General features: G+C 44.1%; 1 protein-coding gene across 1 annotated transcript; it reads left to right on the top strand.

The window, feature by feature from the left end:
* Positions 1–27,655: 27,655 nt before the first annotated feature.
* LOC122554718 (cyanocobalamin reductase / alkylcobalamin dealkylase) lies at positions 27,656–81,813 on the top strand. Its single transcript, XM_087995548.1, is given in 5 exon segments — positions 27,656–27,692; positions 29,688–29,753; positions 80,791–80,948; positions 81,172–81,328; positions 81,479–81,813. Coding segments are annotated over 5 exon segments (753 nt in total).
* The last annotated feature ends 62,366 nt before the right edge of the window (positions 81,814–144,179 follow it).

Below are 144,179 nucleotides of genomic sequence, written 5' to 3' on the forward strand. Positions count from 1 at the left end.
CATGTCGTTGTGTGTGGGAAATCATGTCTTTGTGTGTGGGAAATCATGTCTTTGTGCGTGGGAAATCATGGATTTGTGTGTGGGAAATCATGTCTTTGTGTGTGGAAAATCTTGGCTTTGTGTGTGGGATATCATGGCTTTATGTGTGGGAAATCATGCCTTTGTGCATGGGCAATCATGGCTTTGTGTGTGGGAAATCATGTCGTTGTGTGTGGGAAATCATGGCTTTGTGTGTGGGAAATCATGGATTTGTGTGTGGGAAATCATGGCTTTGTGTGTGGGAAATCATGGCTTTGTGTGTGGGAAATCATGGCTTTGTGCATGGGAAATCATGGCTTTGTGTGTGGGATATCATGGCTTTGTGTGTGGGAAATCATGCCTTTGTGCGTGGGAAATCATGGCTTTGTGTGTGGGAAATCATGGCTTTGTGTGTGGGTAATCACGGGTTTATGTCTGGGAAATCATGGCTTTATGCGTGGGTAATCATGGCTTTGTGTGTGGGAAATCATGCCTTTGTGCATGGGCAATCATGGCTTTGTGTGTGGGAAATCATGGCTTTGTGTGTGGGAAATCATGGATTTGTGTGTGGGAAATCATGCCTTTGTGCATGGGCTATCATGGCTTTGTGTGTGGGAAATCATGTCTTTGTGCATGGGCAATCATGGCTTTGTGTGTGGGAAATCATGTCTTTGTGTGTGGGAAATCATGGATTTGTGTGTGGGAAATCATGGCTTTATGTCTGGGTAATCATGGCTTTATGCGTGGGTAATCATGGCTTTGTGTGTGGGAAATCATGCCTTTGTGCATGGGCAATCATGGCTTTGTGTGTGGGAAATCATGTCGTTGTGTGTGGGAAATCATGTCGTTGTGCCTGGGAAATCATGGCTTTGTGTGTGGGAAATCATGGGTTTGTGTGTGGGAAATCATGTCTTTGTGTGTGGGATATCATGGCTTTGTGTGTGGGAAATCATGTCTTTGTGCACGGGAAATCATGGCTTTGTGTGTGGGAAATCATGGATTTGTGTGTGGGAAATCATGCCTTTGTGCATGGGCAATCATGGCTTTGTGTGTGGGAAATCATGGCTTTGTGTATGGGATGTCATGGCTTTGTGTGTGGGAAATCATGGCTTTGTGTATGGGAAATCATGTCATTGTGCGTGGGAAATCATGTCTTTGTGTGTGGGAAATCATGGCTTTGTGCACGGGAAATCATGGCATTGTGTATGGGAAATCATGGCTTTGTGTATGGGAAATCATGGCGTTGTGTGTGGGATATCATGGCTTTGTGCATGGGAAATCATGGCTTTGTGTGTGGGAAATCATGGCTTCGTGCATGGGAAACCATATCTTTGTGCATGGGAAATCATGGCTTTGTGTGTGGGAAATCATGGCTTTGTGTGTGGGAAACCATGGCTTTGTGCATGGGAAATCATGGCTTTGTGTGTGGGAAATCATGGTTTTGTGTGTGGGAAATCATGTCTTTGTGCATGGGAAATCATGTCTTTGTGTGTGGGAAATCATGGCTTTGTGTGTGGGAAATCATGTCTTTGTGCATGGGAAATCATGGCTTTGTGTGTGGGAAATCATGGCTTCGTGCATGGGAAACCATATCCTTGTGCGTGGGAAATCATGGATTTGTGTGTGGGAAATCATGGCGTCGTGCATGGGAAACCATATCCTTGTGTGTGGGAAATCATGTCTTTGTGCAAGGGAAATCATGTCTTTGTGCGTGGGAAATCATGGCTTTGTGCATGGGAAATCATGGATTTGTGTGTGAGAAATCATGTCTTTGTGCATGGGAAATCATGGCTTTGTGTGTGGGAAATCATGGTTTTGTGTGTGGGAAATCATGTCTTTGTGCCTGGGAAATCATGGCTTTGTGCATGGGAAATCATGGCTTTGTGTGTGGGAAATCATGGGTTTGTGCGTGGGAATTCATGGCTTCGTGCATGGGAAATCATGGCTTTGTGTGTGGGAAATCATGGCTTTATGTGTGGGTAATCATGGCTTTGTGTGTGGGATATCATGGCTTTGTGTGTGGGAAATCATGGCTTTGTGTGTGGGAAATCATGTCTTTGTGTGTGGGAAATCATGTCTTTGTGCATGGGAAATCATGGCTTTGTGTGTGGGAAATCATGGCTTCGTGTGTGGGAAATCATGGGTTTGTGCGTGGGAATTCATGTCGTTGTGTGTGGGAAATCATGTCTTTGTGTGTGGGAAATCATGTCTTTGTGCGTGGGAAATCATGGATTTGTGTGTGGGAAATCATGTCTTTGTGTGTGGAAAATCATGGCTTTGTGTGTGGGATATCATGGCTTTGTGCATGGGAAATCATGGCTTTGTGTGTGGGAAATCATGGCTTTGTGTGTGGGAAATCATGTCTTTGTGCGTGGGAAATCATGGCTTTGTGCATGGGAAATCATGGTTTATGTGTGGGAAATCATGTCTTTGTGTGTGGGAAATCATGGCTTTGTGTGTGGGAAATCATGTCTTTGTGCATGGGAAATCATGGCTTTGTGTGTGGGAAATCATGGCTTCGTGCATGGGAAACCATATCCTTGTGCATGGGAAATCATGTCTTTGTGCAAGGGAAATCATGTCTTTGTGCATGGGAAATCATGGCTTTGTGCATGGGAAATCATGGATTTGTGTGTGAGAAATCATGTCTTTGTGCATGGGAAATCATGGCTTTGTGTGTGGGAAATCATGTCTTTGTGCCTGGGATATCATGGCTTTGTGAATGGGAATTCATGGCTTTGTGTGTGGGAAATCATGGGTTTGTGCGTGGGAATTCATGGCTTCGTGCATGGGAAATCATGGCTTTGTGTGTGGGAAATCATGGCTTTATGTGTGGGTAATCATGGCTTTGTGCATGGGAAATCATGGCTTTGTGTGTGGGAAATCATGGCTTTGTGTGTGGGAAATCATGTCTTTGTGTGTGGGAAATCATGTCTTTGTGCATGGGAAATCATGGCTTTGTGTGTGGGAAATCATGGCTTCGTGTGTGGGAAATCATGGGTTTGTGCGTGGGAATTCATGTCGTTGTGTGTGGGAAATCATGTCTTTGTGTGTGGGAAATCATGTCTTTGTGCGTGGGAAATCATGGCTTTGTGCGTGGGAAATCATGGATTTGTGTGTGGGAAATCATGTCTTTGTGTGTGGGAAATCATGGCTTTGTGTGTGGGATATCATGGCTTTATGTGTGGGAAATCATGCCTTTGTGCATGGGCAATCATGGCTTTGTGTGTGGGAAATCATGTCGTTGTGTGTGGGAAATCATGGCTTTGTGTGTGGGAAATCATGGATTTGTGTGTGGGAAATCATGGCTTTGTGTGTGGGAAATCATGGCTTTGTGTGTGGGAAATCATGGCTTTGTGCATGGGAAATCATGGCTTTGTGTGTGGGATATCATGGCTTTGTGTGTGGGAAATCATGCCTTTGTGCATGGGAAATCATGGCTTTGTGTGTGGGAAATCATGGCTTCGTGTGTGGGAAATCATGGCTTTATGTCTGGGAAATCATGGCTTTATGCGTGGGTAATCATGGCTTTGTGTGTGGGAAATCATGCCTTTGTGCATGGGCAATCATGGCTTTGTGTGTGGGAAATCATGTCGTTGTGTGTGGGAAATCATGGATTTGTGTGTGGGAAATCATGCCTTTGTGCATGGGCAATCATGGCTTTGTGTGTGGGAAATCATGGCTTTGTGCATGGGCAATCATGGCTTTGTGTGTGGGAAATCATGTCTTTGTGTGTGGGAAATCATGGATTTGTGTGTGGGAAATCATGGCTTTATGTCTGGGAAATCATGGCTTTATGCGTGGGTAATCATGGCTTTATGCGTGGGTAATCATGGTTTGTGTGTGGGAAATCATGTCTTTGTTCGTGGGAAATCATGGCTTTGTGCATGGGAAATCATGGTTTGTGTGTGGGAAATCATGGCTTTGTGTGTGGGAAATCATGGCTTTGTGTGTGGGAAATCATGTCTTTGTGCATGGGAAATCATGGCTTTGTGTGTGGGAAATCATGGCTTTGTGTGTGGGAAATCATGGTTTGTGTGTGGGAAATCATGTCTTTGTGCGTGGGAAATCATGGCTTTGTGCATGGGAAATCATGGTTTGTGTGTGGGAAATCATGTCTTTGTGTGTGGGAAATCATGGCTTTGTGTGTGGGAAATCATGTCTTTGTGCATGGGAAATCATGGCTTTGTGTGTGGGAAATCATGGCTTCGTGCATGGGAAACCATATCCTTGTGCGTGGGAAATCATGGATTTGTGTGTGGGAAATCATGGCGTCGTGCATGGGAAACCATATCCTTGTGTGTGGGAAATCATGTCTTTGTGCAAGGGAAATCATGTCTTTGTGCGTGGGAAATCATGGCTTTGTGCATGGGAAATCATGGATTTGTGTGTGAGAAATCATGTCTTTGTGCATGGGAAATCATGGCTTTGTGTGTGGGAAATCATGGTTTTGTGTGTGGGAAATCATGTCTTTGTGCCTGGGAAATCATGGCTTTGTGCATGGGAAATCATGGCTTTGTGTGTGGGAAATCATGGCTTTATGTGTGGGAAATCATGGCTTCGTGTGTGGGAAATCATGGGTTTGTGCGTGGGAATTCATGTCGTTGTGTGTGGGAAATCATGTCTTTGTGTGTGGGAAATCATGTCTTTGTGCGTGGGAAATCATGGCTTCGTGTGTGGGAAATCATGGGTTTGTGCGTGGGAATTCATGTCGTTGTGTGTGGGAAATCATGTCTTTGTGTGTGGGAAATCATGGCTTTGTGTGTGGGATATCATGGCTTTGTGTGTGGGAAATCATGGCTTTGTGTGTGGGAAATCATGTCTTTGTGTGTGGGAAATCATGTCTTTGTGCATGGGAAATCATGGCTTTGTGTGTGGGAAATCATGGCTTCGTGTGTGGGAAATCATGGGTTTGTGCGTGGGAATTCATGTCGTTGTGTGTGGGAAATCATGTCTTTGTGTGTGGGAAATCATGTCTTTGTGCGTGGGAAATCATGGATTTGTGTGTGGGAAATCATGTCTTTGTGTGTGGAAAATCATGGCTTTGTGTGTGGGATATCATGGCTTTATGTGTGGGAAATCATGCCTTTGTGCATGGGCAATCATGGCTTTGTGTGTGGGAAATCATGTCGTTGTGTGTGGGAAATCATGGCTTTGTGTGTGGGAAATCATGGATTTGTGTGTGGGAAATCATGGCTTTGTGTGTGGGAAATCATGGCTTTGTGTGTGGGAAATCATGGCTTTGTGCATGGGAAATCATGGCTTTGTGTGTGGGATATCATGGCTTTGTGTGTGGGAAATCATGCCTTTGTGCGTGGGAAATCATGGCTTTGTGTGTGGGAAATCATGGCTTTGTGTGTGGGTAATCACGGGTTTATGTCTGGGAAATCATGGCTTTATGCGTGGGTAATCATGGCTTTGTGTGTGGGAAATCATGCCTTTGTGCATGGGCAATCATGGCTTTGTGTGTGGGAAATCATGGCTTTGTGTGTGGGAAATCATGGATTTGTGTGTGGGAAATCATGCCTTTGTGCATGGGCTATCATGGCTTTGTGTGTGGGAAATCATGTCTTTGTGCATGGGCAATCATGGCTTTGTGTGTGGGAAATCATGTCTTTGTGTGTGGGAAATCATGGATTTGTGTGTGGGAAATCATGGCTTTATGTCTGGGTAATCATGGCTTTATGCGTGGGTAATCATGGCTTTGTGTGTGGGAAATCATGCCTTTGTGCATGGGCAATCATGGCTTTGTGTGTGGGAAATCATGTCGTTGTGTGTGGGAAATCATGTCGTTGTGCCTGGGAAATCATGGCTTTGTGTGTGGGAAATCATGGGTTTGTGTGTGGGAAATCATGTCTTTGTGTGTGGGATATCATGGCTTTGTGTGTGGGAAATCATGTCTTTGTGCACGGGAAATCATGGCTTTGTGTGTGGGAAATCATGGATTTGTGTGTGGGAAATCATGCCTTTGTGCATGGGCAATCATGGCTTTGTGTGTGGGAAATCATGGCTTTGTGTATGGGATGTCATGGCTTTGTGTGTGGGAAATCATGGCTTTGTGTATGGGAAATCATGTCATTGTGCGTGGGAAATCATGTCTTTGTGTGTGGGAAATCATGGCTTTGTGCACGGGAAATCATGGCATTGTGTATGGGAAATCATGGCTTTGTGTATGGGAAATCATGGCGTTGTGTGTGGGATATCATGGCTTTGTGCATGGGAAATCATGGCTTTGTGTGTGGGAAATCATGGCTTCGTGCATGGGAAACCATATCTTTGTGCATGGGAAATCATGGCTTTGTGTGTGGGAAATCATGGCTTTGTGTGTGGGAAACCATGGCTTTGTGCATGGGAAATCATGGCTTTGTGTGTGGGAAATCATGGTTTTGTGTGTGGGAAATCATGTCTTTGTGTGTGGGAAATCATGGCTTTGTGTGTGGGAAATCATGTCTTTGTGCATGGGAAATCATGGCTTTGTGTGTGGGAAATCATGGCTTCGTGCATGGGAAACCATATCCTTGTGCGTGGGAAATCATGGATTTGTGTGTGGGAAATCATGGCGTCGTGCATGGGAAACCATATCCTTGTGTGTGGGAAATCATGTCTTTGTGCAAGGGAAATCATGTCTTTGTGCGTGGGAAATCATGGCTTTGTGCATGGGAAATCATGGATTTGTGTGTGAGAAATCATGTCTTTGTGCATGGGAAATCATGGCTTTGTGTGTGGGAAATCATGGTTTTGTGTGTGGGAAATCATGTCTTTGTGCCTGGGAAATCATGGCTTTGTGCATGGGAAATCATGGCTTTGTGTGTGGGAAATCATGGGTTTGTGCGTGGGAATTCATGGCTTCGTGCATGGGAAATCATGGCTTTGTGTGTGGGAAATCATGGCTTTATGTGTGGGTAATCATGGCTTTGTGTGTGGGATATCATGGCTTTGTGTGTGGGAAATCATGGCTTTGTGTGTGGGAAATCATGTCTTTGTGTGTGGGAAATCATGTCTTTGTGCATGGGAAATCATGGCTTTGTGTGTGGGAAATCATGGCTTCGTGTGTGGGAAATCATGGGTTTGTGCGTGGGAATTCATGTCGTTGTGTGTGGGAAATCATGTCTTTGTGTGTGGGAAATCATGTCTTTGTGCGTGGGAAATCATGGATTTGTGTGTGGGAAATCATGTCTTTGTGTGTGGAAAATCATGGCTTTGTGTGTGGGATATCATGGCTTTATGTGTGGGAAATCATGCCTTTGTGCATGGGCAATCATGGCTTTGTGTGTGGGAAATCATGTCGTTGTGTGTGGGAAATCATGGCTTTGTGTGTGGGAAATCATGGATTTGTGTGTGGGAAATCATGGCTTTGTGTGTGGGAAATCATGGCTTTGTGTGTGGGAAATCATGGCTTTGTGCATGGGAAATCATGGCTTTGTGTGTGGGATATCATGGCTTTGTGTGTGGGAAATCATGCCTTTGTGCGTGGGAAATCATGGCTTTGTGTGTGGGAAATCATGGCTTTGTGTGTGGGTAATCACGGGTTTATGTCTGGGAAATCATGGCTTTATGCGTGGGTAATCATGGCTTTGTGTGTGGGAAATCATGCCTTTGTGCATGGGCAATCATGGCTTTGTGTGTGGGAAATCATGGCTTTGTGTGTGGGAAATCATGGATTTGTGTGTGGGAAATCATGCCTTTGTGCATGGGCTATCATGGCTTTGTGTGTGGGAAATCATGTCTTTGTGCATGGGCAATCATGGCTTTGTGTGTGGGAAATCATGTCTTTGTGTGTGGGAAATCATGGATTTGTGTGTGGGAAATCATGGCTTTATGTCTGGGTAATCATGGCTTTATGCGTGGGTAATCATGGCTTTGTGTGTGGGAAATCATGCCTTTGTGCATGGGCAATCATGGCTTTGTGTGTGGGAAATCATGTCGTTGTGTGTGGGAAATCATGTCGTTGTGCCTGGGAAATCATGGCTTTGTGTGTGGGAAATCATGGGTTTGTGTGTGGGAAATCATGTCTTTGTGTGTGGGATATCATGGCTTTGTGTGTGGGAAATCATGTCTTTGTGCACGGGAAATCATGGCTTTGTGTGTGGGAAATCATGGCTTTGTGTGTGGGAAATCATGGCTTTGTGTATGGGATGTAATGGCTTTGTGTGTGGGAAATCATGGCTTTGTGTATGGGATGTCATGGCTTTGTGTGTGGGAAATCATGGCTTTGTGTATGGGAAATCATGTCATTGTGCGTGGGAAATCATGTCTTTGTGTGTGGGAAATCATGGCTTTGTGCACGGGAAATCATGGCATTGTGTATGGGAAATCATGGCTTTGTGTATGGGAAATCATGGCGTTGTGTGTGGGATATCATGGCTTTGTGCATGGGAAATCATGGCTTTGTGTGTGGGAAATCATGGCTTCGTGCATGGGAAACCATATCTTTGTGCATGGGAAATCATGGCTTTGTGTGTGGGAAATCATGGGTTTGTGCGTGGGAATTCATGGCTTCGTGCATGGGAAATCATGGCTTCGTGTGTGGGAAATCATGGCTTTATGTGTGGGTAATCATGGCTTTGTGTGTGGGATATCATGGCTTTGTGTGTGGGAAATCATGGCTTTGTGTGTGGGAAATCATGTCTTTGTGTGTGGGAAATCATGTCTTTGTGCATGGGAAATCATGGCTTTGTGTGTGGGAAATCATGGCTTCGTGTGTGGGAAATCATGGGTTTGTGCGTGGGAATTCATGTCGTTGTGTGTGGGAAATCATGTCTTTGTGTGTGGGAAATCATGTCTTTGTGCGTGGGAAATCATGGATTTGTGTGTGGGAAATCATGTCTTTGTGTGTGGAAAATCATGGCTTTGTGTGTGGGATATCATGGCTTTATGTGTGGGAAATCATGCCTTTGTGCATGGGCAATCATGGCTTTGTGTGTGGGAAATCATGTCGTTGTGTGTGGGAAATCATGGCTTTGTGTGTGGGAAATCATGGATTTGTGTGTGGGAAATCATGGCTTTGTGTGTGGGAAATCATGGCTTTGTGTGTGGGAAATCATGGCTTTGTGCATGGGAAATCATGGCTTTGTGTGTGGGATATCATGGCTTTGTGTGTGGGAAATCATGCCTTTGTGCGTGGGAAATCATGGCTTTGTGTGTGGGAAATCATGGCTTTGTGTGTGGGTAATCACGGGTTTATGTCTGGGAAATCATGGCTTTATGCGTGGGTAATCATGGCTTTGTGTGTGGGAAATCATGCCTTTGTGCATGGGCAATCATGGCTTTGTGTGTGGGAAATCATGGCTTTGTGTGTGGGAAATCATGGATTTGTGTGTGGGAAATCATGCCTTTGTGCATGGGCTATCATGGCTTTGTGTGTGGGAAATCATGTCTTTGTGCATGGGCAATCATGGCTTTGTGTGTGGGAAATCATGTCTTTGTGTGTGGGAAATCATGGATTTGTGTGTGGGAAATCATGGCTTTATGTCTGGGTAATCATGGCTTTATGCGTGGGTAATCATGGCTTTGTGTGTGGGAAATCATGCCTTTGTGCATGGGCAATCATGGCTTTGTGTGTGGGAAATCATGTCGTTGTGTGTGGGAAATCATGTCGTTGTGCCTGGGAAATCATGGCTTTGTGTGTGGGAAATCATGGGTTTGTGTGTGGGAAATCATGTCTTTGTGTGTGGGATATCATGGCTTTGTGTGTGGGAAATCATGTCTTTGTGCACGGGAAATCATGGCTTTGTGTGTGGGAAATCATGGCTTTGTGTGTGGGAAATCATGGCTTTGTGTATGGGATGTAATGGCTTTGTGTGTGGGAAATCATGGCTTTGTGTATGGGATGTCATGGCTTTGTGTGTGGGAAATCATGGCTTTGTGTATGGGAAATCATGTCATTGTGCGTGGGAAATCATGTCTTTGTGTGTGGGAAATCATGGCTTTGTGCACGGGAAATCATGGCATTGTGTATGGGAAATCATGGCTTTGTGTATGGGAAATCATGGCGTTGTGTGTGGGATATCATGGCTTTGTGCATGGGAAATCATGGCTTTGTGTGTGGGAAATCATGGCTTCGTGCATGGGAAACCATATCTTTGTGCATGGGAAATCATGGCTTTGTGTGTGGGAAATCATGGCTTTGTGTGTGGGAAACCATGGCTTTGTGCATGGGAAATCATGGCTTTGTGTGTGGGAAATCATGGTTTTGTGCGTGGGAAATCATGTCTCACAAACTTGATTGAGTTTTTTGAAGAAGTAACAAAGTAGATTGATGAGAGCAGAGCAGTAGATGTGATCTATATGGACTTCAGTAAGGCGTTCGACAAGGTTCCCCATGGGAGACTGATTAGCAAAGTTAGATCTCATCGATTACAGGGAGAACTAGCCATTTGGATACAGAACTGGCTCAAACGTAGAAGATAGAGGGTCGTGGTGGAGGGTTGTTTTTCCGACTGGTGGCCTGTGACCAGTGGAGTGCCACAAGGATCGGTGCTGGGCCCTCTACTTTTTGTCATTTACATAAATGATTTGGATGTGAGCATAAGAGGTACAGTTAGTAAGTTTGCAGATGACACCAAAATTGGAAGTGTAGTGGACAGCGAAGAGGGTTACCTCAGATTACAACAGGATCTGGACCAGATGGGCCATTGGGCTGAGAAGTGGCAGATGGAGTTTAATTCAGATAAATGTGAGTGCTGCATTTTGGGAAAGCAAATCTTAGCAGGACTTATACACGTAATGTGTTGCTGGAAAAGCGCAGCAGGTCAGGCAGCATCCAGGGAACAGGAAAATCGACATTTCGGGCATAAGCCCTTCTTCAGGAATTCAGAAATCTATTTTACGGAATTTTCCTTTTTGATGAAGCCGATGTTCTTATATTGGATCAATTAATTAGCAACAAATACTGTAACTTTTATATTATTAAGTTTTCTAATAATGTTTAAACAAATTAGTTTTTGCCTAAAGTCGAGTAGTTGGACCCTTCAAATAGGATGTGGAACACAGTACGTTACATTTGTCTTTAAACTAAGGAAAAGTGTCTAAGTTACTTGCTTTAAATATCTTGAGGGAGTTTGGTCTGTTCCATAGCACAAGGATTGGCAAATCAATAATGTGGGTCTCTATTTGCAGAGGAGTCTATTTCCAGATAATGTCACTTGGAGATTTTTTTTTTCTTGCAGGTGTTTCTGTCTGGTCACAAGCCCAGGAGCTAATAGAGCTGATGTTTTGTTGAACTGGTTAGTGATTGGCTTTGGTTTAACTTAAGTCCTTAGAAGTATATTTACATCATATTCCAAAATGGGATGCCATTGATCTGACCAGTACTATACCATGGTTCCAAAGAGGTCAAATTATAGCACCTAAGGACAATGGGGCGCCAGTACTGTAATGATAACGTCACTGAATGAGTAATCAGATACCACAGATTAATGTTCTGGAGACATCAGTTCATTGGTGAAATTTGAATTCAATCAATATTAGGAATAATACCTGGCCTAATGATTACAACACAACTCCTGTTAATTGTTATAAAAACCCATCTAATTCACTAATGTCCCCTGGGGAAGGAAAGCTTCCAGCTTTACCTGCTTGTCTATTTTTTACCTGGCCTGGCCTATATGTGACTCCAAATTCTCAGCAAAAATGGTTAACTCTTAACTGTCTCTGAAATGACCGAGCCTATCATTTAGTTCAAGGGAAATCAGGGATTGGAAACAAACATTGGCAACAATGCTCACATCATTTGAAAGAATATTTAAAAATCACCATGTTCAACAATAAGCCTCTTTGAAACTTCCACAAAGTCCCTTTTCATTATCTTTATCCCACAGATTTGGAGACACTTAAAAAGAGATTTCATAGACCTGGAAAGCAATGATCACTGAAAAAAATGTTGATTACTTTAATCTTGAGACCTATTTTCAAAATGAGTGGAATGTTTTCTCTCTAAAGACTTTATGTGAATTGATTTGGCCGCAATCACTCCAGATGAATACTGACCCGAGCTTCTGCTGATGGTGCTGCTATTTCTTCTGTTCTTCTAGCTGTGGAGGCCAGATTAAAGGTTAAATAGTGGAGTGTTCAGGGCTATAATGAGCTGGCATGATGGAAGAGGTCAGACCTTGGGCCGATCATTACAGTCCTGGCTCATACATCGGCAAATGAGCTGAATTCCAGAGGCGAGGTGAGAGTGACAGCTCTTGACGTCGAAGCTCCATTTGACCAAGTGTGGCATCAAGGAGCCTGAGCAAGACTGGAATCAATGGATATCAGGGGGCAAACACTCTGGTTGGAGTCATACCTGGAATATAGGAAGATAATGGGATTGTTGGAGGTCAGTTATTTCAGCTCCAGTCCATCTCTGCAGGAGTACATCAGGGTAGTGTCCGAGGCCCAACCATTTTCAGCTGCTTCATCAATGACTTTCCCTCCATCATAAGTTTAGAAGTTGATATTTGATGATGATTGCATAATGTTCAGCTCCATGTGCGAATACACAGATACTGAAACCCAAACAGAGATTACTGAAAAACTCAGCAGGTCTGACAGCATTAGTGGAGAGAAAGCAGATTTGATGTTTGCTTTTTGAGAACTGATCACTGGCCAGACCTGCTGAGTTTTTCCAACAATTTCTGCTGGTTTTTCCGATTGCAGTTCTTTTGAAGAATATTGCCACATCTATTCCAGGTATGCCTACTCAGATACTGAAGCAGTCCATGTTCAAGTGCAACCAGATCTGGACAACAATATCCAGGCTTGGGCTGACAAGTAGCAAGTAACATTCACACCACATAAAAACCAAGCAATGACCATCACTGATTCGAAACAATCTCACCATAGCCCCTTTGCACTCAACGGTGTTGCCATCAGTGTCCCCACTTATGAACATCCTGGGGGTTATTATTTACCAGAAGCTGAACTGGGCTCGCCACATAAACAAAGTGGCTAAAAGGGCAAGTCAGAGGCAAGGAATTCTACAGTGAGCAACTCATCTTAACTCTCAAAGCCTGTCCACCATCTATGAGGCACAAGTCAGGTTGTGATGGAATACTCCCCACTTACCTGAGGGGGAAGTTCCAATAATACTCAAGAAGTTTGACACCATCCAGGACATAGCAATCTGGCACCACATCCACAAACATCCATGCCCTTTACAACTGATGCTTAGTAGCAGCAGTGTGGACTATCCTCAAGATGTACTGCAGGAATTCACCAAAGATCCTTAGACTGCACCTTCCAAACCTACGACTGCTTCCATCTAAAAGGACAAAGGCTGCAGATACATGGGAAGAATCTCAGTCTAAGAGGTTGACAGCTTAAATCAGAAATTTGAAGAGATTTCTTCTGAGGGGAGTGAATCTTGAATTCTTAACTGCAGAAGACCATCGAGGTTGGGTCATTAAATATATAGAAGGCTGAGACAGACAGATCTTTAATCAGAAAGTGAGTCAAGGATTTTGGGAAAAGGCAGGAAAGTGGAGCTGAGAATGATCAGATCAGGCATGATCCTCATTGAATGGTGGAGCAGACTCGATGGGCTGAATGGCCCACTTCTGCTCCCCTTTATGGTCTTCTAATTCCATTTCCATTGAGAGAAAATGTTGATATGCATTAGCTTGTTATTGATTTAGGAGGATCAAGAATTGATATTTGAGTTTTGGAAAACCAATAATTTGAAAAAGGTTTTGTTTCAGTTTTCAGAGGAACTGGCTGATGTTGAAGTGAGAAAGGTTTCTGCTGGAGAAAGGAATTCACTCACAACTGTTAGAAAAAAAGGTGACTTCAGTGTAAGAATTTCATTTGAAATTTTCATACCTGAATTCTTTATTTTGAAACCAAAAGGTGTTATTTGAAGTTAAGAAAGATGTCAAGGTTCGGCATTGAGAGAAGCAGTTAAGTCAAACCTTTAAAAATTGATGCAACTGTAAATCCGAAACAAAAACAGAAATTGCTGGAAAAGCTCAGCAGGTCTGGCAGCATCTGTGGAAGAAATCAGAGTTAACATTTCAGGTCTAGTGACTCTTCCTCAGAACAAGTCAAACCTATAGATGTGATGGAGAAAGAACATCTTTGTCTCTTTCTGGTATTTGAGTACTGTAAAGTATGGAATAGATATGATTGTATTTTGCTGTGTGATTGGAAATCTTTTAAATTATGTAAATATTTTGGTTTGTTCTATTTTATCTTCATTTCTTTTGTGCAATAAACTTCTGCTTTATTATTAAAACCAAATCTGCAGCATTAAATGTTTACATTTCATGAAAAACTACTTCATTAAATAAAAAACAAAAGATCTACCAAACCAGATTTCAGACTGGGATTGACTTGTCTGGTCTTAACATCTCCACAGCATATCACAAAACATTATTTCACAGTAACTGAACCAGGCCAGTCACTCAATGAATGAACTATATGCATTCGTGGTTTGATGAGCTGGAAACTATTCGGTGAAGAAATAAGAGTGGAGTCTGATTAGGTGATAGATGCAACTAAATATCCCTGGGGATGTGAGTATTATTCTGCCTTTTCATGCAGATGTTTCTTCCCTGACCACATTTACTAACAAGCTCTCCACAACCTGTACTCATGCACATGATCCATGAGGTTTAGCCAGGCTCACTCAAACTGTTCCATTATCCAATTTGTAGCTACTAAGTAGTTATTCCCTGTGGCATTTACAAGACCCTATTTACTCCAGGCATGGAAACCTGGAGCCTCATTTAACAAACATCTGTATTTGCAGTCAGCTAGAATCCCACAACAGGGTAAAGGTTTCTGTTTGTATGTTGTGGAAGAATCAGAAGAGCTGAGTCCCAGAGGATTGACAGGCAGCAAATTAGTTTCATAGACTCATCTCACACTCCTGGTTACCATCAATTTAGATTTAACAAGTATCTGCTGTATATCCTGTGTGAGGAGCTAAATAGAGTTTATCATGAATGTACCAATGAGACTAACTTGATAGATTGCTGCAAAAGGATATTTTTAAAATCCCAATCTTTTCTTTGAATTTGAATTTGAAATTCATGATTTGAATTTTTCAGCATATTTGTAAACAGCAACATGAGTAGAAATCTGCAGGATTTAAATTGCTGTCATATCGCCGGTTTTGATCAGGGACCTCCCAAAAAAGGAGCCATTAGGAGGTAGTGACCATAACATGATAAGTTTTAATCTGCAGTTTAAGGGGGAGAAGGGAGAATCGGAAGTGTCAGTATTGCAGTCGAACAAAGAGAACTATGGAGCTATGAGGGAGGAGCTGGCCAATGTTCAATGGTTCAATACCCTCGCAGGGATGGCAGTGGAACAACAATGGCAGGTATTTCTGGATATAATGCAGAAGATGCAGGATCAGTTCATTCCAAAAAGGAAGAAAGATCCTAAGGGGAGGCAGGGGTGGCTGTGGCTGACGAGGGAAGTTAAAGACTGTATAAAAATGAAAGAGAAGAAGCATAACATTGCAAAGTGAGCGGGAAACTGAAGGACTGGGAAACGTTTAAAGTGCAACAAAGGATTACTAAAATGGCAATACACGGAGAAAAAAAATGAGATATGAAGGCAAACTGGCCAAAAATATAAAGGAGGATAGTAAAAGTTTTTTTAGGTATGTGAAAAAGAAAACAATTGGTTGTAGATTCACCAACTTTAAGTGCATTTAAGTCGTCATTGGTCAAGCATATGGACGTACATGGAATAGTGTAGGTTAGATGGGCTTCAGATTGGTATGACAGGTCGGCGCAACATCGAGGGCCGAAGGGCCTGTACTGCGCTGTAATGTTCTATGTTCTATGTTCTATGGTCCCTTAAAGACAGAAACGGGTGAATTTATTATGGGAAACAAGGAAATGGCAGAAGAGTTGAATAGATACTTTGAATCTCTCTTCACTGGGGAAGACACAAGCAATCTCTCAGATGTAATAGTGGCTGAAGGACCAAGGGTAATGGATGAACTGAAGGGAATTTATATTTGGCGGGAAATGGTGTTGGAGAGACTGGATAGGCGCTGTCTCTAGAAATCGTGGATGCATTGGTAATCATTTTCCAATGTTCTATAGATTCAGGATCAGTTCCTGCAGATTGGAGGGTGGCTAATGTTGTCCCACTTTTCAAGAAAGGAGGGAAAGCGAAAACAAGGAATTATAGACCGGTTAGCCTGATGTCATTGGTGGGAAAGATGCTGGAGTCAATTATAAAAGATGAAATTGCGACTTGTTTGGATAGCAGTAACAGGATAGGTCAGAGTCAGCATGGATCTACGAAGGGGAAATCGCGCTTGACTAATTTTCTGGAATTTTTTGAGGATGTAACTATGAAGATGGACAAGGGGGAGCCAGTGGATGTAGTGTACCTGGACTTTCAGAAAGCTTTTGATAAAGTCCCACATAGGAGATTAACCAGCAAAAGTAGGGCACATGGTATTAGGGGCAAAATACTGACTTGGATTGAAAATTGGCTGGCTGACAGGAAACAAAGAGCAGTGATAAACAGGCCCCTTTTGGAATGGCAGGCGGTGACCAGTGGGGTACCACAAGGTTCAGTGCTGGGACCGCAGTTGATTACAATATATATTAATGATATAGATGAAGGCATTAAAAGTAATATTAACAAATTTGCTGATGATACTAAGCTGGGTGGCAGGGTGAAATGTGAGGAGGATGTTATGAGAATACAGAGTAACTTGGACAGGCTAGGTGAGTGGACAGATGCATGGCAGATGCAGGACAATGTGGATAAATGTATGGTTATCCAGTTTGGTGGCAAGAACAGGAAGACAGATTACTATCTAAATGGAGTCAAGTTAGGTAAAGGGGCAGTACAACGAGATCTAGGTGTTCTTGTACATCAGTCAATAAAAGCAAGCATGCAGGTACAGCAGGTAGTGAAGAAGGCTAATAGCATGCTGGCCTTCATAACAAGAGGGATTGAGTATAGAAGCAAAGAGGTCCTTCTGCAGCTGTACAGGTCCTTGGTGAGACTGCACCTGGAATATTGTGTGCAGTTCTGGTCTCCAAATTTGAGGAAGGACATTCTCGCTATTGAGGGAGTGCAGTGTAGGTTCATGAGGTCAATTCCCGGAATGGTGGGACTATCTTATGTTGAAAGATTGGAGCGACTGGGCTTGTCTACACTTGAGATTAGAAGACTGAAAGGGGATCTGATTGAAATGTATAAGATTATTAAAGGATTGGACACTCTCGAGGCAGGAAGCAAGTTTCCACTGATGGGTGAGTCCTGAACCAGAGGACACAGTTTAAAAATAAGGGGTAGGCCATTTAGAACAGAGTTGAGGAGAAACTTCTTCACCCAGAGAGTGGTGGGTGTGTGGAATGCTCTGCCCCAGAAGGCTGGGGAGGCCAAATCTCTGGATACTTTTAAGAAAGAGTTCGATAGAGCTCTTAAGGATGATGAAATCAAGGGTTATGGAGATAAGAGCTGAAAATGTGTTGCTGGAAAAGCGCAACAGGTCAGGCAGCATCCAAGGAACAGGAGAATCGACGTTTCGGGCATAAGCCCTTCTTCAGGAAGAAGGGCTTATGCCCGAAACATCGATTCTCCTGTTCCTTGGATGCTGCCTGACCTGCTGTGCTTTTCCAGCAACACATTTTCAGCTCTTATCTCCAGCATCTGCAGTCCTCACTTTCTCCTCGGTTATGGAGATAAGGCAGGAACAGGATACTGATTGTGGATGATAACCAAGATCATAATGAATGGTTGTGCTGGCTCGAAGGGCTGAACCTGCACCTATTGTCTATTGTGTATTACATTTGAATCAAATCTTTAAACTCTCGCATTTAGAAAAACATATTTCAAATAATTTCATCTTTGTATTTTCATAATCTTCACCTGGGTCATTTTGAATATATGATCAGGAGATTTCAATCTTTAAATCCTTCAATCCTTAAACAAAGTTAGAGTGTTTTGGAAGTCATCTGAGATGTTAGCAAACCAGCCAATCACTGCAGAGCAACTTTCAACAAAATGCAGGACTCTGCCTGCAAGGGCCAGTGGAGTGTGAGAATGTACAAACTTCTCACTCCAGCTGTTTTCTTTGCAAAATTTTAAACTTCAGAGTATAGCCTTAAACGTATCCCTCCTGTTGGAGAACAGAACCATCGAGAAACAACAGCATTTCATGTCCTGAAAGGAGAGAACTGAAAGACCAAACAAAAATGCCAACAACAACAACAATAACGAGATCTTGCCTTGTATAGTATCTGCTGTAGAGTAAAGTATCCCAAGTGCATCCCAGGAATGTTATCAAGCAGAACTTCTCACTTATCCACAATGGAAGATATTGGATCAAGGGATCCAAAGCTCGGTCAAAGAGCCTGAGCAGCTAAAGGCACCTCCACCAGTGAGGAAGCAATGAAGATCTGGGATCTGTGGCTGGAGAATATGAGAAGAGTGACACCATGGAAGAATAAGAAAACAATTGAGAGAGTTTTAAAGTTGAGATTCTGCCAATGTCTGAGCTCGAGTCAGTCAGAAAGCCACGACAATGAGGAATGGAGCAGGACCTGCTGTGAGTTAGGGTACAGGCTGCAGAATCAGGGTGAGCTCCACATTTCAGAGGGTGAAATATTAAGAAACTGGCAACAAATGAGTTAGGAAATGTCATTGGAAAAGTAACTTATAAAGTGGAACAAGAAACACAAAATCGGAGGATCAAATTTCAAGTTGACATCTTCGAAAAGTGTGAATGAGACAGAGGATCAACCTTTAAAGCCAATAAGTATATTTAATTCATTTTTAAAAAATACACAGTGATCTAGTTTCCCTTTATAATTGGATGGAACAGATTCTCTCCACGTACACAGACCCTAGAAATCCATAGTTTATTAACATTAACCATTGTTTAGTGGAACTGAGCTTAAATGTTACTGGGAAGGATAAGGTATTGCTTAAATGTTTCATCATGCACTCATCAGAATAAAGGCAAGATTCTCAAACTTCAAATAAGCATGATTTATGGTACATGAGAATAGCTGCTGATTTGTTGACAAGTTGGCTTTGATTGACTGACACGTTGTCAAACAGAAGACAGAGCCTAACTACAGGCCCCATGTTCCAGAAAAATCAAATAAAGATCAGAGCCTGAACATGTCACTTTTATTTGCAACTTGGGATTGTTCAGTAAGTCCTGCCCAATCACACTCAACAACAGATATTATATTTGGTGTTTTGAGCCATTGCTTGGTGAAGTATTCCCTGTGCTTCTCTGGAATGACTGAAAGAGCATGATGTTTCATTTTGAATTGTCAAGCAGCTTTGTGAGCTAATGCTTTAACATTGCTTTACCATTTATCAGGGTAGTACAGTGGCTCAGCAGTTAGCACTGCTGCCTCACAACACCAGGCAACCAGGTTCGTTACCACCCTTGGGCGACGGCCTGTTTGCACATTAGAACATAGAACAAAGAACATTACAGCACAATACTGGCTCTCGATGGTGAGCCAACCTGTGAACCAGTCAGAAGCCCATCTAACCTACACCATTCCATTATGATCCATACGTTTATTCATTGACCATTTAAGTGCCCTGAAAGTTGACGAGTCTACTACTGTTGTAGGCAGTGTGTTCCACACCCCTACTACTCTGTGAGTAAAGAAACTACCTCTGACACCTGTCCTATATCTATCACACCTCAATTTAAAGCTATGCCCCCTCGTGCTAGCCATCACCATCTGAGGAAAAAAGCTCTCACTGTCCACCCTATCTAATCCTCTGATTATCTTATATGTTTCAATTAAGTCACCTCTCAACCTTCTTCTCTCTAATGAAAACAGCCTCAAGTCCTTCACCCTTTCTTCATAAGACCTTCCCTCCATACCAGGCAACATCCTGGTAAATCTCCTCTGGACCCTTTCCAATGCTTCCACATCCTTCCTATAATGTGGGGACCAGAACTGCATGCAATGCTTCAAGTGCGGCCACACCAGAGTTTGTACAGCTGCAGCATGACCTCATGGCCGCGAAACTCAATCCCTGTACATAAAAGCTAACACACCATATGCCTTCTTAACAATCTTATCAACCTGGGTGGCAACTTTCAGGGATCTATGCACATGAACACCGAGATCTCTCTGCTCATCTACACTGCCAAGAATCTTACCATTAGCCCCATACTCTGTATTCCTGTTGCTCCTTCCAAAGTGAATCACCTCACACTTTTCCACATTAAACTCCATTTGCCACCTGTCAGCCCAGCTCTCCAGCTTATCTATGTCTCTCTGTAACCTGCAACATCCTTCCACACTGTCCACAACTCCACTGACTTTAGTGTCATCCTCAAATTACTAACCCATCCTTCTACACCATCATCCAGGTCACTTATAAAAATGACAAACATCAGTGGACCCAAAACACATCTTTGCAGTACACCACTAGTAACTAAACTCCCGGATGAACATTTCCCATCAACCACTAACCTCTGTCTTCTTTCAGCTTGCCAATTTCTGTTCCAAACACTAAATCACCCTCAATCCCATGTCTCTGTATTCTCTGCAGTAACCTACCATGAGGAGCCTTATAAAATGTTTCGGTAAAATCCGTATACACCATATCCACCATTTTACCCTCACCCACCTGTTTGGTCACCTTCTCAAAGAACTCAATAAGGTTTGCGAGGCATGATCTATCCTTCACAAAACGGTGTTGACTCTCCTTAATCAAATTATTAATTTCTAGATGATTATAAATCCTATTTCTTATAATTCTTTCCAAGACTTTACCCACAACTGAAGTAAGGCTCACTGGTCTGTAATTCCCAGGGTTGTCTCTACTCCCCTTCTTGAACAAGGGAACAACATTTGCTATCCTCCAGTCTTCTGGCACTACTCCTGTAGACAATGATGACATAAAGATCAAAGCCAAACGTTCTGCAATCTCCTCCCTGGCTTCCCAGAGAATACTTGGATAAATCCCATCCAGCCCAGGGGACTTGTCTATTTTCACATTTTCCAAAATTGTTATCACCTCCTCCTTATGAACCTTAATCCTATCTAGTCTAATAACCTGTAACTCAGTATTCTCTTCAACAACATTTTCATTTTCCAGTGTGAATACTGATGAAAAAGTTTCATTTAGCGTCTTTTCTATCTCCTCGGACCTCCACATATAACTCCCCACTCCTGAGCCTGACTGGCCCTAATCTTACTCTAGTCATTCCTTTATTCCTGACATACCTATACAAAACTTTAGGGTTTTCCTTCATTCTATCTGCCAAAGATTTCTCATGTCCCCTCCTAACTCTCTCTGTAGGTCCTTTCTGGCTAACTTGTAACTCTCAAGTACCCTAACTGAGCCTTCATGTCTCATCGTTACATAAGCCTCCTTCTTCCTCTTGACAAAAGATTCTTTGGTAAACTAAGGTTCCCTCGCTCGACCACTTCCTCCCTGCCTGTCAGGTACATACTTATCAAGGACAAACAATAGCTGTTCCTTGAATAAGCTCCACATTTCAATTGTGTCCAACTCCTGTAGTTTCCTTCCCCATCCTATGCATCCTGACGAACCTATCCCAACAGTCACTGCATCAGAGTCAGATCAGTTTTACTTCATGCGAATCCAAGGAAAGCGATGGGACCAGACGGAATACCAGGCCGCGCACTCAGAGCATGCTCAGATTAACTGGCAGAGGTCTTCTCGGACATCTTCAACCTCTCCCTGCAGCAGGCCACTCTCCTTGCCTGTTCCAAGAGGGCCCACATCAACCCTGTGCCTAGGAAGGCTCATGCAGCGTGTCTCAATGACTACCATGCAGTGGGCCTAACTTTGGTGGTCATGAAGTGCTTTGAAAGGCTGATCATGGCATTCTTGTAAGGATGCCTACCTTGAAGAAGTTTTCCTCCTCTCTCTACAAGAATCTTAGTGAGTCTTTCTCTCACTGCAACCCCCAGGCCATCTCCTCTGCCCTGAAGCTCTTCAACCATGTCCTGAAACAGACTCGACCTTCCCCCAACCTCCTTCCTGACCTATCAACTCCACCCCACCCCCACTCACCTATTGTACTCTATGTTACTTTCTCCCCACACCCACCCCCCCTCTCATTTATCTCTCCACTCTGCAGGCACCCTGACTCTATTCCTGATGAAGGGCTTTTGCCCGAAACGTCAATTTTCCTGCACTTCGGATGCTGCCTGACCTGCTGTGCTTTTCCAGCACCACTCTAATCTAGACTCTGGTTTCCAGCATCTGCAGTCCTTGTTTTTACCACCCTGATCATGACATTAATCAACTCCAGCCTCCCCACTACCCTTGACCCACTTCAATTTGCCTATCGGACCAACAGATCCATGTCAGATGCCATATCACTTGCCCTTCACTCCTCCCTAGTACATCTTGACACCAAGAATCCTACTCATTGACGACATTTCAGCCTTCAACATTATTATCCCCTCGAGACTGATTACTAAACTTAATGATCTTGGACTAAGCCCCACTCTCTGCAACTGGATCCTCAGTTTCCTGACCCACAGGCCACAATCAGTGAAGATTGGGGACAATATTTTATCCTCACTAACACTCAACACTGGAGCCCCCCAGGGGTGCGTACTCAGCCCCTTACTGTACTCACAGTATACCCATGACTGCGGCGCCAAATACCAGACTAATGCCAATTACAAGTTCGCTGATGACACCACCATATTTGGTCAAATCTCAGATGTTGACGAAACAGACTACAGACGGGAGGTGAAAGACCTGGAAAAATGGTACACTGAGAACAATCTAGCTCTCAATGCCGGCAAAACCAAGGAACTCATTATTGACTTTCAGCGGGATGTTACTCATGCCCCCCCAACACATAAACAGCACAGAGGTGGAGCGAGTGGAGAGTGTTAAGCTCCTGGGAGTGGTCATCCACAACAAGCTTTCTTGGACTCTTCATGAGGCCGTACTGGTTACAAAGGCCCAACAATGTCTCTTCTTCCTCAGGCAGCTGAGGAAATGTGGCATGACGGCGAATACCCTCGCCAACTTTTATAGGTGCACCATCGAGAGCATTCTGTCTGGATGTATCACTACCTGGTATGGCAACTGTACCATTCAAGATCGGAGACGGTTACAGAGAGTGGTGAACTCGGCCCGGACAATCACAAAGGCCAACCTCCCATCGATAGAATTCATCTACCAGGCCCGCTGTCAAGGAAAAGCCGCCAGCATTCTCAAAGATCCATCCCACCCTGGCAATGTTTTTCTACAACTTCTACCTTGGGGAGAAGGTATAGAATCCTGAACACAGACACCAGCTGGTTTTGAAACAGTTACTACCCTACTGTTGTTAGAATATTGAATGGACTCATAAATTCTTAACATTCGCCTGTACCTGTGTTTTTGTTTTTGCCGCTGTTTAACTATTATTTGCTTATCTATGCTACTGAATTCTGTGATCTGTCTGTATTGCTCGCAAGACAAAGCTTTTCACTGTGCCTTGGTACACGTGACAATAAATTGAATTGAATTGAATTCAATTCAATTCAATTCAATTCAATTCCTAAGTCTTGCCTAATCACATTCTACTTGCCTTTCCCCCAGCTATAACTCTTGTCCTGCGGTATGTACCTATCCCTTTCCATTATTAAAGTAAATGTAACCAAATTGTGGTCACTATCACCAAAGTGCTCACCTCCCTCCAAATCTAACACCTGGCCGGGTTCATTACCCAATACCAAATCCAATGTGGTTTCGCCCCTTGTTTGCCTATGTATATACTTTGTCAGGAAACGGGGGGACTGGAGAGTGGCGAATGTTGTGCCCCTGTTCAAAACAGGGAATAGGGATAACCCCGGGAATTACAGGCCAGTTAGTCTTACTTCGGTGGTAGGCAAAGTAATGGAAAGGGTACTGAGGGATAGGATTTACGAGTATCTGGAAAGCCACTGCTTGATTAGGGACAGCCAGCACGGATTTGTGAGGGGTAAGTCTTGCCTTACAAGTCTTATTGAATTCTTTGAGGAGGTGACCAAGCATGTGGATGAGGGTAGAGCAGTGGATGTAGTGTACATGGATTTTAGTAAGGCATTTGATAAGGTTCCCCATGGTAGGCTTATGTGGAAAGTCAGGAGGCATGGGACAGTGGGAAATTTGGCCAGTTGGATAGAGAACTGGCTAACCGGTCGAAGCCAGAGAGTAGTGGTAGATGGTAAATATTCAGCCTGGAGCCCAGTTACAAGTGGAGTTCCTCAGGGATCAGTTCTGGTTCCTCTGCTGTTTGTAATTTTTATTAATGACTTGGAAGAGGGAGTTGAAGGGTGGGTCAGTAAATTTGCAGATGATATGAAGATTGGTGGAGTTGTGGATAGTGAGGAGGGCTGTTGTCGGCTGCAAAGGGACTTAGATATGATGCAGAGCTGGGCTGAGAAGTGGCAGATGGAGTTCAACCCTGTCAAGTGTGAGGTTGTCCATTTTGGAAAGACAAATCAGAATGCGGAATACAGGGTTAACGGTAGGGTTCTTAGTAAGGTGGAGGAACAGAGGGATCTTGGGGTCTATGTTCATAGATCTTTGAAAGTTGCCACTCAGGTGGATAGAGCTTGTCAGAAGGCCTATGGTGTATTAGCGTTCATTAGCAGAGGGATTGAATTCAAGAGTCGTGAAGTGATGTTGCAGCTGTACAGGACTTTGGTTAGGCCACATTTGGAGTACTGTGTGCAGTTCTGGTCGCCTCACTTTAGGAAAGATGTGGAAGCTTTGGAGAGGGTGCAGAGGAGATTTACCAGGATGTTACCTGGAATGGAGAATAGGTCATACGAGGATAGGTTGAGAGTGCTAGGCCTTTTCTCTTTGGAACGGCGAAGGATGAGGGGTGACTTGATAGAGGTTTATAAGATGATTGGGGAATAGATAGACTAGACAGTCAGAGACTTTTTCCCCGGGTACAACAGAGTGTTACAAGGGGACATAAATTTAAGGTGAAGGGTGGAAGGTATAGGGGGGATGTCAGGGGTCGGTTCTTTACCCAGAGAGTGGTGGGGGCATGGAATACGCTGCCTGTGGGAGTGGCAGAGTCAGAATCTTTGGTGACCTTTAAGCGGCAATTGGATAGGTACATGAATAGGTGCTTAAGCTAGGCAATGTTCGGCACAACATCGTGGGCCGAAGGGCCTGTTCTATGCTGTATTGTTCTATGTTCTATGTTCTATGAAACCATCCTGCACACATTGAACGAAAACTGACCCATCTGAAATGTTCAAACTATAGTTTTTCGGTCAATATTTGAAAAGTTAAAGACCCCATAACACATGTCCTGTTACTCTTGCTCCTATTGAGAATCATCCTTGCAATCCTTTCCTCCACATCTCTGGAACTATTTGGAGGCCTCTGGAAAACTCCCAACGGATGACCTCTCCTTCCCTGTTTTTAACCTTAGACCATACTACATTAAACATCCTTTCTCTTACCGTAATACTGTCCTTGATTAACAATGCCACACCTCCCCCTCCTTTACCATCTTCTCTGTTCTTACTGAAACACCTGAGTGTTGGAACCTGCAACAGCCATTCCTGTCTCTGCTCTATCCTGTTCTCCGAAATGGCCACAACATCGAAGGCCCAGGTACCAACCCATGCGACATGTTCACCCACCTTATTCTGGATGCTCTTGGCATTGAAGTAAACACACTTGAAACCACCTTCCTGCTTGCCGGTACACTCTTGCAACCTTGAAACCATATTTCTGACCTCACTACCTTTAACCTCCTGGACACTGGAGCTACAATTCAGGTTCCCATCCCCCTGCTGAATTTGTTTAAACCCTCCTGAACAGCATTAGCAGATTTCCCCCCAGGATATTGGTACCCCTCTGGCTCAGGTGAAAACCATTCTGTTTGTAAAGGTCCCGCCTTCCCCCGAATGAGCTCCAATTGTCCAGGAATCCCTATTCCTCACTTCGCTAGCACGTGGCACTGACAAAAAACCAGAGATAACAACTCTGTTTGTTCCAACTCTAAGCTTCCACCCTCGCTCCCTGAGTTTCTGCCTTAAATCCCCATCCCTTTTCCTACCGATGTCATTAGTGCCTATGTGAACCATGACTTGGGGCTGCTCCCCCTCTCCTGCAAGGATCCCGAAAACATGATCCGAGACGTCATGAACCGTGGCACCTGGGAGGCAACGCAGCAACCGTGAGTCTCTCTCGTCCCCATAGAACCTCCTATCTGTCCCCCTAACTATGGAGTCCCCAATGACTAATGTTCTGCTCCTCTTCCCTGTTCCCTTCCTCGCAGCATGGACAGACTCTGTGCCAGAGACCTGTGCCCCATTGCTTACCCCTGGTATGTCGTCCCCCTCAACAATATCCAAAATGATGTACTTGTTATTGATTTTGATTTGGTTAGAGGAGGAGGATGAGTAGGGGACACTAGCTAAGGAGTGTTTCAGGTAATGAAACTGCCCAAATATATGAGTTCACTTTCCCAGCAGTCCCGAGTCCGCTCCTGCTCAGTGTGCGTTCTGCCTATTCATGAGGTAAGTTTTTAAAGCAGTGATTTACCTTCCCAACAGCCCTCAGTCATCACCCCCATTGTTCCAGAGCTTCACTGAAGGCTCACTGATGATGTTACCGAATGTAGTGATGAAACATCTGCAAACAAACATTCCAGCTCAGCGAGCTAACTTACAACCTGAACTCCAACCTGAACTACAAATCTTCTCAAAACTTGCTCCATAGTGTCCAGAGATGTGCAGGCTAAGTAGATTAGCCATGGGAAATGTAGGGTTACAGGGATAGAGTAGTGGGGGTGGGTCCAGGCAAAACAGTCTTTAGAGAGCCTGTGTGAACTCAATGGGCCAAATGGCCTGTGTCCACACTATAGAAATTCTGGCATTGGTTTCTCTATTACAATCAAAATCAACTTTCCACCCAGTCAGCAGAAGAACAAATGTTCATGAGAAATTCCGAAGTCGAGAGCCTAATTTGAGCTGTGTTAGAGCGCGTTCTAGGGGCAAAGACAGAGACCAAAATCAGGCTACAGTGGCAATACAGGAAAGTGAAAACAGACACAGCAGTCTGTCAGAGTCCGAGAAGTTGAGGATGTAAAGAGTGTGGATATACTCTGCTTGTGGAATGTGACAGGCCAACAGCAACTATTCGAATTCCTTAACAATACCTTTGGTGTGTAGAGATTACAGTACAAGGCAGAGAAATGTGTTTAAAGTCAGATGCTGGAGGTGTTCTATTGGTCCTTTCAGAGTTTCTCCATGGTTGAGGCCAGAGATCATTAGACAATGTTGCGCTAAACCTTGGGGTGAACATTGAACAAAAACTTAAAGTGGCCAGATGCAGACAACAGCTTGATATAGAGGTGAGGAGATAATTCACAATTACTACGATGCTTTATTAAGAAGGACTGTTTGTATAACTTTATACTTTCCTTCATTAACAAACACAGAAGACACTTCATTTCTTGAAAGGTGTGGGTGTGGTATCCAATTGTCCTGGAACAGAAGCTGAAAATGGTCCAAGGAGAGGACATCAGAGATAGTAGTTATCAACCAGCAGAAAACACTCCAGGTAATGGTTTCCCTTTCATTTACAGGGAAGAAAGATAACACACAAGTCATTAATTCACTCAAATCTCCATAGTTGGATTTTCCATATTTGGATTTTGCATATTTGGATTTTGCATATTTGGATAAACAGCAGTAGCACGATGGGCGGGAACTTGAACCAGGGGCCTATCGAGACCGGTGAGTCACTGATTTGAGTTTTTACACCTGACATCAGAGAGCAGAGGTTTCTGGGAAAGGAGGGACTTTTTTTATTTCTCTCCAGCTATATAAGTGAGTGTTTTCTAAACCCGAGACCCTACCCTTGTGGAGCCTCCCACCCAACCACCTCCTCTAACCTTAAACACCAGGGACACATCAGGGAAGTGCCTCTTCTTTTTACTTTCTGATAAGGGGACTAGCAGGGATGGCAGTGCAGGGAGAGCAATGTTCCTCCTGCAGGATGTTTGACTTGAGGGACATCATTAATGTCCATCCAAGTACATTGACAGGAAGTGCACCCAACTCGCGCTCCTCCAAGACCGCACTAAGGAACTGGAGCGGGAGCTGGATGAACTTCGGATCATTCGGGAGTTACGGGAAGTAATTACTTCTCGGCAGGAAGAAAGCTGGGTGACAGTTTGAAGGGGGAAAAAACAGTCAATGCAGGGATCCACTGTTGTCGTCCCCTGAAAAACAAGTATATGGGTTTAAACTAGCTCAGCAGGGGGATGGGAACCTGAGGTGTAGTTCCAGTGCACACGAGGATGAGAAAAGGGAGGGCATGGACAGAATTTCACGGTTATAGGAACGTGCTGGTAGACAGCAAGCTGGTTTGAAGAGTGTCTACTTCAACGCCAGGAGTATCTGGAATAAGGTAGGTGAGCTTGCAGCATGGATAGGTACCTGGGACTTCGATGTTGTGGCCATTTTGGAGACATGGATAGAGAAGGGTCAGGAATGGATGTTGCAGGTTCCAGGGTTTAGATCTTTCATTAAGAGCAGGGAAGGCAGTAAAAGAGTGGGAGGTGTAGCTTTGTTAGTCAAGGACAGTATAACGGTGACTGAAAGAATTTTTGACGAGGACTCATCTACTGAGGTGGCATGGGTTGAGGTTAGAAACAGGGGAGGAGAGGTCACACTGCTGGAAGTTTTTTATAGGCCTCCGCAGAGTTCCAGGGAGGTGGAAGAGAGGATTGGCAAAATTATTCCGGGTAGGAGCGAAAGGAACAGGGTAGTCATTATGGAGGACTTTAACTTCCCCAACATTAACTGGAAGTGCTATAACTCTAGTACGTCGGATGGTTCAGTTTTTGTCCGTGTGTACAGGAGGGTTTCCTGACACAGTATGTCAAACGGCCGACAAGAGGGGAGACCACACTGGATCTGGTGCTTGGTAATGAGCCAGGCCAGGTGTTTGATTTAGTGGTAGGTGAGCACTTTGGAGAGAGTGACCATAATTTGGTTACGTTCAGTTTCGCGATGGAAAGGGATAGTTACATGCCACAGGGCAAGAGTTATAGGTGGGGGAATAGAATGGGGCAGCAAAATGCAGAGGATGGGGACAATCAAAATGTGGATCTGGTTTAAGGAACAGACATTGTGTGTCCCTGTCAGGCAGGAAGGAAGTGATAAGGGAAGGGAACCGTGGTTTACTGAAGAAATTGCATCTCTTGTTAAGCGGAAGAAGGAAACTAATGTGACGTTGAGGCGAGATGATTCACATGAGGTGATGGAGAGTTACAGAGTAGCTAGGAAGGATTTAAAGAGAGAGTTAAAAAGAGCAAAGAGAGGACATGAGCAATCTTTAGCAAATAGAATAAAGGAGAAAGCTAAAGCTTTCTGTCAGTACGTGAGGAATAAAAGGATGATTAGGGCAGGAATAAGGCCAGTCAAAGACAGAAGTGGGAAGTTGTGTGTGGACCTTGTGGAGATCGGAGAGGTGCTAAATGAACATTTCTCATTGGTTTTCATTCAGAATAGGAGAATATTGTAGAGGAGAAGAATGAGATATGGGATATTAGACTAGAAAGGATCGACGTTAGTAAAGAAGAAGTATTATCAATTCTAGAAGGAGTGAAAGTAGATAAGTCCCCTGGGCCGGGTGGGATTTATTTGAGGATTCTCTGCGAAGCTAGAGAGGAGTTAGCAGAGCCTTGGCCTTGATACTTAAGTCATCATTGTGTATTGTTTTAGTACCTGAGGATTGGAAGATTGCAAATGTTATGCACTTGTTCAAGAACGACAGCAGAGATGACCCAGGTAATTATAAACCAGTGAGCCTTACTTCTGTTGTAGGAAACGTTTTGGAAGGAATTGTAGGAGAGAGGATTTATAATCATCTAGCAAGCTAGTTATCATGGTTTTGTCAAGGGCAGGTCATGTCTCACAAACCTGTATGGAGAGAGCAGAGGGATACAGATGCTTAGGAATTGGGCTATAGGTTTAGACAATGGATTTGGATCGGCTCAGGCTTGGAGGGCCGAAGGGCCTGTTCCTGGGCTGTAAATTTTCTTTGTTCTTTGTTCTAAGCCTCATTGTGTTTTTTGAGAAGGTGACCAAGCATGTGGATGAGGGTCAGGTGGTTGACATGGTATACATGGACTTCAGTAAAGCCTTTGATAAGGTTCCACATGGTAGGCTGTTGGAGAAAATGCAGAGGCATGGGACTGAGGGTGAGCTAGCAGTTTGTATTAGAAACTGGCTTTCTGAAAGAAGGCAGCGAGTGGTGGTTGATGGAAAATATTCAGCCTGGAGTCAGTTTACTATTGGTGTGTTACAAGGATCCTTTTTGGGACCACTGCTGTTTGTCATTTTCATAAATGCAGGCACAGGTGGATGGATTCATACATTTGCAGATGACACTAAAGTCACTGGAATAATGGACAGTTTGGAAGAATGTTACAGGTTGCAGGGGGACTTGGATAAACTGCAGAATTGGGTTGAGAGGTGGCCAATGGAGTTCAATGCAATTAAATGTGAGGCGATGCACTTTGGGAAGAATAACAGGAAGGCAGAGTAAGATTGGAAAGATTCTTGGTAGTGTGGATGTGCAGAGGGATCTTGGAGTCCATGTACATAGATCCCTGGAAGTTGCCACCCAGGTGGATAATGCTGTTAAGACAATAGACAATAGGTGCAGGAGTAGGCCATTCTGCCCTTCGAGCCTGCACCACCATTCAATATGATCATGGCTGATCATCCTTAATCAGTAGGTTAAAATCTTCAACGAGAAAGTGAGGACTGCAGATGCTAGAGATCAGAGCTGAAAATGTGTTGCTGGAAAAGCGCAGCAGGTCAGGCAGCATCCAAGGAGCAAGAGAATCTCCTGCTCCTTGGATGCTGCCTGACCTGCTGCGCTTTTCCAGCAATACATTTTCAGCTCATCCTTAATCAGTATCCTCTTTCTGCCTTATCTCCATAACCCTTGATTTCACTATCCTTGAGAGAGCTCTATCCAAGTCTTTCTTAAATGAATTCCAAGACTGGGCCTCCACTGCCCTCTGGGGCAGAGCATTCCACACAGCCACCACTCTCTGGGTGAAGAAGTTTCTCCTCATCTCTGTCCTAAATGGTCTATCCTGTATTTTTAAGCTGTGTCCTCTGGTTCGGCACTCACCCATCAGCGGGAACATGTTTCCTGCCTCCAGAGTGCCCAATCCTTTAATAATTTTATATGTCTCAATCAGATCCCCTCTCAGTCTTCTAAACTCAAGGGTATACAAGCCCAGTCGCTCCAGTCTTTCAGCATAAGGTAGTCCCGCCATTCCAGGAATTGACCTCGTGAACCTACGCTGCACTCCCTCAATAGCCAGAATGTCTTTCCTCAAATTTGGAGACCAGAACTGCACACAGTACTCCAGGTGTGGTCTCACTAGAGCCCTGTACAGCTGCAGAAGAACCTCTTTGCTTCTATACTCAATCCATCTTGTTATGAAGACCACTTTGTACTGCCCCTTTACCTAAATTGATTCCATTTAGGTAGTAATCTCCCTTCCTGTTCTTGCCACAAGAAGACATACAGTGTGTTAGGTTTCATTGGTTGAGGGATTGAGTTCCATAGCCGTGATGTCATTCTACAACTATACAAACACTAGTGCGGCCACGCTTAAAATATTGTGTACAGTTCTGATCGTCATATTTCGTGAAGGATGTGGAAGCATTGGAAAAGGTACAGAGGAAATTTACCAGGATGTTGCCTGGTTTGGAGGGAAGGTCTTATGAGGAAAGGCTGAGAGACTTGGGTCTGTTCACATTGGAAAGAGGAAGGCTTAGCGGGGATTTGACACAGGCGTACAAGATGATCAAAGGATTATGTAGGGTAGGGTGAAAGCCTTTTTCCTAGGATGATGACATCAGCTTGTACAAAGGGGCATAACTACAAATCGGCGGGTGATAGATTAAGGCAGATGTCAGAGGTAGGTTCTTTATGCAGAGAGTGGTAAGGGCGTGGAATGCCCTACCTACTAATGTAGTCAACTCAGCCACATTAGCATGATTTAAACTATCCTTGGATAGCACATGGATGATGATGGGATCGTGTAGGGGGATGAGCTTAGAATAGTTCACAGGTCGGCTCAACATTGAGGGCCGAAGGGCCTGTTCTGCGCTGTAATGTTCTATGTTCCTGTATTTTTGTTGGTCAAATGCAACAGGAAATGGCAGGAGCCTTCAGAACAATGATATAGAGAGAGATCTTGGCGTGCAGTCCATAGCTCCCTGAGAGTGACAGCACAAGGAGGTAAGGTGGTGAGGAAGGTGTACAGCATGCTTGCCTTCACAGGAGACACACTAACAGCATTCCACAAATATTTAAGGAGCATAAGGACAGGAAGTAAATTCAATAACTATCACTGGAGGAAAATGTTAGGGAATTAAGTGGACTAAAGACCAAGAGCTGGAATTAGTGGGATACATTCTGGGATGTTAAAAGAAGTAGCGACAGAAACAATGAATGCACTGGTCGTAATCTTCCAGGAGTCCTCAAATACTGGAAAAGTCCCAGACGATAGAGGAAATGGTGAAAGTAACACCTCAATGTGAAAAAAAACTCTCTTCAAAAGACAATCCCTCCAATCCCAGCATCAACTTAGTAAACCTTTACTGCACAGCCTTAGTGAACCCTTACTGCACTGCCTTAGTAAACCTTTACTGTACTAAGTAAACCTTTACTATACTGCCTTAGTAAACCTATACTGTTCTGCCTTACTAAACCTTTACTACACTGCATTAGTAAATCTTTACTGCACTGCCTTAGTAAATCTTTACTGTTCTGCCTTAGTAAATCTTTACTATACTGCCTTAGCAAACCTTTAATACACTGCTTTAATAAACCTTTACTGTCCTGCCTTAGTAAACCTTTACTGTACTGTCTAAGTAAATCTTTACTATATTGCCTTAGTAAGTCTTTACTGTACAGCCTTAGCAAACGTTTAGTACACTGTCTTAGTAACCTGTACTGTACTGCCTAAATAAACTTTTACTGCACTGCCTTAGTAAATCTCTACTACACTGCCTTAGTAAACCTTTACTGCCATGCCTTAGTAAATCTTTACTCTACTGTCTTAGTAAATCTTTACTGTTCCACCTTAGTAAACCTTTACTGTCCTGCCTTAGTAAATCTTTACTACCCTGCCTTAGTAAATCTTTACTGCACTGCCTTAGTAAATCTTTACTGCGCTGCCTTAGTAAATCTTTACTATCCTGCCTCAGTAAATCTTTACTGTACTGCTTGAGTAAACCTTTACTGTGCTGCCTTAGTAAACCTTTACTGTCCTGCCTTAGAAAACCTTTGCTATACTACTTGAGTAAACCTTTCCTGCACTGCCTTAATAAATATTTACTGTACTGCCTTAGTAAACCCTTACTGTCCTGCAATAGTAAACCTTTCCTGCACTGCCTTAATAAATATTTACTATACTGCCTTAGTAAACCTTTACTGTACTGCCTTAGTAAATTCTTTACTGTCCTGCCTTAGTAAATTCTTTACTGTCCTGCCTTAGTAAATCTTTACTGCACTGCCTTAGCAAACCTTTACCCTACTGTCTTAGTAAACCTTTATTACACTGTCTTAGTAGTCTATCCTCTACTGCCTAAATAAACTTTTACTGCACTGCCTTAGTAAATCTTTACTGCGCTGCCTTAGTAAACCCTTACTGTACTGCCTTCGTAAATCTTTACTATGCTGCCTTAGTAAACCTTTACTGTACTGCCTTTGTAAATCTTTACTGCATTGCCTTAGTAAACCTTTACTACACTGTCTTAGTAACCTGTACTATAGTGCCTAAATAAACCTTTACGAGACTGCCTTAGTAAACTTTTACTACACTGTCTTAGTAAATCTTTACTGCACTGCTTTAGTAACCTGTACTATCCTGCCTCCAATGCCTATATATCATTCCTTTGATTCTGATTTCTTGTGATTTATCCACAAGGAATCCCAGATCCTTCTGTACTTGAGTGCACGTGTGACAATAAAACCTAATTCTTGTTCTATTCTGATGTGAGCAGCACTGGCCCAGATGTTTCCTATATGTGAGCCAGACATTGTATTCTTTAAATTACCCATTAAAAATCTCAAGGAAGTTGAGAATTTTTGGTTCATTGATACATTCAATAAAAATGGATTGCTGAAGTTTAACATGGGTAATCCACATCCCGGGTCACTGGTTTCCACCTTTCTGCCAGAGTCTGAATAAATTGATGTGTTACGTGATTAAGCTGAAGCAGCTCATGGTGATTGAATTCCTGTTGGTGACATGATAAGGAACTTACGGAAAACTCCATGGGTACAATTATCCACAGTCCACCTGTTACTCATGAAAAGACAAAGCTTTTCAGAAATAGAATGGGGTTGGATTGTAGATTATTAGCAGATTGACCAGATAAAGACAATGACATTTTCAATTCAATAGAAACATTTCCAATGTGCTGTACATCAAAAATTTCTGATTGGATGAAATTTGAGACCAAGAAACAAAGTGCAAACTTTTATTGGGTCGAGTTTCAAGGTTTCTAGCATTCCAAAGCCGAATGAGAAAAGAACAGCTGGATTCCAGCTTCAGAAGAGAAAAGGAATATTGGTCAATTGTCCCAAAACTCACCATTGAGCCAATGACAGGTATTTGATGTCACAAGGCATTCCACAGACCTGGTATTAGATAATGACTGCTAACAATTCATTCTGAGTCAAAGGCTGTCACACTGAAACTGGAGATAAAACTTCAGAAACATTGCTGCACAGAATGAGATCTATTGGCCCAGTACGTCTGCACCTGCTGAATAAACTAGCAGCCCATTGAAATCCCACACACCAATACCTGGAACACAGCCTGACAGGTTCCAGGGTGAAAGACACAGATACAGGCTCCTTTTAAATGAGTTGAGGGTTCTGCCTCAGCCACAAACCGGGAAGTGAATTCTAAACAGCCCCACCCTCTGGGAGAAAATGTTTTTCCTCATTGTCCTCTAACCCTTATATCAATCAACTCAAATCTATGCTCTTCCACCCGCTGCCTGCCCTGATAATGAACTTCTCTGTTGGGGGAGGTAAGTCTCTATCCAAGTCCCTCACAATTATGTAGACAGGCCGACTGCCGTATCCACAGTTTCAGATACCCATGAGTTATCATGGCCCAAACATACTACAGGGAACATTCCAGAACCAGGGCCCGGGGGCTGCAGGGAAGGTAAGTTTCCCATTGAAATGAATGTGTTTGCGACTATCTGCACTGTCAGGCTGCTGCAGAAGGCCTCGGAATGTATTCCCTCCTGGTACGGGGGGGGGGGGGGGGGGGGGGCTACTGTATTTTGATGCATTGACCCCTCAGCCTGCTCTGGTCTAAGGAAAAGTACTTTCACCAGTCCTTAGTTGCAGCTTTCAAGTCCTGGCAACATTCTTCCAAATCTCCTCTGTACTCTCTCCAGAGTAATTATATCCTTTTGTAATGGTCAAACAACTGTGCACAAATCTCCAGCTGTGGCTTATCTGGTGTCTTTTCCAGTTCCAGCATTTCATCCCTGCTGTCCAGTCAATATCTCGTGCACTGAAAAAAACTATCCCACATGCTTATCCACCTGTTCCCTCGACCATCTCCATGAACCTGAGCTAATCGTTTTCACTTTCTCTACCTCTCTTATTCCTCCCTGTTTCTTGCAGTTTCTCGGTTTGTACGCTCTCTCCAAATCTAAACCTTCAGTTTTCTCCAGGTTGAATTTCATATGCCACTTTTCCAATCACTCAAACTCAATATCCTCCAACATCCAATAACCACTCTTTTCATGACCAACTTACACAACCATTTTTTGCATCACCTCCATATCTTAGGAGAAAATGATCATGCCTCAAGCTAGCTGAAGTGAAGCTGAACAGACAGAAGGCAATTCCCTGTGAGCAGACTATGGTGTTTCCCATTGTAGAGTCCCTTGTGGCAGTGTAGTTGTCATCTCACACCCCAGGGGATCAATGTTGTCTGTGTAGATTTGCTGGAAATTATGTAATGAAAATGAACTCATCCTCCTTCCTCTTGTTTAATGCCCATCTTTTTCAACAAAATGAGAATAGTTAATAACCAGACAACTTTAGAAATACAACGCTTGAAGGCTCATCTTCTATTATTGAAAACAGCTGGAATTGATTTTCTGGTGACTTTCAATAGTGTTGACAAAATGCTCTGCTACAATAGACTTTAGATATTAAGATTGCTAATTCTATTCTTTTTATCATAACATTTTGGTGCAAACAATTTCACAAATTGTTTTGTCAATCCAAGCACACTCCTTGGAAATTGAATCTTGTCACCCAATATCCACATAAAGCATGATGATAATTGCATCAGAGGAACCCCAATCCTCAGGGTGTTCAACAGTTTGCAGCTTTATCAACATATTTCTATTAAAGACCAAAACAGACCAAAGGCTGCAAAGTTAAAATGAGTATTCCAGGAGCTGCAGAATTCAATCGAAACTGACACTTCACACACTACTGAGGGTAGCCTGTATGTTCAATGTACCATCTTTTATAAGAACCATGAACCTGAAGCGCTTTCTTCTCTAGGCCTTCCAGATTAGATTAGATTACTTACAGTGTGGAAACAGGCCCATCAGCCCAACACATCCACACCAACCCTCCAAAGAGGGGCAACCCACCCAGACCCATTCCCCTATATTTACCCCTTCACCTAACACTACAGGCAATTTAGCATGGCCAATTCACCTAACCTGCACATTTTTGGACTGTGGGAGGAAACCGGAGCACCCAGAGGAAACCCACGCAGACACAGGGAGAATGTGCAAACTCCACACAGTCACCTGAGGCGGGAATTGAACCCAGGTCTCTGGTGCTGTGAGGCAACAGTGCTAACCACTGTGCCACCGTGCCTCCCCAAATGTGAATGTGAAAAATCCTTACATATCTTACAGAACAGAAGCTCTGGCCAAAACCTATCCCTCAAGATGTACTTTAAGGAGTGACTGAGGTGTAGTGCTAATATCACCTGACCAACAATCTAGAGACACAGGCTGATGCCTTGAGCACATATGTTCAAATCCCTCCCTGCCCCCATGACAACTGGTAGAATTTAAATTATCTCAATGAAATCCAGAAATAACAGGGAACCCCTGTGATGGTGATGATATCATTGATTGTTGGAAACATTTAACTCCCATCTGGTTCACTAATTGGCTTGAAGGACGGAAATCTGCATAACTTCCTAGTTCTTGTATTCTATGCCTTGGCTAACCAAGACAAGTATCCGATATATCTTTCCAACCACATTCTCAACCTGCCCTGCTGCCTTTAGGGGTCTGTGGATATAAACATCAAGGATCCTCTGATCTTCAGTATTTTCCCAAGCCTTACCATTGATGGAATCCTAGCGTGTCGTCCCTTGCTTTGTCAGCCCTCCCCAGTTGTATTGTGTCATATTTCTTGAGTTTGAATTCCATTTGGCACTGCTCTGCCCATTGACCAGGCTATTGATAGCCTCTTGTAGTTTAAAATAGGAAGGAATATCCAGAAATCAATTCAGAATATGTCAATTGAGCAGGAAACTTTGATATGGAGAGAGGGTGACCCTTCACTGACATTATTTATGAGAGTAAAAGGGTTGAATCTGTATTTCTAATATTTGCAATAAGATAGTTTTATATAATTCTTCATTTGGTTTGTAATGAATTGAAAAGCATTTAACTCTTTGACCTTGCTCTACAGCTGGCACTATTGCCTTGACTGAAGTTGGTTATTGTCAGGCTAAGATAGCTTTATATAATTCTTCATTTGGTTTGTAATGAATTGAAAAGCATTTAACTCTTTGACCTTGCTCTACAGTTGGCACTATTGCCTTGACTGAAGTTGGTTATTGTCAGGCTGTCCACCACTACCCTGTGGTGGAGTCACATGTGGAACTTCATTAATCAGAGAGCAGCAACAAGCAATTCAACTGGTGGGTAAATAACAAAGGCTGCAGCCATGTTATTCCGGCTGGTGTTGACAGAACTGGAGGCTTTTGTCCATGTCAGACTCTGTTGGTGTCAGTCCTGAAGACCGGTCACTGGACTTGACATGTTAACTGAAACTTGAAATGTTTACTGTGTCCAGTTTTAGGCCCCACATCTCAGGAAGGACATACTGGCACTGGAGCGTGTCCAGTGGAGATTCACATAGAGGATCCCTGGAATGGTAGGCCGAACATATGATGATCGGCTGAGGATCCTGGGATTGTAGTCGTTAGCGTTTAGAAGGTTGAGGGAAGATCTAATAGAAACCTACAAGATAATGCATGGCTTAGAAAGGGGGAACGCTGGGAATTTGTTTCCGTCAGGCGGGGATACTAGGACCCATGGGCACAGCCTTAAAATTAGAGAGGGTAAATTTAAAATGGAAATGAGGAGATATTTCTTCAGCCAGAGAATGGTGGGCCTGTGGAATTCATTGCCATGGAGTGCAGTGGAGGGCGGGACGTTAAAGGTCTTCAAGGCAGAGATTGATAAATTCTTGATCTCGCAAGGAATTAAGGGACACGGGGAGAATGCGGGTAAGTGGAATTGAAATGCCCATCAGCCATGATTGAATGGCGGAGTGGACTTGATGGGCCGAATGGCCTTACTCCACTCCTCTATCTTATAGTTAACTCTGCTTTCTCTCCACAGATTCTTCCAGACCTACTGAGTTTCTCCAGTAATTTCTTTTAACGGATTTCAAATTTCCAGTTTCTGCTGTTCTTTGATGAAGGGATGGAGGCAATGGCCTAGTGGTATTATCATTTGATTATTAATCCTGAAACTCAGAAAATGTTGTGGGTTCAAATCCCACTATGGCAGAAGTTGGAATTTGAATTCAATGTGGCTGAGTTAAGTGTCTAATGATGACCATGAATCCATCGTTGACTGTTGGAAAATCCGACCTGGTTCACTAATGTCCTTTAAGGAAGGAAATCTGCCATGCTTACCTGGTCTGAACGACATGTGACTCCAGACCCACAGCAATGTGGTTGACACTTAATTGTCCTCTGGGCGATTAGGGCTGGGCAATAAATGTTGGCCTAGCCAGAGATGTCCTCAACCTGTGAATGATTAAAAAAAGTACTACCTTGTGTGCGTTTAGGAGGATAAAGGACTGCACCACCCTCCCACTCTCCCTAACTCTGAATCCCCTGAGGAAAGATCTGAAACAGATGCCTTCAAACTCCAGACCAATGGAAAGCTTGGCTATACGACCGCCTCCAGAATATTTTAAATTACCATCATAATGGCTGTTCAACTCGTCAAAGAGCAAATGATCTCTCCCATTAAATGCCACACATGGACTATCATTTACAGCATAGAGACACATGATCTATGGGTTTACTGCACAGGCGCACATGGTCCGGGGTTTACAGGTGATGACAGTATTTTTGCGAACTCTAAGCTGAGTTTGCAAGGCACTGTTGATCTGTTGATTTTTACAGATAGGAGCCTTGGCCTATCTTTAAACATTGTAAAACAAATTTACAGATGTTCCCAGACCTAGTGAATGAAATATTCCAGCTCCCAGATAAGTTGAAGGAGAGCTTCTGGTAAATGTTGAACATATCCGAGACCTCAGCATTGACCTCTCTCAAAGAGCCACCCACAGCAGATGCCCAACAGCAGAGCAGTTGTTCCAGCTTAGCTTTCTCTATGGTATGCCCAATTGTTATGTGACATACAGAGTAGAGAAAAAGGGATTTATTCATAAATGCTATGCAAACCTTTGTCTGGAATAAGATGAAAGGACTTGTTTTAATTCTCCATTCTATGAGACTCTTTTTTGCATCATTGCAGTAAAGCAAGTTTCCGTGGGCAGATTCACACAAATGCTGTGATCTTTAAAAGCTTAATTGAAATTTCACAACAGAACTCCAGTATGTCATAATCTTTATTCATCTCAAGACAGATTACAATTATGTGTAAACCATTATTGCATTGTTATTATTTCTTGGATTTCTTTCATTCTATTTAATTAAAAATTACTTACAAAAATTGGATTACTAGCTTTAGCCTGATCAATGTGTAATTTTCAGCAATGATTTTATAAGTTCCTTCAGTGAAAGATCAGTTTGTAAAGTGATTACTTGTTGATATTGTGACAGTTTAATAACATTGTACCATGTTCTTACCCCAAGGCTGGAGCAGCGCAGTGTCATCCTACCCCATGAGTCACAGCATGAAATGAAAATGCATTTTGCAGTTCTAGAGGTGACCAATTAAATACCTTATTTAATCAACTTCTGACAAAAAGAGAGGTTCTGTTTATTTATGAATAAGAATTGTTTTTATCATCAAAATAGAAGTTGCACAGTGGATGATTTGGATCTATAAATGGTTACTCTCTACAAAATAACCTGAAACAAACATGTGTGCACATACATAGTCAGATACACAAGGGGTGCGGTGTGGATCAGGATATTGGGGGAGAGACCTGGATATCAGAATGTGTTGCTGGGTGCAGACTGGAGTTACTTTTCAAGCGGAATGGGAGCTTGGAGGTATGGTGGGTCTGACATCTAGATGCAGACACTAACCCTGACCAAGTCAGTCCCTTGGCAGGAGAGACGAGGACCCGATGGCACAGCCTTAGTGTCAAGGGAAGGCCCTCTAGAACGGAGATAAGGAGAAACTTCTTTAGCAAAAGCATGATGATTCTGTGGAATTTATTGCCACTGAAGGCTATGGAGGCCTGGTCATTGAGTATATTTAAAACAGAGATAGATAAGTTCTTGATTGCCAAGGGGATCAGAGGTTACAGGGGAAAAGGAGTTTGAAAATGGTATCAGCTATGATCGAATGGCTGACTAGACTCGTTGGGCCGAATGGACTAATTTCTGCTCCTATAGAACATAGAAAATAGAACAATACAGCACAGAACAGGCCCTTCGGCCCTCAATGTTGTGCCAACCTGTGAACTATCCTCAGTTCCTTCCCTTACACTATCCATCATCATCCATGCGCTTATCCAAGGATTGTTTAAATCTCCCTCATGTGGCTGAGTTAACTACATTGGCAGGTAGGGCATCCCATGTCCTTACCACTCTGAGTAAAGAACATGCCTCTGACATCTGTCTTAAATCTATCACCCCTCAATTTGTAGTTATGCCCCCTCGTACAAATTGACTTCATCATCCAAGGAAAAAGACTTTCACTGTCTACCCTATCTAATCCTCTGATCATCTTGTATGTCTCTATAAAAACCCCTCTTAGCCTTCTTCTCTCCAATGAGAACAGACCCAAGTCTCTCAGCCTTTCCTCTAAGACCTTCCCTCCAGACCAGGCAACATCCTGGTAAATCTCCTCTGCACTTTTTCCAATGCTTCCACATCCTTCCCGAAATATGGCGACCAGAACTGTACACAATATTCCAAGTGCGGCTGCACCAGCATTTTGTATAGTTGCAGCATGATATTGCGGCTCCGGAACTCAATCCCTCTACCAATGGAACCTAACACACCGTATGCCTTCTTAACAGCACTATCCACCTGGGTGGCAACATTCAGAGATCTATGTACATGGACTCCAAGATCCCTCTGCACATCCACACTACCAAGAATCTTTCCATTGACCCATTACTCTACCTTCCTGTTATTTTTCCCAAAGTGCATCACCTCACATTTAGCTGCATTGAACTCCATTTGCCACCTCCCAGCCCAATTCTGCAATTTATCCAAGTTCCCCCTACAACCTGTAACATTCTTCCAAACTGTCCACTGCTCCACTGACTTTAGTATCATCTGCAAATTTACTAATACATCCACCTATGCCTGTGTCTAAGTCATTTATAAGAATGACAAACAGCAGTGGTCTCAAAACAGATCCTTGTGACACACCACTAATAACTGGACTCCAGGCTGAATATTTTCCATCAGCCACCACTCGCTGCCTTCTTTCAGAAAGCCTGTTTCTAATACAAACTGCTAAATCACCCTCGATCCCATGCCTCTGCATTTTCTCCGACAGCCTACCATGTGGAACCTTATCAAAGGCTTTACTGAAGTCCACGTATACCACATCAACTGCCCTACCCTCAGCTACATGCTTGGTCACCTTCTCAAAAAACTCAGTGAGGTTTGTGAGACATGACCTGCCCTTGACAAAACCATGTTGACTATCTGAAATAAAACTGTTGCTTGCTAGATGATTATAAATCTTATCCCTTATAATCCTTTCCAAAACCTTGCCTACACCAGAAGTAAGGCTCACTGGTCTATAATTACCTGGGTCATCTCTACTGCCCTTTTTGAACAAGGGCAAAACATTTGCAATCCTCCAGTCCTCATCAAAAGTTCTTTCAGCCACCGTTATACTATCCTATGTCTTATGGACTTATAGCTCCATTTGCCTTGTCCATAGTGACATACTCAAGGCTGATGTCCTCCACCACTGACTCCCACCCCCTTTACAGAGTTCATCACAATGGCTTCTCCAGTGGAAACTTGGGGTTCATCCTGCCTGTGACTATGAATCTCTGGGAATCAGAGTGTTGTCACTGAAATAAAAACACAAAATGCTGGGGAACCTCAACAGGTCTGACAGCATCTGTGGGAAGAAAGCACTTACATTTGAGTGGCTATTCATCAGCTTTTTCTCTTGTAGATACTGCTGGCCCTGCTGAGTTTCTCCAGCAATTTCTGGTTTTGTTTCAGATATGCAGTAGCCATGATCTTTGTTTCCTTTTAGTGCTGTCACTGATACTGGGGACGGGGTACTGTCCTTTGATTACTGTGTCACAGCTCCTGCTTTAACGCCAGGGGACAATTCTTCAGCACTCACTGGCTCTTACTGCAACAATACCCATTTGAAATATGAAGCTTTTTCTTGGCATGACTAAGATACTGGTGCTTAGAGAGGCGGCCTCTAGTGAAACAGAGAGTGAGGCTGTGCAGAAATCATTTCTGACCACATTACAATCATTGAATTGAAGAACATCGCTGAGCTTTCTGTCTTACCAACTTCAGTCCCGTTGGATAAGGATGCACTATCAATCATATCCCAACATCTGGCTGAATGATTGCCACACCCACTGTCACTACTTCAAAAACTCTTAACTTTGATATAAATTTTATTAGTTCTGCCAATCAATTCAAATCCTGCCACCTTTGCTGTTTGAGTTTTATCAGTTTATAGCATGGTTGCCAGATGAAGCAGAAAATTCAACTAAATCCACAACTTGCAATGTATCCAAGGATAACAGTAATAATTAGACCTGTCAGAGCAGAAAGAACTGTTTTCAAAGGCGATACAGCTCTTCACACAGCTTAGAAACTGTGCGCTTTTGTTTACTTAACTCTTGCAAGAATTTCCAAATACACACCGTTGTGTTTTGATAACAAATGATCTTAAATTGATGTGAAATGATGCAGAGTTTGATGTACTTCTCCAAAGTTTCTTTGACGAAAGCTCCCAAGCTCACAAACTCTGCCACCCACAAGGACAGGATCACATGGTGCAAGAAAAAACAAACCAGTGAATCCAATTCAATCAAAAGGTTACAAACCATCCTGACCTGGCAATATATCAAGGCAGGACCACAGTCAGGAACTCCTTACCTCCAGTGAGTTGAGAAGGGGGTCTCACCAATAGCTGTTCAAAGACAATTAGGAATGGCCAATAAATATGGGTCTTGCTATCAAAACTCGCATCATGAAAATCAATGAAATGAAAGGTAGAGCTTTAATTTTAATATAGATCACTGTTTCACTATTTTCTTTTCATCTGATTCTTTCAAATAATTATTCACAGGATGTGGGATCACTGGCTGGGCAAGCATTTATTACCCGTCCCTAGTTGCCCCTTGAGAAGGTGATGATGAGCTGCCTTCTTGAACCACTGCAGTCCGTTTGCTGTAGGTTGACGTACAATGCCCCTAGGGAGGGGATTCCAGGATGTTGACCCAGTGACAGTGAAGGAACGACAATATATTTCCAAGTCAGGATGGTGAATGGCCTGGAGGGGAACTTGCAGGTGTGTCAGCTGCTCTTGTCCTTCTAGATGGAAGTAGTTGTGAGTTTGGAAAGTGCTGTCTAAGGAGCCTTGATGAAATTATGACTAAATATTCTGTCTTTCCCAGTGAGAGGCATTTGTTAGGGTTTTCATCCAATATTGTAAATTTCAGCAATCTGTAAGTATAATACAAATCTGAAATCCTAACTCTAACCCCAAAACTAAACAAATCAGGAATTTAATTCATCATTTGACTGATGATTTAGTTTTATGAGCAGCTTAATCGCCTGTGCCTTTTATATATACTGTTTACTCACATAATCTTGCATGGATGTGTGATTTAATTGATTGCAAAACAGGCCAATAATAACATCCCAGAAAGGATGCATTTACCACTGCTAGTTAGCTAGTTGGCACTGCTGCCTCACAGCACCAGAGACCCGGGTTCAATTCCCGCCTCAGGCAACTGACTGTGTGGAGTTTGCAAATTCTCCCCGTGTCTGCGTGGGTTTCCTCCAGGTGCTCCGGTTTCCTCCCACAGTCCAAAGATGTGCAGGTAAGGTGAATTGGCCACGCTAAATTGCCCGTGGTGTTAGGTGCAGGGGTAAATGTAGGGGAATGGGTCTGGGTGGGTTGTGCTTCGGCGGGTCGTTGTGGACTTGTTGGGCTGAAGGGCCTGTTTCCACACTGTAAGTAATCTAATCTAATCTACCCCATCTGCAGAGATATATTCAAATGTCAAAGCCAGTATTATGCTTAACATCATCAGGGAGAAATAAAACACAGAGATAGGAAGAAAATAAATAGGATCCAACAATTTCAAACTATAAACAGAAATATTGAACCTACACCACTCTCTATCCGTGTCAAGATGAAAATATTCTGTCTGCAAGAAATTCCTGTTGCAAAATATGTGCATTTCCTAAATAACAGATAATTACATCTCTTTGGAATCATTCTTGGTCTTGTAAATAGTATCTTTGGGCAGAATCTTACAGGAGATGAAGTGAGAAGGACTGTGCTGAGATTTGTGGCAGGATTGATTGAGTAGGCCAACGTGCCTCATGTTGATGTTGAGAGTTTCTCTCTCTGCCTCTCTATGCCTTAGTCAAGTGATGAGTTTCTCACTAGGCTGTGGAAAGTTGCTCATTAAGGAGTAATATTGCTTGTTAAATGGTTTATTAAAGCTCTGACGTAACTTTAATATTCAGCTTGCCATCTGACCAAACAGGTCAACCCAGCCGAGGCATTGAGAATCCCTGATGTGGAAATCAGAGGAGGTACCTGCTGACTTCAGTTCACTACCTACTGCAGACAATCTCATATCATGCACCTGGGCACCAGCCACTCCCACCCCACATTCTCCTCTGACATGTGCCAGCCTCGATGACCCGTCATGGTCCCTCCCCAATCCACTAACAGGATGTTTCTGCCCTTCGATGGTGCCCCTCGAGCTGACCCGGGAACTTTCATTGTAACACTGCAGCAAGGACACTGTGCTCAGGGACACACCACCCACCTCCCCCACCTCCCCCAGCTCAGGGACTGCCCCAGGCTGTATCTCCATCCGGGATCCTCACTCCCTGTCAGAGCACTCACTCACTCACACACTCACTCACTCACTCCCCCTGAGCCTACCCCGAAGTATCTCTGTCTTGTACTGTCTGTGCTTTGCCTCCGCAGCCAGCGTTAGTAGGCTCAGAGCTCTGTTGTCTTGCTGTGTTGTTTAGTACATACATAACCAGGACATGTCTCAGGGTTACCAGGAGGGTTCACTCAACACAAAGAATTACCTTCTGTTAGGGCGCCCTAGCATAGAAAGTGTGAAGCAGCCTCTGATACCAGTCGATGGGTTTGGGCACAGTCAGCTTGGGGTGGTCAGGACAGTTAGAGTCAGAATGACCCTTTGCAAATGAATTTTTAAAACAAAATCAAATTGCGATTGAATCTGAGAAAAGTTCAAAATGAAATAGAATATGGGGAAGTTAACAGCCATAAGATGCAGAATGGACATCTACAATGAGAAAGAAAAACACATTTAAAGTGTTTGGTGTGTAGAATGGAGTAATGTAAGTCACACTCTAGGGACAAATAAGACTTTTTCTTACATTGAATACAAGGACATACATTATAAAGTTAATTAACTCCAACTGTTTGTTTTATAAACTGGCTGTTTCTTCCCTGGGAGCAATACAAATAAATACATAACCATGGTTTCACTTCTTACTTTCACCTCGTAATGCATTGAGCAAAGGCAATCAAAATCACTCTGTTCTGAGAATCTCTTTGCAGTCACAAAATACGGCTCACCCACACAAAGTCACCTCAAAGTCAGTGTAAGGGTTTGTTTGTTTGATGTTTGACATTGGTCGCACACAGCCCCAGATCTGTGCATTAGGGATATGGAGTTCATTAGGAGCCTCACAAAACCCATCTCTACCCAAGCAATGTTAATTAGATTAGATTAAATTCCCTACAGTGTGGAAACAGGCCCTTTGGCCCAACAAGTCCACACTGACCCTCCGAATAGTCTGAGAACACCTCTGGGACACCCGGACCAACCAACCCAACGAGACAGGCCGGCTACTTGCGGAGCGTTTCAGAGAACACCTCTGGGACACCCGGACCAACCAACCCAACCACCCTGTAGCTCAACATTTCAATTCCCCCTCCCACTCCACCAAGGATATGCAGGTCTTTGGACTCCTCCATCGTCAGACCACAACAAAACGACGGTTGGAGGAAGAACGCCTCATCTTCCGGCTAGGAACCCTCCAACCACAAGGGATGAACTCGGATTTCACCAGTTTCCTCATTTCCCTCCCCCCACCCTGTCTCAGTCAAATCCATCAAATTCAGCACCGCCTTCCTAACCTGAGATCTTCTTCCCGACCTCTCCGCCCCCACCCCAGTCTGACCTATCACCCTCACCTTGACCTCTTTCCACCTATCACATTTCCGACGCCCCTCCCCAAGCCCCTCCTCCCTACCTTTTATCTTAGCCTGCTGGACAAACTTTCCTCATTCCTGAAGAAGGGCTTATGCCCGAAATGTCGATTCTCCTGTTCCCTGGATGCTGCCTGACCTGCTGCGCTTTTCCAGCAACACATCTCCGGCTCTGATCTCCAGCATCTGCAGACCTCACTTTCTCCTCCGAATAGTAACCCACCCAGACTCATTTCCCTCTGACTAATGTACCTAACGCTATGTGCAATTTGGCATAGCCAATTCACCTGACCTACACGGGTCTGTGTTGGACTGTGGGAGGAAATCCACGCAGACATGGGGAGAATGTGCAAACTCCACACAGACAGTTACCCTGGAGGCTGGAATCGAACCTGGGACCCTGGCGCTGGGAGGCAGCAGTGCTAACCACTGAGCCACCATGCCACCCAGATTGACTTTAATTAATATAACATATTTTCCAATGTCTGACAGTTCTGGCTCAATAGGGCATCCTTGAGCAGTGAAGTTAAAACATCATAGATTCATGTCACACACCAGAGACTTGCTTGCAAAGTCAGAACTGATTATCCGGTGCAGCATTGAGTGAGGGCTACACTGCCAAATGGGCAGTACCTTCAATGGGTGAAAGTGAGGACTGCAGATGCTGGAGATTAGAGTCAAGATTATAGTGGTGCTGGAAAAGCACAGCAGGTCAAGCAGCATCCAAGGAGCAGGAAAATCAACATTTTGGGCAAAAGCCCTTCATCAGGAATGAGGCTGGGAGCCTCAGTGGTGGAGAGATAAATGGGAGGGGGGGTGGGGCTGGGGCTAATACCAAGCTTAGTGGGACAAACCATAAGTGAGCAATCGGCCACTTTCAAAGAGGAAATGGTTCCAGTGACGGCCAGCTACATTCTCTCCAAGGAAAAGGTTGGATAAACAAATCCTGAAATGACAATGGGTGGAAACTAAGATAACAAAGGAAAAAGTCTGATTCAAAAAGTGGTTAGAGAGGATATTCAATTAAGAGCTGGGAGGAATGAAGAAAGATCAGAGAGAAGGTGAAAAACAAAGAAATGAATCAGAGAGGAATTATATGAAAAGACTGGCAGCCAACATAAAGGGGTGTTCCAACATCTTTGAATAAGATATAAATAGTAACTGAATGGCTCACCGAAGCAAAATGCTGATGATGAAATAAAACAATGTCATGACTATCTAGGGATGTGCACAGATTCTCAAGCCTCACCATTCATAGGGCTGTCCCAAGAGTTAAAGATTTAATCAAGTTACTCAAAGGCACGGCTTTCCAATGTGGTGAACTCAGGTTAATATCAATCACTGACCAAGTTTCTGTACTTGACTCAAAACTATTATTTATTACAAAAGAAAATTCTGATCACATACAAACAAAACTACACATTGTCTACATTTAATTCTGCTAACGAAAACTCCAGCCCTCTTCTTAAACCCCTATACACTGTTACGACACAGGATGAACCTCTCTGCTAATTTAAACTGGACACACAGAGAAGCTCACCTCAAACCGTATTCTGTTACAGTTTGAGAGGCAAAGAATTATCCCAGATTTCTCTAATTAAAGTAAAAATTAACAATTTTATTCTTACGTCCAACAGAGAGCAAACAAATATTTACAATACCTTCGTCTTAAATCTATCTTTTACCTCCCACTCAACAATACCAGTCTGATAAAAATCTCAACTAAGATTTACAAACAAAAATCACATTTTAAAACCAGTCAGCTTTCTGGATGTGGACACAACTACAACGTTTAAAAGACACTTGGAAAAGGACATGACTAGGAAAGGTTTGGAAGGATATGGGCAGGTGAGACCAGTTTTGTTTGGAATTATCTTCAGCATGGACTGGTTGGACCAAAGGGTCTGTTTCCATGCTGTATGACTCTATGACTTTATAATTTCAAATGGCGTCTCATGACATGCCCAAAAATTAACTCAAAGGAAGTAAACTGAGTAGATTCATTTGGGACATCTCTCATGGCAAACAATATGAATAGAATACCTTTATAGAACACAGAACCTAGAAAAGCACAGCACAGAACAGGCCCTTTGGCCCACGATGTTGGGTTGAGGATTAATCTGAATCTAAAATAAAATAACCTAACCCACGCATACCTCAATTCACTGCTATCCATGTGCATGTCCAGCAGTCACTTAAATGACCCCAATGATTCTGCTTCCACCACCACCGCTGGCAATGCATTCCATACATTCACAACTCTCTGCATAAAGAACCTACCTCTGATGTCCCCTCTATACCTTCCTCCTTACACCTTTAAACTATGACACCTCATGCCTGTCAATCCTGCCCTGGGGAAATGTCTCTGGCTATCAACTTTATCCATGCCTCCCATTACCTTGTACATCTCGATCAGGTCTCCTCTCTTCCTCCTTCTCTCCAGAGAGAAAAATCTGAGCGTATTCAACCTCTCTTCATAAAACAAGCTCTCCAGTCCAGGCAGCATCTTGGTAAACATTCTTTGCACCCTCTCCAAAGCCTCCGTATCTTTCCTATAGTAGGGAATATTCCAAGTGTGATCTCACCAGGGACTTGTAGAGTTGCAGCAAAACCCCATGGCCCTTAAACTCGATCCCCCTATTTTTGAAAGCCAAAACACCATGTACTTTCCTAACAACCCTATCCACTTGGGTAGAAAGTGAGGTCTGCAGATGCTGGAGATCAGAGCTGAAAATGTGTTGCTGGAAAAGTGCAGCAGGTCAGGCAGCATCCAAGGAACAGGAGAATCGACGTTTCGGGCATAAGCCCTTCTTCAGGAATGGTGGCAACTTTGAGGAATCTACGCACTTGAACACCAAGATCCCTCTGTTCCTCCTCACTGCCAAGAATCCTGTCTTTAATCCTATATTCAGTATTCAAGTTCAACCTTCCAAAATGCATCACTTTGCATTTATCCAGGTTGAACTCCATCTGCCATTTCTCAGCCCAGCTCTGCATCCTGTCAATGTCGCGCTGCAGCCTGCAACAGCCCTTGATACTATCAATGGCACCTCCAACCTTTGTGTCATCGGTAAATTTACTAACCCACCCGTCAACCTCCTCATCCAAGTCATTTATAAAAACTACAAAGAGCAGAGGCCCAAGAACAGAGCCCTGGGGACACCACTCACCATTGACCTCCAGGCAGGATACTTTTCATCTACAACTACTCTCTACTTTCTGTCTTTGTGCTAATCATTCGGGTAATCCTGACAGTATGATCTCAACATGATCTTCAAGGTCTGATGCCACCTTTCTAAAGCTCCCTGGGATTCAGGATGATATGCGCTTGTTATAAAGTGCTGTATGTCTGAGTTCTCCAGAACCTCCTTAAACAGCCTAGCAGTAAAATTAGATCCTTGGACCAACTGAATCACTCTGGATAGCCCATACCGTATGAAAAAAGCTACTAACTCCTCTACCAGTCTTTTTTGCCTTGATACTCTGTAATAGAATTGCCTCCGGAAATCTGGTAGACACATCCATTATTATTAACAAGGACTGGTTCCCACTTTTAGTTCTCAGGAGGGGATCGTCACAATCAATTATAGCCCGCGTGAAAGGTTCCTCAAATGGCACCAAGGTGCCGATTTTATTACCGCCTATGGCTTACCTACATTTGGCATAGGTTAACCACATCCTTGTGCATTTCAGACCAATAAAAATGTTTTTGTACCTTAGGCTGAGTCTTTCATACCCCTAGGTGACCTCCTACAGTTAGTCCATGTGCTACCCGTGTCACTTCCTGTCTGTGCTACCGGCAACACAATCTGGTGCACTTTGGCCCATTTCTCCTCTGCACTAACCTGCTGTGGTCTCCATTTCTGCCTGAGGATTCCATCTTTCAGATAATAACCCTCCAGAATATTCCCTGTCAACATTTTGGAGTACACATCCACATATATATCTTTTATCGTCTTGTTTTGGTGTTGCAAGTCTCTGAGCCTTTCAGGAGTGAACATTTCTGTCTGACCATCTGCCTGTTCAGGGTTTTCCTACACCATTGCATCAAACAGGGTCTCCGTTAACTGAACCTCAACTCTCATTTTTCTCTTTAGTTTTTGCTTCGTGCAGTAACTCATGATAGTGAGATCTGGTTACTACAGTCTGGGAAAATACCAGGATCTCTTTCTTTTACTTCCTCAGTTCCCTGGTCTTCCTTGGGCTTTTCCACAAGAAGGGGTGTCACTCCCAACTTGCATCCTGCTAAATTATTCCCAAGAACAAACTGTATTCCTGGAACTAACACTCGGTCAATCACTCCCACTGTAACTTCCCCAGACTTGAGTTGGCACTCCAACCTGATCTTACATGCTAAATTTCTGTCCATCTATCCCACAAATTACCACACTCTCGGGTAACAGATCAGAAAGAGTGCAAATTTGCTTATCACTTACGATTAGAGACTGGTTAGATCCTGTATTTCTCAAAATTACAATGTCTAGTCCTTCTCCCCCTGCTCTTTCTGAGTAAACCTTACCCACAGAGGTGAACTTTTTGTGAAGATCAGGCACTAATTCCATACCCAGCCCTGCCTAGGCTGTGCACTCTCCTGCAGCTCCTTAACTTTTCTTGGGGTTTCCTTTACTATTTTCATTAATGCCACTGGCTTAGCCTCTTTTCCCACATCTTTTCCCACAGTGCCTTTCTTTAACGACTAGCACTGTGACTTTCTTTGTCCCACTTTACCACAGGGGAAACACCTGAGGCCTTTCACCTCCTTTCCACCCTCTTGGGCTCCTTTTTTAGCCTGTGCTCTCACTCTTGGTTTAGTATTATACACTCTCCCCTTCTTCCAACTTCTCTCCCCCACAGGACCATATTCTGGCTGGAACCTTGTCTTATACACCAACACGTATTCATCTGCTAACTCTGCTGACCTTCTCACTTCCTGAACTTTCTGTTCATCCACATGAATTCTTACCATCTCTGAAGGTGAGTTTTTAAACTCCTGCAGCAGAATAATCTCTCTGAGAGCCTCATAGGTCTTATCTATCTTTAAGGCCTGCACCCATCTATCAAAATGATGATGTTTAATTCTTTCAAACTTAACATAAGTCTGACCTGGTTCCTTCTTTGGTGTCTCTGAACCACTGTCTATGTGCTGCTGGTACCAATTCATAACCATTTAAAATAGCCTGTTTAACCTCTTCATAATCTCTTGACCCCTCATCTGACAGTGTGGCAAATACCTCACTCGCTCTGCCAACCAGTTTAATCTGAACTAGCATTACCCATAAATCCTCAGACCACTCCATCTGCCTCGCCAAATTTTCAAATGAAATAAACAAAGCTTCAACATCTCTCAAAATGTGGCAGCGTTTTGACATGTTTGTATATATCACTATCTTCTCTTTTAATCTCCATCCTGTTAACTTGACTTTGTTGACTAAGTCTCAGCTTCTCAAGTTTAAAATCACTCTCTGTTTGCTCATCTCAGAACCTTCTGTCTCTCTCTCTTTGCCTTTCTTTATTTTCTAACTCTATTTTCCTCAATTGTAATTTAAGTTTTCCTAACTCTACTGCACTTATACATTTCTCTTACACACCTAAGTGTTTGAGTAGCCCTCTTACAATTTCAGCTTTACTTTTGTCCTTGGTTAAACACAATCCTAACCGCTCTGTTAATTCTAAAATAATGGCCTTTTCTTTTCTTTCTAAACTTTCTTGGCAAATTTGGGAATCGTCTCCAAACCCCAGAAACTCTTTAGCAATTTTAAGAGCTATTTCTTTTACTTTGAATTTAACCAACCACAAGTCACCAAAACTAAACAAATTGTCTCACCTACATTTTATTTAAAGATCTAGGACACTAACCTGCAAGTGCTTAAGTCTACTGGGCTTTTTTGTCATACCTCAGATCTGTCCAAATCTCATACAGGATCTGTCTAAACCTGTTCAAATCATGGACCCTAGCCCCCAAACTGTTACAACACAGGGTGAACCCCTCTGCTAATTTAAACCAGACCACAGAGAAGCTCACCTCACAGCATGATCTGTTACATTTCAAGAGGCAAAGAATTATCCCAGATTTCACTAATTAAAGTAAAAAATAACAATTTTATTCTTACTTCTAACAAAGAACATTAAAACCACTATTTACAGCTTCTTTCTCTGAAACCTTCTTTTTACCTCCCACTCTACAATATTGGTCTGATTAAAAAAAAACGATTAAGACTTACAAAGAAAAATCACATTTTAAAATCTGTCAGCTTTGTGAATTTTCCTTTGTAGATTTTCCTCTGGGTCTCCCTGGGGCGTCTCTTCTTCGGTCTTCTGCTGCACAGCTTTTCTTATGGACCAGTATCTTTCAGAGAGCTCTTTGACTAATGGTCTGTACTTGTAGGTGCTTGGCAGTTCTCCCCCTAACTGTTCAAAATATCCAGTTTTATACCCCAAAATATCAGATCATTTCATTGGTTTGATGTAATCAAAACACTAAATTCAAATTCGATTGGATTTTGGAATCTGGGGCATAATTTAAACTGATTGGTGAAATTTGAATTTGTGCAACTCCAGCTTTTTATTTCAATCAAGTCTTACATTTTTACCTTGTTTGGCACTCTCTGTACTTTCAATCAGTCTTTGCTAGCTTCCTCTCTCTCTTAAAGGTACAGTACGCAGCTACACCTTCACAACAACACACATACAGAAAAACATAGACAAACAAGTAAATATGGATTTTATGGGTGGAGAAATAAATACTGGGGAAACACAGTTCATAGGATTTGATTTGATGTTTCTTCAATGATGTTGCTTCTTCCAAAAGCTTCTGTTCTCTGATCTCTTTATTTACAGATTCTTTTAGTTCTTTACTGATGACATAAAGTAGTTGTCACATTAAATGTTCAGTCTTTCAGCCATTGGTTAGAGCAGCAGTTTAAATAGAAACATAGAAGCTAGAGACAGGAGGAGGCTATTCAGCCCTTTGAGCCAATTCCATCATTCATCACGATCATGGCTGATCAGTCAACTCAACAGAATAAACCTATCTCTCCCCATAACCTGTGATCCCATTCATCCCAAATGCTCTCTTGAATACATTCAATGTTTTGGTATCAACTACTTCCTGTGGTAATGAATTCCACAGGCTCACCATTCTCTGGGTGAAGAAATGTCTCCTCATTTCCATCCTAAATGGTCCACCCCAAATCCTGAGACTGTGATTCTGGTTCTGGACACACTCACCATTGGGAACATCATCCCTGTAGCTAACCTGTTGGAGTTTTGTAAGTCTCTATGCGATCCCCCCTCAATTATCTGAACTCCAGCAAAAACAATCCTAACATAGTCAATCTCTCCTCATACATCAGTCCCACCATCCCCAGAATCAGCCCTCACTGCACTCCCTCGAGAGCAAGAGCATCCTTCCTCAGAAAAGGAGACCAAACTGCACACAATATTCTAGATGTAGCCCCACCAAGGCCCTGTATAACTGCACCAACACATCCCTGCTCCTGTACTCAAACTCTCTTGCAATGAAGGCCAACACCCCATTTGCCTTCTTTACCGCCTGCTGCACCTGCATGCTTACCTTCAGCGACTGGTGCACAAGGACACCCAGGACCCACTGCACACTCCCCTCTCCCAATTTACAGCCAATCAGATACTAATCTGCCTTCTTGTTTTTGCTTCCAAAGTGAATATCCTCAAATTTATCCAAATTATGCTGCATCTGCCATTGATTTGCCCACTTGCTTAACCTGTCCAGATCATGCTCAAGGATCTCTTCATCCTCATTTCAGTTCACCCTCCTACTCAACTTGGTATCATCCTCAAATTTTGTGATATTACATTTTGTTCCCTCATCCAAATCATTAATATATACTATGAATAGCTGGGGTCCCAGCACCGATTCCCCTAGCCCCCCCACTAGTTACTGCTTGCCAATTTGAAAAGGACCCATTAATTCCTACTCTTTGTTTACTCTCTGCCAATGAGCTTTCTATTCATCTCATTACACTTCCCCAATCCCACCTGCTTTACTTTTTCACAATAATCTCTTACATTGGTATTTATCAAACACTTTCTGAAAGTCCAAATGTACTACATCAACTGGCTCCACCTGGTCAACTTTACTAGTTACATCTTTATAGAATTCCAACAGCCTGGTCAATTATGATTTCCCCTTTATAAATACATGCTGACTCTGTCAGACTCTGCCACTGCTTTCTAAATGCTCTACTCAGAAGTCCTTGATAATGGATTTAAGCATTTTCCTCACTAATGATATTAGGTTTACTGGCCTATAATTCCTTGTTTTCTCTTTGCCTCCCTTTTTGAATATTGGAGTGACATTAGCTACCTCCCACCTGCAGGGACTGTGCCAGACTCTATAGAGTTCTGGAAGATGACCTCCAGTGCAGCCATTATTTCTAGAGCCACTTCCTTAAGTACTCTGGAATGTTGATGATCAGATCCTGGGGATTTATCCACCTTCAATCCCATAAATTTTCTCTACTTATACTGATCTTCCTCAGTTCTTCCCTCGCACTAAATCTTGCATTCCCCAACATTTCTGGAATCTGATTTTCATCTTCTTTTGTGAAGACAGAACAAAAGTATGTATCTAGTAGCTCAACCATTTCTTTGTCCACGATTACACATTCCCCCAGTTCTGCCTATGGGGACCTGCGTTTGTCTTCACCAATCACTTTCTCTTCCTGAGCCTACAGAAACTCAGTCTCAGTCTTTATGTTCCTTGCAAGCTTATTTTTGTAAAGTATTTTCCCCTTCTTAATCAGTCCCTTCTTGCTGAATTCTAAACTGCTCTCAATCCTCAATTTTTCTTGGCCAATCTGTTTGCTTCTTCCCTGGATTGGATACTGTCTCTAATTTCCTTTGTAAACAGTAGATTGACCCTCTTGCCCATTTTGTTTTTGTGTCGGACAGGAATATGCAGTTGTTGTGTTCCCCCGTGCATTCCTTGAATGTTTGCCATTGCCTATCCACGGTCATCCCTTTAAGTAACTCTGCCCAATCTATCAAGGCCAACTCACGCCTCATATCTCCATAGTTTCCTTTATTAAAATTCAACACCCTGATCTCCAAATCAAAAGTTCATTTTCCACCTTGATAAAAAAATTCTATCATGTTATGGTTGCTCATCCCCAAAGGGTCTCACATAGCTAGATTGGCAATGATTCCCTTCTCATTACACAGTACCTAGTCTAAGATGACCTGCTTTGAAAAATGTGGCGTTGGAAAAACACAGCAGGCCAGGCAGCATCCGAGGAGCAGGAGAATCAACATTTCAGGCATAAGCCCTTCTTCAGGAATGAGGCTGGTGAGGCTGGTTCCTGAAGAAGGACTTATGCCCGAAACGTCGATTCTCCTGCTCCTCGGATGCTGCCTGATCTGCTGTGTTCTTCCAGCACCACATTTTTCAACTCTGGTCTCCAGCATCTGCAGTCCTCACTTTCTCCTAAGATGACCTGCTCTCTAGTTGCTTCCTCCACATATTGGTCAAGAAAACCACTCTGTATACACTCTAGGAATTCCCCCTCTACGGCATTGTGTTTAATTTGACTGGCCCAGTATATGTGCAGATTAGAATTACCCATGATCACCGATATTCCCTTATGTTAGAAACAAACTTAAAAAAATTAGCTAAGACCACCAAAACTGGAAACAAGACAATTTATTTTACGATCTTGCAAGAAAGGGCGTCAAATGCTAAAGCAAATGAGCAATGAGCATTGAAACAAGTATACAGTTATACCTTTGAGCTGCGTGAGGTCACCTCTCCCGACTCCTACATTACCCAATCACCCTAGTTCTCTGCCTAACTTGTGACCTGCCTGCCCCTACGTGACTTCTCCTTATCTTGATTAGATTCTACTTCTATCTCCTTGGGCCGTTAGCTGCAACCGTTTTGTACCTATATTAACACTTGCTGTGCTAGTGTTTTCTATTGTTCTGCTTTGCTGCCTGCACAAACTTGTTTTTCCCAGAACTTTGCTAATCTGATCTTTGCCTGCAGCTGCCCTCTATACCTGTTTGTCAACGCTATGCTGAAGCTTAGGACCACTACCCTTTTTGTTACATCTGTGAAAACAACACCCTTCCCCATTTCTCACACCTTATCACATGTATCTCAATTTCCTGTTGTCACAAAACTGGTCCTTTTTCTAAAAACTGTTCTTTTTCTCAAGGATACTGTGTCCTTGTTTTTTTATTCAGAGGGATGATAAACAGTCCCTGGCTCTGATTAGACTGCTTTGGTACCGAGCTTAAAGGGCATTGAGAGGCCTTTTTGTTTATATGTAAACAGATGAGACTTTAGGCCAAAGCTTTTATGTTTTTAAAAGTAACCTGAATAAGTTAAGGGGGCGTGGCCAGCTCTCTAGCTGAGCAGTTCAGTCTAGAACTAGTTATGGCGTTCAGCTGTGGGCCGTGTGGAAACAGGCTACTAGACTCTCTCTAACTTCGACCTGGAAGCTTTTGTTTCATTTTTGCTGTGTTTAAGGGGTTTGTTTGTTGGGGCTGTTGTGTATGTTCAGAACAGTATAATTAAGTCGAGTTTGGATGGGCTGGGCTCTGGAGAGATTCTTTGTTCTGTTCTTTGTGTTTCATTCTGTACTTTTGTGAATAAACTTTTGTCTTTTTTAAACCTGGTAGTCAATCTAACTAACTTACTCCAGGTAACTTTCACTGTACACTTACTGAAACAAATTGCAAAGCTATGGTTTGGGCTGCCTGTGTAAGAATGTTTTGAATAGTCTGGCCTAGTTCATAACACTGTTCATTGCCATTTCCAACATCACCACTGCAGTTCAGGGGGGGGTCTGTCTCTGATACCCAGTAATGTTTGTTGCCCCTTGGTATTTCTCAACTCTACCCATAGAAACTCCACATTGTCAGATCCAAGACCCTTTCTCAGGGTTGTATTGTTGCTCTTTAACCAGCAATGCCGCTCCACCACCTTCTCCTTTTTGCTTGTCATTCCTAAATACTGAAAACCCTGGGACATTCAGTTCCCATCCCTGGTCACCCCCCAACCATGTCTCCATAATCCCAATTACATCGTACCCGTTTACTTCTATCTACTCAATTAGTTCAACCACTTTATTACAAATACTCTATGCATTAAGCCACAAAGCCTTTAAGCTTGTCTTTTTAACATTGCTTGTCTTGCTCCCAATATTTTTCTCAATAGCCCTGATGAATTTTGTCCTTGGTTTCTCTACCTATCCACTTTTCTTATTCCCTTTCCTACCTCTTGTTTGCGTCCTTGCTCCCACCTTCTCTGGCTCCTTACAGAGGTTCCCATCCCCCATTACATTCGTTGAAACCTTCCCCAGCCACTCGAGCAAACACTCCCCCTCGGACAGAATTCCCAGTCTTGCCCAGGTGTAACCCGTCCAATTTGTAGAAGTCTAATCTCCCCCAGAACCTGTCCCAATGCCCCAGGAATCTGAAACTCTCCCCCTGACACCATCTTTTCAGCCACATAATCATCTGATTATATCCTGTCATTTCTACTCTGACTAGCACGGATTCACTGATTTTACTACCTCTGAGATGTGATTTCTTAACTTGCTTCCTAGCTCCCTGTATTCTGCTTTGAGGACCTCATCCCTTTTTTTATCTATGTCATTTGTACCGATGTGTACCATGACCATGCTGTTCCCCCTCCCCCTCCAGAATGCCCTGTATCCACTCCGAGACAACATTGACCTTAGCATCAGGGAAGCGACATACCATCCTGGAGTCTCGTTTGCAGCCACACAAATTCTCTTTACAATTGAGTCCCCTATTACTATTAGCCTGGCACACTGATTACCCCTCCCCTCTGCAGCAGTAGAAACACCAGGTAACTGGTGGGAGAGGTTAGCTAGATTTCTTCCAGGTTTTGGTGACAGTAATGCAGAAAGAGAGGTGCATCCTGTCCTTTTCTGCAGCTGAAAGTCTTCCCTCCTTGTACTGTAAACAAACAAGCTGTTCCTCTGCTCAGAAGCCAGAGAGCAAATGTCTTGTGGCATCTCTAACAGGTCCTGTTTGTAGAAACCAATCAGCGATCTGTTACTGGGTGAGGTTCACTCTACATGCCTCCTCAGCCTCCCTGAAATATCTTCCCTCACTACTTGAACCAATGAACAGTGCAAACACAACTCACCATGAGTCCCAATAAAAAGTGCATCAAAGCCTTCTATAGTCCTTGGTTTACAACAATATCCTTTTTCCCATTTTTATCAGCAATCTAAAATAAATGAAATAAAAATAAAGTTGTCTTTAGAAAGAGGACTCCCTCAGAAAAGCAGGGCATGACTGAGCTCTTAAATGAATGCCCTTGCATCTACCTTTCCAAAAGAGATAGATTCTCCCCAGGCTTCACTGACAGAAAAGGAACTCCATCTCTGGAAGAGTTCCGATTTGGTGAAGAGACAGGTTGGATAAGCTATTAATATTTAAAACTGACAAGGAACCGAGACTGGAGGAGATGTATCCAAGGGCAATGAAGTAATTGAGAATTTTATCAACGTACACAAAATGCCTCATTCACCTGTCTGATAGTCCCGCGTTAATAGAACACACAAGTTTCTGTTTTTAACAAGTGTTGCTAATTACAAATAAATAGATTCTTACAACATGTAAACAATAATGAACCATTGACAAATGCTGTAAATGACAAGACCCTTAGCAACATTGTGATATGGAAGGATCTGGGGGTCTAAGTCCATAGCTCCCTGAAAGTGGCAACCCAAGTGGATAAAAAAAGCATACGGCATATTTGCCTTCATTGGTCGGGGCACTGAGAATAAAAGTTGGCAAGTCATGTGGCAGCTGTATAAAACTTTAGTTCGGCCACATTTGGAATATTGGGCACAGTTCTGGTCGCTGCATTATAGGAAAATGTAAAGGTTTTGGTGAGGGTGCAAAAGAGGTTTACCCGAATATTGCCAGGATTGGAGTGTATCAGCTATATGGAGAGGTTGGTCAAATTTGGATTGTTTTCACTCGAGCGTAGAAGCTGAGGGGTGACCTGGGAGAAGTACATAAAATGATGAGAGGCATGGATAGGGTGGATAGTCAGAGTCTCTTTCCCAGAGTGGAAATTTCAAATACTACAGTGCATAGATTTAAGGTCATGATTTGAAGGTGCTGGTGTTGGACTGGGGTGTCCAAAGTTAAAAATCACACAACACCAGGTTATAGTCCAACAGGTTTAATTGGAAGCACTAGCTTTTGGAGCACTGCTCCTTCATCAGGTGGTTGTGGAGGACACAATTGTCAGACACAGAATTTATAGTAAAAGTTTACAGTGTGATGTAACTGAAATTATACATTGAAAAATACCTTGATTGTTTGTTAAGACTCTCATCTGTTAGAATGACCATGATAGTTTCACTTCTTTCATATTAAATCGCAAAATTTTTTTTAAGAAGTTATATTCTCAGGTTAACTGTGACAATTGGTTCTGGATCAATGGTGCTGGAAGAGCACAGCAGTTCAGGCAGCATCCGAGGAGCTCACCTTTTTACCTTGTAACAATTGGTATCAGCCCAGATAAAATGTTGAAGGTGTTAGCTCCCTGTGTGCTGCTGTCTGTGCCATAATGTTTAGACTGATTCTAATCTAAAAAATGAGTTAACAGAGTCTTACATGGATTCATGCAGTTTTGGAGCAAAGTACAATGTAACTCTGAGTACAAATTCACCCCACAAACATATATTTGTACGTGTGCATGTGAGTTTGTGTGTATGTACCCTCTCACAGACTAAGATTGCTTTACACTCACACACACACATATATACTCTGTCACACAGACACTAACAACCCCCCTCCCCACCCATACCCCCCCTCCCAAGCACACACACACACAAACCCACATGCACACATACACATATTCATTTGTGGAGTGAATTTGTACTTGCAGAATTACATTGTACTTTGCTCAAAAACTGCATGAATCCATGTAAGACTCAGTTAACTCATTTTTTAGATCAGAATCAGTCTATACATTATGGCACAGACAGCAGCACACAGAGGGCTAACACCAATTGTTAAAGTTAACCTGAGAATGTAACTTTTAAAAAACGTTTTGTGATTTACATATGAAGGAAGTGAAACTATTATGGTCATTCTAACAGATGAGAGACTTAACGAACAATCAAGGTATTTTTCAATGAATAATTTCAGTTACATCACACTGTAAACATTTACTATAAATTTTGTGTCTTAAAACTGTGTACTCCACAATCACCTGATGAAGGAGCAGCGCTCCGAAAGCTAGCGCTTCCAATTAAACCTGTTGGACTATAACCTGATGTTGTGTGATTTTTAACTAGGTTTAAGGTGAGAGGGGGAAAATTTAAAGGAAATGTATGAGGAAAGTTTTTTTGTACACAGAGGATGGTAGGCGTCTGGAATGCACTGCCTGGGAAGGTCCTATAAGCAGATGTAATATATGACAGCAAAATGTAAGAGACATTTAAACCGATACATGAACTGGCAGAGACTAGATGGATATGAACATTGTGCTGGTGGATGGCAGTCGTTTAGATTGGAATTATGGTTGGCACAGACATGATAGGCAGAAGGGCCTGCTCCTATGCTGTACTGTTTTATGTTTTATGATGAACTCTGCGTCCTTAGGAAGAACCAGGCATCACTCTTGGTGATAATGTTTATATGAAGGAATATGGAACCTTTATTTCCTGAGGCAAGGAGTTTAAGAACAGGAAGGAAAGGTACAAAAAGTTGGTTAAGTCACAGCTAAATAATTGTTTGCAGTTCTGGAATCCACGTTGTAAGAGGGATTTGATACCACTGAAGAGGGTGCAGAGGAGATTTACCAGGATGGAGATTTAAGATTGGGGGCATAGAGTTAAGGTTGGGGCAGAGGTTTAGAGGAAGATAAACCTTTTTCATCCGGAGGGTGCTGGGGAATTTGGAACTCACTGCCTGTTGGAGTGAAAGAGATAGAAATCCTCAGAACATCGAGGAAGTGTTTAGATGTTCACTTGCAATGCCAAGGCAGACAGAGGTGTGGGCTGAGTGCTGGAAAGTTGTGTTTGAATAATTTGATTTTTTTTACCAGCATGCACTCAATGGGCTGAAGGGCCTTTCTTGGTGCTATAGAACTCTATGATTTGATAACTCAATGCCTAATTATTTCCATAGTTTCTGATTTTTAAAATACTCCATTGCTACTTTGGTCCACAATTGAACACAGACAAAAATAAAAAAAAGCACAATCTTTGAGTGTGCTTTCCATATTTGCTTCTCCAATTGGTGCCATTTGTTAACATCTCTGAAATGTATCTGCTAGAAAACATGTCATCGCAGCAAAGATAACTATTTTACACAGAGTTCAAATCTTGCTCAAAAAATAAGGGGAAGGGGAGATGTTAGCCCAAAGGTATTATCACTTGACTATTAATCCAGAGAGGCAAAAGTAAGGACTACAGATGCTAGAGATGAGAGTCAAGAGTGTGGCTCTGGTAAAGCACAACAGGTCAGGCAGCATCCGAGGAGCAGGAGAATCGATGTTTCAGACAAAAGCCCTTCATCAGCCCTGAAATCACAAGCTTTCTGAGCTGGACTATAACATGGTGTCTTGTGACTTCTGACTTGATCCCATTAATGAATAAGAAAAGAATGTTAATGCCTCACACTACCATTCACACACAAATGGATCAGTAATTTCAGAAGATGAGCTGGGCAGCTTCAGAACTTCTCAGTTGAGTTATGGTGCTCTGTTCCTCATGTTGTACAATTGACATCTCACCTTCAAACTCTTTGTTAGACTGAAGAATTTTCACATAGCTTGTCCATTCACTTCATGGCAGATAATTTAACATAAATCTGGAATGTTGACTTTAACACAGAGCATCTTCTGGAATTATAAGAAACACCACTGCAATATTACTGCAGGCTTCATACAAAATATTTCATTTCAAATTAACACTGTGAACTAATTCAGAAAACAGCAGCCAAGATTGTGAATACATCATTTTGGCAGTCCCGAGCCAACAATAACTCAAAATGAGAAAATATCCACTTGATGTATTCCTCTGGATTGGACTGATAATTAATGTTGCATGATTATAATTGGGAAGAAGGTATATTTGTAACTACTCACTAAATTATCCCATTTTTGGCAGAATGCTGACTGTCTGAACAGATATTAATTACTGTGCTTTCCGTGCATTTGTCCCTTCAGAGAAGAATGAAACTATTTTAAAATTCTCACTTTTTAAGATTGGCCGAGGTGACATATATGTGCGTGTGAATGTATTTGAAGGATTGGTGAGGGTTCTGTTTAATATACACCAATACAACATATGCTGAAGAAAGTGTTAGCGCTCCTGTTTGAGGAGACATCATGGAGCTCTGTCTGATAAAATAGCAACTGGAAAGAGAAAGCCTGTTTTGCGAACTTGTAAATGTTGAGATTAGATTTATTCAAATGGCATCACAACATCCTCCAGAAGCTGGGGATGGATTGAAATGTCTTTTTCTGAAACTCATCACTGGATGGATTGTTGGCCTTAGCATCCCATACCTTAACTCCTGATCTACAAAACATGGAACACAGAACATGGAACAGTACAGCACAGTGCAGGACCTTCAGCCCATGATGTTGTGCCAAGCATTTGTCTTAATCTAAGGTCAACCTAACCTACATACCGAGGTAAAAACAATGACTGCAGATGCTGGAAACCAGATTCTGGATCAGTGGTGCTGGAAGAGCACAGCAGTTCAGGCAGCATCCACCCCTCAATTTACTGCCGTCCATCAGTCACCGAAATGTCCCTAATGTCTCTGACTCTATTACCATCACTGGCAGAGCATTCCATGCACCCATCACTCTCGCTGTGTAAAGAACCTAACTCTGACATCTCCCCTATATCTTCCTTCAATCACCTAAAAATTATGATCCCTCATGACAGCCATTTCTGCCCTGGGAAAAGTCTCTGGCTGTAGAACATAGAACATAGAAAAGTACAGTTGCCGAGATTTAATCCGAATGTAAAATATAGTAACAACCTATGCACCCCTCAATTCACTGCTATCCATGTGCATGTCCAGAAGTCACTTAAATGCCCCCAATGACTCTGCTTCTACCACCACCGCTGGCAACACATTCTATGCATTCACAACTCTCTGCATAACGAACCTACCTCTGACGTCTCATTTATACCTTCCTCCTAATATCTTCAAACTATGACTTCTCGTACCAGTCAATCCTGCCCTGGGGAAAAGTCTCTGGCTATTGACTCTATCTATTCCTCTCATTATCTTGTATACCTCGATCAGGTCTCCTCTCTTCCTCCTTCTCTCCAGAGAGAAAAGTCTGAGCCTATTCAACCTTTCTTCATAAGGCAAGCCCTCCAGTCCAGGCAGCATCCTGGTAAACCTTCTTTGCACCCTCTCCAAAGCCTCTGTATCTTTCTGATAAGAGGGCGACCAGAACTGGACACAATATTCCAAGTGTGGTCTCACCAGGGACTTGTAGAGCTGCAGCAAAACCTTGTGGCTCTTAAACATGATCCCCTTGTTAATGAAAGCCAAAACACCATATTCTTTCTTAATAACCCTAAACACTTGGGTGGCAACTTTGAGGGACCTATGTACTTGAACACCAAGATCCCTCTGTTCCTCCACACTGCCAAGAATCCTGTCTTTAATCCTATATTCAGCATTTGAGTTCGACCTTCCAAAATGCATCACTTCGCATTTATCCAGGTTGAACTCCATCTGCCATTTCTCAGCCCAGCTCTGCATCCTGTCTATGTCGTGCTGCAGCCTGCAGTAGCCCTCTATACTATCAACGACACCTCCAACCTTTGTGTCATCGGCAAATTTACTAACCCACCCCTCAACCTCCTCATCCAAATCATTGAAAAAACTACAAAGAGCAGAGGCCTAAGTACAGAGCCCTGCGGGACCCCACTCAACACTGACCTTCAGGTAGATTACTTTTCATCGACAACCACTCTCTGCTTTCTGTCAGCCAGCCAATTCTGAATCCAGATAGCCAAATCTCCCTGTATCCCATACTTCCTGCTTTTGTAAATGAGCCTACCATGGGGAACCCTATCAGATGCCTTACTGAAATCCATATACACCACATCCACTGCTCAACCTTCGTCGATCCGTCTCGTCACCTCCTCAAAGAACACAATAAGATTTGTGAGGCATGACATGCCCCTCACAAAGCCATGCTAACTGACTTTAATCGCACATGCTTTGCCAAGTAGCCATAAATCCTATCCCCCAGAATTCTTTCCAAAACTTTGCTGACCACAGACGTAAGACTGACTGGTCTGTAATTGCCAGGGATTTCCCTATTACCCTTCTTGAAAAGAGGAACAACATTTGCCTCCTTCCAATCCTCCAGTATGCCTCCTGTGGAGAGTGAGGACGTAAATATCCTCGCCAGTGGCTCAGCAACCTCCTTTCTCACTTCCCGGAGCAGCCAAGGATAAATCTGGTCTGGCCCTGGGGACTTATCAATCTTCATGTTTTCCAAACTTTCTAGCACATCAATTTCATCAATCTCGATCTGGTCAAGACTGTATCCCAGCTCCTCAAAGTTCTCATTTACAACAAGTTCCCTCTCCTTGGTGAAAACTGAAGCAAAAAACTCATTTAGGGCTTCCCCTATCTGCTCAGACTCCACGCACAAGTTCCCTCCGCTATCCCTGATCGGCCCTACCTTCTCCCTGGTCACTCTCTTATTCCTCACGTATGAGTAAAATGCCTTTGGGTTCTCCCTAATCCTTCTTGCCAAGCCTTTTTTGTGTCCCTTCCTGGCTTTCCTCAGTCCATTTCTGAGCTCCTTTCTAGTAAGCCTGTAATCCCCTAAAGCTGTGCGAGATCCTTGCTTCCTCCACCTTACGTAAGCTGCCTTCTTCCTTTTGATGGGAAGCTCCTCTGTTCTCATTATCCAAGGCTCCTTACTCTTACCCCTTCTCACCTGTCTCAGTGGAACAAATTTGTGCATCACTCACAACAACTGCTCCTTAAATAGTCTCCACATGTCTGCTGTGCCCTTTCTGTGGAACAATTGCTCCCAGTCTGTACTTCCCAACTCCTGTCTGATAGCTTCATAATTTCCTTTTCACCAGTTAAATATCTTCTCTCGGTAACTGCTCCTTTCCCTCTCCAAGGCTATGGTAAATGTGAGGCAGTTGTGATCACTGCCACCAAAGTGCTCTCCCACCGCAAGATCTGACACCTGTCCTGGCTCGTTGCCAAGCACCAAATCTAAAATGGCCTCTCCCCTCATCGGTCTGTCTACATACTGAGTAAGGAAACCCTCCTGAACACACCTGACAGAACAGCTCCATCCAAACCATCTGCACTAAGGAGGTTCCAGTCAATATTGGGAAAGTTGAAGTCACCCATAACAACAACCCTGCTACTTTTGCATTTTTCCAGAATCTGCTGGCCTCTGAGATCTTCAATCTCTCTACTGCTATTAGGGGGTCTGAAGAAAACTCCCAATGTGATGGCTGTTCCCTCGCTGTTCCTAACTCCCTTCCAACCTTCCTCAACAACCTTCGTTTCTGTAGCTGTAATGCACTCTCTGATTAGCAATGCTACACCCCCTCCTCTTTCTCCCCCCTCCCTGTTCTTTTTAAACTTTCTAAACCCTGGAACATCAAGCAACCATTCCTGCCCCTGTGAAACCCATGTCTCCGTTATGGCCACAACATCGTAGCCCCAAGTACTGATCCACGGTCTAAGTTCGTCACTCTTATTTCTGACATTCCTTTCGTTAAAGCAGACACACTTTAACCAATCCCTTTGTTTCATCACGTGAGAAACCTTCCTTTTAGATTCAATATATCCTATCACTGTCCCACCTGTAACTGCTCCCTCTCAGATATGTGGCTCTGATTCCCACCCCCCTGCCAAACTAGTTTAAACCCTCCCTAATCACACAAGCAAATCTCCCACCCAAGACATTTGTACCCCTCCAGTTCAGGTGCAACCCCATCCTTCATGTACAGGTCCCACCTTTCCCAGAAGGTATCCCAATGGTCTAGGTATCTGATCTCACCCACTTAAAAACTCAAACCCTCTGTTAGTGAAAGCCAAAACACCATACGCCTTTTAAACAACCCTATCAACTTGGGTGGCAACTTTGAGGGATCTATGTACATGAACCCCAAGATCTTGCAGCGTGGGTTGGTACCTGGGACTTCGATGTTGTGGCTATTACGGAGACATGGCTAGAACAGGGACAGGATTGGCTGTTGCAGGTTCCAGGGTTTAAATGTTTTAGTAGGGTCAGAGGTGGGGGTAAAAGAGGGGGAGGTGTGGCATTGCTTGTCAAAGATAGTATTACAGTGGTGGAAAGGACGATGGATGAGGACTTGCCATCTGAGGTAGTTTGGGCTGAGGTTAGGAATAGGAAAGGTGAGGTCACCCTGTTAGGAGTCTTTTACAGGCCTCCTAATAGTCCTAGAATCATTGAAGAAAGGATAGGGAAGGTGATTCAGGAGATGAGTGACAGTAATAGGGTGGTTGTTATGGGGGACTTTAACTTTCCTGATATTGATTGGGAAAGCTATAGCTCAAGTTCGTTAGATGGGTCAGTGTTTATTCAATGTGTGCAGGAGAGTTTCCTGACACAATATGTAGACAGGCCAACAAGAGGTGAGGCCATACTGGATTTGGTTCTGGGTAACGAACCAGGCCAGGTGTTAGAATTAGAGGTAGGTGAGCACTTTGGGGATAGTGACCATAATTCGGTGATTTTTACTCTCGTGATGGAGAGGGATAAGCGTGTACTACAGGGCAAGAGTTATAGCTGGGGTCAGGGAAATTATGATGCGGTGAGGCATGACTTAGGATGTGTGGCTTGGAAAAGTAGACTCCAAGGCAAGAGTGTAAATAGAACATAGAACATAGAACATAGAAGAATACAGCGCAGTACAGGCCCTTTGGCGCTCGATGTTGCGCCGATCCAAGCCCACCTAACCTATACTAACCCACTATCCTCCATATACCTATCCAATGCCTGCTTAAATGCCCATAAAGAGGGAGAGTCCACCACTGCTACTGGCAGGGCATTCCATGAACTTACGACTCGCTGAGTGAAAAACCTACCCCTAACTTCAGTCCTATATCTACCCCCCCTTAATTTAAAGCTATGCCCCCTTGTAATACCCGACTCCATACGCGGGAAAAGGTTCACACTGTCAACCCTATCTAACCCCCTAATCATCTTGTACACCTCAATCAAGTCACCCCTAAACCTTCTTTTCTCTAATGAAAACAGCCCCAAGTGTCTCAGTCTTTCCTCATACGATCTTCCTTCCATACCAGGCAACATCCTGGTAAACCTCCTCTGCACCCGTTCCAGTGCCTCCACATCCTTCCTATAGTATGGCGACCAAAACTGCACACAATATTCCAGATGCGGCCGCACCAGAGTCTTATACAACTGCATCATGACCTCAGGACTCCGGAACTCAATTCCTCTACCAATAAAAGCCAGTACGCCATATGCCTTCCTCACCGCACTATTTACCTGGGTGGCAACTTTCAGAGATCTGTGTACATGGACACCAAGATCCCTCTGCTCATCCACACTACCAAGTATCCGACCATTAGCCCAGTACCCCATCTTTTTGTTATTCTTCCCAAAGTGAATCACCTCACACTTAGCTACATTGAATTCCATTTGCCACCTTTCTGCCCAGCTCTGCAGCTTCTCTATATCCTGCTGTAACCTGCCACATCCTTCCTCACTGTCAACAACTCCTCCGACTTTCGTATCATCCACAAACTTGCTCACCCAACCTTCTAACCCCTCTTCCAGGTCATTTATAAAAATGACAAACAGCAATGGTCCCAAAACAGATCCTTGCGGAACACCGCTAGTGACGGCACTCCATGAAGAAACTTTGCCATCAACTACTACCCTCTGTCTTCTTCCATCCAGCCAATTCCTAATCCAAACCTCCAACTCACCCTCAATGCCATATCTCCGTATTTTCTGCAGTAGCCTACCATGGGGAACCTTATCAAACGCCTTACTAAAATCCATATATACCACATCTACCGCTTTCCCCTCATCAACCTCCTTCGTCACCTTTTCAAAGAATTCAATAAGGTTTGTGAGGCACGACCTGCCCTTCACAAAACCATGCTGACTATCCTTGATCACATTATTCCTATCCAGATGTGCATAAATCCTATCCCTTACAATTCTCTCTAAGACTTTGCCCACAACAGAAGTGAGACTCACCGGCCTATAGTTACTAGGGTTATCCCTACTCCCCTTTTTGAACAAGGGAACCACATTTGCTATCCTCCAGTCTTCTGGCACTACTCCTGTAGACAAAGAGGACATAAAAATCAAGGCCAATGGCTCTGCAATCTCCTCCCTTGCTTCCCAGAGAATCCTAGGATAAATGCCATCAGGCCCAGGGGACTTATCTATTTTCACCTTTTCCAGGATTTCCAACACATACCTCAAAGCCATCCATTCTACTTATTTGTGACTCAGTATTCACATCGATGACAATGCCCTGTTCCTGAGTAAATACTGAAGAAAGGTATTCATTCAGTGTCTCCCCAATCTCTTCCGCCTCCACACGCAACTTCCCACTACTATCCTTGACTGGACCTATTCCTATCCTAGTCATTCTTTTATTCCTAACATACCTATAGAAAGCCTTAGGGTTTTCCCTAATCCTACCGACTAAGGACCTTTCATGTCCCCTCCTTGCTGCTCTTAGCTCTCTCTTCAGGTCCTTCCTGGCTACCCTATAACTCTCAATCGCCCCAATTGAACCTTCACGTCTCATCTTGAGATAGGCCGCCCTCTTCCATTTAACAAGGGATTCCAATTCCTTATTAAACCACGGCTCCCTCGCACGACCCTTTCCTCTCTGCCTGACAGGTACATAATTATCAAGGACACTCAATAGTTGCTCCTTGAACAAGCTCCACATATCATTTACACTCTTGCCTTGGAGTCTACTTTTCCAAGCCACACATCCTAAGTCATGCCTCACCGCATCATAATTTCCCTGACCCCAGCTATAACTCTTGCCCTGTAGTACACACTTATCCCTCTCCATCACGAGAGTAAAAATCACCGAATTATGGTCACTATCCCCAAAGTGCTCACCTACCTCTAATTCTAACACCTGGCCTGGTTCGTTACCCAGAACCAAATCCAGTATGGCCTCACCTCTTGTTGGCCTGTCTACATATTGTGTCAGGAAACTCTCCTGCACACATTGAACACTGACCCATCTAACGAACTTGAGCTATAGCTTTCCCAATCAATATCAGGAAAGTTAAAGTCCCCCATAACAACCACCCTATTACTGTCACTCATCTCCTGAATCATCTTCCCTATCCTTTCTTCAATGATTCTAGGACTATTAGGAGGCCTGTAAAAGACTCCTAACAGGGTGACCTCACCTTTCCTATTCCTAACCTCAGCCCAAACTACCTCAGATGGCAAGTCCTCATCCATCGTCCTTTCCACCACTGTAATACTATCTTTGACAAGCAATGCCACACCTCCCCCTCTTTTACCCCCACCTCTGACCCTACTAAAACATTTAAACCCTGGGACCTGCAACAGCCAATCCTGTCCCTGTTCTAGCCATGTCTCCGTAATAGCCACAACATCGAAGTCCCAGGTACCAACCCACGCTGCAAGTTCACCTACCTTATTTCGTATACTTCTTGCATTGAAGTATACACACTTCAAGCCACTTTCCTGTTTACAGGCACCCTCCTTGGAAATTGATGCCATGTTCCTAACCTCCCTACACTCCAGGCCCTGCACCCTGAAGCTACAATCTGGGTTCTCATGCCCCTGCAGAGTTAGTTTAAACCCCCCCAAGAGCACTAGCAAACCTCCCCCCAAGGATACTGGTGCCCCTCAGGTTCAGGTGCAGACCATCCTGTTTATAGAGGTCCCACCGTCCCCAGAAAGAACCCCAGTTATCCAAAAACCGGAATCCCTCCCTCCTGCACCATCCCTGTAGCCACGCATTTAAGTGTTCTCTTTCCCTATTCCTCGAATCTCTATCACGTGGCACGGGTAACAAACCAGAGACAACAACTCTGTTCGTTCTAACTCTGAGCTTCCAACCTAGCTCCCTGAAAGCCTGTCTAACATCCTCAGCACTCCTCCTACCTATGTCATTGGTGCCAATGTGGACCACGACTTCGGGCTGCTCCCCCTCCCCCTCCAGGACCCGGAAAACACGATCAGAGACATCACGTACCCTTGCACCTGGGAGGCAACATACCAAACGTGAGTCTCTCTCGTTCCCACAAAACCGCCTATCTGTGCCCCGAACTATCGAGTCCCCAATTACTACTGCTCTGCTCTTCTTCACCCTTCCCTTCTGAGTAATGGGGACAGGCTCCGTGCCAGAGACCTGAGCCCCGTTACTTACCCCTGGTAAGTCATCCCCCCACAAGTATCCAAAACGGTATACTTGTTCTTGAGGGGAACGGCCGCAGGGGGTCCCTGCACTGGCTGCTTCCTCCCAGTCCCCCTCACTGTCACCCATCTATCTGCCATCTTTGGAGTTACTACTTCCCTATAACTCTGATCTGTGACCCCCTCTGCCTCCCGAATGATCCTAAGTTCATCCAACTCCAGCTCCAGTTCCCTAACACAGTCTTGGAGGAGCTGGAGATGGGTGCACTTCCTGCAAGTGTAATCGGCAGGGACGTCGATGGCATCCCTCACCTCATACATGTTGCAGGAGGAACATTGCACTGCCTTCACTGCCATCCCTCTAAAGCTAACTTTTATTTAAAAAAAACTGGGTCTAAAGAATACAACAAGCAAAATTCAGCACTTACCTACTTACCACAACAGGTGTTATTATTAGGTTAGAGGAGGAGGGCGGGTGGGAGACACTACCCGTGTAGTGCCTCGGGTTCCTCTCCTTCGCGCTTTTAAAGGGGGAAAAAACCTACCCAGGTAAGCTTACACTAACTGCTTCCGGGTCTCGGCTGCCCCTCTGGTCGTCGTCACTTCCCCCTGGTGCTCCCGCTCTTTCTGTGAAGAGAGAGTGAAAGAGAAAAAAAAACACCGCTGCCCGCTACCGGTAAGCACTTTTAAAACCAAACGGTCTTACCTTCGCTGCTGCTTGCACTGGAAATGACCGACGGCTTCGAAGGGTGAGTATAAATACTCACTGCTTTCCTTCCCGGCTGCCCCTCTGGTCGTCGTCACTTCCCCCTGGTGCTCCCGCTCTTTCTGTGAAGAGAGAGTGAAAGAGAAAAAAAAAACACCGCTGCCCGCTACCGGTAAGCACTTTTAAAACCAAACGGTCTTACCTTCGCTGCTGCTCGCACTGGAAATATGTGGAGCTTGTTCAAGGAATCATAAATGATATGTGGAGCTTGTTCAAGGAGCAACTATTGAGTGTCCTTGATAATTATGTACCTGTCAGGCAGGGAGGAAAGGGTCGTGCGAGGGAGCCGTGGTTTAATAAGGAATTGGAATCCCTTGTTAAATGGAAGAGGGCGGCCTATCTCAAGATGAGACGTGAAGGTTCAATTGGGGCGATTGAGAGTTATAGGGTAGCCAGGAAGGACCTGAAGAGAGAGCTAAGAGCAGCAAGGAGGGGACATGAAAGGTCCTTAGTCGGTAGGATTAGGGAAAACCCTAAGGCTTTCTATAGGTATGTTAGGAATAAAAGAATGACTAGGGTAGGAATAGGTCCAGTCAAGGATAGTAGTGGGAAGTTGCGTGTGGAGGCGGAAGAGATTGGGGAGACACTGAATGAATACTTTTCTTCAGTATTTAGTCAGGAACAGGGCATTGTCATCGATGTGAATACTGAGTCACAAATAGGTAGAATGGATGGCTTTGAGGTATGTAGAGAAGAGGTGTTGGAAATCCTGGAAAAGGTGAAAATAGATAAGTCCCCTGGGCCTGATGGCATTTATCCTAGGATTCTCTGGGAAGCAAGGGAGGAGATTGCAGAGCCATTGGCCTTGATTTTTATGTCCTCTTTGTCTACAGGAGTAGTGCCAGAAGACTGGAGGATAGCAAATGTGGTTCCCTTGTTCAAAAAGGGGAGTAGGGATAACCCTAGTAACTATAGGCCGGTGAGTCTCACTTCTGTTGTGGGCAAAGTCTTAGAGAGAATTGTAAGGGATAGGATTTATGCACATCTGGATAGGAATAATGTGATCAAGGATAGTCAGCATGGTTTTGTGAAGGGCAGGTCGTGCCTCACAAACCTTATTGAATTCTTTGAAAAGGTGACGAAGGAGGTTGATGAGGGGAAAGCGGTAGATGTGGTATATATGGATTTTAGTAAGGCGTTTGATAAGGTTCCCCATGGTAGGCTACTGCAGAAAATACGGAGATATGGCATTGAGGGTGAGTTGGAGGTTTGGATTAGGAATTGGCTGGATGGAAGAAGACAGAGGGTAGTAGTTGATGGCAAAGTTTCTTCATGGAGTGCCGTCACTAGCGGTGTTCCGCAAGGATCTGTTTTGGGACCATTGCTGTTTGTCATTTTTATAAATGACCTGGAAGAGGGGTTAGAAGGTTGGGTGAGCAAGTTTGCGGATGATACGAAAGTCGGAGGAGTTGTTGACAGTGAGGAAGGATGTGGCAGGTTACAGCAGGATATAGAGAAGCTGCAGAGCTGGGCAGAAAGGTGGCAAATGGAATTCAATGTAGCTAAGTGTGAGGTGATTCACTTTGGGAAGAATAACAAAAAGATGGGGTACTGGGCTAATGGTCGGATACTTGGTAGTGTGGATGAGCAGAGGGATCTTGGTGTCCATGTACACAGATCTCTGAAAGTTGCCACCCAGGTAAATAGTGCGGTGAGGAAGGCATATGGCGTACTGGCTTTTATTGGTAGAGGAATTGAGTTCCGGAGTCCTGAGGTCATGATGCAGTTGTATAAGACTCTGGTGCGGCCGCATCTGGAATATTGTGTGCAGTTTTGGTTGCCATACTATAGGAAGGATGTGGAGGCACTGGAACGGGTACAGAGGAGGTTTACCAGGATGTTGCCTGGTATGGAAGGAAGATCGTATGAGGAAAGACTGAGACACTTGGGGCTGTTTTCATTAGAGAAAAGAAGGTTTAGGGGTGACTTGATTGAGATGTACAAGATGATTAGGGGGTTAGATAGGGTTGACAGTGTGAACCTTTTCCCGCGTATGGAGTCGGGTATTACAAGGGGGCATAGCTTTAAATTAAGGGGGGGTAGATATAGGCCTGAAGTTAGGGGTAGGTTCTTCACTCAGCGAGTCGTAAGTTCATGGAATGCCCTGCCAGTAGCAGTGGTGGACTCTCCCTCTTTATGGGCATTTAAGCGGGCATTGGATAGGTATATGGAGGATTGTGGGTTAGTATAGGCTAGGTGGGCTTGGATCGGCGCAACATCGAGGGCCAAAGGGCCTGTACTGCGCTGTCTTCTTCTATGTTCTATGTATGTTCTATCTCGTTGTTCCTCCACACTGCCAAGAATCCTCTCTTTAATCCTATATTCAGCATTCAAATTTGACCTTCTAAAATTAATCACTTCTCATTTATGCAGGTTGAACTCCAGCTGCCACTTCTCAGCCCAGCTCTGCATCCTGTCAATGTCTTGTTGTAGCCTACAACACCAGTGACCTTTGTGTCATCGGTGAACTTACTAAGCCACCTTTCCACTTCTCATCCAAGTCATTTATAAAAGCTACAAAGAGCAGTGGCCCAAAAACAGATCCCTGTGGGAGACCACTGGTCACCGACCTCTAGGTAGAATACTTTCCATCCACTACCACTCAGTGTCTGCTTTTGGCTAGCCAATCCTGTATTTAGACAGTCAAATTTCCCTGTATCCCATCCCTCCTAACTCTCTGAATAAGCTTACTGTGAGGATCCTTACTGAAATTCATATACATCACATCCACTGCCTGACCTTTGTCAACTTGTCTCGTCAGATCCTCAAAGAACTCAATAAGGCTGTGAGGCATGACCTGTCCCTCACAAAGCCATGCTGACTATTTTTAATCAAACTATGTTTTTCCAAATAGTCATAAATCCTATCTCTCAGAATCCTTTCCAGTTCCTTACTTACAACAGATGTAAGACTGACTGGTCTGTAATTCCCAGGGATTTCCCTATTCCCTTCTTACACAGCATCATCCGGTACTACTCCCGTGGAGCGTGAGGATGTAAAGATCATTGCCAGAGGCGCGGCAATCTCATTCTTCGCTTCCCTGAGTAAATTTGGATATATCTGGTCCAGCCCTGGGGACTTATCCATCTTGATGCTTCCCAGAGTCTCTACATTGCTTCCTTCTGCCTGGATTCCCATCCTCTTGCCATTTTAGTCTGTCCTTCTTCGCAGTCTCTCTACTCACTGCATCTACCGTTACACCAACTACTGACCTGACACTTTGGCTCTCATCCCCCCGCCAACCTAATTTAAAACTTCCCCAACAGCTCTGGCAAACCTGTCTGTAAGGATATTGGTCCCCCTCAAGTTGAGGTGTAACCCATCCCTTTTGTACAGGCCATACTTTCCCCAGAAGAGGACCCAATGATCCATAAATCTGAAACCCTGCCCCCTGCACCAACTGTTCAGCTGTGTATGAGTCTGCCATACCTTCCTATTCTTGCCCTCACTAGCCCATGGAACACGTAGCAGCCCAGAGATGAAGACCTTTGAGGTCCTTCTTTTCAGCTTCCTTCCTAACCAATCCTCAACTCAACTTTCCTGCCTTTACCCCATAACCCTTGATTCCCTTCTTGTTTAAAGATTTGACTACTCAGGTTTGCATATCTTTAATGACTCAATCTTTTGAAGTGTGTTGTAATGTGGGAAAAACAAAAGAAAATGCCTTGGATAGATTCCACAAAGTGAGAATGTTTTAATACTATAGATTCCCTACACTGTGGAAACAGGCCCTTTGGCCCAACAAGCCCACACTGACCCTCGGAAGAGTAACCCACCCAGACCCGTTCCCCTAATCCCCACTAATACACCTAATCTGCACATTTTTGGACTGTGGGAGGAAACCAGAGCACCTGGAGGAAACCCACGCAGACACGGGGAGAATGTGCAAACTCCACACAGACAGTTGCCTGAGGCTGGAATTGAGGCAGCAGTGCTAACCACTGAGCCATCGTGCCATCCCATGACTCGGTCTCCTATTTTGGTGATGTAATGAGGGGCAAATATTGTGAGGTGGGGGAAGGGGAAATGAGGAAACTGTTGAAGTCCTCTACATTGGGGAGACTGGGTGCCTCCGAGCAGAGTGCTTTAGGGAACATCTCCGAGACACCCACACCAATCAACCACACCGCCCTGTGGCCCAACATTTCAACTCCCCCTCCCCCTCTGCTGAGGACATGGAGGTCCTGGGCCTCCTTCACCGCTCCCCCACGACCAGACGCCTGGAGGAAGAACGCCTCATCTTCCGCCTCGGAACACTTCAACCCCGGGGCATCAATGTCGACTTCAACAGTTTCCTCATTTCCCCCACCTCACCCTAGTTCCAAACTTCTAGCTCAGCACTGTCCCCATGACTTGTCCTACCTGCCCATCTTCTTTTTCACCTATCCAATCCACCCTCCTCCCTGACCAATCACCTTCATCCCCTCCCCCACTCACCCATTGTACTCTATGCTAGTTTCTCCCCACCCCCACCCTCCTCTAACTTATCTCTCCACACTTCAGGCTCTCTGCCTTTATTCCTGATGAAGGGCTTTTGTCCGAAACGTCGATTTTGCTGCTCCTCGGATGCTGCCTGAACTGCTGTGCTCTTCCAGCACCACTAATCCAAAATACAATGAAGACATTTTGTTTCACATCAAATTTCTACTGAACCAGAATGTTAATAATGACAAAAAAGTAAAATTCATCAAATTCCTAAGTTACAACAGTACAATTTAAAATCACCTTGAAGCAACTACTGACTGAACTCACAGTTCTGTTTCCTCTTCTCACTACTTTCCCTGGTGTAATTAGTTCTGATCAGTCTGCCTGTCCAGTGATTGAGAAGATTCTTTCTAACGCTGGCACCTTAAAGGGCGAGGCAAGCTCATAGCCTGGATCCAGTAGAATATTTAGGTGTTTCAGTGACGGCATTCTAAGGAGTATTTTACAAAAGGCAAGTTCATGTGGAAAGGTTTCAAAACATTTCTTTGCCTTTTTTTAGAAGTATAACAAATTTTTCTTTGACCAAGCAAGATTTGGATTGACCATGTGTTAATGCAGGGATTTCCTGATAGTCCAACGAATGTTACAAACATTGGGATAAGAACAGGAGGAGGCCGCTCAGCGTTTTGATACTGTTCCACCAGTCGATACGATTATGCCTGATCTGGTTTTAACCTCAACTCTACATTCCTGCATGCCCCTGATAAACTTTCATCCCCGTGGTCATTAAGAATCTATCTTCCCCTGCTTTAAAAATATTTAAAGATTCTGCATCCACTGCCTTTTGAGGAAGGGAATTCCAAAGTCTCACAACCTCTGTGAGGTAAAAATACTTCCTCATCTCTGCCTTAAATATGCTGTCCCTTATTTCGAGTCAGCATCTGGTTGAAGCATGTCAAACCTGAACAATACTGGACAGACCCAGTGCAGGTCAGTTGTTTGCCTTGGTTGGCGAATCCAGACATTCCTGAAGAAGGGCTTATGCCCGAAACATAGGCTCTCCTGCTCCTCAGGAGCTGCCTGACTGGCTGTGCTTTGCCAGCACCACACTTTTCAACTCTGACTCTCCAGCATCTGCAGTCCTCACTTTCTCCTGGAGAATCCAGAACCAGGTTTCACAGAAGGGGCCATTTAGGAATGAGATGAGAAGGCATTTCTTCACTCAAAGGATGATGAAGCTTGGAATTCTCTAACAGAGAAGGCTGTGGAGCTGAGTCACTAAGCATATTCAAGATAGAGATAACGAAAATAGAAATTGCTGGAGAAAATCAGGAGGTCCGGTAGCATCTGTGGAGAGAAAGCAGAGCTAATGTTTCCATTCCAGGGATTCTTCTTCAGAAGAGATAGATAATATTAAAATATTAAAGGCATCAAGGGGCATGAGGAGAATTTGGGCACATGCCACTCAAATAGAGGATTGGTCAGAATCATTTTGAATGGCAAAGCAAGCCTGAAGGGCTGAATGGCCTACTCCAGCTCCTATTTCCTATGGCTTTATATTTCCATGGATGGTAGAATGGACTTGATGGGGAAAGTGGCTAAGTCCTGGCCCTAGTTTCTATGTTTGTAAGGATGGTGATGCAATGTCTGGGATGTTGTAAGGTTTGATTCTGGGAATGTGAATATATCAGTGTTGCTTGGTCAGTCTGTGAGATAGTTCTCCCAATTGTGGCAATTGCTCTGAGATGTTGGAAAGGAGGACTTTGCAGGACAGTAGGATTGTGTTTGTTTTTTCTGGTGCTGAGCTGGATGCTGGATGCTCCATCTGTGTACATTCCCTTTTCCTGACTGTTCAGTAGATTCATAATGTTGAATGTGTCACTCGCCCATTTCAGATGGCAGTTTTAAATCAATCATGTTGCTGTGGACTCACAATGGAATCACATGAAGACCAGACAGGTAAAGACAACAGATTGCTTTTCCTAGCGGATAGGTAGATTTTTATCATGATGCAAAATAGTTCAGTGATCATTGTTCGACAAGATTTTAATTTCAAATGTACTAAGTGAATTCAGATTTCACAATTTATCCTGGTGGAACTTGAGCTCTTGGCCACAGAGCATTAGCCTCAGTCTTAGGAGCACAGTTCCAATGACAAAACCACTTCACCACTGAGTATCTCTTGCACACAGTGGGTCAGTGCTGAAGGAGTGCTGCACTGTTGGAGGGTCAGTGCTGAGGTAGTTTAAAGAGATTGAATTTTAAGATAGTAGTTTATGAAGTTGCGTCCTTTTCCAAAGGGGCATTATATCTTTTTTTGTTTAGATTCTGAACTGAAATGAAAGTTGGACTGTAATAGAGCTGAAATACCAGAAGAGATCTGCAAATTGAAAAATCAGCTAATGCATATTTTTAGCTTTCCAAGACAATGTTGTTTTTTGAAGCAATGAGAGAGATAGTTTGAGATAGTCTGAGTAGCACCAAATGTCTTTGAGTTAAAGAAAGCTGTCTGACAACAGCCTTTGGATTGACCGAGCTTCAGTTTATTATAAATCAAATGGTGCACAGCAGCAAGAGACCTCCAGGGCCAGCAAACTGAAAACATCCTTCCATCTCTCTCTCTCTTTTACCTGATGTGAAGGAAAATACTGTAAAAGAAGAATGCTTGAGGGAAAAATGCTAACAAAGAAGACCTCGCCTCACCGAATCTACTGTTGAAGTGAAGAATGACCATCAGTTTATAGACAACAGTGAGTCATCATTGCTGAAGTTAGAAGGAACTGTGTGAGACAAAGTAATTGTGATTGTAATTTTGAGCTTCATACCAACTTTTCACCAGATATAATATCTGCACCAAACCACCTGCCATGGTGCTGTCTTAATTGTAAATCAATATGCATGTGTTATGGTCTTTTTAAAGGGTGTGATTAAAGTTGCATAGCAGTAGAATAGAAATCCTTTCTTTTCTCTGTTATTGTTAAAGTTGTGTTTTACAATAAACAGAGGTATCTTCTCTTCATGATGAGAGCTGGAGTGAATTGCTTTAGCCCTAAACTGCAGTCCATCAGACAAGTTGGTCATCTTGATGGTCTCACTCAGATTCTCTGCCTTCTGGGACACCTTGTGGAAGTGAAGAATCTTTATCACTGTAGCCTTCCCAGTTAGGTCATGACAAACTAACAAGTTCAAACAGCCCTCCCAGAAACATGACGTTTGTGTCAGAGAGCAGGAATCCCAATGAGACATTGTTTTAGCTTTAATAGTTTTTAACAAAAAAGAAAAGAATGAGATGTAAACTTGTTTTTTATTCAGAATAATCAAGGATTGACTTTAGCTGAGGAAAGCCAGAGATTAAAAGTTTTGGATGGTACAGAGAAGATCTGATGAGGGTCAGGAGCAAAGATAGTTTCTCTCTCAGAAAGGAGTATAGAAAAGATCAAGAAAAGCACAGTTACCTCAGTGTAAAACTTTAATTGTACAAACTCCAGACAGGATTGTCGGTTTAGAAATCTCCAGTTTATTATAAATTGAGTCTCAATTTTTTAAGTATTTCTGTAACTTCACAGTTCACAGAAAAGATATTTGATACCATCCAGAACATTGCAGTCACTTGATTGGCTTCACATCCATAAACATCCATTTCCTGCATGAATGATGCTCAGAAGCAGCAATATATATCATTTACAAGGTGTACTGCAGATCCTCCGAGAGCAGCCTCCAAACCCACGACCACTTCCATGTAGAAGAACAAGAGCATCAGGTACATGGGAACACCACCTTCAAATTCTCCTCAAAACCACTCACCATCCTGACTTGGAAATATATCACCGTTCCTTCACTGTTGCTGTGTCAGAATCCTGGAATTCCCTCCCTAAGGGCATTGTGGGTCAACCCACAGCACATGGACTGCAGCGGGTCAAGAAGGCAGCTCACTCCCACATCTCAAGACCAACCAGGGTTGGACAATAAATGCTGACCCAGCCAGTATCACCCATGAATGATAAAATAAATGGAATTTAAGGATTTTACAGAGAAGGATAATTTATCTAGGGTTTGAGTCTCTCTAATGGATAGTGTCAGGGAACAAGATTTGTGTTTGAAGATTTAAGATTTAAGATTTTAAGATATCTTTCAATGCTTTTCTATGTCACGATAGCTTGATGTATTATTTATTTTTATTTTTGTGTGATAAACCCTGGTTGTGTAACCAAAGAAACTCTGCAGCCCTGTTTCAGCGTTTCAGCGACTGAGCACCACATTAAGTAAAACTGAAACATGATCCATCAATCCAGATTCCAGTCTCACCTCCAGTTGTGCTGTCAGTGGGTATGATAACCGGCCCCGTCTGTTTTCTCACGTGGCTGTAAGAGATTATAAGGCATCTTCTCTGGTGCCCAAAGCAACACTGAGTGAGAACAACAACCAGCAATGTTTGTATTGTCCTTTTGACGTAACAAACTGGACTAAGTGTTTCATAGGAACATTGCAAAGCAAAATAATGTCATCCAGAATTTATTTTGTAAAGAGACAGGAAGTATTAATATAACCTTTTAATGTGATAGTGTTGTGAATAACTGAATAAGTTTTCTTTTAAAAATATATATCTATGTAAGCCAGATACTTGTTTCCTTATAACGTGTACATGAAGAAACATTTTTTTCTTCTTGCTATAGGATTTTTCTGGTCACAGGATTGAAGCCATCCATGACTTTAAGGTGCTTCCAAATCGAAAGCCAAAGATTTTGGCACAGACAGCTGCAGATGTGGCTGGAGCAGCCTATCATTATCAAATGAAGGATGTGCAGCAAAACCCATGGGGAGAAAAATTCTGTACGTGGTCTCTGAACTCAAATTGGATTTCAAAGGAGGGAATTGCCTGCGAAGCTGAAAATTCTGCTGGGCAATACCCTAAAACCTGGGACCCTCTCAAAGTCTCCATTTGAATTGGAAGAATTCAGAAGGCTCACTGAAATTACACAGAAAAAATGAATGGAGTCTGCATTCATCCACGCTATGGGGGCTGGTTTGCAATACGAGGAATCCTGATATTCCCAGATGTCCAGGACCAAGACCTTGAGCAGAGGCTGCCTGTAGACTGTGTGTCAACAAATGAGAAAAAGATCCGGTTACTTGAAAGGTTTAACTTTAACTGGCAAGACTGGATTTACAGAGATATCATTGATGTAGACGAGAGGTACTCTGAAGAACAAAAGTTGTACTTTGCTCCACCACCTGCTGAAAGATTTAAACTCCTTGGATTGAAAGGTGATGCTTCTGGAAGTGATCAGCAAACCACAACACATGGAGGTTTTTAATCTGTCCCGGATTACAGGAAACCCAGATTAAAACATTTGGTGAAGGGAAAGTAATAGAGAGACTGTTAACTATTCTGCTGCAGGATAAATAAATCTTCGGAATAATTTTTGTGGATGGGATAAATTATGTACTCAACTTTTTATGCCATAATATATAGTTTTATAACATTTTATAAAAAAGTATGGTTTTCTGTTTTGGGTTTTTTATGGTTGTTTCCAGCTTTCTAGATACTTTGCTTTATAAATTTAGAAAATAGCAATATTAAAATATACATAATTTTTTTTAGTATTTAACTCAAAGATGTCATAGTATGAGAGGTTTTCAGTGAACTTGTGAGCTAAGGAAAAGCATGGCATTCAGTTTATATTCTGAGTTTGCAAAATAAGTTTTTATTTATTCAGAATATAATATATCGAAATTGATACGGACTAAGTCACAATATGGAAATGAAATACTTGGCCTAATCCTATTGCAACACTACTCTGGTGCATGTTTGAGTCTCTGTATAATGCAAATACTTCGTGGAAGAGTAAATGTTATGAAAACCGATGGAAACATACAAAATAAAAGTTTACGTTTGGAAATTAAAAAAAAAACAAAAAAAGGGCGTTCTCCCCGTGTCTGCGTGGGTTTCCTCCGGGTGCTCCGGTTTCCTCCCACAGTCCAAAGATGTGCAGGTCAAGGTGAATTGGCCATGCTAAATTGCTCATAGTGTTAGGTAAGGGGTAAATGTAGGGGTATGGGTGGGTTGTGCTTCAGCGGGTCGGTGTGGACTTGTTGGGCTGAAGGGCCTGTTTCCACGCTGTAATGTAATGTAATGTAATCTAATCTGAAGATTTTTGGTTGGGTTCTCATTAGAATTACAATACAAGGACATTTACTTTAGGAGAGAATAAGAGAGTGCTGGTTGGTTGGTCTTTATTTGGTTTGGAGATGCAGGTCTGTCCTGCTGAAACTGATTAACTTCAAACTAATTCAACTCGGCTTGGTGAAGACATTATCATGGGAATGTAGCATCCCCTGTCTCTTTCCTCTGTAAAATGTGTGGACATATTCCTTTTGTTGAGAACCATAAGGGTCCGGAGTGTGAATAAATGTAGCTTCTAGCGTGCGCAAATGACTCATACTGTGAAGCAAGTTTGTCATCTTAAACAGGTTCCCGCTGTAGTTCTGACCACAGTCACATTGATCTGGGTCCAATAGAAACCAGTGATCACAGGGTAAAAAAGAAGGGGATTGGTCTGAGCTAAGACTTGGGCACCAGAATTTTGCTTGACCTTGAGTTTTTTGTAGGTAGGATGTGGGACAATGAGTAGGTTGCAATCGCATGCCTAGAGGTCACATAAGGATGAAAACTGGATAGTGTAGTTATAATAGAAGTCATTAATTATCCAAACTGACTGATATAGTGGAATTGTAAAGTACAGAGACAGGCAAGCATTGCATTCAGCAGAATTTTCTACAGGAGTATGTTTTCACTCCGATGAGAAAGTAAGGACTGCTAAGCTTGGTTCTTGGGAATGAGGTGGATTGTGTCAGTGGGATTGTGATTATTGCATTGATGGAAGGTGATGGCCGAGTGGTATTATCAGGAGACTGTTAACCAGGTGACTCCCGTAATGTTCCGGGGACCTGAGTTTGAATCCTGCCATGACAATTGGTGGGATTTGAATTCAATGAAAATTGGGAATTGAGAGTTTAATGATGACCATAACTCCATTGTCGATTGTCAGGACTGGCTCACCGATGTCCTTTAGGGAAGGAAACTGTCATCCTTATATGGCCTGGCCAACATGTGACTCTAGACCCACAGCAATGTGGTTGACTTGTAACTGCCCTCTGGGAAATTAGGGAGGGAGAATGAATGCTGGTGTAGCCAATGATACCCATATCCCATGAGTGAATACAAAAAAAATTATAAGGTTCAGGAGATGGTGGAAAAGAGCAATGCACAATCCAGAAGGTGAACTTTCCACTGGGGGAGAGCTGACCTTTCTGCGGCAAGAATCGATTTGGGCCAGATTGACTGAAGTTAAAGGCTGCCAGAAAAAGTGATGGTGGAACAATGGGCTACCCTCGACTCACAGATGGTTCAGGCACAGCAACCTTACATGATTTTTTTCATTCCTCTGTAATCTGTGACTAGTGAGCAATGTTCAGCTCTACAGCTGTATCCGCAACACAACAGGAATACACTACATAGAGCACCACAAGAGGATTGCTATTTTAAAGCAAATATTCAGAATTACCACTGTTACTGAAATCAACTGATTTGATCATGAACGCAAATCAAAACTGACATATTGTACATCTCCCTGATACAGGATCATTACTGGCAATGCAATCACCTACAGAGACAATGGGGAGCTCATTTCTGCATTTCTGTTCTCTAAATTATTTCACACAGTAAATCTCATCCTGTTAGAAATCAAAGCACATGAAGCAATTTGGGCTTTGTTAATACTCTTATCCTTAATTGTATATCTGAATACTTTCATCAATTTTGTCGGCTAATAGGGAATAGACTCATCTTCTTTGGAGATTAGAGGGACACAAAGTGATCTAATTGAAACGTAACATTCTTCAACAGCTTCCCAGTGTCAATGCTGAGAATCTGTTCCCACTCAAGGATCAACAACACGGGGGCACATTCTCAGAGGAGGAGGTCAGTCATTTTGAGTGAAATGAAGAGAATTGTTTTCATTTTGATAAAGCTGAATGTTTGGAATTCTCTACCAAAACCCAGAGTTATTTCTATTCAACAGTCCTACTTATATTGGGCATTCTTGACAGCAATTGCCTGGCAGGCGAAGTTGGCACAGCTGGTGACAGTAACAAGATAGAGACTTGTATCTTGTTGGAATTGACTGTGAAATGTCAAACCACAATGAGACTCAGTTTATTCTATATGTGTTAGCAAAGTCTCAGTTCCTGGCGCAATCTACAATTCATGCTGCAGAAACTGGAATAATGGCATTTGTGTATAATTTTAACGTGGTTGTTGACTCATTTAAAACTCATTTTTCATACATTTGAGACCAGGGCCTGTGTACACTGACAAGAAGCTGACAAGCCATGTGTAATGCAGCCAAGTATTGTCTGCTCATCGTTCAAGGAAGATGAGATACACTGAAGCAACTTACTACGAAATTCTGCTCCCTTGCACCAAATCCTGAGGCAGCACATGGAATTAGGGATGAAACTCTCTTCATGAGTTTCAGTTTGGGATTCCAGGAAGTTTTCACTTTGGAAATGTAGGTTCAAAAGCTGCTGGTCCAAGTTTTTTTTTGGCTTTCTTTTATTTGTGAATGTTTTGCTAATGATGTTTTCTTCCTATTGCTGACTGAGTTTCCAATGTGGTTTTAGCACGAAGCATAGCAGATGATGTGCAGTGTGATGCTTGTGAAGGAAAATACAGAAAAATATTTACTGTCAATTTTCATTCACCTTCTCTTCGCTGAAACTGTACTGACCTGTTCTCAAAACTCGCTGACCTGTTCACTTATGTCCTGGCCTCATTACAGCCTTGGTTCAACCATGGACAAAAGAGTTGAATCCCAGAGGGGAGGTGAGAGTGACAGTCCTTGACATCAAAGCCTCATTTAACTGAGTGTGGAATAAAGAAGCCCTAACAAAGCTGGAACCAATGAGAATCAAAGGAAAATTCTCCACTGGGTGGAGTTATATCTGGCATAATGGAAGATGGTTATGGTTATTGGACGTGAGTAATCTCAGTCCCAGCACATCTTTGCAGGAGTTCCTTCCTCAGCTCCTGTGCTGAGCTCAACATCTTCATCAGTGACCTTCCTGTCATCAAAAGGTCAGAAGTGGAGACAGAGAGGATGCAAACCTCTGTCTGTAAAAATGATGCCAAGCTTCCAGTTGCCTCCCGCTTCAACACATCGCCATGTCTCCACAGCCATTTCTGTCTCAGACTCACCGCAGTGTTGCAGTGACTGTCAGTGCAGGGTCAAAAAGCAGCATCTCATTTCCACTTGGGACCCTGCAGCCTCCAGAACTCAACATCGAGTTCAATATCATTAGAGCCTGGGTCTATCCTTCTATATTTTTTACCTACCGCTACACCCCGGTCCTGTCATTTTTTTATTTATTCATTTTGTGAGGTGTGGTCATTGCTGGTTGAGTCAGCATTTATTGCCTGACCCTAGCTGCCCCTTGAGAAGGTGAGGGTGAGCTGCCTTCTGGAACCATTGCAATCCACCTGCTGTAGTTGACCCACTATTCAGTTAGAGAGGGAATTCCAGGATTCTGACCCAGCGATAGTGAAGGACGGTGATATATTTCCAAGTCAGGATGGTGAGTGGTTTGAAGATGACCATGAAGGTAATGGTGTTCGAATGTATCTGCTGCCTTGTTCTTCTAGATAGAAGTGGTCATGGGTTTGCAAGGTCCTGTCTAAGGATCTTTGGTGAATTTCTGCAGTGCATCTTGTAGATAGTACACACCGCTACTACTGAGCATTGGTGTTGGAGCGGGTGGTTGCTTGTGGATACAAAGATAATCAAGTGGCTGTTTTGTCCTAGATGGTGCTAAGCTTCTTGAGTGTTGTTGGAACTGCACCCATTCAGGCAAGTGGGGAGTATTCCATCACACTCCTGAGTTGTGCTTTGTAGCTGGTGGATAGGCTTTGGGGAGTCAAGAGTTGAGTTACTTGATGCAATATTCTGAATCTCTGACTTGCTCTTGTAATGTGGTAAGTCCAGTTGAGTGTCTAACTGACAGGATGTTGAAAGTTAGGGATTCAGTGATGGTAACACTATTGAATGTCAAGGACGGTGGTTAGATTGTCTTTTATTGGTGATGATCATAGCCTGGCGTTTGTGTGGCGTGAATGCTTGCCACTTGTCAGCTCAAGCCTGGATATTGTCTAGACTTTTTTGCATTTGGACGCAGTGTCTGAGGAGTTATGAATCGTGTTGAACATTGTGCAATCATTAATAAACATCTCCAGTTCTGACCTTATGATGGAGGAATGGTCATTGATGAAGCAGCTGAAGATGGGATATTACCCTGAGGAACTCCTGCAGAGGTGTCCTGGAGCTGAAATAACTGACCACCAACAACCACAACTGTCTTCTTATGTGTCAGGTATAGCTCTAACCATCAGAGAGTTTGTTCCATGATACCTATTGATTCTAGCTTTGTTCGGGATCCTTTATGCCACACTCAGTCGCGTACAGTCTTGATATCAAGCACTGTCACTCTCTCTTCCCCTCCGGAATTCAGCTCTTTTGTCCATGTCTGAAGCAAGGCTGTAATGAGGTCAGGAGCTGAGTGACCCTGGCAGAACCCAAACTGGGTATCACTGAGCAGGTGCTGCTTGATAGCACTGTTAGTGACACCTTCCATCACTTTACTGATGATCAAGTGTAGATTGATGGGTCGGTAATTGACCGGGTTGGATTTATCCTGCTTTTTCAGTACAGGACATAATTGGGCTACTTTCCACATTGTCAGGTAGATGCCAGTGTTGTAACTGTATTGGAACAGCTTGGCCAGGGGAGCTGCAAGGTCTCGAGCACACATCTTCAGCACAATTTCCAGAATATTGACAAGGCCTAGAGCCTCTGCAGTATCCAGTGCCTTGCTATCATGTGGAGGGAATCGAATTGGTTGAAGACTGGTATCTGTGATACTGGGGACCACTGGAGGAGGCTGAGATGGATGATCCATTCAGCGCTTCTGGCTGAAGATTACTGTGAAAGCTTCAGACTTATCTTTTGCACTGATGTGCTGGGCTGTTCATTCATTAAGAAGAGCAATATTTGTGGAGCTTCCTCCTGCAGTGAGTTGTTTAATCATCCACCAACATTCATGACTGGATGTGACAGGACTGCAGAGCTCAGATCTGACCCATTGGTTGTGGGATCGCTTAGCTCTGTCTATCACTTGCTGTTTGCCATGTAAGTAGACCTGTTTGGTGACTTCACCAGGTTGACACTTCATCTTCAGGTATGTCTGGTGCTGCTCCAGGCATGCCCTCCTGCTCTCTCTATTGAACCAGGATCAATCCCCTGACTTGATGGTAATGGTTGAGTGGGGGATATACCGGGCCATGAGGTTGCAGATTGTGCTGGAGTAAGATTCTGCTGCTGCTGATGGTCCACAATGCCTCACAGATGCTCAGAGTTAAGTTGTTCGATCTGTTTAAAGTCTGTCCCATTTAGCACTCAACAGAATGAAGGGTATTCTCAATGTGAAGGAGGGACTTTGTCTCCACAAGGACTGTGCAGTGATCACTCTTACTACTACAGTCATGGACATTAATTGCTTTTAGCATAACCGATCCATTCTCTCCTACTCTCAGCTCTCACTCACTTATTCAACTCCTCTCTGTCTCAACTTACTATTAATCATCCCTCGTCTGCCAAATCCTTTCATATCTTTCTATCTCTCTCTCTCTCTCTCTGTTTCTCTATGGGCTCTCTCTCCACCTATCTGCTCACCTCTTCCCCTAACACCTCCGACCTCGTCTTCAGAAAATTGCCACATTTTCCTCACTGCTAATAGCTCTGATGAAAAGACACTGGATTTGAAATGTTAACTCTGCTTTCTCCCTGCAGATGTTAACAAATTTATTGAATACCACCAGCAGTTTCTGTTTTTGTTTCAGATCTTCAGCATTTGCAGTTCTTTGTTTTATTTTAGACTTGGACATTGAATATCTGTCTTTCATTATCACTCTATTCGCTGCCTGTTCACATGTCTGTCTAAATGCCTCTTAAATGTTTCTATCATATCTAGCCACACTGTCTCTGGCAGTACATTCCAGGCACATGCTACCCTCTCTGCAAACAACTTGCCTCACACACCCTCTTTAAATTTTCCCCCTCACCTTAAACCTATGTCCCCTCGTCATTGACATTTCTACCCTGGGAAACAGACTCTGACTGTCCACCCTATCCATGCCCCTCATTATTTTGCATATTTCTATCAGGACGCTCCTCAAGTTCTGATGCTCTAGCGAAAGCAATCCAAGTTTGTCCAAACTCTCCTTTTAACTACCACACTCTAATTCAGGGAAAGTTCTTTTGCACCCCCAAAAAGCTTCCACATCCTTCCTATCATGCAGCAACCAGAACTGCACACAATACTCCAAATGTAGCCTAACTAAAGTTTTATACAGCTGCAAAATGATTTGCCAACTTTTTGACTCAATGCCCTGACCTATGAAGGCAAGTATATTGTATGCCTTCTTTACTGCCCTATCCACACGTGTTGCTACTTTCAAGGGGCTATGGACTTGAACACAAAGATCCCTCTGTATGTCAATGCTCCTCAAGGTCCTGCCATTCACGATATGCTTTCCTCTTGCATTTGCTGGATTAAACTCCACCTGCTATTTCTCACCCCAACTTTCCAACCTGCTGTATCCTTTGACTACATTCCTTTTTGTCCACAGCTCCACCAATGTTAGTGTTGTCTGCTCAAAGAAACTGCTTTTAAAGCTGAAGGCAGGGTTAAAGGTTGGGGAGGGGTGAGTGAATAGGTCGAGATGGAGCCCAGAGATATAACAGGGAGTAGGCAGATGAGGGGATTATTGATAGCAGGAAAATTCGGTTTATTGAATATTATCAATTCATTAACCAAGGCTGTGAATATTTCACACTGTTCTATCTCATGTATATATTTTATTTATAATATGTACACCATCATATTTGAATGAAAAAAACTCTTCTGTTCAGTTTATTGCAGAATATTCCATTTGTCATCTTTTCATTCTGACAGATAATAGTGTGTTGGAAATTCAGGCTTCAAGTCTTTATGTGAATAGAAATGGGGTTATTTTAATACAATAATGTTCTAAGGTAAATTGAATTGAAGAATGAAAAGTGTTGCACATTTTGTTAACTTTTTCAATTTTTAAAACTAAAATTATTTATAGCTTTCTTCTGTGTTCCTTCATTTATGCCTGAGGGCAGACTTGGTTGGAGATAAATTACCTCAGCTGGAACAGTAAGTGAGGCGTGAACATTTCTGTGATGTTAGTGTACTCAACCAACAGCACAGTTCCTGCAGAATTCCTGTATTTTATCGCTGCGTTTGGCTATTTGATATAGAAAGCAAATGACCTAGCATTTATATTGATAAATATGTTGAACTCTTATGAAAAAGGATGTGATTTCCTTACCCACTGCCTCACTGCAGGTACTGTCTGTGACTCAGTCTGATGGTCTACATGTCTGTATCCTAACTAACACTGTGCTGCTGACCTATATCAATCCCCATCCCCATTGACTGTCTTGCACCTATACAACATTACCCACCCACCTTCACTGGCTATGGAAACTCCAGCACCCCTAGATATCTATAGACTATCTCAATGCTCTCCTTGCTGACCCTCCCTCCCACCTTTTACCAAGTGCAAAGGAGCTTATTCAAAAGTCTGGTGTCTGAGTGCCCAACTTACTCCAAGTCTTAATAACTCATCATTGCTGTGTTCTCTCACATCCATTAGTCCCTGGTCTGGCAACTCTTCAATGTGAAAATTATCATTCTTGTTTTCAAATCCCTACGTGGCCTCATGTCTCTACATAGTATTTAATCACATCCAGCTCTACAGCCTGCTGAATGGTCCATGCTCCTCTAATTCTGGTCTTTCACACATTTCCCATATTCATCACTGCAGTATCGGTGACCTTGCCTTTAGCTGCTTGAGCCCTCAGCTCTGAAACTCTCCATAAACCTGCTAAGGCCCGTCCTTGATCCTGAGTCTTTCATACATGTTAAATACCCCTTAAAGCTGATGCTGGAACTCATTTTTGATAAAGTATCCTGCCAGCACCTTAGATTATTCAATGTCAACATTTTGAGATTTTATACTGTCAGAACTCAAAGTTGTTGACTTGGTAAAGTCCCACATGGCAGATTGGTACAAAAACTAAAATCACATGAGATTCGGCGGGGGCTGGTTCGATAGACATAGAACTGGAAGACAGAGGGTAGCGGTAGAAGGGTGTCTTTCGGAATGGAGACTGTAACTAGTAGTGTTCCACAGGGATCGGTCTGAGGTCCTCTGTTGTTGGTAGTATATAAATGATCTGGAGGAAAATGTGAGTGGTCTGATTGGTAAGTTTGCAGATGACGCAAAGGTTGATGCAGTTGCTGATAGTGCCATTGATTGTGAAAGGATACAACAGCAGAAAGTGAGGACTGCAGATGCTGGAGATCAGAGCTGAAAATGTGTTGCTGGAAAAGCGCAGCAGGTCAGGCAGCATCCAGGGAACAGGAGAATCGACGTTTCGGGCATAAGCCCTTCTTCAGGAATGAGGAGAGTGTGCCAAGCAGGCTAAGATAAAAGGTAGGGAGGAGGGACTTGGGGGAGGGGCATTGGGAATGCGATAGGTGGAAAGAGGTCAAGGTGAGAGTGATAGGCCGGAGAGGGGGTGGGGGCGGAGAGGTCAGAAAGAAGATTGCAGGTCAAGAGGGCGGTGCTGAATCTGAGGGTTGGGACTGAGATAAGGTGGGGGGATGGGAAATGAGGAAGCTGGAGAAATCTGCGTTCATCCCTTGTGGTTGGAGGGTTCCTAGGTGGAAGATGAGGCGCTCTTCCTCCAGGCGTCGTGTTGCCTTGGTCTGGCAATGGAGGAGGCCAAGGACCTGCATGTCCTTGGTGGAGTGGGAGGGGGAGTTAAAGCGTTCAGCCACGGGGCAGTTGGGTTGGTTGGTCCGGGTGTCCCAGGGGTGTTCTCTGAAACGTTCTGAAAGTAGGCTGCCTGTCTCCCCAATGTATAGGAGGCCACATCAGGTGCAGCGGATGCAGTAAATGATGTGTGTGGAGGTGCAGGTGAATTTGCGACGGATATGGAAGGATCCATTGGGGCCTTGGAGGGAGGTGAGGGGGGAGGTGTGGGCGCAAGTTTTGCATTTCTTGCGGTTGCAGGGGAAGGTACCGGGAGTGGAGGTTGGGTTGGTGGGGGGTGTGGACCTGATGAGGGAATCGCGGAGGGAGTGGTCTCTCCAAAATGCTGATAGGGGAGGGGAGGGAAATATATCCCTGGTGGTGGGGTCTGTTTGGAGGTGGCGGAAATGACGACGGATGATACGCTGTATCCGGAGGTTGGTGGGGTGGTAGGTGAGGACCAGTGGTTCTGTCCTGGTGGCGATTGGAGGGGCGGGGCTCAAGGGCGGAGGAGATGCAGTGGAGAGCATCGTCGACCACGTCTGGGGGGAAATTGTGGTCTTTGAAGAAGGAGGCCATCTGGGTTGTACAGTATTGGAATTGGTCCTCCTGGGAGCAGATGTGGCGGAGGCAAATGAATTGGGAATATGGGATGGCGTTTTTACAGGGGGCAGGGTGGGAGAAGGTGTAATCTAGGTAGTTGTGGGAATCAGTCGGTTTATAGTAAACGTCCGTGTTGAGTCGGTCATCCGAGATAGAAATGGAGAGGTCTAGGAAGAGTAGGGAGGAGTCTGAGATGGTCCAGGTAAATTTGAAGTCGGGGTGGAAGGATACAACAGAACATAGATAGATTGGTGACTTAGGCACAGAAATGACAGGTGGAGTTTAATCCAGACCATGGCGAGTGGATGAATTTTGGAGGATCAAATTTAGATGTGAATTATACTGTAAATGGCAGAACCCTTAGGAACATTAACATACAGATGGATCTGGGTGTGCAGGTCCACAGTTCCCGAAAAGTGGTAACATGGGTGACCAAGGTAATTAAGAAGGCATATGGCAGGCTTGCCTTCATCAACTAGGTCGTGGAGTATAAGAGTTAGCAAACCATGTTTCAGCGACATAAAACCTTGTCAGGCTGCATTTGGAGTGTTGTGTGCAGTTTTGGTCACCACACTACCAGAAGGACGTGGAAGCTTTGGAGAGAGTGCAGAGAAGTCTCACCAGGATGTTGCCTGGTCTCTAGGCCATTGGCTATGAGGAAAGATTAATAAGATTAGGATTGTTTTCACTGGAAAGACGGAGGCTGAGAGGAGACCAGATAGAGGTCTACAATATTATCAGAGGCCTGGAAAGGGCAGATAGTCAGAGGTTTGAAGTTTCAATTACAAGGAGCTCAGGTTCCAGGTGAGAGAGTGGGAAAGTTTTCGGGAGATGTACGAGGGAAGGTTTTCCCGCAGAGTGGTAGGAGCCTGGAACGCACTGCCAGAAGAGGTTGTGGGAGCAGGTATGTTGGTGACATTGAAGAGGCATCTGGATGGTTACACGAATAGGGAGGGAATAGAGGGATATGGACTGAATAATGGCAGGTGGTTTGTTTTTTAGTTTAGTGTGTGGGAACGTGTGTGTGTGCATTTCCCTTTATTCATTATAAAATTATTGAGGTTGGCAAAAGCAGGATCAGAATTATAACATAGACGGTAAATTATATGTGTTTGTGAGAGAGAGCACTGTCTTTGGTGGTGATGGTAGAGAAAGAGCCTGAGAAGTATGAAAAATCAGAGTATTAGAATCATAGACTTTGGGTACAGAACAGGCCTTTTGGCCCATTGATGCTAATGATGTTTGTGGTTTCAAGTTAATGAAGTAAAAATGGAATTGTATCAAGAGTGGGGGCTTAGCCAAGTTGGTACCATTTGTGTTACAAAATGGTGGGTTCAAAACTAATAATTTAATTGGGGATGAGCAATAAAATACTGGCCAGCCAACGATGCCCATATCCAACGGGTGAACAAAAACTCGTTGGATGTGGGTCATGATACATGATGACACTTCTGTAGAGTTTGAGATAGTGCTGACCTTGCAGGCTCTGAATTTCACATCAGCTGATGGACCAGCAAGAAAATATTCCAGGGATTTGGCCAACCTTCCTCCCTCGATGATATTGATCATGGAGAATACTTCCCTGCTTTTATTTTTGCTGTTTCTGGACTTTACATTTGTTGAGATTATTTATAAAACAAAGACATTGTGGGTGAACTTTTGATTGTGGGTGCTTTGGGATCTCAGCTAATGATGGGGGATATTTCACTGGGTCTTGTGGAGAGGCAGTGAAGCTGGTCTCTTGATTGATTGATTGATTGATTGATTGCCAAAGAGAAAAGCTTTGTTTATGAGCAGTACACACAGATCATAGTAAGCAAGGATGTATAGATAGACAGAAGCATACAGGTTACAATACATGGGGCGTGCAATAGACGAGGTCAGTATGAGCAAAATTGCATTATTTGGGGCGAGAGAATCCATTCATCAGTCTAATAATGGCCAGGAAGACACTCTGTTCCTGGACCTGTTGGTGTGTATATTCAAGCTTCTGTATCACCAGCCTGATGTAGTAAGAGATCATTATTGGGGTGGGAGGGGTCTTTGATGATGTTGGCAGCCTTTCTGTGGCAACAAGCTGTGTAAGTGGAGTCCATGGACGGCAGGTTGGCTTCCGGGATGGTCTGAGCTATCCACACCACCTTCTGTAGTTTCTTACAGTCCTGGGCAGAGTAGTTGTCATACCAGGCTGACATGTACCCAGACAGTATGCTTTAATGGTGCTTCTGCAGAAGTTGGTGAGGGTCCTTATGGACATATCCAATTTCCTGAGCCCCCTAAGGAAGGAGAGGCGTTATTGCACCTTCTTGACCATTGCATCAACGTGGGAAGTCCAGGACAAGTTGTCGATTATAGTTACTCTGAGAAACCTTAATGCTGTCAAACTTCTCAGTGCCCACTCCATTGATACAGATTAGGGCATGTTCTCCTCCTTCCTATCTGAAGTCAATGATCAGTTCATTAATTTTGCCAACATTGAGAAAGAGGCTGTTCTCACTGCACCACATCACCGAACCCTCTATCTCACTTGTGTATTTTGACTCATCAGCAAACTTGGAGATGGTGTCCGTTTGGAATTTGGCAAAACAGTCAGGGGTGTACGGGGAGTACACTAGGGAGCTGAGGGACACAGCCATGGGTGTATGGGGAGTACAGTAGGGGGCTGAGGCACAACCTTGGGTGTACGAGGAGTATAGTAGGGGGCTGAGGGACACAGCCGTGGGTGTATGGGGAGTATATTAGGGGGCTGAGGACACTGCCGTGTGTGTACGGGGAGTACAGAAGGGGGCTGAGGGGCACAGCTGTGGGTGTACGGGGAGTACAGTAGGGGGCTGAGGGGCACAGCCATGGGTGTACGGGGAGTACAGTAGGGGGCTGAGGGCACAGCCGTGGGTGTACGGGGAGTACAGTAGGGGGCTGAGGACACTGCCGTGGGTGTAGGGGGAGTACAGTAGGGGGCTGAGGGGCACAGCTGTGGGTGTACGGGGAGTACAGTAGGGGCTGAGGGACACAGCCGTGGGTGTACAGGGAGTACAGTAGGGGGCTGAGGGGCACAGCCATGGGTGTACGGGGAGTACAGTAGGGGGCTGAGGGCACAGCCGTGGGTGTACGGGGAGTACATTAGGGGGCTGAGGACACTGCCGTGGGTGTAGGGGGAGTACATTAGGGGGCTGAGGACACTGCTGTGGGCGTAGGGGGAGTACAGTAGGGGGCTGAGGGGCACAGCCGTGGGTGTACAGGAAGTACAGTAGGGGGCTGAGGCACAGCCGTGGGTGTACAGGGTGTACAGTAGGGGGCTGAGGCACAGCCGTGTGTGTACAGGAAGTACAGTAGGGGGCTGAGGCACAGCCGTGGGTGTACGGGGAGTACAGTAGGGGGCTGAGGCACAGTCGTGGGTGTACGGGGAGTATATTAGGGGGCTGAGGGACACAGCCGTGGGTGTACAGGAAGTACAGTAGGGGCTGAGGGACACAGCCGTGTGTGTACAGGAAGTACAGTAGGGGGCTGAGGCACAGCCGTGGGTGTACGGGGAGTACAGTAGGGGGCTGAGGGACACAGCCGTGTGTGTACGGGGAGTACAGTAGGGGGCTGAGGCACAGTCGTGGGTGTACGGGGAGTATATTAGGGGGCTGAGGGCACAGCCGTGGGTGTACGGGGAGTACAGTAGGGGGCTGAGGGCACAGCCGTGGGTGTACGGTGGAGTACAGTAGGGGGCTGAGGCACAGCCGTGGGTGAACGGGGAGTACAGTAGGGGGCTGAGGCACAGTCGTGGGTGTACGGGGAGTATATTAGGGGGCTGAGGGACACAGCCGTGGGTGTACAGGAAGTACAGTAGGGGCTGAGGGACACAGCCGTGGGTGTACAGGAAGTACAGTAGGGGGCTGAGGGACACAGCCGTGTGTGTACGGGGAGTACAGTAGGGGGCTGAGGCACAGCCGTGGGTGAACGGGGAGTACAGTAGGGGGCTGAGGCACAGCCGTGTGTGTACAGGAAGTACAGTAGGGGGCTGAGGGACACAGCCGTGTGTGTACGGTGGAGTACAGTAGGGGGCTGAGGCACAGCCGTGGGTGAACGGGGAGTACAGTAGTGGGCTGAGGCACAGCCGTGGGTGTACGGGGAGTACAGTAGGGGGCTGAGGCACAGCCGTGTGTGTACGGGGAGTACAGTAGGGGGCTGAGGCACAGCCGTGTGTGTACAGGGAGTACAGTAGGCGGCTGAGGGACGCAGCCGTGGGTGTACGGGGAGTACAGTAGTGGGCTGAGGGACACAGCCGTATGTGTACGGGGAGTACAGTAGGGGGCTGAGGGCAGTGCCGTGGGTGTACGGGGAGTACAGTAGTGGGCTGAGGGACACAGCCGTATGTGTACGGGGAGTACAGTAGGGGGCTGAGGGATACAGCCGTATGTGTACGGGGAGTACAGTAGGGGGCTGAGGGCAGTGCCGTGGGTGTACGGGGAGTACAGTAGGGGGCTGAGGGACACAGCCGTGGGTGTACGATGAGCACAGTAGGGGACTGAGGGACACAGCCCTGGGTGTACGGGGAGTACAGTAGGGGGCTGAGGGCAGTGCCGTGGGTGTACGGGGAGTACAGTAGGGGGCTGAGGGACACAGCCGTGTGTGTACGGGGAGTACAGTAGGGGGCTGAGGGGCACAGCCGTGGGTGTACGGGGAGTACAGTAGGGGGCTGAGGGCACAGCCGTGGGTGTACGGGGAGTACATTAGGGGATGAGGACACTGCTGTGGGCGTAGGGGGAGTACAGTAGGGGGTTGAGGGGCACCGCCGTGGGTGTAGGGGGAGTACATTAGGGGGCTGAGGCACAGCCGTGGGTGTACAGGAAGTACAGTAGGGGGCTGAGGCACAGCCGTGGGTGTACGGTGGAGTACAGTAGGAGGCTGAGGGACACAGCCGTGGGTGAACGGGGAGTACAGTAGGGGGCTGAGGCACCGCCGTGGGTGTACGGGGAGTACAGTAGGGGGCTGAGGCACAGTCGTGGGTGTACGGGGAGTACAGTAGGGGGCTGAGGCACAGCCGTGTGTGTACAGGGAGAACAGTAGGGGGCTGAGGGACGCAGCCGTTGTTGCACAGGGAGTACATTAGGGGGCTGAGGCACAGACGTGGGTGTATGCAGGGTACACTAGGTGCTGACGGTACAGCCGTGGGTATACAGGGAGTACAGTAGGGGGCTGAGGGACACAGCCGTGGGTGTATGGGGATTCCAGAAGGGGGCTGAGGGATGGCCATGGGTGTATGGTGATTACAGCAAAGGGCTGAGGGACACTGCCGTGTGTGTACAGTGAGGACCGTAGTGGGCTGAGGACACTGCCGTGGGTGTACAGGGAGTACAGTAGGCGGCTGAGGCACAGCCGTGGGTGAATGGGGAGTATAGTAGGGAGCTGAGGCACAGCTGTGGGTGTTTGGGGAGTACAGTAGGGGGCTGAGGGCACTGCCGTGGAAGTACGGGAAATACAGTAAGGAGCTGAGGACACTGCCGTGGATGTACTGGGAGCATTGTAGGGGGCTGAGGCATAGCCGTGGGTGTACGGGGAGTACAGTAGGGGGCTGAGGGCTGAGGGACACGCCGTGGGTGTACGGGGAGTACAGTAGGGGGCTGAGGGACATGCCGTGGGTGTACGGGGAGTACAGTAGGGGGCTGAGGGACATGCCGTGGGTGTACGGGGAGTACAGTAGGGGGCTGAGGGCTGAGGGACATGCCGTGGGTGTACGGGGAGTACAGTAGGGGGCTGAGGGACACGCCGTGGGTGTATGGGGAGTACAGTAGGGGGCTGAGGCACAGCCGTGGGTGTAGGGGGAGTACAGTAGGGGGCTGAGGGACACAGCTGTGGGTGTAGGGGGAGTACAGTAGGGGGCTGAGGGACACAGCCGTGTGTGTATGGGGAGTACAGTAGGGGGCTGAGGCACAGCCATGGGTGTACGGGGAGTACCGGTGGGGGTTGTGGACACAGCTGTGGGTGTACGGGGAGTACAGTAGGGGGCTGAGGACATTGCCGTGTGTGTACAGGGAGGACAGTACGGGGTTGGGAACACAGCCGAGGGTGGACGGGTAGTACAGTAGGGGGCTGAGGGCAGTGCCGTGGGTGTACGGGGAGTACAGTAGGGGGCTGAGGCACAGCTGTGGGTGTATACAGAGTACAGTAGGGGTCTGAGGGACACAGCCGTGGGTGTATGGGGAGTACAGTAGGGGGCTGAGGCACAGCCATGGGTGTACGGGGAGTACCGGTGGGGGTTGTGGACACAGCTGTGGGTGTACGGGGAGTACAGTAGGGGGCTGAGGACATTGCCGTGTGTGTACAGGGAGGACAGTACGGGGTTGGGAACACAGCCGAGGGTGGACGGGTAGTACAGTAGGGGGCTGAGGGCAGTGCCGTGGGTGTACGGGGAGTACAGTAGGGGGCTGAGGGACGCAGCCGTGGGTGTACGGGGAGTACAGTAGGGGGCTGAGGGACACAGCCGTGTGTGTACGGGGAGTACAGTAGGGGGCTGAGGACAGTGCCGTGGGTGTACGGGGAGTACGGTAGGGGGCTGAGGGATACAGCCGTGAGTGTACAGGGAGGACAGTAGGGGGCTGAGGACACAGCCGTATGTGTACGGGGAGGACAGTAGGGGGCTGAGGACACAGCCGTATGTGTACGGGGAGGACAGTAGGGGGCTGAGGACACAGCCGTATGTGTACGGGGAGGACAGTAGGGGGCTGAGGACACAGCCGTGTGTGTACGGGGAGGACAGTAGGGGGCTGAGGACACAGCCGTGTGTGTACAGGGAGGACAGTAGGGGGCTGAGGACACAGCCGTATGTGTACGGGGAGGACAGTAGGGGGCTGAGGACACAGCCGTGTGTGTACAGGGAGGACAGTAGGGGGCTGAGGACACAGCCGTATGTGTACGGGGAGGACAGTAAGGGGCTGAGTACACTGCCGTGAGTATACAGGGAGGACAGTAGGGGTCTGAGGGACACAGCCGTGTGTGTACAGGGAGGACAGTAGGGGGCTGAGGACACAGCCGTGTGTGTACTTTTGCTTTCTAACACACACACATACACACACACACACAAGCAAACAGTTTCGGGAGTTTATTGATCAAAATGTGGACATTGCAGCATCATTGTGGAGAATTATCCACATTCCCCCTTGAGTAGCTCTTGCCTTATATATAACATTTGCTACTTGCTGTTAGAGATGATCCTGTAGCAAAAAGTTCATTGCATTTTGTCAAATTTTGTTGAAATATTAATGTCAAATCAAATAAACTCATTTGTGTAGCAAAAGACATTTTGAAAATGAAAAGCTGTTCTGACTCTAATGTCTCCAAGTTACATTTCTGCCTCAGAAAAATTAGTCTTTTTTATTAAGTACAAACCCAAGTATTGTTTTAAATATGGGAGAACCTGCATGGCGAGGCAGTTGCCTTCTTTAATTTCCATCAGTAATATCCCTCATTGCTCTTATGCTTTAACCTCTTTAGCATTTCCACTCTTCCATCACCCGCACCAGCTTCTCCCACCCCCAAACCCCCATCCTCCCATTACTCGAGGATGATCAAACACTTTATGCCCACCTGAGCAGCTACACTCTTCATCCACAGTTTCCACAACATTTCAAAAGTACCATCCATTCCTGAGAACTGAACGCTGGATCACTGGGATCTGTAAAGTATGGTCTAGCTGGAGAATTGGAGTCTGCGACTCATGAGGAATCTTTCACTGCTATTCCTGCTCGAAAAAGAAACGAGAATGGGAGGGCACAGAATTAAACTGATATGCAGATGAGGCAAGAGTGGCATGAGAAACAACTTTATTGTGCAGTGAGTAGCTGGACTTTGGAATGCAATGCCTGAGAATGTGGTGGAGGCATTGAAGCATTTAAGAGAGCATGGGATGATTATTTGGATCGAAATAATGTGAAGGGGTAAGGGGAGAAAAAGACAGTAGATTAGCACAAGGTAATAATAGCAGTACAGATATGTTGGGCTGAATGGCATCCCTCTGCCCTGTAACAATCCCAAGATTCTATGATTGATGAGCATAAAGGTTCCTGGTGAATGAGAAACCTTTCTAGCAGTTGCTGTGAGAGACCCAACCAGCAGGTTGCAGCATAACTTCACGGTTTTCCCAGGGATGGTTGAACAGAGAAGGGACTCCGTAAATAATTGTTTATAAAATATTACTGACAACAAGAAGAAAAGAGCAGCTGGTTTTAGCATGACGAGACATGAGTATCTTCCAACACTCATTATTATTCACATTGATCACTGCAATGTGAATCTTCTCTTCATATGCTCCACACTTCCCTTATATTTATGGAAATTGCAAAATTTAGAAACCATTCAAGAGAATATATATTCCAACAAAAAATTTCATCCCCTTGTGCAAAGACTGTTGTGCAATGTCCTCATCAGCTCATTGCACTCTTCATATGAGCAAGACTCAAACAGGGGTACCAAGCCTCCACCAACACCGTGTCTCTGGAACTGATAGAGACCAAGCTTTATTCAGGCAGAAGGAGGCTTTGTTGCTTCGTTACCGATGTTTCCAAAGGTACATTGCAGTTTATCTGACCCTCATAAAAATTAATCTTGCAATTTCAGTGCAGTCAAGATTCTAATTTTGGGAATTGTTTCCAGAGAAACCTCTGGCCAGCTTTAGGAAACTCTGGTAATTGTAGAAGCAACTCAGCACCTGTCAGTTTAACCAGTTAAAAAGGACTTTCAAAATTAGACAAAAGCAATTTCCAATTATACAAGGGAGCAGGAGACTGATTCTTCAAAAATTAAAACAATCATTTTTGAAATGTTTTAGAAACTTAGAAACATAATAAATAAGAGCAGGAGTAGACACTGAGGAAAAGATTTAGAAATGGAGCATGGGAATAGACATTGTTCTCTGTGGCCAGAACAGAGAACAATGTCTTATGAGCAGGCCTTCAGACCTTCAAAGGTTGCTGCTTCAAGTTCTGAGGGTCTCGGAGGTAAACATGTGGAAGCTGCACTGGTACAGTCAGTTCAATTGTTGGAGAATGACAATGTGACTTAAAATAACACCAAAAATAATCACAGAAAATCTCTTTATTCTTTTGCCAAGTTACACTGGCTCATGTCGATAAAGCATCTTCAACCATTTGCATTTTCAGTGAGATATTTATTCATGAAAAACTATTGATTGTTTTTATTGGAGAATGAGATTCGGTGGGTGGCTCTTTCTGAAGCAGGTACAGGAACGATGGGTTGAACTTCTGTTCTCTAAAAGTCCATGATTCTGTTTGTAACTTGTAAAAGGCCTTGCTGTCTCTGATCTTTTCACTGTTATTTACAATTACCTGCAATATGTTACTGACTGATTTTAACAAAACATTAATGAATTATGACTTATGCTTAATGTCTTCAAAATCTCAATTCCATATTTTTAGTCAGGATTTTTTTCCTTTTTGATGCTTTTAGCTGACAACCTTTGTAATGTTGTGCATTTTCTATGTCTTCCAACAAACAATTAATGTTGTTGCTTTTGATGATGTTCCACCAGGAGGTAGTGTTTCTCTCACATGATGCTGAATGTAAAAATGGAAATGTATTTGATACTTCAGTCACCAGTTCTCAGAAGCTGAAAGTTGTTTAGCTTAAAGATTATCTTGACGTATTTGCTGATTATATTGAACTGGGAACTCGATTACTGGAATACAGCATAACCCCTTCACTGTTACTCTCAATGTTTCCCAAACTCTTCAGGATCCTCTATTGGGATTTGAGCTGAGAATTGTGTGGAGGTGTGTGACTCATTTACTCTCTGGCCAACAGTTGAACCAAAGCTTGTGATGCTGACTGGAAGGTTTGTGCGATGGAACCTGATCTCCCTTATCAGGTATATCATCCAGTCAGTATCAACAAAAGATGGTGTCCTGACTAATTCTTATCCACGCCCTATACTCCCACCAATGGCTACAACTGATTACCTGCTCAACTATTTTATTCCTGTTTGTGGGAGCTTTCTGTCAACAAATTGGTTATTCTGTTTCAAATTACAAGAGGAAAGTGATTTCAAGTTGATAAGGATTTAATAAATATGTCCAACCTGTGTAGTTATACGAGCTTGCGTAATGTTGATACCGGCTTGTTCACAGTGTGGTGAGTCTCAGAGATATGAGCTGCACAAATGATGCTATTGGCTGCAGTTCAGGAAAAGTGCTCTTCATTAATTTTCAATGAAATGAATTCAACAAGCTGACTTTCCTGGTTTATTCTCTGTCTCGACAGGCTGTTTCTGCAGTATTGCAACTCAATGTAACAGAATCTTGACTGGATAAAAAAAACATGGCTTTCATTCTCTGAACAAGTGCTGTCCATTACCAAAGGATTTTCTGTCACTTTGGAGGTTTAGAACTTGTTTAAGCCAATGTAACAGATCGTGATATAGAGAGCAGGGATTTAAGTGACCATGAAGAGTTTGGAGGGATATGGTCCACACTCAGTTTTATATAAGATATAAGAAAACAGTATGCAGAAAATAAGATAGATTTTAATTAGTATTAACTAACTCTTGTGTGAGATTAAATTTAAATTTAAGTTGGCTTTGTTTTGAAAGTTCAACACAAGGCAGTGCTGAGAACAGCTCTGTTTGGTACTGAGGGATCTATCAGACCAGAGATCCATTTATAGGAAGCAACAACATCCTCTCAACAATAAAATATTGTAATGCCAGTTAGCATATGACATCAGATCACTTGCTTCTTTGATATTTCAAAGTATGTTCATTATATTCAAATTTTGGGAGCATATTGATATCGTCAGACTGTCCCAAACAGTGACACCCACTACCTCCCACACAACATTGACCCCATCCCATTCCAACCTCTGCAGGATCCTGGCATGATGGGTATTGGTGGACATGGCAAGGCCTCTGGGACTTGGTTCATGACAAGAGCCACTCCCCAACAACAGCACCACTGTATAACCAAGGCCAGGGGAACACTGAGTAGAACAAAGAGATTCTGAAGAGGGAGCTCAGTACTGACACAGGTCTAAGTGTTCAACCAATGTTACACTTAACCATTTCACCGTAATGCAGAAGAATTTACATTGATCCTCATCTGAGGAAAAGTTCCGCGGGGGGGGAGTGTGACAATACTTTTAATCAGTTTGTTCAGACATGTTATCACACACAGCTCTGGAATAAGTGAGACTGAACCCAGGCCTTCCAGCTCAGAGATGGGGACACTACCACTATGCCACATGAGCAATTGGGGGATAGCGAAAGAACAGCAGGAAAAGCCACACCACCTCAGCTTCTTCAACCAATCAATGAACTCAATTGCTAACAATTGCAGTGACTTGTTCTCAGACCTTACATGGAGAGCCTGGGGCACTTTGGTAATGTCCCCAACTCTGAGTCAGGACACTTGGGTTCAAGTCCCACCTGCTGCAGTGAGTAAGAATATCATCTCTGAACAGATGGATTAGGAAAATATCTAGACAGAGTCACCCTGAGCTCAGGATCGCTCATATCTCCTTCAGTCCTTTCATTTTACACTGGCGATGATTTAAACCAGTCAGACCACTGTCTAATAAAAGCTGGAGATCTGAAATAAAAGCTGTTACAACTGGGTAAGGTCAGCAGGTCTAGCAGCACCTCCAGGGAGAGAGCAGAGTGAACATTTCGAGTTTGATATGAATCTGCTGAAGAAATCTCAGATTTGATCCAAAGTGCAAACTCTGTTCGTCTCTCTGCCTACACACGGGCAGACCTGATCGCTGTCATATTCACTTTGTGCTAACATTGATGTTGAAGGAATTGTACAATGTTCCAGTCTTTGTTGTTTCAGTACATCCAAGCAGGAAGTTATTTCAACATCTTCAACATGGGATCAGAATATACACCCTCAGAATATTCATGTTGGCAGTTTTGGTACTTATGGGAATTATTGATATGTACAACCTCAACTGTGATTCAGAAATTAAATTATTTTTTAAATGCTACATGGAATGTAGGTGTACCTGGAAAGCCTAACAATTGTTGCCTGTTGTTAATGACCCTTATGAAAATGGCATTGGGTTATCTTCCTGAACTGCTGTTGACCTGGTGGGTGTAGGAACACCAGCAATGCCATTCAGGAGCTAGTTCCTTGGCTTTGACCCAGTGACAGTGAAGGAACACTGATGTACACCAAATCTGTGTGACCCAAGGGAGAAAGGTACGGACCTCCCATGGAGAACACAATAACTGGCTTTGGAGGCAGTTCACAGAAGGTTCACGAGGTTATTAATTCTTTAATGAGGAATCCGAGAGTAATTTGGTAGTTTAAGAAAATGTTGCCCCTATATCTTAAGGTCTAATGTCTTCACATCCTTTTCTAAAGTAGTACCCAGAATCTAGCACCATCCTCCACTTAAGGTTGAACCAGTGTTTTGTAATGATTCTGACCAATGTATCTCGATAGGTTGAATCAGTTAGGATTATATTCACTGACGTTCAAGAGAATGAATGGGGATCTGATGCAGACCTATAAAATTCTAACAGGACTACACTGGGTAAACACAGGAAGGATATTCCTGATGACTGGAGGGACCAGAACTAGGGGTCAGAGTGGAAGGATATGGGGTAGGCCATTTAGGGCTGAGATGAGAGGAAAGGTCTTCACCCAGAGAGTGAGGAATTCTCTGCCACAGCAAGTGGTTGAGGGCAAAACATTGAATGTTATCAAGAAGGAGTTAGATACAGTTCTTAAGGCTAAAGAGGTCAAAGGGTAAGAGAAGAAAACAGAAACAGACTAATGAGCCATGATCATACTGAAAGGTGGAGCAGGCTCAAAGGGCTGAATGACCAACTCCTGTTCCTAATTCCAATGTTTCTATGATTCATCACAACTTTCCTAAAATGACAGTGACATTCCTGCTCTCCTTTGTGATTCCCTGAAAATGGTTCTTGAATTAGGAAAATAACATTGCTCTGGGAGTTCCAGGGGTTGCTCAGAACAAAGGAGCAGAGTTCACATGCTATACAATCCATTTCAGTTTGCAAGTGAGGCTTACTGCATCGTGGGAAACCATGTCACACCTCCTCTGCAAATTACAGAAATAAAATTTTCACTGTAATTAGAAAGCTACTTTGAAAAAAAATACTGAATATATTTTCAAAAAGAAATTAAATCCAGAGCATTCTCATTAATCCACAGTAAGTATAATACCTATGATTAGTTTTAGTGCAGAAATCTCCCTGATTTCCAACATGAAAGTTTACACAATTATATGTCCATCAGAATGAGGGGAATTCAAACCTGGTGAATGCAGCATTCCTTTCTATATTGTAGATCAGAAACAGCACCAATCACTCCCTCAGTATCTAATCCCAGGCGTGTCAAAGATTCATGCTTTGTTGCAACAGCACCTCATGACCCTCCTTCTGACAGAGTACTCACTATTCTGGCAGTATGACACCTTGCAATTCCTACTCCAGTTATCCTTGTGCCTTATGTGAGTGATACAGACAATTTAGTGTCAATTATCATTGGCATCTGGGCAGTTTTATGGTGCATTGAATGGAAAAACTGTCAGTGTACAATAAAGTATTGCACTTTGTAAACCATATGAAGTTACTGCATGTGTCCAGTACATTTTCTGTAAATCACGAGCACTTAATTTGTTTTTTTGCCTTTGTCAAACATGTTACAGTTGGTTGGATATGAAAGAAAGTGTTATGTTGTTAATGCAGTGGTTTTTCTGTTCTCTCATAACCAGCATTGACAGAAGTGATTGGCAAATGGACATGTGACCCTACATTAGTTATTCACATTATCATTCAATAACATGTATCTGAACTTTGTGTGAAAGTTGCAATGGATGATAGTATTTTTTTGATTTGATTTGATTTATTATTGTCGCATGTACTGAGATACAGTGAAAGGTTTTGTGTGTTAACCAGCCAAATCATACCTTATATAAGTACATCAGGGTGATAGGATAGAATGCAGAATATAGTGTTACATCCACAGAGAAATTGCAGAGAAAGATCAACTCTAATGTCATAGAGTCATAGAGATGTACAGCATGGAAACAGACCCTTCGATCCAACCCGTCCATGCCGACCAGATATCCCAACCCAATCTAGTCCCACCTGCCAGCACCCGGCCCATATCCCTCCAAACCCTTCCTATTCATATACCCATCCAAATGCCTCTTAAATGTTGCAATTGTACCAGCCTCCACCACATCCTCTGGCAGCTCATTCCATACATGTACCACCCTCTGCGTGAAAATGTTGCCCCTTAGGTCTCTTTTATATCTTTCCCATCTCACCCTAAACCAATGCCCTCTAGTTCTGGTCTCGCCAACCCCTCTGTAAAGCTCTATAAGGTCACCCCTCAGTCTCTGATGCTCCAGAGAAAACAGCCCCAGCCTGTTCAGCCTCTCCCTGTAGCTCAGATCCTCCAAACCTGGCAACATCCTTGTAAATCTTTTCTGAACTCTTTCAAGTTTCACAATATCTTTCCGATAGGAAGGAGAACAGAATTGCACACAGTATTCCAGTGGCCTAACCAATGTCCTGCACAGCTGCAACATGACCTCCCAACTCCTGTACTCAATACACTGTCCAATAAAAGAAAGCATACCAAATGCCTTCTTCACTATCCTATCTACTTGCGATTCCATTTTCAGGGAGCTATGAACCTGCACTCCAAGGTCTCTTTGTTCAGCAACACTCCGTAGGACCTTACCATTCAGTGTATAAGTCCTGCTAAGATTTGCTTTCCCAAAATGCAGCACCTCGCATTTACCTGAATTAAACTCCATCTGCCACTTCTCAGCCCATTGGCCCATCTGGTCCAGATCCTGTTGTAATCGGAGCTAACCATCTTCGCTGTCCACTACACCTCCAATTTTGGTGTCATCTGCAAACTTAGTAACTGTACCTCTTATGCTCGCATCCAAATCGTTTATGTAAATGACAAAAAGTAGAGCGCCCAGCACCGATCCTTGTGGCACTCCACTGGTCACAGGCCTCCAGTCTGAAAAACAACCCTCCAACACCACCCTCTGTCTTCTACCTTTGAGCCAGTTCTGTACCAACTGGCTAGTTCTCCCTGTATTCCATGAGATCTAACCTTGCTAATCAGTCTCCCATGGAGAACCTTGTCGAACACCTTACTGAAGTCCATATAGATCACATCTACTGCTCTGCCCTCATCAATCTTTGTTACTTCTTCAAAAAACTCAATCAATCCATTCATTAGTCTGATAACAGCAAGGAAGAAGCTGTTCTTAAATCTTGTTTTCAAACTTTTGTATCTTCTGCCCGTTGATAGAGGGTGAAAAAGTGTGTAACCCCCAGGTTGGCAAGGGGCTTTGATTATGTTGCCTTCTTTCCCAAAGCAATGGGAATATAGACAGTCAATAGATAGAAGGCAGGTTTGTGTGATGGACTAGGCTACATTTACAACTCTTTATAATTTCTTGTGGTCTTGGAGAGAGCAGTTTGCCATACCTGATAGGATGTGCTCTATAAAACTTTGGTTAGACCGCACTTGGAATACTGCGTCCAGTTCTGGTCGCCCTATTATAGAAAAGATGTGGATGCTTTGGAGTGGGTTCAGAGGAGGTTTACCAGGATGCTGTCTGGACTGGAGGGCTTATCTTATGAAGAGAGGTTGACTGTGGTCGGACTTTTTTCATTGGAGAAAAGGAGGAGGAGAGGGGACCTAATTGAGGTATACAAGATAATGAGAGGCATAGATAGACTCGATAGCCAGAGACTATTTCCCAGGGCAGAAATGACTAACACGAGGGGTCATAGTTTTAAGCTGGTTGGAGGAAAGTATAGAGGGGATGTCAGATGCGAGTTCTTTACACAGAGAGCATGGAATGCGTTGCCATCAGCAGTTGTGGAAGCAAGGTCATTGGCGACATTTAAGAGACTGCTGGACATGCGTATAGTCACAGAAATTTGAGGGTGCATACATGAGGATCAATGGTCGGCACAACATCGTGGGCTGAAGGGCCTGTTCTGTGCTGTACTGTTCTATGTTCTATGTTGATAGTTTGTTAATTAGACAGATATATTCATCGTCCCCTATTATCATTTTAAGGAAATCAGTGATAGTAAAAGTCAGGAGAGGTGTAGAAGTGCCATTGACCCAGTATCATGCATTTTATGTTATTACAAAGTCCCAACAAACCTGAGATCTCACTGTTGCTAACAATGCTCAACTATTAGTAAATATCCAATTCCTATCTCTGTCAATCTCCTTTATCTTGGATAATCCAAGAACCTTTCACCTCAGTATGGACAGTGCTCCATCCTATTAGGAAATAAATTACTCTAAAGCAGTATCTTTCATTTCTCAATTCACCACAAAGCGTGTTACAGCTAATGATGTGCAGATAAAGTTATCTTTCAAAGTAAATATAATGCCCATTTTTCTCACAACACGGTTCCAGAACAGACAATATGGTCAATGACCAATTGCAATGGTTTAGTTACAGTGGCTACATGTGAGGCACAACCACTACACTATTTCACTTCAAGTATTACCTGGGATTGTTTACTTCAACTTCCAAGCAAAGCAACGACGCCAAATACTCATCAGCTCAGGAGGTGATATCTTGTCTGGAAGACCTTGGTGTTGCCTGAGGCTGGAGAGCAGGTGAGATTCCCAGGCCCTCTCCTTTGGGAAAGGCCTGACTGGTTATTACTCATGATGTTATCTCTTCCTGAGGGTTAGAGATGGGGTAAGGCAGAGGCGGGAGGGAGGTTAGCGAGGGAGATGATACAAATCTCAAACTGTCTGGGATCTCTCAACCAATCAGACAGTGGTCACAGGAATCAGCAACACAGACAGCAGAGAGCTAAGACAAGTACCTCCACACCCTTCCCCCGACTGTCCCCAGGCCAGAGGTGAGTGCGGGGCAGGTGGAGGGCTGTGATGGAGGAAGCACAGAAGAATGGGAGGAGTGAAAGCAGCAAGAGCAGGACGATGACTCTCACCCAGTCATCTCCTTTTGCAAGGTCCCTCAATCAGGCAGTGAGTGGGTGAACAAGGGACCCTCACTTCCAACAGTCACCCTGACTGGTTCATTTGCTGACACTCCATTAATAACTGCCCACTCAGTGCTGGTCAATGTGAATAGGCAGCTGGGTAAGGAAGCCAAAGACTGGACTTCTCACCATGGGAAGTACTGAGAATTAAACAGGATCTCCCCCAGACTGAGTGCAGCTATGACTGAAAACTCACCACGGGGAGTGGGGGAGGGAGGGTTGGTATTAGATTCCATCTTGGAGCTGACCCTGAACCCTGTGATTTGGAGGCAATCCCCACTGATGAAGGAGAGGAATGGGGTGAATCCAGTAGTAAAAGCCAAGGCAGAGGCAGGTTATTGCTGGGTCACATCCAGGGGAGTGGAATCTGAAAGCTCCCTTTCCACAAAAGCTTCTGTTTATGGAGTCAATGAAAAGTTACAAGACTGTGATTTTCTTAAACAAGGGAAGAAAGGATTAGAGAACCAAGTAAGAGAGATGGGGGTCAGCCAGAAACTGATTGAAAGAGAGAATTGACTGGAGTATGCCAATGACCTGTTTCTCGTCTGAAGGCCCAACTGGCGGTTGCTTCATGAATTACTAAAGAACCTGGGAATTGGTCTTGTGGAATTCAGTAAAAGATAGTATTGATAGGTTTAGTAAGGTTCAGAAATGGTTGTTGAAGAGACACACAAGGCAACAAGCCACATGATAAACTCTGTGGTGATGGGATGAGCTGATGATGAGAGCTGACCTTCCATTTGTAGATGCTGATTGGCCAATACACTGTATATAATTCAGAACAGTTTCCATTGACAGGAAATGTTAAATGTGACAGCTAGTAAACAGGCGATCACATCTCCACTAGCTTCATAAAGATGATCTCAGTGACCAGAAAGCAGCTCCCTCTAGATCAGGAATGAGTCAAAGCTGCTCACCTCATGATTCAAGCATTGCTGCTCCCGTGTGTGTATAAAATAAAATTCATACGGTAACTATTTTGGAAAATAAAAGGCTTTCCAGCCTTGTAACTAACGTCTATTCAACATCACCCATTGATGGTTTGTGTTCAGGATGTTCATTATCTTGCCAGCTGTTTTGATGTGTTTACGTACAAAGGGCACAATTGAACAATGACACAAACAGGCTGATAATCTCACCTCACCAGCTGCATCTGGAACTATCGCTCTGGTATCATCTTTAATCAGGAGTTCCAATTTCAGTGTGATCCTGAGAATCCAGGACCTCCAGACACAGCAAGCTGTGGTTATAGTATAAAATATACACTGCTGCTTAACACAGTGACTGTTGACCTCGGAACCTTGGTGAAATCTCTGTAAGTGAAACAGGAATGCTGCTCTGACACTGTGTACAAAGTTACAAATCCCACAACACCAGGTTATAGTCTAACAGGTTTATTCGGAAGTACTAGCTCTCGGAGCGCTACTCCTTTGTGCTTCCAAATAGCCCAACAGCAGTGCTGCCACACCATGACACTTTATCAAGGAATAGCAGGAGGCTTTTCGGTCCCTCCACACTTAACTGCCCTTCAATAGTGAACCCTCTGGTTGGCTAATGTCGTTTCAGAAAAGAAACTGCTGTCCTTATCTGGTCTGACTCCAGACCCACAGCAATGTGGTTGACTTTTAACCGCTCTCTGGACCATTAGGGATGGACAATAAAAGCTGGCCCAGCCCGTGATGTCCTCATCCTGTGGATGGAGAAAAGAATTTAAATCATGACCAACCAGTAACTTGACTCCACCTCTCTGCTTTGGCCTGTCACCCTTAATACTCTTCCCTAAAACAAAAAACACCTGATCTTATTCTTGAAAAGTTTTGATTCATTCTGTTCATCAAAAAGGATGACTCCAATTTTCCTTTTAATTTTATGCAAAGAAATCCTCCCCTCACCATTGTTGAATGACACTTTTCTCAGGTTGAGTTTCTCCAGTTAGTAATCAGCAGGCTGAATCAATTTTATTTCCTTCAGTCTGAAGATGACATGATAAGAATGAAGCTCAATTATTCAAGTGTAGTTTGACAATTAGATTCCCTATAGTGTGGAAATAGGCCTTTGGCCCAGTAAGTCCACACTGACCTCCTGAAGAGTAAACCACCAGACTCATTCCCCTACGCTGCATTTCCCCCTGACTAATACACCTAACACTATGGGCAAATTAACCTGGCCTGTACATGTTTGGACTGTGGGAGGAAACCCAGGGAGAATGTTTAAGCTCCACACAGACAGTCGCCCAAGACAGGGATTGAACCCCGGTCCCTAGCGCTGTGAGGTAGCAGTGCTAACCACTGAGCCGCTGTGCCACCCTATCACAAAGCATTCTGAAATGTGTAGCTCAGACAAGTTCGACAGTGTATTCAACACAGAACTAGGTTGTGTCCACCAGGAGAGCATCTCTTGGTGTTGGATTGTGCAGATGCTCTGGAGGGGCACATCAGTGAAAAGGTACCAGGTGAGTCAGGTAAAAGCAAGTCAGTCAATGTGGAATATTTGGATTGCCCTGCCTCTAATGTTCAAACAGTGACACTGATGTCCCAACAGTGAATATAAAAACAAATTGAACAAACTGTTTAATTAGTTACATTGGTTGTAAATCTGTCTAAACATGAATTTCCAAAATAAGAGACACTGTGGGACAAGGTAATGAAACAAGAGACAAATTAAGGGCCATTTTGGACTTTCCTCTTTAAAACTATGATTAAAATTGAATGACATATTGTGAAGAATGCATTTGTTGGAGGCTTGTTCTGAATTTCTGCAGTGTAGTTGCTCCTTTATCAAGTTTATTGAAGAATGGCAAAGAAGGTGAATGAGCTAAAATATGTTGAAATATCTTTGACAATCTGAAATCTGTGCTGATAAACCACACACTGGTGTGAACAGCAACTGATCATGAGGAGCCATTCAAACTGACTGCTGTTTCCACCAGCCTCAGTATTGGTGTGATATTGTCACTGGAGAATGAGACATGGATTGAAGGGAGAATCAATTGCTTTCCCAGGAAATCGAATACTTGTCAACAAAAGATATGTAATGACATTGATCTTGTTTTTACAAATAAGTTTTTGTATTTTATTCCACACCTACTTTACCCAAAAGCACAGTGCAACAGACTGATGAGCAAGATCTTCTCATGACCAGTGTCTGAGGTGCCTCCAAGTAGTTGGTTTTCATAAAAAAAGTGCATTAACAGAAGCATCAGGGTCCACTTGCTCTGAAAGATTCAACAAAGCCCAAGTGGTACTGTATTTTCAGCAGAACCTGGAGCTCTGCCTCACCTTTCACCATTAGTGCTTCAGCCTTAGGGAATTCTTCTTTAGCCACTATGCTGTCATGGTGACCAGGATACCGTAACCTCCGAACCTGAATGTACAATTTTCCTGCATTTGTATTTCCTGTACAGTATCCCTGTAGTTGTATTCCTGTACAGTATCCCTGTAGTTGTATTCCTGTACAGTATCCCTGTAGTTGTATTCCTGTAAGTGTTCAAAGTTTGGGAGAAGATTTGTAGCTCAGGTGCTCATTGTTGTGGTTCTGTTCGCCGAGCTGGGAATTTGTGTTGCAGACGTTTCGTCCCCTGTCTAGGTGACATCCTCAGTGCTTGGGAGCCTCCTGTGAAGCGCTTCTGTGATCTTTCCTCCGGCAATTGTAGTGGTTTGTATCTGCCGCTTCCGGTTGTCAGTTCCAGCTGTCCGCTGCAGTGGCCGGTATATTGGGGGATACCCGCACAATTTCATCAACAGATGCCTAAGGGAAAGACAATGGAACGAGGACATGCCACAACCCAAAGGACTAGCCATGTTACCATACATCAAGAGCATTTCCGAACTGACAGCCAGACTACTGTGACCACTAGGACTTATAACAGCACACAAACCAACAGCCACTCTCAGACAACAACTCACCAGGACGAAGGACCTAATACCCAGCATGAGCAAAACCAATGTCGTGTACAAAATCCCATGCAAGGACTGCACAAAACACTACATAGGACAAACAGGAAGACAGCTAACGATCCGCATCCATGAACACCAACTAGCCACAAAATGACACGACCAGCTATCCTTAGTAGCCACACACTCAGATGACAAGCAACATGAGTTTGACTGGGACAACACTACTATTATAGGACAAGCCAAACAGAGAACAGCCAGGGAATTCCTAGAGGCATGGCACTCATCCACAGATTCAATCAATAAGCACATCGACCTGGACCCAATATACCGACCACTGCAGCGGACAGCTGGAACTGACAACCGGAAGCGGCAGATTCAAACCACTATAAATGCCGGAGGAAACATCACAGAAGCGCTTCACAGGAGGCTCCCAAGCACTGAGGATGTCACCTAGGCACGGGACGAAACATCAGCAACACAAATTCCCAGCTCGGTGAACAGAAACACAACATTCTTGTAGTTGTATTCCTATAAAGTATTCAGGTATTTGTATTTCCTGTACAGTTTCCCTGCATTTGTATTCGTGTACAGTATTCTTGTATTTGTATTTTCAGTAACTCTAAAGACACTGTTATTTACAATGACCACAATCATTTAAAAAGATTGGAACAATTCTGTGACAAAAAATTGGAGAACTTTTCATTGAGATTTTTCCCTCCAACTGTACACTTTAAGAATCACATAAGGTATGGCAAGAACAAACTTATGGTGGACATCCTGGGAAGAGCAAATATACATGAGAATGGATACCATAATCAAAATGGACTTGTGCAGAATATGGTTGTTCTGCACGTTATTATCTGCTTTATGTAAATATATTATTACTGTAAATGGAAAGTAGGAAGAGTGTTGGAAGGAATTTTAACAGAAACTCAAAATATGTTTGAAGAAAGCCTTTTCTATTGGGAGAGATGTATCAATCATTTATCATATATTGTTATAATTTGGGAGATTGTTTTTTTTAAATAGAGGCAGATGGCATTAGTTTTGTAAAAGTAACTTTTATAACAGGTCAGAAAGTCAATTAGAACAGTCATCGAAACATCATTCTCAAGAAAACATGTCATTTAGTTAAGTGTTTAACAAGAAAGCTAAGTTGTTAATTGATGGAATGTTGTACGATTGAATTTCTTAGACAGAAAACAGATAATAGAGTCATAGGGTCTTGAGTGTAAAGGGGATTACGAGTTACGGAGAGAAAGTGGGAGAATAGGGTTGAGAATCTTATCAGTCATGATTGAATGGTGGAGCAGACGCGATGGGCTGAATGGTCTAATTTCTACTCCTATGCCTAATGGAACTACCCACTGTACAAATACATTTGGCCATCATGTCTTTTATAAATCTTTCTTCTCTCACCTTAAAAGTGAGCCCCCTAGTCTTGAAATCCCCCGTCCTTGAGTAAAGACAGCTACCATTAACTCTATCTATACTCCCCATTATTTTATAAACTTCTGTAAGGTCACCGCTCAAACCCATATGCTCCAATGAAGAAAGTCCCAGCCTATCAACCTTTCTTTATAACTCAAACTAATCACGGATCAATAATGTTGCACTGACTTCAGTCCAGAAGCATAAGCAGTTCACTTCAACAAGAGAAATTTCCTACTGGCAGAAGAAATAAGATTTTAGCTCAGGAATACAACTCCCTCCAAACAAAAGGACTCGACTTTGTGAAGTCTCCGAGTTCTGGGAGTTTGGTTAGACATTTTCAAATTGTCCGAATAGTAACGAGGTTCAGGCACAACTGGAATGGCATCTTACAGCTGTCAGAGACTTCCACAGGAGGAGAAACCCCTAGTAAAATCACACACTGACACTCACACACGCACTCACATACACACACACACACACACACACTCACACATACACACACACACACATACACACACATACACACACACACTCACTCACACCCATTCACACACACTCACAGTCACACACACACACACACACGCTCACACACACACTCTCTCATACGCACACTCACTCTCACACACACACACTCACACACACACTCACACTCACACACACACACTCACACACACTCACACCCACTTGCACACTCACAGACACACACACTCACACACACACTCACACACACACTCACGCACACTCACACACACCATCACACTCACACACACTCACTCACACACACACTCACAGACACACTCAGCACACACTCACACCCACTCACACATACACACACACTCACACTCACACACCCACATACTCTCTCACACACACTCACTCAGACACACACACTCACACTCACACACAGACACACTGTCACACACACTCACACACACACTGACACACTCACACTCACACACACACTCAAATACACACACTCACACACTCACTCACATACACACATGCTCACACACACTCTCACACACACACTCACACACACACACCTGCATACACTCACACACACACTCACTCTCACACACACTCACTCTCACACACACTCACACACACACACTCACACACACTCTCACACACTCACTCACACACACACACACTCACACACACAGACACACAGCACACACACACACTCACACACACACACACTGACACACTCACACTCACACACACACTCACATACACACACTCACACACATACACACATGCTCACACACGCTCTCACACACTCTCACACACACACACACTCACACTCACACACCTGCATACACTCACACATACACACACTCACACTCACGCACTCACACTCACACACACTGACACACTCACACTCACACACACACTCATACACACACACTCACACACTCACTCACACACACACTCACACACACTCACACACATAGACACACAGCACACACACACTCACACATACACACACACATATACACACACACACTCACACTCACACACACACACACTCACACCCATTCACACACACTCACACATACACAAACACACACACACATACACACACACTCACACACACACTCACACAAACACACACACTTACACTCACACACCCACCCACTCACACACACACTCACTCACACACACACTCACACACACACAGTCACACACAGTCACACAGTCACACACACTCACACACATACACACATACATACACACACACACAGTCATTCACACACTCACACACACTCACTCACACCCATTCACACACACACACATACTCACTCACACTCACACAAATGCACACACTTACGCTCACACACACTCATTCACACACACACACACTCACACCCATTCACACACACACACACATACACACACACACTCATACACACTCACACAAACGCACACACGTACGCTCACACACACACTCACACACACACTCACGCACACACACACACTCACACACTCACACAGATACTCACACACTCACACACTCACACACACTGACACACACACACTCACACACTCACTCACACACAGACACACTCACACTCACACACACACTCACACACACACACTCACACACACAGACACACAGCACACACACACTCACACATACACACACATATACACACACACATACACACACACACTCACACTCACACACACTCACTCACACCCATTCACACACACTCACACATACACAAACACACACACACTCACACACACACTCACACAAACACACACACTTACACTCACACACCCACCCACTCACACACACACTCACTCACACACACACTCACACACACATAGTCACACACACAGTCACACAGTCACGCACACTCACACACATACACACACACATACAACACACACATACAAACAGACACACAGTCATTCACACACACACACACTCACTCACACCCATTCACACACACACACATACACACACACACTCACTCACACTTGCGCTCACACACACACACACACTCATTCACACACACACACACTCACACCCATTCACACACACACACATACACACACACACTCATACACACTCACACAAATGCACACACTTACGCTCACACACACACTCACACACACACTCGCACACACTCACACACAATCACACACACACACGCACACACTCACACACATTCACACACACTCACACACTCACACACACGCACTCACACACACATGCTCACACACACACACTTACGCACACTCACACACACTCGCACACACACACTCACTCACACACTCACACACAATCACACACACACACACACACTTTCTCATTCACACACACACTCACAGACACACTTACACACACACTCTCTCATACACACACACACTCTCACACACACTCACACGCACATACTCACACTCACACACTCACACGCACATACTCACACACACTCACACTCACACATAAACACACACACACTCACACACTCTCACATTCACACACACACACTCACACTCACACACACACTCACACTCACTCGCACACACTCACGCACACACTCACACACACACTCACTCACACACTCACACTCACACACACACTCACTCTCATACTCACACACACTCTCACACACACAAACTCGCACACACTCACACACATACACACACACACTCACACACACTCACACACACACTCACGCACACACACACACTCACACACTCACACAGATACTCACACACTCACACACGCACACCCCCTCTCACACACACACTCTCACACATACACACTCTCAGATACACTCACACACACACTCACACTCACACATACACTCACACACACACACTCACACACTCACATTCACACACACTCTCACACACTCACACACACACTGACACACTCACACACACTGTCTTATACACACACTCACTCTCACACACACACTCACACTCACATACACATTCACACACACACTCACTCACACTCACACACACTCATACACTCACAAACACACACTCACACACACATACTCACACTGACAGACTCACACTCACACAAACTCTCACACACACACACACACTCACACACACACTCTGTCATCTCTGTCATAAACACACTCACTCTCACACACACACACTCACACACACACTCACACTCACACACACACTCACACACACTCACACCCACTTGCACACACTCACAGACACACACACTCACACAAACGCACACACTTACGCTCACACACACACTCACACACACACTCACGCACACACACACACTCACACACTCACACAGATACTCACACACTCACACACACACTCACACACACTGACACACACACACTCACTCACACACACACACTCACACACACTGACACACTCACACTCACACACACTCACACACACACACTCACACACACTCACACACACAGACACACAGCACACACACACTCACACATACACACACACATATACACACACACATACACACACACTCACACTCACACACTCACTCACACCCATTCACACACACTCACACACACTCACACATACACAAACACACACACACACTCACACACACACTCACACAAACACACACACTTACACTCACACACCCACCCACTCACACACACACTCACTCACACACACACTCACACACACATAGTCACACACACAGTCACACAGTCACACACACTCACACATACACAAACACACACACACACACACTCACACACACACTCACACAAACACACACACTTACACTCACACACCCACCCACTCACACACACACTCACTCACACACACACTCACACACACATAGTCACACACACAGTCACACAGTCACACACACTCACACACATACACACACACACACATACACACTCAAACAAACGTACACACTTACGCTCACACACACACTCACACACACACTCGCACACACTCACACACAATCACACACACACACGCACACACTCACACACATTCACACACACTCACACACTCACACACATGCACTCACACACACATGCTCACACACACACACTTACGTACACTCACACACACACACTTTCTCATTCACACACACACTCACACACACACTTACACACACACTCTCTCATACACACACACACTCTCACACACACTCACACGCACATACTCACACTCACACACTCACACACACTCACACACACTCACACTCACACATAAACACACACACACTCACACACTCTCACATTCACACACACACTCACACTCACACACACACTCACACCCACTCGCACACACTCACGCACACACTCACACACACACTCACTCACACACTCACACTCACACACACACTCACTCTCATACTCACACACACTCTCACACACACACACTCGCACACACTCACACACATACACACACACTCACACACACTCACACACACACTCACGCACACACACACACTCACACACTCACACAGATACTCACACACTCACACACGCACACCCACTCACACACACACTCTCACACATACACACTCTCACATACACTCACACACACACTCACACTCACACATACACTCACACACACACATTCACACACTCACATTCACACACACTCTCACACACTCACACACACACTGACACACTCACACACACTGTCTCATACACACACTCACTCTCACACACACACTCACACTCACATACACATTCACACACACAATCACTCACACTCACACACACTCATACACTCACAAACACACACTCACACACACATACTCACACTGACAGACTCACACTCACACAAACTCTCACACACACACACACTCTGTCATACACATACTCACTCTCACACACACACACTCACACACACACTCACACCCACTTGCACACACTCACAGACACACACACTCACACACACACTCACACACACTCACACGCACACACACTCACACACACACACTCACACAGACACTCACAGCCACTCACACCCACAATCACACTCACACACACACACTCACACATGCACACTCACACACACACTCACACTCACTCACACCCACACATACACTCACACACACACTCAGGCACACACTCACACCCACTCACACACACATACACACACTCACACACTCACTCACATACACACATGCTCACACACACTCTCACACACTCTCACACACACACTCACACTCACACACCTGCATACACTCACACATACACACTCACACTCACGCACTCACACTCACACACACTCTCACACACACACTCTCTCACACACACTCACACACACTGATACACTCACACAAACACACACACACACTCACTCACACACACACACACACACATTCAGACACACAGCACACACACACTCTCACACACTCACACACTCAGACACACAGCACACACACACTCTCACACACTCACACACACACTGACACACTCACACTCACACACACTCACATACGCCCACTCACACACATACACACATGCTCACACACACTCTCACACACTCTCTCACACACACTCACACACACACACACTCACACTCACACACCTGCATACACTCACACACACACACACTCACACTCACGCACTCACACTCACACATACACACATGCTCACACACACTCTCATACACTCTCACACACACACTCACACTCACACACCTGCATACACTCACACATACACACTCACACTCACACACTCACACTCACACACACTCTCACACACACACACTCTCTCTCACACACACTCACACACACTGACACACTCACACAAACACACATACACACTCACTCACACACACACTCACACACACTCAGACACACAGCACACACACACTCTCACACACACTCACACTCACACACACACACTCACACACTCACTCTCACACACACACACACTGACACACTCACACTCTCACACGCACTCACACACACACACACACTCACACACTCACTCACACACACACACACTCACACACACAGACACACAGCACACACACACTCACTCACACACACACACAGACACTCACACTCACACACACAGACACCCACACTCACACACACACAGACACACACACACAGACACACACTCACACTCAAACACACTCACACGCACTCTCACACTCACACACACACTCACACCCACACACCCACACTCACACTCACACATGCACACTCACACACACAGACACTCACACCCACACACACACTCACACACACACTCAGGCACACACTCACACCCACTCACACACACACACACTCACACACCCACATACTCTCTCACACACACTCACTCAGACACACACACTCACACACACACACTCACACACACTCTCACTCACACTGACACTCACACACACACTCACATACACACACTCACACACTCACTCACATACACACATGCTCACACACACTCTCACACTCACACACACTCTCACACACACTCACACACACACACTCACACTCACACACCCACATACTCTCACACACACACACTCAGACATACACTCACACTCACACACAGTCTCACACACACATACACTCACACTCACACACACTCACACACACTCACACACTCACTCACACACACAAACTCACACACACTGACACACACAGACACTCACACTCACACACACACAAACTCACACTTACACACTCTCTCACACACACACACACACACACGGACACACTCACATACACAGACACACACTCACACTCAAACACACTCACACACACTCTCATACACAGACACACACACTGATACTCACACATACACTCACACACACTCACACTCGCACTCACACACACTAACACACACTCATGCTCACATGCACCCACTGACACACACTCTCTCACACACACACACATACACACACTCACACTCACACTAACACACACTCATACTCACACACACACGTACACTCACACTCACATTCACACACACTCATACTCACACACTGACACACACACTCACACTAACACACACTCATACTCTCACACACACACTCACGCATACACACTCACATTCACACACACTCATACTCACACACACACTCACACTCACACACACACTCATACATACACACAGACACACACACTTGTACTCACATACACACACTCACACCCACCCACACACATACACTCACACACACAGACACACAGCACACACACTCACACTCACACTCACACACACACACTCACTCACACACACAGACACTCGCACTCACACACACAGACACACAGACCACTCACACTCACACACACAGACACAAACTCACACTCACACTCTCACACTCTCTCACACACACAGACACTCACACTCTCTCACACACACACACACTCACACACACTCGCACACACTCACACGCACTCTCACACACAGACACACACTCGAACAAACATATTGACTCACATCCATACACACACACCCACACAGACATGCACATACACACAGACACATACACATGCACACATCTAGACAAATACACATACATATAGACACACATCCAAACAGATACATACATTCACATGCACATATAGACACACACTCGAACATGGACACACACAGACACACACACGCACACATACACATGGACACTAGACACACATGCAAACACAGACACACAGACACACACGCCAACACACACACACACCGATACACACACACGCCGACACACACACACCGACACACACACACACACACACACACACACACCGACACACACACACACCGGCACACACACACAGACGCACACACACCGACAAACACCGACACACACACACACATGCTCCCGCGTGCATGTATAAACTCACTCTGGAAAGAAAAGCAGCCATACCATAAGCAATATGAGTGGAGGGGAAGAAAATATCAGCAGAATATATTGCTATCTCCAAATTCACAAAACTAGATGGATTACTTCCACAATCCTTTTCCTTTCTTCCATGATGGCTTGATGTTGTCTGCAACAAGCAAAATGGTGTGTCCTTGGATCACTGGTTACTTGGCTGGACACGGGATTTTTTTTCCCTGAGAGCTTTAGACTTATTTATTTCAGCAGCTGTAATTCCCTCAGTTCTTTTGATGAAGAGTTGGAGAAGGCCATTTTTCAGAGCAAAGGAACAGAGAACGAGGTGGTGATATTGCAAGCTCCTGGAGATTCTGTCCAGATTTTGCATTTCCTGTAAATTGTCCTGATGATTGAAGAAGACAGACTTTGACAAATTCTGTTTATTCTCAGCAATGCTCAAATTCTTCACTAGGAAGAGCATTTGAATGTATTTTTCTTGTTGACTGTGTGTGAATTAATTAAATGTTGGCTATCACCTTGTCCATTAATATTACTTTGAATCTAGTTTTCCAGTTCACTAGCATTTGTGATGAAGAGGAAGAAATGGAAGTGATGAAAAGGAAATGTAAGAAATTAAAATAAAATGCATTTTCCAATTTTTAAAAAAGACCAGCATCTTACTATCTACTATAAAGAATCTCCACTGTCCGATAGCCTCCGTTTCTGGGCTAGAGGTAGTTTGCAGAAGCCTTCTGCTGTAAAATATTCTTGCTTTACACTACGATGCTAACTTTGTGTAACAAGTTTAATTGGTGATTCCAACACAAAAGCATCAACTTTGCAAGTCTGACAGGTGTTTGAGGGAGAGCTGTCATTTTCACAAAGTTAATGGTGAAGTAGAAATCTTGTGTCAGTTTACAATTGACACAGCATCTCTTCCTTACTATGTGTTATTAGACAATTTACAGACTAATAATAGTGAACACCAGAAAGCTTGTCACTAATTTTGGCAGCACAACCTGGGCCAATATGTGTTTGTATCTGTTTTGCTTTATTACATAATTCTTCCTTTTCTGTAAATAGAAACTGCAGTTTGAGAATGGAGATAAGCCACTTTAAAAGCTGAAGGATTTACCTCTCTGAATCCTGGCTTTCCTGTTCTTATTTGATGAAAGTATCTGCATAATCCTGACAAATTTTCTAATTCTTGTCAATTAAACAGATTAGATAAACAGTAACATGTCATCTGTTTAACTGCAGTAACTGCCAGTTGCTGGGAACCTCGGAACAAGTAAACATGTTGCAATCAATAGGTTTCAAAAGGAAGTGATTGTGTTTTTTGGAAACAAGCCATTCTCCAAATAAATCAATAATTATTCATAAAGCACATCTTCCAGGAGGGGCTCGATATAACACCTGACATCTGTCACTGCCATTCACAGCCTGACCCAGCAAATATCTACAGATAGGACCAGGATTCCAGCAACAGATTGGTTATGTTTCTCAATTTCATTTTATGTAGGAATGAAATGAGGTGAAAGAGCTAACCGTAGAAAATAAAGTTTTATCGTAATTCTCAGTTTATGAAATCTATAAGCATGAGTCCAGTTCAGCTGAAAGCTGTAGTGTTTCCAGAGACAAAGCTGCGAAATGACCATTCTCTGCTGCAGTCTTTCATTGGCTTTGGTCTCATCTCGATATTGGGTGGGAGGGGAGCCTCGAAACAGGACATTTCTCAGGGTCTCCAAGCCGACATGAGGATAAACTGACCTGGGATGCTGATGTTCATTCTAGGGTATCAGGCCTCCCTGAGATGCCCCCCCCCCAGCCCGGAATCAAAGGGAAAGCTCCTGACTTCGGTGAAGCTGGGCACAGCACCTGTCTCCACACAACGACAACATGAGAGCGATTAGTAAAGAAACTAACAATACCAAAAATAGACCCTGCAAGATATTGTCCCTCCTCACTGTTGTAAATTGCTCCTTTCATCACTACTGAGAACACACTCTCTTCTCTACCTCAGCTAAACTCTTCCCCCACTCCAAGTGTCATGGCCTTGGCTCTGGCTGGCCTCTGCAGAGGAACTCTCACTCTCACTATTTTCATGTTTTCGAGTGAGATGTGCTCACCACCTGCCCTTCTTCCATCTGGTGGTCTGCCAATCCCTGTCTGGTGGACCTTTTTAAGCTGCAGGGTGACCACATCTTGAAACATATTGTCCATGATCCTCTCAGCCTCATAAATGCCTCCAGCTGCCACTCAGTCTCCAAAATCTGAATCTCGAGTTTCTTCAGCCAGAGGAACTTCCTGCAGGTGGACATTCAGACCACCATGGACACCCATCTATCTGTGACTTAAATCCTTAACTCACATCTACATCCAACAGTGGCAAAGAGTTCCAATGATTCATCACCCTCTGGCTGAAGGATGTGTTGCAGGGAGTACAAGATTGATACCTGGACCTCAGGGAGATTATATAAATTAGGCCTGTTTTCTGTAGAATGTAGAAGGGTAAGGGGTGAATTCTTCAGTGTATCACCAGGAAAAGACAAGTAGATAAAAAAATAAACTATTTCTACTGAAACCGGATTCTAGAACAAGGGGCATTTTTTGAGAATTACGGCCAGACTGTTCAGGAGAGATGTTAGAAAGCACTACGACACACAAAGGGTGGGAGAGATTTGGAACTCTCTTCCACAAATGACAGTGGATGCCAGGTTGTGTACCCTGTTTGCTTTTTGCTTTTGCTTTCCTTCTCTGCTTTTTCTCAAAGTTTCCATTTTATATTATCGCTTTTTTTAACTTCTTCAGAGGAAGCCGTCTTCTCCCAGCCCCGGCCCAGTGAAAAGGAGGCTTCCATGCTGGCAGGCCAGTCTCGGCCTGGTATGGAGGTCTCACCCTGGTGTGGAGGTGTCATTCTGGTGTGGAGGTCTCGCCCTGGAGTGGAGGTCTCGGCCTGGTGTGGAGGTCTCAGCCTGGTGTGAAGGTCTCACCCTGGTGTGGGGGTCTCACCCTGGTGTGGAGGTGTCATTCTGGTGTGTAGGTCTCACCCTGGTGTGGATGTCCCACCCTGGTGTGTAGGTCTCACCCTGGTGTGGATGTCCCACCCTGGTGTGGAGGTGTCAATCTGGTGTGGAGGTCTCGCCCTGGACTGGAGGTCTCACCCTGGAGTGGAGGTCTCGGCCTGGTGTGGAGGTCTCGGCCTGGTGTGGAGGTCTCGGCCTGGTGTGGAGATCTCGGCCTGGTGTGAAGGTCTCAGCCTGGTGTGGAGGTCTCGGCCCGGTGTGGAGGTCTCACCCTGGTGTGGAGGTCTCAGCCTGTTGTGGAGGTCTCGGCCTGGTGTGGAGGTCTCAGCCTGTTGTGGAGGTCTCACCCTGGTGTGGAGGTCTCACCCTGATGTGGAGGTCTCGCCCTGGAGTGGAGGTCTCGGCCTGGTGTGGGGGGTCTTGGCCTGGAGTGGAGGTCTCGGCCTGGTGTGAAGGTCTCACCCTGATGTGGAGGTCTCGGCCCGGTGTGGCGGTTTCAGCCTGGTGTGGAGGTCTCAGCCTGGTGTGAGCGGTCTTGGCCTGGTGTGGAGGTCTCACCCTGGTGTGGAGGTCTCGGCCTGGTGTGGAGGTCTCGGCCTGGTGTGGAGGTCTCAGCCTGGTGTGGAGGTCTCGGCCTGGTGTGGAGGTCTCAGCCTGGTGTGGAGGTCTCAGCCTGGTGTGGCGGTTTCAGCCTGGTGTGGAGGTCTCAGCCTGGTGTGAGGGGTCTTGGCCTGGTGTGGAGGTCTCACCCTGGTCTGGAGGTCTCAGCCTGGTGTGGTGGTCTCAGCCTGTTGTGGAGGTCTCGGCCTGGTGTGGAGGTCTTGGCCTGGTGTGGAGGTCTCACCCTGGTATGGAGGTCTCAGCCTGGTGTGGTGGTCTCAGCCTGTTGTGGAGGTCTCGGCCTGGTGTGAAGGTCTCGGCCTGTTGTGGGGGTCTCACCCCTGGTGTGGAGGTCTCGGCATGGTGTGGATGTCTTGGCCTGGTGTGGTTGTCTCACCCTGGTGTGGATGTCCCACCCTGGTGTGGAGGTCTCAGCCTGGTGTGGCGGTTTCAGCCTGGTGTGGAGGTGTCACTCTGGTGTGGAGGTCTCGGCCTGGTGTGGATGTCTCGGCCTGGTATGGTTGTCTCACCCTGGTGTGGAGGTGTCACTCTGGTGTGGATGTCCCACCCTGGTGTGGAGGTGTCACTCTGGTGTGGAGGTCTCACCCTGGAGTGGAGGTCTCGGCCTGGTGTGGGGGTCTCACCCTGGTGTGATGTCTCACCCTGGTGTGGAGGTCTCGTCCTGGAGTGGAGGTCTCGGCCTGGTGTGGATGTCTCAGCCTGGTGTGGAGGTCTCACCCTGATGTGGAGGTCTCGCCCTGGAGTGGAGGTCTCGGCCTGGTGTGGTGGTCTCAGCCTGTTGTGGAGGTCTCGGCCCGGTATGGCGGTTTCAGCCTGGTGTGGAGGTCTCACCCTGGTGTGGAAGTCTCCGCCCGGTGTGGCGGTTTCAGCCTGGAGTGGGGGGTCTTGGCCTGGTGTGGAGGTCTCATCCTGGTGTGGTGGTCTTGGCCTGATGTGGAGGTCTCGGCCAGGTGTGAAGGTCTCGGCCTGTTGTGGGGGTCTCACCCCTGATGTGGAGGTCTCGGCCCGGTGTGGAGGTCTCAGCCTGGTGTGGAGGTCTCGGCCTGGTGTGGTGGTCTTGGCCTGATGTGGAGGTCTCGGCCCGGTGTGGAGGTCTCAGCCTGGTGTGGAGGTCTCGGCCTGGTGTGGAGGTCTCAGCCTGGTGTGGAGGTCTCGGCCTGGTGTGGAGGTCTCAGCCTGGTGTGGAGGTCTCAGCCTGGTGTGGAGGTCTCAGCCTGGTGTGAAGGTCTCGGCCTGGTGTGGAGGTCTCGGCCTGGTGTGGAGGTCTCAGCCTGGAGTGGAGGTCTCAGCCTGGTGTGGAGGTCTCAGCCTGGTGTGAAGGTCTCGGCCTGGAGTGGAGGTCTCAGCCTGGTGTGGAGGTCTCGGCCTGGTGTGGAGGTCTCGGCCTGGTGTGGAGGTCTCAGCCTGGTGTAGAGGTCTCAGCCTGGTGTGGAGGTCTCAGCCCGGTGTAGAGGTCTTGGCCTGATGTGGAGGTCTCGGCCCGGTGTGGTGGTCTTGGCCTGATGTGGAGGTGTTGCCCTGGTGTTGAGGCGAAGATGTGTAGATGAAAACTATACACAGTATTTTCCAGCAATTTCTGTTTTTGTTCTGAGATGACCTCTGTCTTAATTTGTACTTGTTTTTCCTTACATATGACTCTATCTAATAACACAGGCAGCATGATAATGTGACTTATAACACTTATCACTTTTTTTTGTAAAAATACACAATGATAATAAATTGCTATTCTAATTTTTAAATCCAAGGTAGGTAAATGTTTGTTAAGTAAGTGTATTAAGGGATGGGGGCCAAAGACAGGTCTGTGGAGTTCGGCAGTAGATCAGCCATGATCTGCGTGAATGATGGAACAGAGTCGAGGGACTGAAGAGCCTCATTCTGTTTCTGTGTTCCTCTGAAATCCAATGTGAATAGACAGAATATGGTCAATCTTTCCTCATACTCCATCTACTCTGTCTCAAGAATTAACCCTGGGAACCTTCTCTGAACTGCCTTCAAAGTAAGAACATAGAGTCATAACATCATATAGCACAGAAACAAACTCTTTTGTACAATCACTCCATGCTGACCATAATCCCAGACTAAACTAGTCCCATCTGCCTGTGCTTGGCCCTTATTCCTCCAAGTATTTCCTACTCATGTACATATCTAAATATTTTTAAAATGTTGTAACTGTACTCATATCTACCACTTCCTCTGGAAGTGCATTATATAGATTAAAAAATGTAGATGAAAACTATCCACAGTATTTTAGAAATGCCCTTACCTCCATCCACTCACAGTCAGTTTCTATCTTCGATTTTTCTTCTAATAAAGGCCAGCATTCTATTTCTTTTCCTAAATCCTTGCTGGATATGGTCCAGACTTTGTGCTTTTTGAAGGGTTGGTGAAGACCTGATGGGCCAAATGGCCTCTTTTCGCAATGTAGGGATTCTATTATTCTGGGGTTCCACCCTTAACGACTGGTCTAAAGTGTGAGTTGCAAGCATTACCCTCAATTTCACAGGGAAGTCGGATGTATGTTCAGTGATCACTGTTCAGTAAATATCTGTCAAATTATCTGCATGGAAAAATGAAAGTAAATCAAAATTCTCTCAAGACGGAGGAATGGTTCCACGGGAGGGATAAACCAACCAGTGATAACAAGGAAGTTAAGGAGGGTATTAACTCAATGTAAGGGGGCAACAGTCAGTGATCACCCCAAAAACCGAAATAAATTCAGAAACCAGATGGGGAAACAGACAAGAAACATTTAATCTTCCCTATAATAGAACTCCCAAAGTACTGTCACTGCTCTAAGTCTGCATGAAGTTTATTTCCTTCTTCATCCTGTTTTCTGGAGAGATAGTTGTCACTCATTATTTTCACTTTTCAATTTGTGATTTTCCTATAATGAGGCTTGGATTAAAATACAGTCACTCACTAGGTTGGGCAAGCGAAAGAAAAATGCAAATTAATAAGAAGATTGTTGCTCAAAACATCTCAGAGGTTTAACAATATTGTGTTTTCATGCAGGATTTAGTTAATCACAATCTCAAAATCTTAACCGATTAATTATTGAGCAAAGCTTAATGTTTATGCTTGAAGTTCATACAGTAATTAACAGGATACTATTTTTAACCATCTCACAAATCTTAAAACAAGTAACTTATTATGACAGAGCAAAAAAAAAATTTGAATACCTTCAGAAGATTAGAAAGGGATATTTGGCTTCAGTTGGAAGGTTCTACACTTGTTTCTGCCTGAGGAAAAATTCCATAGCTTGGAAAAACTTTTTAATTTCAGCTTTTGGTTCTTACAATCATCTTTTACAAAAAGAATCTTGGCTGAAGCTGAATGTAAGAAACAATTGCTCCTAAAGAAGGGATATAGCTTTCAACTGTTAAGCAAAAGATTACCTCAATGTGAGGAGTTTCGTTTTAAAGTTCTATATCTGAAGTATTTGATTAAAATCCTGAAGGGGTTATTTGGAGTGAAGAAAATGTAAGCTCAGTTGTAAGAAACCTCAAGGGAGGAGCCTATAACATTCTTAAAACAGGGAATTGAAACCATAGTTAAATTAAACTGTGTAGATGCATTAGAAAAGGGAATGTTCTCTGGTGTGAGTGTTGCAAAGGAATACTTTGAGGATACATTTTCTTGTATCTTACAGTGCGTTTATAAATCTTTGAACTTATATTGATGTAAATACCTTGGTTTTTTCTAATTTATCTTCAATGCTTTTAAGTAATAAACTTCTGTTCTATTCTTAAAAACAAACCTACAGCTTTGAGTGTTTATGTATCAATGAGAGAACACAATACTGAAACCAAAAAGTGAAACAAAATATGATCTATCAAGCCAGTCTTCAGTGTGGGATCTGACTTGCCAAGTATCAACATCATTTGTGATCATAACAATTTGGGTTTCTTAGCAGGATTTTGAACTCTCTGGATTTAAGTTGACGTATGTCTTTCTTTAGATTGGAGCGGTGCTGGATAAGCACAGCAGTTCAGGCAGCATCCGAGGAGCTTCCTTCTCCTCAGATGCTGCCTGAACTGTTGTGCCTTTCCAGTACCTCTCCAATCCAGAATCTGGTTTCCAGCATCTGCTTTCACCTTGTGTCTTTCTTTATAATGTCACAATTACATGATCGTTGGGAATGTTAAGCAGCTGCCCTGTGAACAAAGTTATTGCACAGGAGTAGGAAGATGACAGTGATTGTTCCTAATGGGTTCCTGAGAGGGAGAAGAAGTAACAGTGGATTATTTGTAATGTCTGAATGAAGGTAAATGGAGAGATTTAGCAGATCACTTGGAGGTAGAAGAAAAGCAGCTTCTTGGAAAAATTAGATGCTTCAAATGAATAAAATAGAATAGCAATTTATTGTCATAGGTATTTGCACAAAAAAGTACAGTAAAATGTTTAAAAAGTTGCCATGCCAGACATCTGTATTAATGACATAAATCACAGATAAGAAAAAAAGTAAAAATTAAGGCAATGTTCATCTCAGAACAATTTCAGTTTGGAGAAAGCTGATTAAAATGACAAATGCTGGAATACTCAAAAACCACGGAGACTTCCAAACCCGGAAAAGATCGCCAAACCGAGATCCCTGCCTCCTGGACAAGGTGACTGCTGCGTGTGGCTCAGACTAACACACCGGGACAATACAGATCCCTGGAATACCAGGGCTGGGACCGACACAGGGGCAGAGACTTCAACAGTGGGGGGAGCTGAGACCTTCATGATGGGGGCACTGGAATGCAAGGAAGACATCGCTAAAGAAGACCTGAATGGCAATACGAGAGCTCCACGTGGGGAAAAGTCACCTGACCAGAATGAGGCCTCCATACCAGGTCACCATTGGACCAAGACCATCACACCCGGCCCTGGGCCGAGGTAAGGCACCTTGCTCTGTTATCAGAGGTTAGATGATTTTAAAAAAAGATTATTCAACATTTAGAATTAGAAGAAAAGAAGCCAACAATTGGGAATTTGCTTAGTTACAGTCAGAAATGAAAATATTTGAATTGGAAGAAAAACAGAGAAAGAGAAATGAAGGAGAGAGAGAGAGACGTGAAGTGAAGAAAACTTGAAAAGGAAAGAGAAATAGAATAAAGATAGTTTAACTTCAAAGAGATTGGTACATGAAAGAACATGAATTGACCATGTACCAGCTTCGAGCAAAGGGGGTTAAAAGAGGTTCTTTTAGAGATCAGACAAAAAGACTCAAAAGTAGTAATGGATAAAAGCTGGAGTCAAAGTGTGATAAACAGAAGGTAAAACATTTCTATTGGAGCAAGATAGGATGTACCAAAGCCAGTCATGAAAATTAAATGGGAGATTGATTGTAGTAACAGGTATGTTTAAGGAATCTTCAAAAAAGGGGGGCACTAGTAAAATAAGTAGAATGTAACGCTCTAGCAATGAAAGAGAACATGTCTGTCCTGAGGGAAACCAGAAATTCCATGTCTACTTTGTTAATCCTTTTTTTTGATTTTTGATTTGATTTGATTTATTATTGTCACATAAATACCTCAGGCTGGTCATGGCATTAATCAGTTCCAGCCTCCCCATTACTCTTGACCCACTTCAATTTGCCTATCGGACCAACAGGTTCACATCAGATGCCATATCACTTGCCCTTCACTCCTCCCTAGTACATCTTGACACCAAGTACAGGTGATGAAGGAGCAGCGTTCCAAAAGCTAGTGCTTCTAATTAAAAATGTTGGACTATAACCTGATGTTGTGTGATTTTTACACCCCAGTCCAACACCGGTGTCTCCAAATCATACATAAGAATTCCTACTCATTGACTGCAGTTCAGCCTTCAACACTATTATTCCCCCAAGACTGATTACTAAACTTAATGATCTTGGACTAAGCCCCACTTTCTACAACTGGATCCTCAGTTTCCTGACCCACAGGCCACAACCAGTGAAGATTGGGGACAATATTTTATCCTCACTAACACCCAACACTGGAGCCCCCCAGGGGTGCGTACTCAGCCCCTTACTGTACTCACAGTATACCCATGACTGTGTCGCTAAATACCAGACTAATGCCATTTACAAGTTCGCTGATGACACCACCATAATTGGTCAAATCTCAGATGTTGATGAAACAAACTATAGACGGGAGGTGGAAGTCCTGGAAAAATGGTGCACTGAGAACAACCTAGCTCTCAATGTTGGCAAAACCAAGGAAATCATTATTGACTTTCGGCAGGATGTTACTCATGCCCCCCCCCGACACATTAACAGCACAGAGGTGGAACACGTGGAGAGTGTCAAGCTCCTGGGAGTGGTCATCCACAACAAGCTTTCTTGGATCCTTCATGGGGATGCACTGATTAGAAAGGCCCAACAATGTCTCTTCTTCCTCAGGCAGCTGAGGAAATTTGATATGACAGTGAATACCCTTGCCAACTTTTATAGGTGTGCCATCGAGAGCATTCTGTCTGGATGTATCACTACCTGGTATGGCAACTGTACCATTCAAGATTGGAGATGGTTACAGAGAGTGGTGAACTCGGCCCGGACAATCACAAAGGCCAACCTCCCATCTATAGCATCCATCTACCAGGCCCGCTGTCAAGGAAAGGCTGCCAGCATCCTCAAAGATCCATCCCACCCTGGCAATGTTTTTCTACAACCTCTACCATCAGAGAGAAGGTACAGAATCCTGAACACACGCACCAGCCGGTTTTGAAACAGTTTCTACCCTACTGTTGTTAGAATACTGAATGGACTCTCAAACTGTTAACATTCGCCTGTACTCATGTTTTTGTTTACCTATTATTTACTATCACTGCTACTTAACTCTGGGATCTGCCTGTATTGCTTGCAAGACAAAGCTTTTCACTGAGCCTCGGTACACGTGACAATAAATTCAATTCAATTCAATTCGATTCAATCCCCTCCCATTTTTTAAATTCTAGCGAGCATTGCCTGCTCAATCTCTCCCAACAACAAAACAAAATGATGGATGAAAATGAGAATTCGCAAATGCCAGCCAAGAAGCAGGAACTTCAGCTCTCCTCCATTCACAGGAAGGAAAGGAGCTGCCTAGTTGGGAGACCACTCTCATAGACACGAGCATGGTCTTTTGGATTTGTTTGGCACAGTTGCAAACTCAGTTCAGAAATGTGTAAATTAACATCTTGGACCGAAATATTCAGTGGTCTTGAGTTGGTACTTGGAAATAAACCTGTTGGACGATGACCTGGTGTTGTGTCATTTTTAACCATATTCCTTTATTTCAAGGGAATCCCAGGTACAATAATTGTTAAATTCAAGGAAGAGAAGGAGATAAATCACTGCAAAGATTTTTTTCTTTAGAATTGAGAGACAGCTAAAGATATTATATTTCCCGCTAACTGTTTTTGCATGTACCGCCTTCATCTCCTCACCTTGCGTGAACTCTCCATTGGGAAAAATGCGACTGCTTGAGTTCCTGTGTAAAAGTTGTGCCACCATGTCATTGTGGCAGACAACAATGTGTGAAGTCCTCTGAATACACTGGGATAGATTGTCAATTTGTCACAGGAGTTATAAAATTGACATTGTGGTTTGGCTAACATTGGAGAAGCAGTCGTATTTAGAGAAATAAAGTAAATAATTAAGAATTGTGAAATCTCTGGATCAGTTTTCACATTTCCCCAATTCTTCTTTGCACAAGATCATTGGTGTCCATCCTTGAGGACAGATAAGCTTCTCAGCTTTGATAAAGCAGAACCCATTCAGTACTTCACTGGAGAATCAGCCTTGATTTTTATGTTCAAATCCCTGAGAAGTTCATTGAAGCTGAAACCTTCAGTTAGCTCTCAACAAACAGTTTCAGGAAACTATGGATGATGAGTGCTGCCAAGTTCAATACTCAGTCCAGTGTCTTTCCTCAAGACAAGTCAGAACAAAACAGCCCCTGCCAAACTAGATTCCTGAAGAAGGGCTTATGCCCGAAACGTCGATTCTCCTGCTCCTCGGATGCTGCCTGACCTGCTGTGCTTTTCCAGCACCACATTATTCAACTCTGGTCTCCAGCATCTGCAGTCCTCACTTTCTCCTGCCAAACTAGACACAAGCTAAATACAAAGAGACTTGGTTCAGCCAAAATGAAGGCACAACAACATCTAATCTCAAACAAAAGTAAAGTATTCCATGTGGTTTTGTTTCCAGTTTATAATTATGGGTGTCAGTCATAGGTAATGGAAATAATTGATGCTTCAAGTTCATGAGCTGTGGAGTGATGCCAGTACATACAAAGCCAGATAGGTAAGAAACATAATGACCAAAAATATAAATTTAGAATGGAAATTATCCAACAAGTGTGTGCTTACATTCAAATTAATGGACAAAACAGCTTAAAACAGTATTTAGTGTGGTTTCTATCAGAGTTTATTTTACAAATGTCCTGTGGGTGAACCTTATATGCAAGATAGGCAGCTCACCACCAGCTTCTCAAGGGGCAGCACGGTGGTTCACAGCACCAGGAACCTGGGTTCAATCCCAGCCTCGGGTGACTGTCTATGTAAAGTTTGCATGTTTTCCCTGTGTCTGTGCTGGCTTCCTCCAGGTGCTCTGGTTTCTTCCCTCAGTCCAAAGATATATAGCATAGGTGAATTGGCCATACTAAACTGTGCACAGTGTTCAGGGATGTGCATTAGTCATGGGGAATGGGTCTGGGTGGGACAGTCTTTGGAGGGTTGGTGTGGACTAGTTGGGCCCAAAAGTCTGTTTCCACACTTTCAGGAATCTTTGGAATTCTTTAGCAACTATCCATCAAACACATACATTCAGTAAATAAACAAACAAAACCAGGTGCTGTACATGCAGGAACTTTCGCCAATAATGCACTTCTGGCAGGGAACATTACCCATTTAACAGGGAAGCTCCCTGCTTTCTGATGAACAGGATGTAGCATTGTCCAATTCTTAAACCTGAAATGTGTACATTCCTTTGGGTGTGTTTGAGTCAGAAGTGCCAAGTTCATTCTGATGGTGGACTGCACATTTATCTCCATTAAAGAGTTTTAAACAGACCCATTGTATTCTGTTGAAATATTCATGACCAATGGGAATTTGGAGACTGAAAGTATTTCAGAAATTAAGTTCTAGAGTGTAGAACTCAGCAACTAACTTTTGATGACACAGATAGATATATCACACTGAAAACTATTTGATTCACTTTTGGAAACAGGTAAATCATTGAAAGGAACCCATTTAATTTACTTTGGAAGCAACATCAATTTGAAACGTTGCCTACGTGAATGCTATAATATTCATAGAATGATTTATATTTACCGCTGTTCCATTAGATAGTAAAAGAACAGGCTCTCTCAAAGCATCTTGTACTAAATAAACTCTCCTTCACTTATTTGAAGATGACAGCATGAATGGATGTTTTATTGTTCCCAGGCAATTATTTTTTAACCATCACGAAGTGAGTTTTAGACAGAAATGATCTAGGTAATTGTATTTTAATTGTATTCCGCAATAAAACTGCAGTGTAATTACCTGGGTGCTCACTGAGGGAGTGAATTCAATTCATTTTGAAAGTGTACTAAGATTGGGAGTGAAATCATTGCTCTCGAATGCTGAGATGGAATCAATATGCAATAAGAACATAGATTATGGAAGTTTTTTTATACTATTCTATTTAATCTGTGCATGTCATTTATTTCATTCAATGCACCATGTGGATTGTTGCAATTGAATAAAATACTGGATAAAGTTAACTCTTACAGTTGTAGAAACATTGAAAAATAAAGTCTCAAGCAAGTGTTCAGCCTCCTATTCTCAAATGCAAAGATTTTAATCCTTGTTGAAATTGTGAGACATCATAAGGCTAGAAGTGGGGCTATTCACTGATGACTGAACAGTCATTCACAACTTGCCCAATACTGAAGTTCTCTCGATTCAAACGCAGCAAGATAAATGACAACATTCACACCTTACACTAGCGGCAGGCAATGACCATCCCCCATATCAGAGATTTTAATCATTGCCCCTTCACATATAATGGTGCTACTGTTGCTGAGTTCCCTCGTTATCAACATCCTGGGAGTTACCATTGACCAGAAACTGAAATAGACTAAAAGACTGTGTCAGAGTCCTGCAGTATGCAACTCACCTCCTGACTCTCCAAGGCCTGTCCACCATATGGAAGTCAGGAGTGTGATGGAATACTCCCATCTTGTCTGGATGAGTGCAGCTCCAAAAACGTTCAAGAGCTTTATATCATCTAGGATAAAGCAGGCCATTTGTCACCATTTCCACCACTTTCAACAGTCACTCACTCCACCACAGACACTCTACGTGATGCATTGTAGAAATTCACCAAGACTCATTTACCTATCTATCAAAGCACCAAACTTTGCCATCGGAGGACAAGGGCAGTAGATACATTGGAACACCACCACCTTCAAGCCTCTCACCATCCTGCCTTGGAAATGTATCACTGTTCATTCAGTGTCAGGAGCACTTTTCTAATAGCATCAATGAATAGTCAATCTTCTAACCATATGCAAGTACATTATCCACAAATTTCTAACTTCTGCAAGAGCCTTTGATCTGGAAACTTATCAAATTCCTTCATGGAGATCAAAGTACAACTCCTCTACAGTTTCCCCTTTGCCCATAGCTTAGGTTACTCCTCAAGGAAGTCTAATAAATTGGCTATTTGTGATTTCCTTTTCACAAAATCATGTTGACCCCTTCCCGATTACTTTGAGTTTCTCCAAGTTTATTCTAACTCCTTCCCCTGACAGATCTAACCAAGGGTGAGAGAAAAAGGTGAGAGTAGATGCTTATAAAGAGGACCATATAACTACAGTGGGGGGGCAGGGGGTGGTGGTGGTGGGGGGGGGGGGGGGGGGCTTCATTCAAATTTAATGGTGTAAATCTGGAAGTATGAGTACATAATGTTGCATTATCAGAATAGGTGCGATTGAGAAATTGAGAGAATGGAATGGAATTCTCAAAGGAAGCAAAGTGTGAGAAAGTATAATTACAGTCTCTGTGAGAGCCCATATACAGCATATATCAATGAAAGGATGATTCAGAAATGGATTATAAACATAATAAAAAAGAGGTAGGAATTGGGACCAATGTATAGTTCAGGCTGAGATCAGCAAACTGCCATAAAGTTCAACAGACTTTAAAATTTAACTCCCACCACCACTGACACACAATAGCAGCAGTGTGTGCTATCTATATGAGGAATCTAAATAACTTACCAATGCCCTTCAACAGCACTTCCAAACCTCCAAACTTGAACACTGAGATCGACCTGGCCAGGAGTTGCAGGGGAACATTGTGAACGACAGGTTCTTCTTCAAGTCACATGGCATCCTGACATAGAACCTTACTCCCATGCCTTCACTGTCGCTGGGTCAAAATCTTGGAACTCCCTCTGACACCACTGTGTAACTCTTCACTGTGGCCAATAGCAGTTCAACAAAACAGCTCAATAAACATCTTCTCAAGGGCAATTAGGGATGGGCAACTAATGAAGGATTAGCCAGCGTGATTTCTCTCTATAAACAGATGGAATTAAAACTCTGCTGCTTGCTATTTGTTCATAGAATGTGGATATCTCTGGTTGGGTCTGCAGTTCTCTCATTGCTTAAAGGGCAGTTCAGAGACAATGACATTGCTGTAATTTTGGAATTATATTTCGGCCACACCAGGTAAGGGCAGCAACATCCTTTCTCTAAAGGTGATTAGTGAACCAGTGGTGCTTTTTCAACCATCAAACAGTGGTGACATGAACTGCTATTATCCACGAAGGATAGTTACACAGTGCTCAAAGTTAAAAATCACACATCACCAGGTTATAATCCAACAGGTTTATTTGGAAGCACTAGCTTTCGGAGCACCGCTCCTTCATCAGGTGGTTGTGGAGTATAAGATCGTAAGACACAGAATTTATAGCAAATCTTACACACTAGTCCAACACCGGCATCTCCAAATCATTACGCTGTCAGAGATAGTTCCAAGATTTTAACTCGTTCAAATTTCACTATCTACCAACAAGATAGGAGATGGCTTAATGGTGTTATTGCTAGTTTATCAGTCCAGAGACCTGGGTAATGTCCTTAGGACGTGGATTCAAATCCTATCATGAATTAGGAATTTAATGGTGACTGTGAAATGCTTGTTTTGAAACAAAACCATATTAGCCTAATGAGAAGCTGAACCAATGGGAAAACGGGCTGCAAGAGCTCCCTTGTTTATCCTCTGACACTTGTTGCAGTTTTTGGTGCTTCAAAGTTTGTGAGATATTTAGGTTTTCTTTATTTGCACCAATTTGGCAAGCCATCTCATTTCCAAAACACAGGGATTTGGGAAATAAAATTAATTATTTTATTGTGACCACTAAGTACTTTAGCTCTGAATACCTCCAGATTTTTCACTCATTGCTGAAATTCCAAGCATCCAGTTACATTCTGACTGTTTTTACAATATGTCAGATTAATAATTAATAAAAGAGTGTATCTGTTATTGACATTCCCATCATTAAACAATGAGTCTTGCTCACTCCCACCAACCTGTGGTTCTAGCTTAATCGAAATGTGGATCTTTTCTCATGACAAAATGATTGCAAATCAATTTATAAAGCTCAAGAACTGCATTGAGAAATTGCTTCCATCCTCAACTTTGCACTAATTATCTGCCAAGTGAAGCTGGGATAGTTAATCTGCATGCATCAACAATTACCAGTCAAACTAATCAAATGCAAGTACAAATTATTCCAGATCTGAGCACAGCTCACAACATATCATGCAGTCATAGATTTTGCCCCATTTAGAAAAAGGTCTGACAAACATCTTCATCATTACTCACTGAGTGACATCTTACATATTGTTTTGCAAAATAAAACTGGCTGCCTACACATGGCCATCTGTTCAGACATGCAGCCATCCCACTGTTTGGCCTTACTCATACATCAGGGGGTTTGGTTTTTTTTAAGTAACTGAATCTTTGCCAACTTTTTATCTTTCTGTTGACAAAATGAATTTAATTAGTTCCAGAAATATTGCCATTTATGAAATCATCCAAAGCTAAAGGAGGAAACCAGCTCGAGAGAACAATAATTATCAAAACTGTGATATAAAATTTTATAACATTGTCAATATTACTCATTACATCTTGGATTGAGTATATTGTTCTGAGACAGTTTGATGAGTAGATGACTCATTATATTTTTGATTAATAAATGTAACCTTGTTAAGTTGGTGTAGGCTCAATGAGATGGTTATGTGCTGTTAGACTCTATGGCTCCTAGCAACTGCCAATCCCTTTGGTTCGATTCCTGGTAAGGATAATGCTCTGGAAACTCACTATAAATGACAAGAAGACAATTAATAAGGGATTAAAAAGTCATCAGTGACATTGCAGGTGAGAACCCAGGAACACAAGTTGGAACACAAGGAGGGTGTCACTGTCCAATCAAGAGCCCCCAGACTAACAACAGGGGGAGGACCTGTTAAACGCCAAACCCTGCCCTTACTGGTGACACCCCCACCCCAGGAAGCCCTTTCTGCCATCACTCCCTGTGGCCCGGCTTGTTGCATGATCCTGGTCCAATCATGGATGTAATTTCTGGAACAGCCCCTGCCTCCCATTGGCAGTGCTGAATTTAAAAACCATAGGCATTTAATTGGTTATCAACTTAGCACTGGAGAGATCTGCTTTCTTCCCCAACTTCCTCAACTCATGGAAGGTTCACTGGTGACCTCTCAACTTTCCAATTGTTGGAGAATATGGCCTTTCCCAGGAAGAGGCAGTGCAGGAACATTATCACCATCCCTTCTACTGCTGCCATTGTACAATACCACCTGAGGGTTTTTATTGATTGGCTGAAAGAGGAAGGTTAACTTTTGACATAGAATGGCCCAATTACAGAGTTTCTCTCAATACTAACCTCCTCTCAACTCTCTTTTTTTAATCCTGTTTGCATGTCTTCTTATTCCTTTCTGCATCATGTGCCTCTCTGAAAACTGACCTGTGCTAATCCTCCTTGTGATAGTGAGCTCCACATTCTAACTGTCTGGATTCATTTATCCTGAAAAACCTTTTTGGACTTTTTGGTGAATACCAGTTTTTTTTAACAAATTCATTTGCAGGATGAGACTGCTGTTGGCTGGCCAGCAGTTTTTGCCCATCCTTAATTGCAAAAAGGAGAGTTCAGAATCAACCACAATGCTGTGGGTCTGGAATCGCATACAGGTCTGACCAGAAAGAACAGCAGCTCCCTTCTAGGATATTAGTGAACCAGATGGGTTTCCTTCCACACTCCATCATTGCGCAGGTTTTGAACCCAGGACCCCAGCACATGCCCTAGGTTTCTGGATTAACAACTGAGTTGATAATACCACTAGGCCATTACCTCCTTCTACCTATTTGTCATTTTATATAATCTTTTCATGCCAATCAAGCATAACAGCAGGAAGTTGTGCATGGAATCAGAGGAGATATGAGAAGCACTAAATGAATACTTTTCGTCAGTATTCACACCAGAACAAGACAATGTTGTCGAGGAGAATATTGAGATACAGGCTACTAGTCCAGACGGAATTGAGGTTCACAAGGGGGCGGTGTCAGCAATTCTGGAAACTGTAAAATAGATAAGTCCCCTGGGCCGGATGGGATTTATCCCAGCATTCACTGGGAAGCCAGGGAGAAGATTTCCAAGCCTTTGGCTTTAATCTTTAGGCCATCGTTGTCTACAGGAATAGTGCCAGAAGACTGGAGGATAATAAATGTTGCTCCTTTGTTCAAGAAGGGGAGTAGAGAAAACCCTGGAAGTTATAGACCTGTTAGCCTTATTTCAGTTGTGGACAAAATGTTGGAAAGGGTTATAAGATAGAATTTATAATCATCTAGAGATGAATAAGTTGACGAGGGATAGTCAATGTGGTTTTGTGAAGGGTAGGTCATGCCTCACAAAACTTATTGAGTTCTTTGAGCAGGTGACCAAACAGGTGGATGAGTGTAAAGTGGTTGATGTGGTGTATATGGATGTCAGTGAGGCATTTGATAAGGTTCCCAATGGTAGGCTATTGCACAAAATATGGAGGTATAGGATTGAGGGTGAGTTAGATCAGAAATTGGATAGTTGAAAGGTGACAGAGGGTGGTAGTTAATGTGAAATATTCATCGTGGAGTTCAGTTACTAGTGAGGTACCACAAAGTTCTGTTTTGGGTCCACTGTTGTTTATATAAATGACCCGGATGAGGGCATGGGTTAGTAAACTTGCGGATGACGCCAAGATTGGTAGAGTTGTGATGATTTGGAGATGCCAGTGTTGGACTGGGGTGTCCAAAGTTAAAAATCACACAACACCAGGTTATAGTCCAACAGGTTTATTTGGAAGCACTAGCTTTCGGAGCGACGCTCCTTCATCAGGTGGTTGTCGAGGACACAATTGTAAGCCTCAGAATTTATAGCAAAAATTTATAGTGTGATGTAACTGAAATTATACATTGAAAAATACCTTGATTGTCTGTTGAGTCTTTCATCTGTTCGAATACCATGATAGTTTCACTTCTTTCATGTGTAAATCACAACACTTTTTTAAAGAAGTTGCATTCTCAGGTTAACTGTAACAATTGGTGTTAGCCAGACAATATGTTGAAGGTGTTAGCCCCCTGTGTTCCCTGTCTGTGCCATGATGTTTAGATTGAGATTCTAATCTAAAAAGTGAGATAACAGTGCGGACCTGTGTTTGTGTGTCTGGTTTGGGGGGGGAGGTGTTGTGAGTGTGAGAGAGAGTGTATATGTGTGTGTATGTGAGTGTAGTGTTTTAAGTCTGTGAGGGAGTGCATGTGTGAGTGTGGGAGTGTGTGTGTGTGTCTGGGGTGGGGGGTTGTGTGTGTCTGTGAGAGAGAGTGGATATGTGTGTGCGTGAGTGTAGAGTGGTCTAAGTCTCTGAGAAGATGCATGTGTGAGTGTGGGAGTGTGTGTGTCTGTAAGGGTATGTGTGAGTGTCTGTGTGCGTGTCTGTGTATATGTGTCCGTGTGTATGTGTGTGTATAGGAGTGGAAAAAGTGAGGACTGCAGATGCTGTAGATCAGAGCTGATAATGTGTTGCTGGAAAAGCGCAGCAGGTCAGGCAGCATCCAAGGAACAGGAGAATCGACGTTTCGGGCATGAGCCCTTCTTCAGGAATACTGAAGAAGGGCTCATGCCTGAAACGTCGATTCTCCTGCTCCTTGGATGCTGCCTGACCTGCTGCGCTTTTCCAGCAACACATTATCAGCTGTGTATAGGAGTGCCTGTGTGTTGTGTGTTTGTGTGTGTGTGTGCGTGTGTGTGTGAATGAGTGTGTGTGTGTAGGAGTGTCTTTGTGTGTGTATAGTGCAATGGTGGTCACCTGTAATGTGACATGAACCCAAGGTCCCGGTTGAGGCCCTCCCTATGGGTACCGAACTTAGCTATCAGCCTCTGCTCAGCCACTTTTCGCTGCTGCCTGTCCCGAAGTCCGCCTTAGAGGTTGGTCAACCGAGGTTAAAGGTCGAATGTCCTGGACCACTGAAGTGTTCCCCAAATGGGAGGGAACCCTCCTATCAGTTGATTGTTGTGCGGTGCCCATTCATCCGTTGTCGTAGCCTTTGCTCGGTTTCCCCAATGTGCCATGCCTCTAGGCATCCTTGCCTGTAGCGTATAAGATAGACAACATTGGCTGAATCACATAAGTACCTGCCACATACATAGTGGGAGGTGTCCCCACGTGTAATGGTGGGATCCATGTCCACACTCTGACACGTCTTGCAGTGCCTACCATGACAGGGTTGTATGGAGTTGTCCTGAAAGTTGTGCATAGAGTTGTGCATAGTGATGAAGGATGTTGTAGGTTACAGAGAGATATAGATAAGCTGCAGAGCTGGGCTGAGAGGTGGCAAATAGAGTTTAATGTGAAAAAGTGTGAGGTGATTCACTTTGGAAGGAGTAACAGGAATAAAGAACACTAGGTTAATGGTAAGATTCTTGGTAGTGTAGATGAGCAGAGAGATCGCAGTGTCGAGATACATAGATCCTTGAAAGTTGCCACCCAGGTTTATAGGGTTGTTAAGAAGGTATACGATGTGTTAGCTTTTATTGGTAGAGAGATTGAGTTTTGGAACCATGAGGTCATGCATTGTGTACAGTTCTGGTCACTGCATTATAGGAAGGATGTGGAAGCATTGGGAAGGGTTCAGAGGAGATTTACTAGGATGTTGCCTGGTATGGAGGGAAGGTCTTACAAGGGATTGCTGAGGGACTTGAGGCTGTTTTCATTAGAGAGAAGAAGGTTAAGAGATGAATTAATTGAGACATATTAGATAATCAGAGGGTTAGATGGGATGGACAGTGAGAGCCTTTTTCCGCAGATAGCGATGCCGAGCATGAGGAGATATAGCTTTAAATTGAGGGGTGATAGATATATGATAGATGTCAGAGGTAGTTTCGTTACTCAGAGAGTAGTAGTGGTGTGAAACGCACTGCCTGCTGCAGGAGTAGACTCGTCAACTTTCAGGGTATTTAAATGATTATTGGATCGGCTTATGGACGAGAATGGAATAGTTTAGGTTAGATGGACTTCAGATCAGTTCCACAGGTTGGCACAACATAGAGGGCCAAAGGGCCTGTCCTGCGTTATAATAGAACATAGAACATAGAAGAATACAGCGCAGTACAGGCCCTTCGGCCCTCGATGTTGCGCCGATCCAAGCCCTCCTAACCTACACTAGCCCACTATCCTCCATATGCCTATCCAATGCCCGCTTAAATGCCCATAATGAGGGAGAGTCCACCACTGCTACTGACAGGGCATTCCATGAACTCACGACTCACTGAGTAAAGAACCTACCCCTAACATCT

Source organism: Chiloscyllium plagiosum, unplaced genomic scaffold (genome assembly GCF_037043375.1).
Source record: "Chiloscyllium plagiosum isolate Xiang-an unplaced genomic scaffold, Cpla_swu_hap1 HiC_scaffold_16, whole genome shotgun sequence".
Taxonomy (NCBI): Eukaryota; Metazoa; Chordata; class Chondrichthyes; order Orectolobiformes; family Hemiscylliidae; genus Chiloscyllium; species Chiloscyllium plagiosum.